The sequence below is a fragment of the Notolepis coatsorum genome (genome assembly GCF_963971535.1).
Source record: "Notolepis coatsorum genome assembly, chromosome: 17".
NCBI classification, from domain to species: Eukaryota; Metazoa; Chordata; class Actinopteri; order Aulopiformes; family Paralepididae; genus Notolepis; species Notolepis coatsorum.
Genome location: NC_140181.1, coordinates 60,545,237 through 60,689,415, shown reverse-complemented (window position 1 = coordinate 60,689,415; position 144,179 = coordinate 60,545,237). Strand labels below are relative to the sequence as shown.

Below are 144,179 nucleotides of genomic sequence, written 5' to 3'. Positions count from 1 at the left end.
AACACAAACTAACACAACAATGACTAGACAATAAATTAGACCTATTATATATCGGATACACAACCAGTCAATACAAGTTGTCACAAAGAAAAAGGATAACAAAATAAAATCTTTACTATAAAAAGTGCTTACCAAGCCCCCTCCACCTCCAGGTCCAGCAACCGCAAGCCACAGTCCCGGAGGACCCACAGCCCGGCCCCCCCGCGAGCCAAAGCACCACGCCTCTTTAGCGCCCCGACCCGCAGAGACCCCGAACCGCGGCCCACCCCAGCCAGAGCCCACGATCACCAGACCCAGATCAGAAGGGGGTCAGAAAATATACATTATATTGATATTGATTATACCAATATTGAATGAAAAATAATAAACAAAACAAAATTAAAAATACAAAAACACCATAACCATCAACATACATGAATATTCGCTCTATCTCCCCCCCCCCCCCCCTCTCGCCCCAGGACCCCAACGTGAGCCATCAATATAATACCTTATCCAGTACTTTCAGTACTTCCAGAGTCATATGTGTTCTTTTAGTTTTTCCACCACGGCGATAAACGTAATTGTTAATGATACAAATATTGTCATATTTATTATCATTATAATTATTTAATTCCATGGATGTCTGTAGAATCAAAGTGACAGCAATCCCCAAGGACTTCTCCCAAAGAAAGCTATTCAAAACACAGGCACACACCGGTCTGTCGACTTACGGCTGCCTTTTCGAGTTCGTAAATCCTACATAAATCGTACAACAAATTTACAATACAAAGCCGTTCGAGAATGCTGAAGAAGTTTGTAAATCGAGTTACAAAGGAATTCCTTGGTAACTTTCACATATGTCCGTTTGAGAATGAGGACCAATGTTGGTTCACTTTGTTAGATATTGGCAATCAGCCAGTATCAGTTCTTCATCTGTTGGCTCGTATAGTTTCTGCGTTGTGTTTATTTCTCTCTCCGACGTCTTCTCATACTGGCTGTACAATCTTTGTCATTCCCCTTTAATGCAATCCGTAATCATAAGAATTCACCACCGTCAGACGTGTTACCTTTCTTGGAAAATGTTGTTTATTACATAAACAAAGCCTCTGTAATCAGATGGAAACCAATTCTGTAATTGTCCTTGAAAAGTCTTGGGAAGAAACTAAATTCATTATTCTAATGATCTCTCCTTTCACCCCGCTCGGTGGTCATCGCGGCCTGGCTGTTATCCCAAAAGCCTATGGTCGTGGCACTTCAGTCATTAGTCCGATGGTTCTGGGCCTTGTCGGAGCCAACCACCATTTCCCGTTAGCCGAAGCTAATGATGATGTGTCATCTCCCCTCCCCCACCCGGCGAGGGTGAGAGAGGGATGAAAGTCTCTGATCCACGTCCACTTGCGTCAGCTTCGTGTCTAGATCTAACTCACCCCAGAAGGAAGCTCACATCATAACGTCTTCTCCCTAGCAACGGGGGCCCGCCCCCTTTCCTCGTTACTATGTGACGCTGCCATGGCAACTGCTTTTAACCTTTAGTATGGTTCGATGTCAAACTCTCCATAGTTCTCTCTGACCAAATCTGCACTGTTCTCAGTCCTTATCAGTGTTTATGTTTAACAAGCTGAACGACCTCGAAGCCCTGGGCTCTATCTTAGTCTGCTGCTAACACACTGATTCTCTCTGCCGTCCTCCTCCTCTGAGATGGCTATAAGTAGATGCTGTCATCCACCAATATTTATACACTTTGAAAAACATCGATTTCCTTCAACTTTGTTTCAAAGGGTGATTTTTTTTTTGTGTCGAGATTATAAACAATAACAAGCATTTGTAACTACCGTAATTTTCGGACTATAAGGCACACCTGAGTATAAGCCGCAGCAGCTAAATTGAATGATGTGTACATATATAAGCCGCACTGGACTATAAGCTGCAGGTGTTTTAATGTTTAATTACCATATGTAAGGATTTGTGCACAGAGGGGGTTGCCGGGAAAGAGATGGCTGTTTGAGGAAGCTCCCATTTATTAACATATGGCGCGGACCGGCCATAGCTCGGTATACGCTGCGGCCGGCTAGCGTGAAAAAATAATATATATATAATAATAATAAAATAAAGTGGCCATTAGCTGTAAAAATTCATAGATTAGCCGCACCGTTTAAAAATGGGAAAAAAGGCGTGGCTTATAGTCCGAAAATTACAGTAGTTATTGTAGAGGTAATTTTCTTTTTCTCAAAACTATCCGGTGCAGCTTTAAAAATAAACAAATAATTATTAATATTATTTTTTATTATAAATTAGCTACATTTTGGAGGAAAGGACATAAGTCCCTTCATAATACTAGTTCTAGACACGAAGCTGACGCAAGTGGACGTGGATCAGAGACTTTCATCCCTCTCTCACCCTCGCCGGGTGGGGGAGGGGAGATGACACATCATCATTAGCTTCGGCTAACGGGAAATGGTGGTTCATAATACTAGTTCTAGTTACATTTGGATCCATATCCTAGTAATTTCAGGCACATCACTGGCATCACAATATTTTTGTGGGATGTATAAAGGACGGTGATGAGAGGGAATACCGGGAACTGGTAGTGGACTTTGTCACATGGTGCGATAAAAACCACCTGCAGCTAAATGTGGCGAATACCAGGGAACTGGTTGTGGAGCTGGGAAGGAGGAGGAGTGCACCTGTGACCCCCGTTTCCATCAGGGGAGTCGATGTGGACATGGTTGAGGATTACAAAAACCTCTGTGTGCACATCGACAACAAACTGAAGGGGTCAAAACACGCAGAGGCACTCTACAAGAAGGGCCAGAACCGACTCTACTTCCTCAGAAGGCTGAGATCCTTCAATGTCTGTTTCAAGGATGTTGAGGATGTTCTACGAGTTAGTGGTGGCAGGCGCCTTCTTGTACGCTGTGACCTGCTGGAGCAGCGGACTGAGAGCGGGGGATGCAAACAGGCTGGATAAGCTGGTCAGGAAGGCCAGTAGCGTGGATGGGGTGGAGCTGGACTCTCTAGCGAGGGTGACGGAGAGGAGGAGCCTTGCTAAGCTCCAGGCCATCAGGGAAAACCCCTCCCACCCACTATACACAGACTTGGCTGACAGGAGGAGCATGTTCAGTGCTAGACTAACACTCCCTAAATGTAACACTGAACGTGTTATGGTTTGTAACCGACCTCAAACGCAACAGCACAGACAGGAAGTTCAGAGTTAGCCAAATGCTAGGGCGTATTTATTTACAGAGTCAAAAGATGGAATAGGTACAGTAATCAAACAAACGGGGAGACTGCCTCCGGCAGAGTCATCAGCCGCTCTGCAGAATCCTCCTGGCGACAGTGGTGGGAATTTGGCATATGATGTTGTAGCGGCTCTGCAGATACTCCCAACTCTTCCTCGAGGTGGGAAACGGAGAAAGAGAGAGGTATCAGTGTTTTCCCCAACACACAATTAGCAGAGTCAGTGCAAACAAAAGATGTCTTCAGTGCTTCTTCTATAACACACAATCCGGCTGAGTCCAGTGCAAACAAAATGATATCTTCAGTGCTTCTTCAATAACACACAATCAGATTTATCCAGAGCAAACAAAATGATCTCTTCAGTGTTTCTTCAATAACACACAATCAGAACTATCCAGAGCAAACAAAATGATATCTTCTGTGTTTCTTCAATAACACACAATCCAAATGATCAGAGGGGTCTGGTTCCACTCACCCAAGTGCAACGCGTAACGGGTAACAAGGCGCAGCTCCAAACAGTTCTCCACAGAAAGGTCCTGGAGAGAATATAGACCAGGAAACAGCAACGGGAAAAAAGCAGGCAAAGCAGTTGTATTCCAGAACGACCCGACATCGATAGAAAGAAGGTCCAGGTATATAAAGCCCTCTGGGGCGCTGATTAGCACACACATCAGGTGCGTGATGGTAATTGATACTTAACCTAGAAGTGTGCGTTAGGCAACGGACCAATCATCACAGCACCCCAAGAAGCGTGTGGCGGGGAAAGAACCAATCCTCACAGTACCCCCCCCTCCACGGGAGCCACCCGGCGACCCACTCGGCCCCGGCCTGCCCGGATGGGACCGAAGGAAGCCGGCGATCAGGGGCACTGGAGAGGGGGACAGAGACAGAGGCCCGGAGAGGGGGAATGGAGACGGGGACAGAGGACCGGTGAGGGAGGCTGGAGACGGGGACAGGGACCCGGTGAGGGGGGCCGGAGAAAGGGACAGGGAACCGGCGAGGGAGGCCAGAGACGGAGACAGAGGCCCGGAAGGGGGCTAGAGACAGGGACACCAGGGGAACCCCGGGGCGAAGGACTGGACGCCGCCTGAAGACACTGGGCATGACAGGAGGGGCTCCACCCCCTGATGGTGCCGGAGGACCAGGCGATGTGGGGCTCATGCAGCGCGAGCCAAGGCCTGCCCAGGACTACAGGGACAAGAGGAGAGCTGGTGATGAAAAACTGGAGTCTCTCAACGTGGTTACCAGCAATGGTGAGAAGGACTGGACATGTGCGTTGAGTGATGTCAGCCAGGCGGCGATGATCCAGCGCGAAGACCTCCAAGGGCCTCTCGAGGTCCTCAAGTGGAATGTTGGCCCGGGTGGCAAACTCAACGTCCAGGAAACTCCCATCAGCACCAGAGTCAATGAGTGCACCCACCGTCGCCCGCTGGTCCGCCCAGGCTAGGGTGACGTTCGTCAGACGGTTAGGTGGTGCACGGGTGGGGGAACAGGAAAAACGGCTCACCAGGATCTCCCGGGGTCCCGGCGAGCCTGGTCTTCTTGGCCGGGTAGGGCAATTGGAGACACGGTGTCCATCCCGGCCGCAGTAGAGGCAAAGGCCGGACCTGAGCCTGGACTCCCGTTCGGCCGGGCTAAGGCGGGTGCGTCCCAGCTGCATGGGTTCCTCCTCGGTCACAGCTCGGGAGGGAAAAACCCCACCAGTCACGGAGGGGGCAGGACGGTCAGCACTGTAGAGGCGGCTGCCGGGAAGGGAAGCCCCTGAGCGGAGGTCGATGGCACAGTCGTAAGGCCGGTGAGGTGGAAGGACCTGAGCCCGGGACTCACTGAAAATCTCCTCGAGGTCGTGGTACTCGGGGGGTACGTCTGGGGGTCCCAGTCGTGCTCGCTCACGCCTTCTCTCTCGGAGGCGTCCGTCGATGCGGATAGCGAGGCTGATCAGGCCCTCGAGAGAATCGGGCTCCTCTTGGGTCGCGAGCTGGTCCCTTACTGCGTCGTTGAGCCCCCTCAGGAAGGTGAGACGAAGCGATTGATCGTTCCAACCGCTCTCCGTTGCGGCCAGTCTGAACTCCAGCGCGTAGTCTCTGACACTGCCACTGTCCTGCCGGAAGGTGCCCAACCGAGCTCCTGGGTCCTGGCCACGGGCTGGGTGGTGGAAAACCCTGCGGAGCTCTGCCACGAAGTCTGGGTAGGAAAAACAGAAATCAGCCCCCATTGCCCAGGAGGCAGTAACCCACTGTGCTGCTCGGCCCGTGAGCAGGTTAGTCATGTAGGCTACTCGGGCTCCCCTTGAAGTGAATCGGCTGGGTTGATGACGAAAAACCAACTCACATTGCATGATGAATGTGGCACAATCCTCGAAGTTACCATTGAACAACCGTGGTTCGGAGAGACGGGGCTCCCGAGGTGCGGGATCGGGAGGCGCGGGGCCTGCCACGGCTGCGGGTGATGCTCCGGCCGAGGCTCCTGAAGTAGGTGGGGTTACAAGCAAGGTGTTAACGGCTTCACTCAGCGCTTGTAATTGGTGGAGAATATTAGTCTGCTGATACCCCTGGGTAGTCTGCTGGGTGGCCAGAGTGTCAATGGCATCCAGAATAAGCTGGACCTCGGCCCGGAGGTCCTGTAAAGCAGCCGCACCCAACTGTTGGGTGTGGTCGTTGACCAACTCGATCTGGACCGCCAACGCTGCCCTGACCCTGTCTGTGTCGGCTGAGGTCGTCATGGTCGGGTCGTAATGTTATGGTTTGTAACCAACCTCAAACGCAACGGCACAGACAGGAAGTTCAGAGTTAGCCAAATGCTAGGGCGTATTTATTTACAGAGTCAAAAGATGGAATAGGTACAGTAATCAAACAAACGGGGAGACTGCCTCCGGCAGAGTCATCAGCCGCTCTGCAGAATCCTCCTGGCGACAGTGGTGGGAATTTGGCATATGATGTTGTAGCGGCTCTGCAGATACTCCCAACTCTTCCTCGAGGTGGGAAACGGAGAAAGAGAGAGGTATCAGTGTTTTCCCCAACACACAATTAGCAGAGTCAGTGCAAACAAAAGATGTCTTCAGTGCTTCTTCTATAACACACAATCCGGCTGAGTCCAGTGCAAACAAAATGATATCTTCAGTGCTTCTTCAATAACACACAATCAGATTTATCCAGAGCAAACAAAATGATATCTTCTGTGTTTCTTCAATAACACACAATCCAAATGATCAGAGGGGTCTGGTTCCACTCACCCAAGTGCAACGCGTAACGGGTAACAAGGCGCAGCTCCAAACAGTTCTCCACAGAAAGGTCCTGGAGAGAATATAGACCAGGAAACAGCAACGGGAAAAAAGCAGGCAAAGCAGTTGTATTCCAGAACGACCCGACATCGATAGAAAGAAGGTCCAGGTATATAAAGCCCTCTGGGGCGCTGATTAGCACACACATCAGGTGCGTGATGGTAATTGATACTTAACCTAGAAGTGTGCGTTAGGCAACGGACCAATCATCACAGCACCCCAAGAAGCGTGTGGCGGGGAAAGAACCAATCCTCACAGAACGGCACAGGAAGTCCTTCATTCCGACAGCCATCCGACTTTACAATGCATCACTGTGCCTCACTGCATCACTGAGCACAGGGTGACAGTTACCATCTTCTGGACTTTTACTTTTAAAACAACACTGTTCAATATTACACTTACTGTAGACTTCTGTAGACCTCTGTATATTTTTACTGTATATTTGATACTAGAATGTATAGTAACATAACATAAGAAATATGAATCCCGGTCCGTACCCTATAATTATTATTATTATTATTATTATTATTATTATTATTCTTAGGCCTATTTTATTCTTAGGCCATTTGTTTTGTTATTCTTATTCATGACTTTGTTCTGTCTAAATGTCTAAATGTTTACTGTGAGCGATCTGTAGTGTCATACTGTAGTATTTCTATTCTATTCTATTCTATCACAGTTCATCAAGTTTCAACAAGTTTCACACAGTATTTGCATAATATATTCCCACAGTTCATTGTTTTTCCTTGCTAGACCGTCATAGTGAAATTATTAGTTATTGAAAACGTGTTCTTACACCGTTATATTATTGTATTTTTGTTGTATATTTTAATGATAGTTTGCTTCTGGCATTGCATTCAGTGTTATGAATTCTTCTTAAGAGCCCCTAGACTTCGCTAGAACATGTTTAATTTACGACTGTCTTCATAAAGGATGCAACTTTAAAAAAGTGAATATCAGGAAGGCAGCAGGTCCGGACGGCATCCCCGGCCGCGTCCTAAAAGTCTGTGCCGACCAACTGGCCCCAGTATTCACTGACATATTTAACCTGTCCTTAGAACAGGCTGTCATCCCCACCTGCCTGAAGAAGTCCACTATTATCCCTGTACCCAAAAAATCCAAGCCTGCTTGCCTCAACGACTACCGCCCTGTAGCTCTCACCTCCATAGCCATGAAGTGCTTTGAGAAGCTAGTAAAGGGCTACATCTGCTCCTCCCTCCCCATCAACATGGACCCCCTGCAATTTGCATACCGCCCCAACAGGTCCACGGAGGACGCCATAGCCCATGTGCTGCACACAGCAGCATCACACCTGGACAAGAGGCAGGGGAACTATGTGAGAATGCTATTCATCGACTACAGCTCGGCATTCAATACCATAGTCCCCTCCATACTCATAGCCAAGCTCAGGGACCTGGGCTTGAACTATGACCTCTGCCAGTGGGTCTTGGACTTCCTGACTGGCAGACCCCAGGTGGTGAGAGCAGGCAACTGCACCTCCTCATCCATCACCCTCAACATAGGGGCCCCCCAGGGCTGTGTTCTGAGTCCCCTCCTCTACTCCCTGTACACACACGACTGTGTGGCTCAGCGGAGTAGCAATACAATCATCAAATTTGCTGACGACACAGTGGTGGTGGGCCTGATCTCTGCCAACGACGAGAGGGCCTACCTGGAAGAGGTCAAGGTCCTGGCGGGATGGTGCCAGGAAAACAGCCTCTCCCTGAACGTCAGCAAAACAAAGGAGATGATTGTGGACTTCAGGAGGTCGGGGGTCAAGGACTACAGCCCCCTCAGCATCGACGGGGCACCGGTTGAGAGAGTCAACAGCTTTAAGTACCTCGGAGCCTACATATCCGAGGACTTGACATGGACCACACACATTGACAGTGTTGTGAAGAAGGCACGACAACGCCTCTACTTCCTCAGGCGCCTAAGGAAGTTCCAAGTCAGTCAGAAGATCCTTAAGAACTTCTACTCATGTACAATAGAGAGCATCTTGACCGGCAACATCACCTCCTGGTTTGGGAATAGCACTGCACAAGACCGAAGCAGACTACAAAGAGTGACACGTTCAGCCGAACGCACAATTGGAGGGGGGCTCCCCACCCTCCAGAACATTTACAACAAGCGTTGCAAGGGCAAGGCTAAGAGAATCATTAAAGACTCCAGTCACCCGAACAACTGCCTCTTTGAACTGCTGCGGTCAGGCAAGCGATACCGGAGTCTCAAGGCGAGCACAGAAAGACTCAGAAGAAGCTTCTATCCCCAGGCCATCAGGCTGCTAAACGAACAATGAATGAACACTACACAACAACAACCACCAAACGCACATAGCACACACATCCACACGCACACACTCACTTTAAACAAACACACTGTAGCACCCACTCCACACACTTTATAGCACACACCCACTTTAAACAAACACACTGTAGCACCCACTCCCCACACTTTATATTTATTGATGAAGGATTGCACTACAACTCGTACACCTTACTGTAAATTGTACCTAAATTGTACCTCATCCCATTTCTGCTTTGCACTAGATAGTACTGTACATTAGTACACTGCATAGTATTGTATATTATATGGTAACTCAGAACATTGTACATATGTCTATACCGAACACTGTGACCACATTTTCTTCTTCTAAATTACATGATACTATCTTGTCTAGCACAGTCTCTGGAGCGTAACAGTAAGAAGCATTTTGTATGAAAGTATTCTGTACTTCTGTATGACAACTATTAAAGAAACTTGAACTGTCAAGTCTAGGGCTGAGTTGAGTTCAGTCTTTGCACACCTCAGTAAATTCCATACAAATGTACACAACAGTTTCAATTCCATGAGGCTGCAATACTAGTCCCTTGTGAACAGGGCTTATGTTCTAGTGGGCAGTGCAGCCACAGCCTCGCCAAGCTGCAACTAAATATTCTGGCTTTATGCATCTGTATGTTCTCTCTATTTCTCACTCCCCGGGGATGTATATATATATATATATATATATATATATATATATATATATATATATATATATACACAAGTACTCACTGTGTATCCAGGTTTAACAACACAACTATGCACAGCACATCCACAAGAGATTCTGCTGTCCCTACTGTACCACACCATACCTCACCACACCACACCTCACCACACCACACCTCACCATACCACATTTAATTTCTTAACTACCTACCTCAAACTATAGTCTACCCATAACACTGTATGATAGCATGTACAATAGTGCTGCATATACTGTATATACATTTACACTTATATTTACCGCATATATATCTGTTTGAATATACATGTATATAATCCTTGTATATACCTACTTATACAACTGCATAAACCCATGTATGATAGCATGTACAATACTGTATATGCCACATATATACTGTACTTTTATTATTACCGTATATATGTCTCTACATACCTGCATATAACGATAGGTTATGTAGATAACCTAGTTATATTAGTATTGGCTGAGCGTCCCGCTCTGAGCCTTATGAGATATCCTTATCTCCTATGATACCTATTGTATCTCCCACGAACAAAAAACTACATGCACCCCACCTGTATGGGGCTCCGCCCCCATGGTGGCACCGCCCATATAGCAGTGACTCTGGTCACCAAACATCCTTCCTCGCCAAAACCCGTCCCAGGAAAAGATTCCTCAAGAGGGAACTCAGGGCCGCGCAGAGCGGGACGCTCAGCCAATACTAATATAACTAGGTTATCTACATAACCTATCGTTATATGCCGTATTTGCTTTCGCGTCCCGCTCTGAGCCTTATGAGATAATGGGGAAGAGCGGACGCGAAGCCCGACAAATGTACCCCCTGAGGACCCGTAAGCCCACATCAAGGGGTGTGGGGAGCCCTGTCACCCCATCCTTCCAAACGAAGGGGGGGCGCAGTCAACTCCACCTGAATGCGAACAAGAGGGAACTAGAACCCCTTGAACACACCGTACAGGCGGAACCACGTGTGACCCAACACACTGTGGCCCATACCCATACACTCCTGCTACCCGACCAAAGGACGGGAAGCAGGAAAGGCCACAGACCCCAGAACCGCCTGGGAGACAGAACCCCCGGTCATGTCCATGAGGTAAAACCTTACAAAGGAGCCCGGGGAGGACCATGAAGCTGCAGCACAGATGTCCTCCACCGAGGCCCCACCCAGGAGAGCGGCAGAAGCAGCCACCCCACAAGTGGAGTGCGCCCTGACGCCCCCAGGGGTATCCTGCCCAGCCAACGTGTAGCAGAGGGTAATGCCCTTGCACAACCAATGGGACAGGCGCTGCTCCGACAGTGCCTTACCAGCACGAGCCCCACCGTAACAGACAAAGCTGGTCGGTAACCCTGAAGTCCTGAGTACGGCTGAGGTAAATCCCCAAGCACGGACTGGACATGACAGGTGAAGGCCCGCATCTAACTCACTAGTGTGAGGAGGAGGACGAAACGCCTGAACCACAATATCCCGGGAGCGGAAGGAACTCCGGATATTCTTAGGCACGAAAGCAGGATTAGGTCGCAGAGTGACACCGCAATCGGTCCGAAAAGACAGGCACTCTGGACGTACCGAGAGAGCACAGAGCTCACCTACGCGTTTAGCGGAAGTGACAGCCAGTAGGAACGCGGTCTTGAAGGACAGCTGTCCCAACGGCGCCTGCTCGAGCGGCTCAAACGGGGCCAAGGACAACCGACCGAGGACCAATTGAAGATCCCAAGTCGGAGCCAAGGATCGTTGCACCGGCTTAACGCGTCGAGCGCCAAGCAGGAAACGCTTCACAAGAGGGTGGCTGAACAAGACATCCCCTCAAACCCCTCATGATAGGAGGATATAGCCGCCGCATATACCCTCACCGTCGAAGCCGACAGTCTATCAAGGAGAGACTGGAGGTAACTAAGGACAGCATCCAGGGGGCAGGAGACTGAGTCCCGGCCCCCCGCCTTACACCACACTTGGAACATACGTCATCTGCCCGCGTAAGCGCGACAGTGGAGGGAGCATGCGCATTCCAGATGGTAACACCATCAGGATCAAGAACCTGCGCCCCTCAACGTACCTGTCCCAACAACTGACCTAACAGATGTATGGGGAAGAATCCCTGGCGGCACGGCATCGGTCCCAGACCTGCCTGGCCATGTCCAGACGTAATCCTCACCAGTCAGGATGAGGACCGCCCCGCGACAGTACCTCTGCACCCACATTCTCCCTGCCGGGGATGTGGGGAGCCCTCAGGCCGCGCAGATGGAGGACGCCCATAGCCAGCCGCCCGCCGCCTGGTGCAGATAGGGGGAGCGTACTCCTCCCTGTCTGTCGATACACGACACTGACGTCGTATCGTCCGTCCTGATCAACACCATTTGTGGACCAGAAGGACTGCTTTCAACACCAACACATTGAACGTAGCGCAGACCGGGCAGCATGGTTTGCCAGCTGCCCCCTACTGCGTTGGCCCGACGCGTCACCAGCGAGGGAGGCGTTGGTGAAAACGCGACGTGAGACAGCGCTGTAACCGTCCTAGGACGGAACCTCCCGAGCGTGTTGACAACACGCTCTGAGATGGATGCCCATAGCCCTCCAACCGTTGACTGGGAAGAGGAGTACTCTACATCCAGTCTACAGCAACCCCAGGCTGGTAGAGACCTGCCTGGTACGAGACCTGACGATCCACCTTGACCGCAAAGGACCAGAACGTCATCAGGGCAGAACACTCCGTAACCCCGGACGACGCAGAGGCCCCAGTGCGGCCTCCACGCACTTGGTGAAGATGCGGGGAGCCAGAGAAAACCGAACGGCAGCCTCTGGTACTCATACGCTAACCCTGCAAAGGAAGCATAGGTAAGCCCTAGGATGGAAGATCGGGGATGCGCATACGCATCCTACAGGTCTATGGAGGAGAACCAGACCCCCACCTGACAGTGTCCAACAGGTAGGAGACGATCCAAAAAATGCTGAACCTTCCCATGGGACAGGTCCAGCCTGGGTCTTACACCCCTCCCTCCCGACTTCTCGGGCATAGAATACCGGGAGGAGAACGCCACGACGATGGCTTGCTTCGTCCACAGAGATTGGATCTCGTTGACCAGAGCTGTCACTGCTGGAGACCCTGACAATAGGGTCTGTACCAAACCTGAAAACGGGTGGGGTTGTGTAAACACAAGTCCCCGCCTCAGCGTTCTCTCCATCCACCTCGACATATGGTACTGCCGTAGTCATATGTGACGACACTCCCAACGCACCCGCCGTCACGTGGCGCAGGTCCGCCAGGAACTGTAGATAGTTGGCCCGGTCCCCCCGCTGTGCGTAGTCAACCCTGGAACCGTGCGAGGAGCGTGTTCCGTGTCGGAACACCTGACCCTGACACCACCCACGAGGCAATCGCACCCAAGGGGGAACCCCGACAGAAAGGGCCGGTCTGATACGGGGGGCTTCCGATGAAAAAAGCCCCCCCACTGAACACCCCTCCAGAACATGCTGAAGGAGTTGTTCTGCAGCCGGACATGCAAGGTGTAAGGCCCCCATGGGTTCCTACACACCGTAGCCCTGCAGTGATATTACTACCACCCCAAATCATGTGAGCTGCGACCACTTGCCAATATTTCAGGAGTGGGAGGCACCAACATGATACCTGGCCTGGCGAAGCCCGCACTGTGTGCCTCAAAAGGTTTCAAGCCCCCCTGCTGACAACACTTAAGTTGACAGACGTAACACCAGGCTCAACCAACACAGTTCAAGGTGTGGGAGCCGCTTGACAGCACAACATTCTCACGGACAGACCCAGGCTCAGCCATCAACTGGGTGTCAGCCCCTGTCCCCATGAGAAGCGAAAAGGGGGGTCGCCCGTGCATCAACGAAGGCATGCGGCCCGCAGCCAAAGGAAACAATCAGAGCCCACTTCTTCCACTGGTGTTGAGGAAGGGAGTGATCGGAGAGCGGGCTGCTCGCGGCAGGACGGTGACGGCTTGTTTGTTCAAGCCGAACCCATCCTACATGGCCGATCCCTCGGCCGCCAAGGCTGTCGGCCTTGTGGACACCTGTCGAATCAACGCCCAGGATACCTCTGGTGGGGGAAAACATGGCCGCCTGTCGAGGGCCTCGTCATCGCCGCTGACGAGGCCGTGCTCTCTCTTCTTCTGGCTGCGCGGTGTGAGGCGGTGTAGGGCCTAGGACAATACTGCCCGCGCTCCAGCAGAAGACCAAAAACCCCTGCGGAGAGGGGAACCCTGAACGGTTATAGCTTGCGGCTGGGTCAAAGCTAATAACGTCAACAACCTTGCGCGATGTGTCGACGTCGGCTGGCCCTCAAGGCCCCTCCACCAGACGCAATTTTTTTTAATAGAAAAAAACAGCAATTCGAACACAGTTCTAATCGTTGCCAATTCCATACCGTGGCGGTACAAGCCTTAACAGCCCACCAGCCACTCGCCAGGCCGACCCACCCATGGTGTCGGCCGGGCGGGGCATTGTTTCAATATGTCAAAAACAAAGGACTGATGTTAACACGGAGCACCAGTGGTGATTGCAAACAGCAACCTCCACTGTGGTGTGCACCATGAAAAGGTTAAATGAATAAAAGAGCTAAACCACAAAATACTGTAGAAAGAGCAAACCCATACACACAAAGTTAAGGGGAGACGGACCAGAGCGAACTAGTCCCGCCTTCATTCAACATATTCACAACAGGACACCAGCCCTAGTTTAGCCCATTTACCAAAAAAGGTAAACAAAGCCCCCCCCCGCACTACTCCCCCAGTACACCGATTGACCGTCAGTATGAATGGTTGAGAGGAGAGAAAACTGTAGCAAGACAGACCTTCTCATAGCAGAGTGACAAAACGAAACAATAGCCCACTACACAGGGCCGCCTCAGGGGTTGGGGGGCCTCGCGTCTAAAAATGCACAGGGCCTCACATTTCTCCCAAGCGGCCCTGCCCTTATACTACTGCAGCCTAGCGCGCTGCGATGTGGGACCCAGAACAACAAATGCCTGCGCACAGACACGCAACATGTTTACCATGTCGGCTGGACCCATAGCCCCACTACCCGACGCCAACCCAGATGGGAACACCGTTCAACAAACCCCACCGGAACACAAGGTAACATACCTGGCCAGGCAACCTAGCCACGGCCTACCCTGTTGTCAACCCATTTACCCGAAAAAAGGTAAATAGGACTCAGCAAAAAACCCCACAACAGCTACCGACTGACCTTCATTTATGAACCGGGCAAGAGGAGGGAGAGTGACAACATCTCACGGCGGAGACATTAGAACAGCGTAGCAATTAGCAGTAGTAATAGCATGCGGCATTAGCGATAGCATTAGATGTTTTAGTAGCACGCCCAAGACAGCTTGGAAACCGTTCCCTGCAGTGAACGTTCACCAAACCATCCTGCCCCCGGCGCCAACACACAACATGGTTGTGTAACAAAACAAACCAGCATTACTATCACTAATACCCATGCCTGAAGACACAGGGCCTACCTGAGTACAAGCTGGCCCGACAGCCAGTCTTGTACAGCTGAACCTCGATGTGCTGTCATCAAACGAGGGACATCAACATAGGCCCGTCGTGTCGCCGAAAACATGCGTCGAAGATGCCAGGGGCCAGCAACCTCCGGTAAGCTTTCAAACATTATGACTCTGATCTTTTCATCCTACTAGTTATCGTATGGTGCACGCAGCCAAGTACGCTGGGACGAAAATAGAGGAAGGATGTTTGGTGACCAGAGTCACTGCTATATGGGCGGTGCCACCATGGGGGCGGAGCCCCATACAGGTGGGGTGCATGTAGTTTTTTGTTCGTGGGAGATACAATAGGTATCATAGGAGATAAGGATATCTCATAAGGCTCAGAGCGGGACGCGAAAGCAAATACGGCATATAACCTTTGTTACATTATTTGTAGATACTATATCTATCTGTACATCCATTACTTACTCTTATTAGTTACACTGCTGGCCAGTATCACTTACCATAGCGTCTTTATACCTATATCACTGTACATAATAATGATACTACAAGTCTGTACATACATCTGACTCAGTAGTACTAATTTATATACATAAAAAAGTTGAAGTCCAAGGCAGCTCTACAAATGTTTAAAAAGCCTTTATTAAATGGCTCACATTATTTAGATCATTTAAACGAAACCAACATGTTTCGGCCTACATAGGGCCTTCATCAGGGTATAGATGATGAAGGCCCTATGTAGGCCGAAACTTGTTGGTTTCGTTTAAATGATCTAAATAATGTGAGCCATTTAATAAAGGCTTTTTAAAAATGTGTAGAGCTGCCTTGGACTTCAACATTTGTATAACTATAACGGATCCTACCCCAGATTTAATCCAAAGAGCACCTAATGAAACACAAAACCAAGAACGCTGTAGCCCTCTCCATATCCTCCTTTGGATACTAATTTATATATTTTATACCCACTTGAATCACCTGTACATTGTATATTACTATTGCACTTTACTGTTACATTTGCACTCTGGTTGGATGCCAAACTCCTTTCCGCTGTACTGTACTTGTGCTGTATAATGACAATGAATTTGAATCTAATCTAACACACATCAAACTACACCTTACTACACCACACCTTACTACACCACACACCACCATACTACCCCACACCACACCTTACTACACCACACACCACCATACTACCCCACACTACACCACACCTTACTACACCACACCTTACTACACCGTAACCACACACCACCATACTACCCCACACTACACCACACCACACCTTACTACACCACACCTTACTACACCGTAACCACACACCACCATACTATCCCACACTACACCACACCACACCATACAGATGCAGCAAAGTAGAGTGTGGCCTTTGCCGCCATCGGGAAGGTGGCAAACAGATCTGTTACCGTGTTACTCGCACGATAACAATACTCAACCAGTAGGGGGCGGTCAGGTTACACTAATATAGCCACACCTTTCGACTGGATTTGGCAAAAGTTAGATTTATCAACAAGAAGAGGACTTGAGGACTATTGGTGACGTACACAGCACTACACACACACACACACACACACACACGGTAAATAAATAGTATTTGTATATCTGCTGTTACTGTTAACGTTATGATTAAAGCAGTATTTGGCAGTCAACCTCGTATTGTACTGAAAATATCTATGCATTTCAGCGGATCTTAGTTAGAACATGATTCTAAAGTGTTGTTGTGTATGTGAAGTAGACTTGTGGGGACTGTAATTGGTCATTGTTAGAGTTATGCTGAAAGGTGACGACAGATTGAGGTGAGGTGAATAAATGAGTAGAGAGGTGAAAGTTCTCCCTTAATGTAATCTTATAATTTATACAATGTTTTTTTTTTTTTTTTATCTTTTTCCCCCTCCATTTTCCTCCGATTTTCTCCCATCCCAATGTTAGTCGTATGCCAATTCCCAATCCCCTTCCTGGTCGCTGCGCACTTACCCCCCACAGTCAGATCATCTGGGAGAGTGGAGGCTATCACATGCTTCCTCCGACACACGTCCAGCCAATCAACCGCTTCTTTTCACCTGGCAGCGCGGATCCTCCCTGAGAGGGCGTAGCGTGTGGAAGGATCACACTATCCCACTCAGGTCCTATCTGCGCTTAGCAGGCGCCCCGACCGAACTGTAGGAGTCGCTGTCTACAACGACCCGCCAGCTTCTCCCACCCTCTAATACAGCCAATTGTATTAGTGTGAACGGCCAGCCAAGCTGGTGACAACCCCGGAGCTGTGAGCTGATTCGAACAGGCGAATCCAGCTCACAGCTCCGGGGTTGGTGACGAACGCAATCTCCGCTACGCCACCTAACCGCACTATACAATATTGTTTTTATCATTTCTGTACATATCATACATACATATCAGCTCTATCTGCGATTTTAAAAGAGCAGCGATTCACAGCACACCGTGCCATTACAGGCAGAGATTATATTTATCATGAGTTAAATAAAAAATCAAATGCTTGATAACTCTTGGACCTTTTAAATCCATGATTTTAAATCTCTTTCTCTCTCCCCCTCCTACGAGAAAAAACTAACACTGCATCATCTACTTAGGGATACAAAAATATTTGGGACATGGAAATGTAGGGTTTGGGAAATAATATTTAATGATTATCTTGTATCTTCCTTTGGACCCCCAGAAATATTACTAATCATTTTTGGAAAGTTGGGAGTTGACTCGCCATTTGGAGGTTCTGTTGCTGTAGGGTTTGATTTAATGATTATCTTGTATCTTCGTTTGGACCACGGGAAATATTGTTATCTTTGTCATCATTTCTAATATGAGATGTTGCTCTCCGCAAACAGGAGGAGCCCTTTGCGACAGAGCTGACTAGGGGTGGGACGATACATCGATCCAGATCGATATATCGATCTATTATCAATTATCAAATAGGATCGATGCAACGTAAAAAGATCGATTCATATTGCGATACTCTTATTTTGAAAATCCCCTGGTGAGCATATCCGCCCGGCCGCAACAACAACAGTAGCTCAGCGTGTAGACGTTAAGACAGCATTGCTTCAGAGTCCGCCTATTTTGCGACCCGAAATAAGTGCCTGTTTTTTTTTCTTCCCACAACAGGTCAAATGCATCTAACATGCTTTGCATCCTCGCCATTCCTTTATGCCCACGTCGCGTTAAATACCAAAATTAACGTTGCGTTAGCCTAAGCTAACTAAGCTACAGCAAGCTGATCAGAGCCATATAGAGAGAACAGCAGAGGTCCGTTAGGGACTGGGGAAGGGGGGGGGGGGGCATTCTCCTTGTGTGTGTCTGCGTTTGGAAAGTGTCTGCGTTTGGAAAGAGGGGTTTTAGGTTGCGTGTTGTGAGTTCCAAAATTTTTTACTTAAAGTTTAAAGCTCAATTTATCAAAACGTGGCACTTTACAGTGAACAGGAGGTCTATTTGTATTAAAACAATAAATAGTTTTTCATGTCTGGAAGAGCTAAAAAAATATTCAAATGATATTTTCGATGCCTTTTTTTTATCTACTTTTTCTCCCCATTTTCCATTTTTCTCCCTTCCCCAATTTTGTATTGTCCAATTCTACCCTCCCCTGTCTCGAACGCTATTAGGCCATGCCTCCCACAAGCCGGCTGCAATGTGGACGAAGCCTTGCATCACGTGTCCCCTCCGGTACTCGAGGAGGCAGCTGTTGCATCTTTTCACCTGCACACCGTGATCTCTCAGCGGCGAGGGTCTGCGTGGGAGGGACACGTCGCTTCCTGATTCTACTGCGCAGGCGCACCAACCGACCTGTAGGAGTCGCTGTCCACAACGTCCGATCCCCACCCACCAGCTTCCCATCCCCTAATACTGCCAATTGTATTAGTATGAACGACCAGCCAAGCTGGTAGCAACGCAGAGAGCTGGGCTCGAACCCAGCATCTCCTGCGTTGTTACTGAAATGTTACTGAATGGGCATATAATATCATCTCATATCGAACGCAGGCACCTGAATCGAATCGTATCGTGGCAGACTGTGATATCGGCAAATATCGTATCGTTGTCCAAATAATCGATATCGTATCGTATCATATCGTGATGAAACTGGTGATTCCCAGCCCTAGAGCTGACAGAGGCCATGCTAGAGAAGCAAGGTTTCCACTGTGACCTCCATTATCCAACTCCAAGACTGGTCAAACCAGACTCTCCACCCCCCAGCTTATAGCTCCATTGGCTCCCCGAGCCTCCCCCACAGAGACAAGTCACTCGACAGACTGATAGACTTTTCGACAATCAATTTATTTGAATCACTGGCTTTGATTTAGCTTTTATGTGTAGTCGTTTTTTTGCATTAATAAAGTCAGTGAAAATGACTGTTACTGTGATTTTGTTCTCTCGTATATTTGTATTCGTATTATGATGCTTTGTCCCACATTCTGCAACAGAAGACAAATGTCCTGCATTTCAATGAAGCCATGCTTAAAATGTTAAATACGTATATGAATTAACACCTCACCACACCACACGGTACCATACCATACTACACCACACAACACCACACCATACAGTACCATACTATACCACACCTCACCACGCCATACCATACTACACCACACAGCACCATACTACACCACACCTCACCTCACCCCACTACACCACACCATACTACACACCACACCCCACTACACCACACCTCACCATACTACACCACACCTCACTACACCATACCACACTGCATTCAGTATCTCCACGCCTCTCACCACTCACCTCTCATTGTCCGTCTGTCCCACAGGTGATGTACAGCCAGGACAAACACAGCCGTCCCAGCGTGGTGGAGACCAACACCACCTCCCTGGAGTTATCTCTGCCTATCAACCAGGACTACGTCATTCAGATCAAGCCCTTCAGCGAGGGTGGAGAGGGCAGCAGTAGCCGCCAGATCACCATCCCCAGAATAGCAGGTGGGATACTAGTCTTGCATCATGGCATAGGAGGAAATAACACCAGCCACCAGCCAAGTAGCTGTAGTACACATAGTGGTAGATTTTGACTGTGGCTGAGTCTACTTGTCTCTTTGACTGGTCTTTTTGTATTCTGAAGACTGCCTTGGCTGGTCAGAGATTTTAATTGTCTGGAGAAATTCTATATCCGCTTGCCACTGGTTAGTTTCATGTTCTGGAGATGTCACAAATACATGTTGTTTGAGTATTTAAATACACTGCACTGACTGTTGATTATCTAAATACACTGCACTGACTCTGTTGATTATCTAAATACACTGCACTGACTCTGTTGATTATCTAAATACACTGCACTGACTCTGTTGATTATCTAAATACACTGCACTGACTCTGTTGATTATCTAAATACACTGACTGTGTGAGTATTTGAATGGTTGAGTACAACAGTGAGTATAGAAGTGTGAGGACATCATACTGAGGGATGTGCTGAACTGTACTGTCAGGACTGAGGAAGGTTGTTTCAAAATGATGATGTGACAGAACCAAATACATGTCCATCGCAGCCACTTCAAGTCTGGCCACTTGATATCCTTGCTGGACTAAATAGAGTGCAGTATGACAGTGCCACCTATTGATACATATGTGTAGTTACAGCTGTCCACTGTTCTACTGTACAAAATGCATTTGTGTCATTGTTTAACATATTAAGCTGAATTGTACTTTACATTTTTACATTGAGCAGACATCTGATCCTAGACCAGTACAATTGTGTTATCTAAAACAGGAGCTCCCAAAGTGGTGCCTATGGGTCGACTTGAGTGACAGATTTGTTTTTGGCCCTAAAAGGGGTTTCAAGGATAGTGAGGATATAATTGTTGTTGTGTTTTGATGCAGTTAAATAGCTTTTTGAGATAAATTGCTTATTACAAGGTGTATCATTAACCAGCCCCTTGTACTTTCATTTTTAAATGTTACAAACAATGTTATTTACTCGTTACATCTGAAGTATTAATGTATCAACGTCCCATTTTTGGCCCGCGTTACCTTTCGACCTGTGATATTCCGTGCCAAAAGGTTTAAGGACTCCTGCTCCTGTTGAGATTTGACGTGTCTGTCTGGGTGTGCCTTCCAGGTCCCATGGCCATTGGAGCTGCCCCGGAGCCCTCCGTGTCATCCCTGGTCTACCTCGTGGCCCTCATCCTCACAGCCAGGACTTTGCTATGACAAACACCTCCGGGAACCCACCACTACGGCTACTCTGTGAGGAGAAAAGTGTCAGAAAAGAGAGGCTTGAGAGCACCTTCCTCTCTACCTGCTCCCCCCTCCCTTCACCCAGCGTCCACCTTCCCTTTCTTCCCTACAAAAGGCATCTTTGTGGAGGAGAATCTTCTCCCCCCTCCCCCCACCACCCTCATAAAGGAGATATCGAAAGCGGCCGTCTCTTTTCAGAGGCTGCCTTTATAGAGCTGAAAGGATGGCGAGACTCAATGCAGTCTTTCTGACCGGTGTGTTTTTTCCCTTCCCTCTGCTCCCTGTGCGGACAGTGGACATTCTGGCAAGGTTTTCCCCTCGGAGGCGAGGAGATACGAGACACAATGGGATGCGTATCGGTTTCCTATGAATGTGGGAGAGATTGTGTGCAATTCTGTTGAATGGACGTGTACCTTGTGGACATTTCTCGGATGAAGGAGCTATTTTGGTGGCGTGTTAAGTCATACTTTAGCAAAGCCTGTGGGGAAATTACTCTCTACATTTGACACATCCTAACCACTTAGGAACAGCGGGCAGCCACAGACATGCACCTGGGGAATAACTCCCAGTGGTAATGCCGGTACCCTGGTCAAGGGCAACAGCAGGAGTGCCTAGCATACATGTCTTTTAGTTGCGTGAGGAAACGGGAGTACAAACATGGGAAGAACACACAGAAAGGCCCCCCCTTGACAACAGTGCTAACCACGGCGCCACCGTGCCGCTTGCTGGGGAATAAACGTTACAGGTACATGGTGAATGTGTGAAGGATTCGCATCCACATGCCAGAGAGAGTTTCTATTTTAATTGCGTTCGAGACATGTTTGTCTTTTCCTTCTTCTCCTTGGACTCTCCTCGGGAGAGACGCACTGCTGCACTGTCTAAGAAGGGGAAAACTTTCCATTTTGCTGAGCTTTTCCCATTAACAGGGCACTGATACGAACCTCAACACTTTATAACCTCCAAGGGACCTTTGTACCTCTTGCCTGGATGTTCTCCTTGCTTTTACGTGACAACCAACATCGCACAGAACTTCAGACCTGGAACGAAAATGACTGGACCCCCCCGCAGAAGAGAGTTGGTGTCCTGAGATGGCTTCCATTGTGTGAACAGCAGAATTATGTGGATATGTCTTCAAACCTTCAAATATTCTCTCATCCTTCCATTACAAGTGCATAGAAAAGCCATGCTGAGCTATGTGAACCACATTATTGTACACTCTATGTATCAAATCCTCAGGTCCCAAATGAGCCTTAAGTCTTTATGATTATTGTTCATATTGTTGTTATTGACGTGCAATCTTTTATTAATTTATGTTTTTCCTCCTCCGTTTGGCCACATTATACTGACAGAATAATCTGTCAGTAGCAGACGATATGTTGGGATCATCGCTCATTCTTGGTTCTTTTTTCCTAATAGTCTCTCATGATCAGCATTGTAATACAGTACAAGTGGCGGTGATTATTGACTTTTCTAACATTGCTTAAATAGAAAGTGAAGAGGTGGCGTTTTACGGTCTACTGCTGTTGGGCATGAGAACGGTCGATGTACCTGCGTGGCTTAGGATGTTTGGATGGATCAACCTGCTTTTAATAAACATAACAAAACATTTTCCTCATCCGTTTCTTTGGCCTATAGAGGAGGGAAGGCTAAGGGCTCATGGATTTCAAATGACATTTTCATAGGACATGAGAAAGAAAAATATGTCCTTATACAGTACGTCATAAAATACACTCGATGTGTCTTGCATGACAGTATTCCATATATGTGACCTTTAAACTTAAGATGCAGTATAATGGTAATAGCAATTAGTGTAATTGTATTGTCTGTCTAACTTTACACTAATTCTATATATCTAATAGCATTACATATGATATGGGTAAATGGTTATTAGCAGACATCGAGCTAAAGCATGAACTTTTTAGAAAATATTTTAACAATCTTAGTGCTTCTGAACATATTTCTTAGCTTATATTTCTTTCAAACTAGATACTTTGAAACATTACCCGCCAGCAAAGAAATGTTTCTAATTTATTTATTTTTTAATGTATGATTGATTATGTAATCATGACACCCCGAATGGTCACCCGTATGGAATATATTCATGCACAGAACACAGTACATCGGCCTAAATAGAGATAAAACAAGCTTCAAATCAGATAATTTAAGTACACACACAACTATACCGTACTTCATTCATCATCATCATACTAATCAGACACAAGTATTTTATATGATCCTTTGATTCTGGCAGCATTTTCTCTATGGCTTAAAAAAAGACATCATCTGTGTAATGGGTGTGTAATAATTTGTATTAACCTAACACAAGGGGAACCATGGCAAATGATCCAACTCTTCAATCAAAGCACTATTCACTATTCAGTGAATATTCAATATATGAATAAAGGCAGAGCTTCGTATTCTCCACAAATGTGTCGTTTTGTTCCAACGAACCTGCCAAGTACAGTTCTGTCGCCGTAACTCTAATGCTAAAATAATTATAAAACAGAACTATTGATACACGTTATATAGTACCTTATTTGGGGGGGGGGGGGGGGGGCAGTTTCAGAGGAGGGGGATTTGTTTGCAGAGCCTGCAAGATATTTACAGTACTGTACTTCTTTGAATTATTCGATCTTATGTTATTATAAATTAAAACTAAATAATTTGTAGGCACTGTGAACCAAACGTAATATTTGTTAACAACATTGCGGCTCCTGCCTTTGTAAATGACAGCAATGAAATAATACATTTTCAGCCATATTTCTAGATTGCAACAGTTTTCCAGGGATCCAAGTTTCCTCTTGAGGACAGTGTGTTTATTCAGTTATGACTCTGAATCCGTCTCTCACAACACTACATAGTACTGTACACCTTTAATGGTAGAAAAGAGATGTGTGTTAAAGGTACAAAATCACAGATAGTAACATTACTCTGGAAAAAAGTAGAAGTCCTCCAAAGTTCTAAATATGATATTGAATGTACCAATGTACTAAAAGCAAAAGTACACATTATATATGATGCTTTTGTATTTCAGTGCTTGCAACAAAGGAAGTCGGCAAATGGAAAGATCCCCATCACGTGTTTTTCTAACTTGTTTATTCATGTAGAAGGAATGCAAGTACACTGTACAGCAAAGACACAGCACCAAGCAATGGAGGGGTGTTAAGGAGATGGTAACTGGGGGAGGAGGATGGAGAGGCGGGCTCTGTACAGATAAGAGGGCTAGGAGTGGTCAACTGGGGTCAGCCAGAGGTCATCCAATCAGGGTTTGGCACCGGGTGTCTTATGGCCAAGTGTCCTGTCATTCATCACAGTCCCCCTGATTACTTGTCAGACTTCCAGTGCAAGAGCCCCTTGAGTAGGTGTGTCCTTATTACGTTGATCCAAGGATGATTTAAGGCTCTTCCCTTAGTGAATAATGATGATGATGATGATGATGATGATGATAAGGCTTTCCACTGGATATGCTTGATATGTTGAAAACTGCACTAAGTTTATCTTTTATTTTGGGTAGCTGGCGCCCCCTAGTGTACATCAATACCAGGACCACTAAACCGATTTACATCCTCACTCACTCACAATGGACCAAAACTGCATCAAATATACAAAGTCGGTACAGCTGCTAGAATGTGTTTACACCCTTCCGTTAAGACCACATTCATCTATCACTTTTTTTTTTTTTTTTTTTTTTTTTTTTTTAAGTATTCTGAAATCAAATATAAAATCACATGTGGGCTGTCCACAGACACTACACCACCTCTGCACTTTCACACCAGGAAACGGTCGACTTTCGTGTCTGAAAAGAGACATTTTCATAAAGCTGACATGTCAGCAGAGTTTCTTAACCCTTTCACTACCACACTATTAACCCTTAACCCTTTCACCTTCTGTGGCGTGTGGTAGTGAAAGAGTTAAAACATTTATTTATAAGAAAAAGAAAACCAGTATCCCAGTATAATAGACTAACATAAATTGGGCAAGTAATACAAAGTCAGCATACCTTAATTAATAGAGGGACTTGTCATGTTTATGTAATTGGCTCTCTGGCACACCAGTCGTGAAAAGAAACCTTCATAGAAAGTCGTTGGAAGTAGTTCATACAAAAACGCTTTATACAGTCCAACTACAACCTTACATTGGCACACGACAAGGTCTATGGCATCCTTCTAACATTCTGTGTACTAAAAAACACCTACAGTAAATGAACACTTTAGCTTGAAGAAGTAATTGTTATGGACTCTTACGCATGAAGCCATTCTGGCAATGCAGGGCATTTTGTAAGATGAGGATCCTTTTTATACAGTGTAAAATATCTGCTATCAAAATAAAAAATTTAAATATTGGATAATATTGTAAATTCCTAGAGCCTTCCCTATGTTCCCTCAGGTGTAAAAGTGTTTACATGTATTTTTATTATAATATTACCAGATATATTGTCAACAGGACTGCTATTTGTCAGTGAGACAGAGAAATGGTACTGATGCCTTTAAGATTAAACAGGTAAGGCTGTGATCTCAAATATTCTCATCTGCTGTAGCGATTAGCAAAACAGAATGTGTTATGTCCTTGATACCTGTGGCTTTCTGCAATGAATACCACAACCTAATGTTCTTCATTTCCTATTGGGAAGCTTCATTCTCCTATGTGACGATCCGCTGGTCGGAGCAGATGTGTGACAAAGCGTAGCTGATCACAGAGACTGGGATCCAACATATTATAGTCCTGGAGGTTTGCATGTTCATTCAGTGATCTAGTCATTCTGAGTTCATATTTCATAGCACTCAATTAAATCCAACAATGCAAGTCATTACCATGCAAATGTTAACTCAAATACTAGACTTGTTGATAAGGATGCTCGTTTGGCAACGTGAACACGGTTGTGTGTATTTGCTTGAACAAAATGGCTGTAGTGGTTTTGTATACAGCTAAGAGCACAAGGAGGTAACCTGCGCTCATTCTGAAACACTGACATGTATACATGTTGTCACACGTTGTCACTGTTCAAATGAATACAATGGGCACATTGTAGACGAGCGTTTCCTGTAATGTCCGCACACCATATTGCGGAACTCCTCACGGTTATTCAAAACCACTAAAGTCCACCATGATGCGGCAACTCTGCCCTGTGTCCTTGCAGGATTTCCTTTACGCTGCACCTCTCCTGTTGCAGGACAGATAAGTGAAAGCCTCGAGGGAAGGTGAGGTAGAGGGGAGGACATCAAAGCGGTCGTCTCTCCACCTCAACTCTGGCCCATCTGCTCCGTTTGAATCTGTGCCACCAGGAGGCAATCAGGCAGGTCTAGAATGTACATTTCATTGGCACCGCGTGTCGCTGCAGTCTGTGCGTCATCACACCCTACTGTATCTCCTTCAGTTACGGTTAGGGGAGTGAAGCAAAGCGTAGGTACTGGTTCGGTTGGCTATGCAAGTATAAAAACTACAGGTAGGCTTTTTTTTTCTCTCTTCCCCCTCACTAAACCCTGCTTCACCGCATGCATTTCAATAGTACTGGACCTAAACTCTAATGGATACGACTATTTCTTTACAAAGTAGGTATGTATGTAAGCGGACACAGTAGGGTTTAGTGTGGTCAGTAGTTTGAAGTCTACAGTGGGGGGGGGGGGGGGGGGGGGGGTCACTATCCACGTTATACAGTACAGTAGGACGTATTGAAGAGGGTGAAGTTCCTTTGGCCACCTGTGTCTCACATGACATCATCAACATGGGACGAATAAAAGGGTGACAAGGGAAGATTCCACAATTAATTAGCACAGATATTCATAAAAAAGAAAACGAACAAAAAAAACACTCCCATTTGTTTCCTTTGAGGGATAATTACACTAACCCAGACAGGTTTGGAGTGTACCGTTAATATACCATTAAAGGTTCTGCCACCATCTTGGCCAACCAATCAAGGATCATGAAACGTTGTATTGTTTTTTAGCATAATCATTTCCATCATAGCATGTTCATCAAACCACTCCAGTAAGAACTGAACCATCTCAGTGCTGGAGTAATGCATACGTACATAAAGCATAGTAAAAGTTCATAAATAAACAAGTCCTGCTAAAGCAGTGGACAGACAGGAAGGGTTTCAAGTGTGTGTGTGTGCGTGTGTGTGTGTGTGTGTACATTAGTCCCCATCTGAATGCCTCAGTCTGTTGAGGGCTGAAGGGTGACCATCTCAGGTCCGGCATTGACATGTCTAGTCCTGAGGAGGGCGCTCTTGACTGTTGGAATCATGACTGCATGGAGGAAAAAAAAGAGGAAGCCAACCTTAAAAGTCAAAAAGGCTGAGGGGTCTTTGAAGTGGCCCAGATCAGATGTGAAATTGACTTTGTGATCATAGAGGTCAGCCATGTATTGGAATCCTAATGAACATAATACAGACAAACAGGAACTTTGACTTGCACAAAAATGACAAAATACAGATCCATGTGATTTGGTATTTTGTTGTGTACCATGAAACTACTGCTATTTTGAGTGAAAGCTATAATCTTGATAACCATGGGAAGACATTTTGAGAAATATGGAAAGGTATCAACAAAAACTGGCTTTATTAAATGGGCACTTCACCAAAAAACAATGCCAATTTATTTTGCACATAACACATTAAAACATTCTATATTCTAGGGATGTTTGATATTGGCTTTTTTACCGATATCCGATATACCGATATTGTCCAACTCTTAATTTCCGATACCGATATCAACCGATACCGATATATGCAGGGTTCCCCCCCCCCCCCCCCCCAAAAACTGAATAATTTCAGGTAATTAACATTACATATCTCTTGTTGTGGAATTAACACAACATTATGCATACTTTTGACAATAAATAAAATAGGAATTTGTTCTTACTTGCCTGGGTAAATAAAGGTTAAATAAATAAACCGATACCGATCATTTCCGATATTACATTTTAATGCCAATATCGGTAGGCCGATAATATCGGACATCCCTAATTCTATTTGGTTAATATGCAATATATTGGGCAATTTTTCTGACCAGACTGTATTACCACCTCAGCGTACACTTGGAAGTGTACCAGGACCACCTCAGCGTACACTTGGATGTGTACCAGGACCACCTCAGTGTGTGGATCCGTTCTTACCTCCCCGAACAAGATGCACTAAAACAAGCTAGCTGTGAACGCAGCTTCAGCCAACTATTATTGCTTGAAGTGAAGATGTACCTCATATGCTCCATGTGGATCCTCAGTGGATGATTCCATTTCCCTGACAACAACTGCCTTGGTGACCAACATGTCCGGATGCTGCTGCTTTGCTTCCTGTATTGCAATAGCCAGAGCCTGTGAGGGAAGAAATTATTATTATTCTTGTTGCGCAGAATTCATTAAAAGAAATCAATGGTACTAATCTCATTTCATAACTCCTGGAACAATTTTGTGCATGCAACGTTGTCAAATAATAACTCACTGTCCTTGCCCTACATGTGGTATTTTAAGGTACCCAACCGTTCTTGATCAGGGACTCACCTGTTCCTGGTCCACATCATCATCTCCTGTGATTATAATCCTCTTTTCGATCCTGGTCTCTGAATATCCCCCTTTCACAGTCTGCAACACACAACAGCATCTCTACGTTAAAGCACTCTTCAGAGATAAGACAGCTGGCTTGCATGCAGTCAGCTGTAGCAGTTAATACAGCAGTTGTATATGTTGCAAAAACCAAACTGACCCTAATCATTGCTGATGCTAGTTATATATAGCTTAGTTTTGTCAAAGCTTCACTACCTTGGTGACATGAGTGGTTGCCGAGGTAACGTTTTCAGTGATGAGGATTGGTGACCGAGACGCCTCTCTCCCCAGGCTGCCCATATGTACCTGACAGCAGGAGAGCAGCTAATAGCATTAAGCAAATTAACACATGTATATAGCAACACTCAAAACGATGACTGGAACGCAACTGTGTTTAAAGCATTTCATTAGCTGAAGGGTAGAAACGGGTACAGACATTTCAAGCACTGGCCGTCATCTGTGTAATATTTATGATGACCATTTTGTCTTGAGAGCAGTGACGTTCCTTCTGTTGTGAAATAAACACTGTTTACTGTTCATGCATACACAAAAACATGCAGACTCTCAGATGCACTCCACAAAATACATGATAGGATATAATAAAGAAAAACTGGTAACACCTTTATTTACCACTTATTAATCAATTCATTATAATTCACTTTTAAACGTGGCACGCAAATCTCATACTTTTCCTTTGATTTGAGAGTAAAATGGATGGTTCTCTACTCCGTGAGCGACTCGGTAAGACTTCTCCACTGCTACTGAGACACAAGGACGTGCCTGATCAAGTATGCTCTTCACACAGGCATGAGGCCATGGTATAACACCTGATCAAGTATGCTCTTCACACAGGCATGAGGCCATGGTATAACACCTGATCAAGTATGCTCTTCACACAGGCATGACGCCATGGTATAACACCTGATCAAGTATGCTCTTCACACAGGCATGAGGCCATGGTATAACACCTGATCAAGTATGCTCTTCACACAGGCATGAGGCCATGGTATAACACCTGATCAAGTATGCTCTTCACACAGGCATGACGCCATGGTATAACACCTGATCAAGTATGCTATTCACACAAGCACAAGGCCATGGTATAACACCTGATCAAGTATGCTCTTCACACAAGCACAAGGCCATGGTATAACACCTGATCAAGTATGCTCTTCACACAGGCATGAGGCCATGGTATAACACCTGATCAAGTATGCTCTTCACACAGGCATGATGCCATGGTATAACACCTGATCAAGTATGCTATTCACACAGGCATGAGGCCATGGTATAACACCTGATCAAGTATGCTCTTCACACAGTCACGAGGCCATGGTATAACACCTGATCAAATATGCTATTCACACAGGCATGAGGCCATGGTATAACACCTGATCAAGTATGCTATTCACACAAGCACAAGGCCATGGTATAACACCTGATCAAGTATGCTCTTCACACAGGCATGAGGCCATGGTATAACACCTGATCAAGTATGCTATTCACACAGTCATGAGGCCATGGTATAACACCTGATCAAGTATGCTATTCACACAAGCACAAGGCCATGGTATAACACCTGATCAAGTATGCTATTCACACAGGCACAAGGCCATGGTATAACACCTGCTCAAGTATGCTATTCACACAGGCACAAGGCCATGGTATAACACCTGATCAAGTATGCTATTCACACAGGCACCAGGCCATGGTATAACACCAATCAGACAGACAAATCAGTGGGGAACAGACGGATTTTCTCTGACACAGCAGAGTTAATCAGAAATGAATGTTAACTGATGGTTTGTTATGTCACTTAATTTGTTATGTTACTTCTTGAGTCATTCCTAAACATTGTGCAGTAACTCGTAGTTGATAAACGATTAGTATAGTTACTCGTTCATTTTTATTACTTAAAGGATGAGGCCAGACAATCTTATTGTCAACATAGCCTATGAAAAGACCAAAAGCTACAAGGCTTTTCGTTTTACTAACAAGTATGGTTCATCCAGCCAACACAAGATTATAGCTCATATGCTGAAGTCACAGAACTGCATTATTGTTAAAAAGAATAAAGAAAAAAAGGCTTAAAGCAGGTCACAGAGCCATACTGCTGCCTTGGTCAGCATAATTCATCATGGCAATGAGCATGGGTATAGTACTTCTTCCTGGCATTCTCTCGGACTACGTTGTTCTGTTTACTACTCTACATTGATAGATCAATACAACTAGTAATGTGTGTTTTGCGAGCAATATATATATTTTTTTTATCCACCTTTTCTCCTCTTTTTCTATTTTTCTCCCATCCCAATTTCTCTGTGCCAATTCTCCCCTCCCCTGTCTTGAACGTTGCTCGCATATGCCCCCCACAGGCCGGTTGTAGGGAGGATAGAAGCCTTGCATCACATGTCCCCTCCGATACATGTGGAGGCAGCCTGTCACATCTTTTCACCTGCCAGCGCGGACTCTCATTGGCGAGGTGTAACGTGTGGGAGGCCTGCCATTTCCTGTCTCTGCTGTGCAGGCGTCCCCCAACCGACCTGTAGGAGTCGCTGTCCACAACGTCTGGATTACCACCCATCGACTTCCACCCGCCAACTCTGCCAATTGAGTTAGTACGACGACCGGCCCAAGCCGGAGGCAACGCCGACAGCCGGAGTCGAACCCGGTGTCGCTTGCGTTGATGACAAGCGCAATGTCCGCTGCGCCACCCAGCCGCCTTGCGAGCAATATTTTATTATTTTAACATACAATGGGGAACATGTGGCTTCCTGTTTGAGAGCTCCTAAGGGTTGGATAGAGTAGAAGGAATGCACTGTAGGATTTGGTATATGTTAATAATAAGGAAAACATTTAATAAAATACACTGGCCCTATCCTTTCATCATTATGAAAGTGAAGCGAGGTTTTACCAGGTTTTTTTATTGACAGTTTTCTTTAACTATTTATCATGCACTCTGTAGGGCATCCAGTCAGGCACACAACTGTATTCAGAATGCAGGTCTTTGGTCCATGGTCTAATTCTAACGTTGTGGAGTAAGTAGGTGTAGACCCTGGAGACCTAGGTAGAGTGCTGCGGGTTGAGTCAGCCAGTGATATACTCACAGGGGAAATACTATCTCTCGTAGAGTATGGAACTTCTCCTAAGCCACTGATAACATGATCCTGAAAGAAAGGACATGTTTCTCATCACATACAAATAGTGCACATACATTTATCTTGATGACAGTGGTGCAAAGACATAATGAGCAACTTTCAAGGTTCCACAATATGACACACATGGCATAATGACAGATTACAAAACATAAGGGCTAGCATGACAAACATTACACAATAGATTATATCAATCACACTCTGTGGTCCATATATACCGGTACATGTATATATATATTGTGGCAGATATCATCCCCGTCCCATGGCTACGTGAAGGATGGGAGATACTACTGCCACGAGGAGAGGAGAAGCAATTAGGCAGCTAATTAGGACTGATAGAACACACCTGTGCACCACGAGATCACCCACATCTCACACACCAGACACACATAACATAAAACACTAGGACAGACAGAGTATGGTTGAGTGGACGTGAGGTAGGAGCGGAGTACAGAGAGAGAGAGATTGTGATATGGAGTTTTGCGAGGTGAGAGGTAGTTGAGAGGAGAGGTGAAGGCGAGAATGTGTTCATTGTGTACTGGACCCTAGTCTGGCTGAGAAACCCCCTTGTGTACTGACCCTGAACCGGAAGACAAACTTGAGTATTGAACAATCCCTTTTTTGTACGAGAGCCTGATACGTGTTTTGACCCTGGACTGTTATACAATTACCCTATTGCCCATTGGACTTGTTAATATTAATCAATAAATATAATTTATTTATTGAAATTGTGCTTGTGTGGACATTGAAATAGTTTGTTTTGGTCCGTGTCAAGCCTGAACACCACCAGGCTTGTCACAATATATACACATGTACTTATATACATATACAATCATCTGTACATTGTATATTACTATTGCACTTTACTGTTACATTTGCACTTGGATGCCAAACTTCTTTTCATTTCGTTCTTAACTCATTGGAAGCCAAACCCGAGAAAAGTCGGGTTTTCTATCGTTTCTTTTATTCGATATTCCCAAACATAATCCATCAAGGTTGTGTGGCTGTGTTATCATTGGGAATGAGTCTGAGTGAGATCACAAACGTCCAATACCGCCGCCTGCCGCCTTGCGGCCGTATTACACATCATTTGAAACCCTCTGTGTGTCGATCTAAAAAGGCTGGTCCGGGTTTTCCTTGTCGGGCAGGACAAGCGTTTATAACACATGGATTGAGGAGAATCAAGCACTCCCGGTTCATGTTCTTTGGTGGATTATGTTGGCAACACGATCGACATCAATACTTGGAATGGCGATCAGATAATTGAAATATTCTTTTTGGAGTACATCCTAGTCAAGGTAAGGGCTATGTGGTATCAATCTTGCGTTGATCGAAGAATCCCTTCCCCGCGATCCGAACGTATGTGTGTAATGTGTGTAACGTATTCCGTTGGTGACGATCAAAGCATAGAAAAACTACCGCCCCCCCGACCCTTTCATGCATTCATGATGAAACATAATACCGATAATATAGTGTTGATTTCAGATTGATTGTTGATACAGGATTACTCTAAAACTATACTCATATTCACCACGGTATAAAATGGGACTGTATGAAATTATTTATTTTTCACAAATTGAACGATAGATACTCGATGTCAAATGGGCAATCGTTTTATATCCATAGCTATGATATAAAATATAGTTTGAGCCCTGCAAACACCGCCATGTATCCCTATTCTTTAAAGCGGTGGCCTTCTTACCACATGGTAAACAGCGACCTATGGCGCTGATTGAGTTAAAATAACAAAAACAACAACAAAGTCTATTTAAACTTTAGTATGAATGATGCAGGCTTTACTTTTATAAATCATTTTCAACTAAGTATTAGCACTTTGGGTGCCGGGAAACGCCTAAACACGTCATTCCCGGCCATGCTCAAGTTGCCGAAGACGCCTTACAGCGTCTTTAATATCAATATTTCAAAAATCTGGGATCGGATTCATATGTCCCCTCCGCTGGCCTGAGATCCACCAGGAGGACCCACTGAGCTCTCTGGCGGTTCAGGAGCGCCATCTGGTGGCCGATCGGCGCAATCGCTTAACAGGAAGTGCCGTAGAGGTTGTGCTGGACGGCCGTATTACTTCCGGGCACTCGCTAATAGGTCCCGGGACTCGATCTCGACACACTACATAGCAATCGATTGCCAATAACTCGATAAACAACATGATTTGGACGTATATACCATTATACAAGCTGGAGATGGACCGGGTAAATCTACATCCCATAATGATAAAATTTCTACTCTACGATGATCGCCCAACGGCGCGCGGAGACTGGGGTGAGTTTTAGCGTGTAAAGTTACCGTCTTCGATACTAACTGCTATTATCAACATTTGACCCACATTAGATGATTGGTATAACGCTGCCCACGGAATTATAAACGCCCCCTAGCCCATCCGGTCAACATCAGATGACGTGTAGTAACTTCTAGAAGTACGTCTAGTTGGAATTTTTTATATCGCGCTGATTGCCATAAAACTGTATTGCATCATCAATATAATGTATTTGGGGCTATAGATCACGTTCTGGAGAAAGCTGCAGAAAGAGATGAAAACATACTTATACATTAGACCATACTTTACTATGAATATGTGAATGAAAAAGTTTAACGTTGCTACACAATGAACAATACATATAGGACTTCGAATGGGCCCTAATAATGGCAATGTAGCAATAGAATTTAAAAAGGTATAGCCCTGCAAAGAAGGGGACTTTCTCTATAGACAAATAGAGCCGGCAACCTACGGTTGATAATGAATTTAACCCATGGCAGCCAAAGTGTTAAATTACCTGATCTGTGAATTCCACAATGGTAGTGGTGACCTCTGACCCATTGGGCTGTGTCTCAGTTCGGACATCGGTCTTCCACACTGTCGGTGAGGCCATGACATCACTGGCTTCCCTGCTCAGTGTTGTGTAAGTGGTGGTGACATAACTGCCGTCTCTATGGGTGTGGTCTCTCTCCATTGACGATGATGACAGTGGCACGGACCTCTTTGGTTTTTTGGGTACTATGGGCTTGACAGAAGAAAAATAATGCTGTAATCACACATTAGCATTAACCTATTAGAGAACCTTTTTTTTATTTTGTATTATGCCACTACATTTTTCTTTTTAACAAAACAATGTCCCAGAAGACACAACAAGACGTCCCAGACAAAACCAAAATAAACCCTAGATGCAACAAAAATACATCAAAGAGCGAGAGTTTCTGCCTAATAAACAATACAAATGGCTTTGACTTACCTGTCCATCATGTCGTTTGACCTCTGGTCGGATCTCTTCCATTTGGACTGGCTTGGCTGAAGGGCTACTGCTAGCTCCCCTGGTGAGAGAAGCCGACACCAGGGGAGGAGGTGGTTCAGAGGGGGCATGCTGCTGGAGCAGGTCAATGCTGAGACAAAGACCTCGATCGGGGGACACGTCCCTCTCGCCCAACTCCGTCATGCCCTTGGAGAACTCCTCCATGCCAGTCTGGAGATCCATGAGGACGGTGAAGTCCACCTCTGCCTCCAGACTGGATGTGGAGCTCACCGTGATGCTGGAGCACTTGCGCTCGATGCCCAAGTGGGTCTCCCTCAGGTACAGAGTGTCTTGGTCCAGGTCATCCTCTGAGACAGAACCCAGACGTCTCTCCCACAGATCCCTCTGCAAACAGATGGGACAAAGATGGATACACTCTGGTATAACAATATATTGTGACATGATACATTGCGATAAAAAAAATGGGCCAATGCGGGCCGTGGACTGTGAGAGTATTGTTTGATACTTTTATTTTGAAAGCGCACCAGCATCGACAGGCTGAACCGCTGACAACACTGCAACTGGCCAGAAGAGGATAATCATCATTTGGTCGTCCTCAGACGGGTTTGCCAGCGGAGAGTAATAATCACAGAAACACTGTGGTAGTGGTAGTAGGTGTAGTAACATTATATTTCTGTTCATGTCTTTAACCTAATGTTAACGTAAAATGAGGAAGCCAACATTGGTTAGCTTAGCTAACAAGCTGATAGCAGGCACAGGCAACTCGTGTAACGTTAGCCTAGGATCAAAGAGACTTTTATTAAAATATCCCCTCACTGTCTTTTGTGGTGTTTGTGATAATATAATTTGTTTTCATTTTTAGGTTCTGTATTTATATTATTCTAATGTTATTCTATGGTCATTATTGTTATTGTTATTATTATTAGTATTGTCTGGTGTTGTTCTGTTTATTATTATTCCTGTATTATGTGCCGTCATGTTTTGTTTTATATTCTATGTAAAAAAACTAAAAATTATTATTTGATAAAAATAAATATCCCCTCACTACACTGCATGGACATCTACAAAATATTGCAGTACTTGAAACAAAAATATTTAGTTTGGAAGACTGTGGATAATAGACATGGAGCCTAAACACTAAGCTAACATTAGCCCAGAAACCATTAGCGCTGCTACAGGCTAGCCTGCTTTTCTATCAGTTCACTTCAACCCTGTGGCTGATAGAGAACAGCCAGGGATTGTCAAGGGAAAAAGTAAAATAAACTCTCTCCAAACAACAATGACTCTACAGCTGGATAACAGATTTCAACCACTACTGCATGAGCCCGGATCTGTCGTTGCCACTGAACCACCTCCTCCCCTGACGACCTAACTGACTTCTCGATGGGAGGGCATTTGAAAAACAGGAGGCTGCAGCAATTGCAAGGTAATGATATTACTAGGCCAATAACGTTAATTGTAGTGATTCCGCTGTAAAAAAAATTAAATAAAAATGCAACGTTGGTGGTAAGAGTTTGTATGCGAGTGTGTGTGACTTCTCTGTCCCAGCAACGTCTGTACCTAGTAATATTATAGTATTCGGTCGGAGGTGTGTGTGTGGGTATTGGGTAGCTAAGGCATGGTGTTCAGGGTCATGTTGAGGGATCTTCAAATTAATATTTTTTTACATAATTATGAAAGTACAGATTCATACCTTCAAAATAAGCCATCACTTGAACATTTTGGTGGGATACTTTTCAAGCTACTTCCTATGAATCATGGTGATATCACAAAACGACAGGTTATGTATATAACCTAGTTATATGAGTACTGGCTAAGCGTCCCGCTCTTAAAGTGGAGATGAAGCAGTGAGCAATGTGATCCTAGTTTGTTTGTTGTGTACCTTGTGTAAGACAGGGTTCTATAATCAAATGTGAAATCTATCTTATTTGTCTGAAAAATATAATATAATATCCCTGTTTTCAACATGGGCGCCGCCATTTTGTTGCTGACGTCATGGCTGACGTCATGCCGGGGGTTGGGTGTATACACTCTGGTTAGCTGCCTATATTGAATGGGTCAGTCAGCAAATAAAATGTTGCCTACAAAACAACGGGACCGCGGTGGTTCTGTTTGTATTGCTCCTGGCTGTTCAAACTAATTTTACCATGTGAGAGAGAGGAAAGTTGGTTAATTTCCACAAACTACCAGTGAAAAAAACAGTGTTGTTGACATGTTGGCTCGGGCTGGCTGCACTCAGGCGGCGCGACCAGCCTGTTGGACAGGGAAGGAGGATCTGCAGCGAACACTTCATTGCCTCGGATTATGTTGTTGGGGTGGGATGTTTGTCCAGAAGACCACTAATCAGCTGAAGCCGGACGCGGTTCCCTCGGTCTTCGACAGACAGACCGGCGTTAGCTCTCGGGAGCGATCGCTAGCTAGTTGGCACCAGCCGGGGCCCGGCGTTAGCTCTCGCTAGCTAGTTAGCGTTAGCAACCGGAGCGTCGCGGAGCATTCAGCCTGCTGGCTACCTAGACCCACTTCAACCAGCGTCGCGGAGCATTCAGCCTGCTGGCTACCTAGACCCACTTCAACCAGCGTCGCGGAGCATTCAGCCTGCTGGCTACACAAGCTGTGTAGCCAGCAGGCTGAATGCTCCGCGACGCTCCGGTTGCTAACGCTAGCTAGCGAGAGCTAACGCCGGGCCCCGGCTGGTGCCAACTAGCTAGCGATCGCTCCCGAGAGCTAACGCCGGTCTGTCTGTCCAAGACCGAGGGAACCGCGTCCGGCTTCAGCTGATTAGTGGTCTTCTGGACAAACATCCCACCCCAACAACATAATCCGAGGCAATGAAGTGTTCTCTGCAGATCCTCCTTCCCTGTCCAACAGGCTGGTCGCGTCGCCTGAGTGCAGCCAGCCCGAGCCAACATGTCAACAACACTGTTTTTTTCACTGGTAGTTTGTGGAAATTAACCAACTTTCCTCTCTCTCACATGGTAAAATTAGTTTGAACAGCCAGGAGCAATACAAACAGAACCACCGCGGTCCCGTTGTTTTGTAGGCAACATTTTATTTGCTGACTGACCCATTCAATATAGGCAGCTAACCAGAGTGTATACACCCAACCCACGGTATGACGTCAGCAACAAAATGGCCGCGCCCATAATGCTAAATGCTTCAGAAATGTACACAACAAATCGTTTTTTCTTAGAAACTGCTTATTTTTATAACGTGACTTCTTCTGTGGCTTATCTAAATACTAATGTGATGCTATGAATATGTATTTATCGCACTGCTTCATTTCCACTTTAAGCCATACCGAGATATACCTCATCTCATGTACCTAGTGTACTCCATCAACGAATAAAAACCAATACACCCAGCACCTGCCAGGCCCCGCCCTACTGCCGTACTAGGCGTGGCCACCACTCACTCTTCCTCTGAAAATTGTTTCCAAAGAAAAGTTTCCCCAAGGGAACTCAGGGCACGCTAAGAGCGGGACGCTTAGCCAGTACTCATATAACTAGGTTATATACATAACCTGTCGTTATATACTCGTACTGGCATCGCGTCCCGCTCTTAAGCCATAAGATATGGGGTAGAGCGGACGCGAGGCCCGACAAATGCACCCCCTGAGGACCAGTAAGCCCACATCAGGGGGGAGGGAGTCCCGTCACCCCACTCTTCCTAATGAAGAGGGGGCGGCAGTCAACTCCACCCGAGTGCAAACAAGAGGGAACTAGAACCTCTTGAACGCACAGCACAGGCGGAACCACGTGTGAGACAACACATTGTGGCCCACACACGCCTGCTACCCTACCAAAGGGCGGGAAGCAGGAGAGGCCACAGACCTCAGAACCGCCTGGGAGACAGAACCCCCGGTCATGTCCATGAGGTAAAAACCTTACGAAGGGACCCGGTGAGGACCATGAAGCCGTAGCACAGATGTCCTCCACCGAGGCCCCACCCAGGAGAGCGGCAGAGGCCGCCACCCCACGAGTGGAGTGCGCCCTGATGCCCCCAGGGGGAGCCAGCCCGGCCAACGTAAAGCAAAGGGCAATGCCCTCGCACAACCAATGGGACAGGCGCTGTTTCGACAGTGCCTTACCAGCACGAGAGCCACCGTAACAGACAAAGAGCGAACGATAGTGGAGGGAGCATGCGTGTTCCGGATGGTACCCACCACAGAAGGATCCATCCGGTTTATCCAGCTTCCGGTTTAACGTTAGAATGGAGTAAGTCGCATGTGACACAGCTGCTCACCCGTTATTTTTTTTTTCGTTTTAAAAACATATTTATAAACCATCAATGCGTTTAAAACTTGACGCATATATCAACTGAGATTATCAACTAACTATATTGACCAAAATAATCGAGATGTCACCAAAGAGAGGCAAAACGAGTGCAAAACCAGTCGCAGAGGACCCGCCTAAGGAAGCAGGATACGTGCGGCAAATAGCAGAGAATATAGACGTGATAGTGGCCGCTTCAAGTTCAACCCATACAAATACCTCCGCAGACACCGAATATATCATCCGGGAAATGAAAAATGAAACGAAAAAAATGGAGAAGACAATGGAGACAATGGAGAAGACAATAACCCAAAAAGTAGATGATATCAAAGAATCTATCGAATGCAAAATAGAAGCGCTAAGAGTGGACGCTGAGACACATATTAAGCGCACCGCGGCACTGGAAACAGGTATGGAAGTCCACCAACAAAATTTCGTTCGGATCTACAAAGACGTAGATGATATCAACGTTAACCTAACTGCTGAGATGAAGGGAAACTACAAAGAACTCAATACGGAGCTCAACGATATAACGATGGAGCTTAAGCGAATCAATGAAGAACAGAAAGCCAAAATATTCTAGATGGAATATCAAAGACGCAAGCTGAATATTCGTATAGTCGGTCTGGACGAGTCGGTGAGCTGCGCACACCCTGAAGAGTTTGCGACAGAATTACAGAAAATCTTGGGACCAGCGATCCTTCCTAAAGTACCCGAGGTGGAGCAGTGCTACAGATTGGGGACCCGATCCAGTGACAATAACGTTAGACCCAGAGTGATATTGGTTACCCTGCGCCAAGTCAGAATAAAATAAATGATTATCCGTGAAACTCGCAGGATGAAAGGCAATCTGAAATACAAGGATATATCAATACACTGTTTTGAAGATTATTGTCGTGAGGTAGTGGACCTGCGAGCCAAGTTCAAGACGGTGATGTCTCAACTCTATCTGGAGAAATACAGACCCCTATTAATATACCCTGCAATACTTCGCATCGTCGATAAACAAGGAGCAAGGGTTTTCCTCAACTCGCCTGAAGATGCAGCCAAATACATGGCAGCACAACACGCAGGATAGTGTATAAATGGCCTTTTAATCTCTGTTATGCATGGACACCATATAGTATAAACTTTAATGAACCGATGATTTGGGACAGAGAGACCTACGAGCTCAGAGTTATTGAATGTTTTCCCCGTTGGGCTTCTATTATTGCGGACATATTGAATTCAAAATTGGAACGATACAGAGAAGATGAACATGGCGTTGAAGCAATCCTTATTTTAAGAGTATGGAATTCTAACACTCCAGAACATACTGGAACATTCGAACACTGTAAAAACGACATATTGGAATAATCTAGAACATCTAAAACATTCTTTGATATAGGGAACATTCTGGAATAACAGCAATACGTGGCCAGACATACTACCAGAAGCCCTTCGGGGGAATAACCAACAGCATCTAGCTGCAGAACCACAGAACCATCACAGCAGCGGCCGGCTGGAATAACATTCTTCACAACGGATCATCGCCCACCCCTGGCCAGGGGAAATGCTGCCTATACGTATTTAAAAACTGCTTTTTATTAATTGGAAATATTTCCACTACTTCTCCAATTTATACTTTAGATGTTTAAGCATAGCAAAGCTCTTTTAAGATCTAAGTTAATGTTCTCTTCCTTTTACTTGTTTTTTTTTCTTCTGTTTTCTCTGATTTATTGAGGTTCTCTTTTCAGTTCAATACCTCCATATTATTCATGGGTTATTATAAATTACACAAGTTCATATAAAATGTAAGTGATTAGGGCATGATAATTGAAGCTTATTTTTGGTCTTTATTTTTAGTTTTATCTTATTTAAATTTTTATTTAACGGGAAAGTGGCCAAGCCACAGTTGACATTCTACTTATGGTAGAATTTAGAGTGTTAGATCCTATGGTATACATAGGAATGTTAAGGATAATTGGATCATTCTGGGATATCCGGTGGTTTAAGGGAGGGAGTCATACGCAAAGGTTGTGTTCATGGAACACAATCCTGTACGACTCTCGGTGGGAGGGGAGGGAAGGGGATTTTTATTTGTATATATGTATGTTTTTAAGCTCGGCTCTCAACGGGACCTCACTAGTTGGATGTATATCTATTATTGCCTCGCACTCCAGAAGCATTACCAAAAACTACACTACAACATGTATAGATTATGGCTAGTTTGAATATAATGATCTGGAACACCGGGGGAATAAATAACCAACTCAAAAGCGTGCTCACACTGATGAAAAAAGAACAGGTGGACATTGCTCTGCTAAGCGAAACGCACATTCTAGAGAAAGACATAGATAAGTTAACGGACAACACATATCATAATATTAGTCACTCTTCTATTGGTACGAGAACTCGGGGTGTAGCCATAGTCGTTAAACGTAAGTTGAATATTGAATTAAAGGGAGTATGGTCTGATGTAGAAGGTCGGATAACTATAGCTAAGATTGTACACAAGAACAGGAAAATAGCGTTGGTAGCGGTATACGCCCCAAATTTGTACGAAGAGGATTTCTTCACTACACTAACCAATGCAATGTTAGACATTCCCGATTACTCATTTATAATAGGTGCGGATTTTAATGCCATTTGGAATCCAAGGATGGACAAATCTTACCTCGCCTTTTCCAGCGAACAAAAGAATTCATCTAATGCATTAAAGGATTGGTCGAAGATTACAGGTGTAAATGACTTATGGTGATCACTTAATCCCACGACCCGAAAGTACTCTTTGTCGATCTGCGAGACATAACACATTATCCAGAATAGATTATGTCTTTGCATCCCCGAGACTATTTGATAATTATGAAGTGGAAATGATACCCAACGCACTATCAGATCACTGTTATTTACTCCTAAAAGGAACATTTGGTATACTATCTTCCCGAGCCCCAAGATGGCGATTTAACTCGATGCTGCTTAATAACAAGGAATTCATTACACAACTCAAAGAAGCTCTTATAGTATTCCTACGGGAGAATGCAAACTCGGTGCAAGACCCCAGAATAATATGGATGTCGGTAAAGGGAATGATCAAAGATTTCACTGATAGCTTTTCCTTCAAAATGCGCAAGAATCAATGCACAAAACTGGCTGAGCTGGAAACGCTTTACTCAACGTTATTTAATTCTTTAAAATACAACAACTCAACTAGACTAGAAAATCAAGTTAACGTACTAAAAATAGAGATCAATGCCATATACAGACAACAATCGGAAATACAAATACGCAGCACAAGACAACAGCAGTACTCCCAAGGTTCTAAACCTAGTCACCTATTAGCCATGCGATTAAGAATTAATGCAAAATTTGCAGATATAACTACCATTAGAGCACAACAAGTACTTGAAACAGACCCTGAAAAAATAAACGATACATTCAAAGAATTCTACTCCGACTTATATAAATCAGAAACGACCTTCGATCAAAACAAAATGGACACATATCTTAATCAAATTATTCTCCCTAAACTTTCAGAGGATGACGCTAAACAGTTAGAAACACCGATCACACTAGAGGAACTCAAGAAGGCCATATCCGAAATGCAAAGTGGTAAGGCTCCTGGAAGAGACGGTATCCCACCAGAAATGTACCTTTCTTGTTGGGACATAATTGGACCCTTATTACCAGTGTTGGGCAAGTTACTTTAAAAAAGTAACTAGTTACAGTTACTAGTTACTTCTTCCAAAAAGTAACTAAATTACTTACTCAGTTACAAATTATAAAAGTAACTAGTTACTTCAGAAAGTAACTATTGCGTTACTTTCAAGATTTTTTTTTACATAAACAACATACACAAATCTAAACTATTTTAATGTTGCTGTGGGACAAAGTGAGACTAGCCTCCAATCAAATGCCATGTGTAGGCTATGTAGATATTATAATTACTATGTTTATATAGTGGATCATACAAATACAAACAGAATAGATGTTTTGGAACTTTTGATATGTATTGCCCCTCAACAGGCCACAACTGGGCAACATTAAATTATGCTTGTTAAGCACTATACCAAAAATAAATAACAAATATATACTGATTGATTGAACATTTTAATTAACAGATTTCAGAATGGGTACAATACAGTACGGCTCAATACACACAATTGTTAAGGGGATGCAGACCAGAGAAAGAGTTTCGTCTTGTTTACATCAGGGTCCCCCATTTTCAATTCATGACATTTATGACGAAAGTCTTTCTCTGGTCTGCATCCCCTTAACAATTGTATGTATTGAGCTGTACTGTACTGTACCCATTCTGCAATATGTTAATAAACTTTTCAATCAATCAATCAATGACATACACAACATACAGATATAAGAATCTAATCAAATCATCTAAACTAATCTAATCATTACATTTAAGACATGCATGACATACAGATATATATATATATCTCTGAGCAGCTGAAGCCTGTGCTATTAAACCAGGAAGTGCAGCACTGTTGATAAGGCTGTCAGCACTGCAGTATAGCCACCCAGTGCCCTGCGCTGCAAAGAGTGAACACTGAACACAAAACGCTCAAGGACCCGCGGTCTCATGTTGACATTGTGTTGTTCGTTGGATTCGTTTTTGAGCTCAAAACGTACACTACACGGACCGCGGCCTCATGCTGACTGATCAGTGATCGCTTGTCTTGTCGCGCTGTGTGTCAGACTCTGGATGCTTTAGACACCCGCCCACCTCCACCTCTGATTGGCTTACCATGACATTGTATTCAACCTCAGCCAATCGTCAGCATGTATGCTTGGCTCGCGCACTGTCCACTAAACAAGGAAGAACATTATTATTGCCTCTCGGCGCAGAGATATGTCTGATGAAAGAAACAGGTTCATTCATAGTAACGCGCCGCATTTTTTTGTAGTAACGGTAACAACGTTATTAAGATTGGAAGAGTAATCCGTTAGATTACTCGTTACTGAAAAAACGAACGCCGTTAGTAACGAAGTTACTTATAGTGCCGTTATTCCCATCACTGCTTATTACTAAATATGATCTTATACTCAGTCAAGGAGGGGAACTTCCATAAGAATGACAATATTGCACTCATAACAGTCCTCCTTAAAAAAGACAAAGACCCCAACGAGTGCGGTAGTTATAGACCTTTAAGCCTCCTCGGAACCGATATCAAACTGTACTCTAAGGTATTAGCCATCAGATTACAAAAGCATATGACGTCTTTAGTTCATCCGGACCAAACTGGCTTCATAAGAGGCCGCCTGATCACTGATAACATAAGACGAATACTGCACGCACTAGATGCCGACAAGGACGACACCATACCTAAGGCGATGCTGTCCCTGGATGCTATGAAAGCCTTTGACAGGCTGGAATGGTCGTATCTATGGGCAGTATTAGAAAGGATGGGGTTAGGAAAAGGATTCATTGATATGATTAAAGTATTATACAAAGACCCATCGGCCATGATTACAACAGGTACAATCATCTCCAAAATCATTCCGGTATCACGCTCAGCCAGACAGGGTTGCCCTCTTAGTCCCGGACTATTCGATCTATCATTAGAGCCTTTAGCACAATATATAAGACAATCCCAATCCATAGAACCAATCGTAATCAAGGGCACACAACATAAAATTTGTTTATATGCGGACGACGTAATATTGTTCATGCAAAACCCCAACACCACATTGCCTCATCTGCTCAAGTTGATTGAGAACTTTGGTGATTTATCGGGATTTAAGATAAATTGGCCGAAGTCGGCTTTCCTTCCACTTAACACCCCTGCAAAAAAAGATATAACCCTCCCAGGAGAGATACCTATGGTAAAACATTTTAGATGCTTGGGAGTGGAAATATTCCCCACCATAAGACAAACGGTGAAGCACAATTACACAAAAATCCAAAACAAAATCAAAGACGACCTTGATAGGTGGGCAAAACTTAAAAACTCAGTACAGGCACGGATATCAATAGTTAAGATGGATGTACTACCTAGAATCAACTTCTTCAGTTCAATGCTACCGTTACCCCTCCAAAGGGTTACTGGAAAAGATTACACTCCTCCACATACAAATTTATTTGGAATAACAAACCACCACGTATAAAAAGATCCACCGCACAGAGAAATAAAGCAGACGGTGGCATGGCATTTCCAGATTTTTTCCACTATTTTAAGGCGTACACATTAAGACCATTGACAACATGGTTTGATCCCCAAGCATTAGTATCCTGGAGAAAATTTGAAGAAAACATAGTAGCCCCACATAGACTGAAGGACATAGCATACACTAAACTACCAATCAAGCACTGTGAACGGAAATTTGGCCCCATAACTACTCATGCGATCCGGATATGGCGTGAAACACAAAAAAATATCCTAACCCACATAAATGGCACAATCATACTCCCTTATTCAATAACAAGGCACTCTTAATTGAAAAACGACCTATAAGATTCCCTATATGGGAAGAGCAAGGCATACACTCATTAGGGGATGTTTTTAACAAACAGGGTTTTTGTAGTTATGGAGAAATATGCAAAAAATGTAATCTCACCAAGTCCACATGGCTTTTTTACATACAGTTACGGCTATGTTTGAAGTCTCACGGTGTTCCATTAGACATACCAATTGAACACCACAGATACCACAAATTCTTCTATGAAAGAGAGACATCGAGAGGTTTTGTTTCAGATTTTTATCATCAATTACTAACGTCCTCGTATGAAACCCTCCAACTAGACTCTGCCTGGAGGAGGGATATACCAGACCTGGAAAGTGACTTTGATTGGCAAGGAGCCTGGGCAAATGTCCGACTTACATCAAGGAACCCGGACCATCAACAAATCAATCTTAACTATATTCACAGGACATAATTGACTCCTATAAGACTGAACAGAATGGGTCTTAAACAAGACTCCAAATGCTCCCAATGTACAAATGGGGACGAAGGGACATTTATGCACATGTATTGGGACTGCCCACCAGTTAAGACATTCTGGAAAGATGTGACCCAACAATTATCAAAACTCGTATCTTGGAATATACCTGTACACCCCTCTGTATTACTATTGAATGATGTTTTTGAGTTTGCAGTAAATCCACAGCTAAAGAGATTGGTTTTATCGGGTATCACAGTAGCTAAAAAGCTGATCGCATCACGCTGGTTTCAACTGGAAAAAATGTGCCGGAAAGTTTGGTTTCTTACATATCTCGATGTGATTTATCAAGAAATATCTACAGCAAGAATTCTGGGTCTCAATGAATCCAAAATGTCAATGTGGTTAGAAGTGGTGGAGAGAATAAAAGCTAGCTTATAATGGTAGTGTCTGGTTAGGAGCGAGGGATAATGGAGGTACTATCCAAAGAGGGGTCCGGGAGGGGGGGGTTCGAGCTGGAGCATATGTGTGTAGGTTTTTAGATAACAGGTATTAGGGGTATATCCTATATAAGACAATTAACTAAAATGTGATTTCATTGGATGTGCACTGACAACTAATGCTTGTATATCTTATCGTGTGTTGTCATGTTTGTTTATGTGTTTGTTTAAAAAATAATAAAAAAATAAAATACACAAAAAAAAAACCAAAAAAAAAAAAAAAGGATCCATCCTCTCCAGACTCACCCTCTCACCAGCCAACCCACCAGCAGCTGGCCCAGCACAGGGAACTAACACAGAGACCCGTGCGCTTGAGAGAGGGCCTGCGATGACCAAGGAACAGGCCATGACGGGATACCAAGAGCTGGATCAGGACCGGGAACCACACAGCTGCGCCCCGGTCCGGTGCAATCAGGATCAAGGACCTGCGCTCCTCAACGTACCCGGCCCAACAACTGACCTAACGGATGTATGGGGAAAGAATCCCAGGCGGCACGGCATCGGTCCCAGACCTGCCTGACTATGTCCGGACGTAATCCCCACCCGTCAGGGTGAGGACCGCCCGCGACATTACACCTGTACCCACATTCACCCTGCCGGGGATGTGGAGAGCCCTCAGGCCGCGCAGATGGAGAACGCCCATAGCCAGCCGGCCGGTGCAGACGGGCGGAGCGTACTCCTCCCAGTCTGTCGATATACGACACTGACGTCGTATTGTCCGTCCTGATCAACACCGTTTGAGTACCAGAAGGACCGCTTTCAATACCAACACATTGAACGTAGCGCAGACCGGGCAGCATGGCTTGCCAGCTGCCCCCTACTGCGTTGGCCCGACGCGTCTCCAGCGAGGGAGGTGTCGGTGAAAAACGTGACGTGTGACAGCCTACTGCCCATGGGGACCCCCCTGGTGAGGACCCCAGGCCCTCCCCAGGGGCGAGGTCCCCCAGTACTGATACGGGAACCTTAGCCGCTTCTACTTGCCTCTCACCGGGTCTATTTCCATACTGGAAAAGAACTACCTCCGTAACCGCCTCCTGGGGTGAAGAGGAGGCCAAGAGGGACCACGGAATGAGCAGATGCCCTCATACCGAGCAGGCGGATCACGGACAGCGCCGTAACCGTCCTAGGACGGAACCTCCCGAGCGTGTCGCAACACGCTCTGAGAGGGATGCCCATAGCACTCCACCCGTTGACTGGGAAGAGGAGTACTCTACTTCCAGTCTACAGCAACCCCAGGCTGGTAGGAAACCTGCCTGGTATGAGACCTGACGATCCACCTTGACCGCCAAGGACCAGAACGTCGGCAGGGCAGAATACACTTCGTAACCCCCAGGGAGACAGAACAGAAACAGTAGCCCAATATAGCATAGCGTTAGCCGCGCGCTCCAGGATAACGGGGAAAACAACAACGTTTACCCAGATATCCCACCGCTTGCGCCAATACACAACTCGGTTGTCTCTCAGGACAACTCGAGCACATCATAAACGCCAGCATTGTCATGCCTAGTGACATCCCACAGCGGGGAACAGTGACCCAGCATTTATAGCATTTAGTATTAGCAGCGTGCTCCAGGACAGCCTGGGAAACGTCCACCTCAGAGGGACATTTACCCAAACATCCTGCCCCTGGCGCAGATATACAACTCACAACAAGCAGCATTTACTAACACCAGCGATAATGCCTAGTGGCGCAAGTCCTACCTTGTGCGAGGTAGCTCGATAGCTACACCTCACACGCTGTCCCTCTGTCTGCTGTCAACAAGACAAGGAGACTACAGAACTCGACGCTGAGATGCATCAAAATGCATCCCGCTGCAGAGTCGCAGAACCCATACGAGCGCCGCCAGAACATGCCGCGAAGATTTCAGGGGTAGGCAAATCTTCGGTAAGCACTCAACCTAATTCTCTAAACTTTTCATATCAACTAGTTGCATAGGGTGTCTCATGCATCCGCTATGATGGAAACGAAAATAGAGGAAGAGTGAGTGGTGGCCACGCCTAGTACTATATAGTACGGCAGTAGGGCGGGGCCTGGCAGGTGCTGGGTGTATTGGTTTTTATTCGTTGATGGAGTACACTAGGTACATGAGATGAGGTATATCTCGGTATGGCTTAAGAGCGGGACGCGATGCCAGTACGAGTATATAACGTATTCAGAGAAAAATGGCCTTCAAGAGTTTACACTTACAGTGTAAAAAAACTACAACACTACCCAGAATTCATTGTAATCCATGGCCCCCCTCTCTCTGGGGCAATTAACACCTGGCAGTGTTCCAGTCTCAGGCTCTTTGTTATGACAATGACTGTCTTGTGACACTGCAAACACAACACCCAGAGGAAAAAGGAAAAGTCATGATAGTTTATTAAAGAATTAGTGTGGTAGTGAAAGGTTAACCTTCTGTAGTGTGGTAGTGAAAGGTTAACCTTCTGTAGTGTGGTAGTGAAAGGTTAACCTTCTGTAGTGTGGTAGTGAAAGGGTTAACCTTCTGTAGTATGGAAGTGAAAGGTTAACCTTCTGTAGTGTGGTAGTGAAAGGTTAACCTTCTGTAGTGTGGTAGTGAAAGGTGTAGTGTGATAGTAAAGGGTTAACCTTCTGTAGTGTGGTAGTGAAAGGTGTAGTGTGATAGTAAAGGGTTAACCTTCTGTAGTGGTAGTGAAAGGTGTAGTGTGATAGTAAAGGGTTAACCTTCTGTAGTGTGGTAGTGAAAGGTGTAGTGTGATAGTAAAGGGTTAACCTTCTGTAGTGGTAGTGAAAGGTGTAGTGTGATAGCAAAGGGTTAAACTTCTGTAGTGTGGTAGTGAAAGGTTAACCTTCTGTAGTGTGGTAGTGAAAGGGTAACCTTCTGTAGTGTGGTGGTGAAAGGTAAAGGAACACTTTATACTTTTACTCCACTACATTTCAAAGGAAATATTGTACCTTTTACTCCACTACATTTATCTGAACACATCAGTTACTAGATACTTTGAAGAGAAAGAGAAAGATTTAGCATAGAAAACATTGCAAAATATTTGAAGCCTGACAACTTTAAGAGGACGTAATCAGAGCAGCATAACTGGACCACATACCACTTTAACATAACCTTTCATCAGAGCAGCATGACTGGACCACATATAACTTTAACATAACCTGTAATCAGAGCAGCATAACTGGACCACATACAGTACCAGTTTAACATAACCTGTAGATAACATAACCCCCCCCCCCCCTTTCCTCACTAATGAAACTATGCCGCAGTCACGTTACAACGTTAGCTTAGCTGCCGTTGCTGACTTGCTAAAGCAAAAAAAAAAAGTCTCTCAGCGTCCTTAGCCAAATTGAAATGTCAAAACTATTGTTGTGGAATATATTATCATGTCCTTATAGATCTGTGTTGAGATATCATGTTATACAGCTTGACTTTCAGTGTGACCAGCTTGACTGGTTAATGTGTGTATATCTCTTTAAGAAGACTCCAATGTACTAATATCTCCCAAGCCATAACCTTTTTGTTGTTGCTTCCAGTGTTTCTTCAGAGCCATAACCCAAGGTTATGGGAACAGTTAGACGAAGCTGTTTTGCTTCCAGGCCATAGCCATAATATAGTCGTATTATTAATTTCTCTAACCAGCCATTTTGTTTCTTCTACGTCATTTTCATGTATTTAATTGTATGTCTGACCAGAGCTCTTGATCATTCTATGGTCAGACACTACTGTATTAACATGTTGTCTCTGATTGTAAACTGATCTTTCATTTGTGGCCACGGATGAAATAAACTTTCCTATTACTATTAATAATGACTCAGAATCATTAATGTAAACGGCTCATCGTTTGTCCCTTTAATATTTCCCATTACACTATTTATGGCAAGGTCCGTGAGCAAGTGGAGAAAAACTCAGTACAATGAAACACTATGCAACGACCACTGCAAACATTAACGTCATTGCTACTGCTGTGACTAGCTGCTCTATAGTCTACCGGTCACAAGGTATCGTCAAAATTAGGGATGTCCGATATTATCGGCCGACCGATATTATCGGCCGATATCGGCAGTAAAATGTGATATCGGAAAATATCGGTATCGGTAAAAAAAAAAAATGATAATAACAATTTTTTTTTTTTTTACATTTATTTAACCTTTACTTACCCAGGCAAGCAAGTAAGAACCAATTCTTATTTTATTTATTGTCAAAAGTATGCATGTTGGTTTAATTCAACAACAAGAGATATGTAATGTTAATTTTTACTTTTTTTGCACAGATAATGCTTACATTTAGAAAGCCTTTTGAATGCATCCAGTGAAATTATTAGTTACCTGAAATTATTCAGTTTTTTTTGGGGGGAAACCCTGCATATATCGGTATCGGTTGATATCGGTATCGGTATCGAAATTAAGAGTTGGACAATATCGGAATATCGGTATCGGTAAAAAAGCCAATATCGAGCATCCCTAGTCAAAATCCATATCCAGCTACCAACTGTAGTCGATTAAATTACTTTATTCGTTCGCTCATAAAATGTGTGACATTTTAAATGTGATTTATAACAGATTGTTGTGTTAATGTCCTCACAAAGGAACTGTGCGGTAGAGTCACGTTTAATGTCTGGGACAGACATTGAGGCCGACTTGAGGCCGCGGAACACAAGTTTAGTTGTTATAACGTTAAGAAGTGTAACTTAATGTTTTTTCTAAATGCATTTTTTCCGTTCTCTCTGCAATGATGAAAGCAGAGCAGGGTGTGTTTCAACACCTCTGAAGTACCTGTAATGAATGAATGCCAAACCATTCAGGCTAGACCACACCCCAAGCATTAAAACCAGCCCAGCGCTGTAGTTTTTTTGGCGAGCATTGGGACACATACTATCGGACAAATAACAATAATTAACTCATTTACAAGTTGTATTAAGTTTAGCAAATAAGGGAACATAGAAAGAATATTTCAAAGCAGTAAAAAAAGCAATATTTAGATTTTTACCTATTTCTGAAGTGCTCGACATATTCGTGATTTGTGATGCTTGCAACCTGCCGTCACAAGTCGGGTTTGACCACGCAGAGTCACAGTTAGTTAGGTGTGTTTTGTTTACACACAGTAGTTATCCAGCCTTTTCGCTAGTTATATTCCAAGCTGGCTCCGTGTCTTGCTTTGCCTATTGGACTGCTCCTCCACACTGAAATAATTTTACTCAATGCACCCATCACAGACCACGGCATACGCCCACCTGCATCATATTTGCAGGTGTATGCCCCCTGCAATCTCCCTTACACTCTTTCACGCTGTAAGGGAAGCTCATATGCACCTTCAAGCTGCAAAGACAGTCTTCAAAGAACATAGTTCTCAATCATGGAACATTTTCTAGGACTACACCTGGCAAGATCTGCCAGCACCCACCGCTCCAACAGAGTGGAGGAAACTCGCCGGGCAGGAGGAAGCACAGGTCCCGTCTAGAGATGCAGAGGCACCATGACATTGGATCCATGTGCTCCCAGCGTGTGACCCCAGAGAGGTCAACTGAGAGAGAGATCTCCCTGCTGATTTGAGGGTATTCATACCCACCAGTCTGGAGATTGAGGATTTGCAGGCCACTCTATCCCAGCACCATCTACTAGAGCTTGAAAATAACCTGGTAAGCACTGATGAAACAAATTAAGTTGAGTTTGAATAATCACTTCACTGACAATGAGCTGCGTGGTCCCCTTGCTTCACTTGATGGCGACAATGGCTTTGTCTGCCTTACCACCTCTGCAGCCTCGACCTCTGATTCTGAGTTGGAAGTGGATGAAGACTGCGCCTTGCATTCCCTGGATGGCACCGGTGAGCAAGATCCCTCCCCCAGCCCCCGGGACATCAAGATGAGAGTCAGGCATGCACCAAGATGTCTCATCTTTCCCAAGAACATGGCCGGTATCAACAAGCATAAAAAGGTAGAGGGTCATGTGAAGCAGCGGGAAAAAGGCATGCCATAGCTGGATAAACCGTTGGCCTCCCTGCTCTCCCCAGATACTATCTGGCATCCGAGGATAAACTGAGACCAAAATATTTAATTGCCGTCTGTGTGAGATGGCCGACAATGTATATTCCTCTACTGCAAGTGATAACATTGCTCTGTTGGTAGCATTCCTTTCCAAAGTGTTGGCTGGGAAAGTGGAATTGAACCCAGAGGACACTGAAATCCTGGCTTAAACCTATGGCACCATCCTACACCTTACCCAGGTGCAGACCATCTCAGCTGGGAAAGTCATGGCTCTATCTACCCTGATGCAGAGGAATATGTGGCTCTCCCAGTCAACCCTTGATGACACTCCCAAATAAATGGGCTATTTATTTGGTCTATAGAGGAGGTAACGTGGCATGCGAGAGGTCTCTCTTCTCCCTCCACTTCTTGAAACTGGCTGGTTTCGGCAAGCCACGAACACACCCATAGCAGACTCGGTGCAGCCTCGTCACCAGGCCGCGTCTATACTTCCCACAAGCAAGTTGTCCTTTTGCGCGATCTGATTGGCCACTGATGTTTCTGGTCATGTGACATGTGCGCCCAATCGTGTGACTGCAAGTTCTTTGGACGGTTAAGCTTAGGCGCTCTTTCGAAGTTGGTTAAGGTTAGAGTTTGTCTTAGAGCATGGCGATAGAACGCCATTCCTGATTCCAAACTCTAACCTTAACCAACTGCAAAAGAGTTGCCTAAGCTTAACCAGTGATAAACTAGGCGTTAGGTCGTTTGCAGGCTGTTCGACGCGGAAATGGGCTAAGACACTGCTCGTCATGCAATTGGGCGCACATGTCACATGACCAAAAACGTGTGTGGCCAATCGGAGCGCAAAATGGGAATGCGGAAGGACAACTTGCTTGTGGGAAGTATAGACGCCACCAGGCCTTCAGAGGGAAACACTGAGGCATCAGCTACGGTGTCAGCCCCGCTGATCGGCAGTTCCAAGGCTCCAGGTCAGAGAGCCGGCAACCATCAACCGTTCTTCAGGGCAGTCTGGTTGGAGGCATCAGCCAGTTACATCTTGTCTGGTAAAACGATGGTTCGGTTGTAAAATGACGGCATCATGGGGGAGCTGTGGCTCCTCGGAGTACACACCACTCTTATGCTGTCAGGGGTGCTGGATTTTCAGGTCCCAGCATGGCTCCAGTGCCTTCCTGTTGTATAGACTCTGTCCTTTTCCCTCTGGGACCGTCTAGCTGTTCACCCAACAAGGCCCACGTGCAGACAAAGCCCACAAGATTTCCCTCCCACCAAACAGTCAGCTAGCCTTGAGCAAGTCCTCATTCATGCTGACAGCAGTCGAGTGTGAAATTCTGTGTTTTCTTTTTTTTAAAACTTAATTTTTTTGCGTTTATCGCTTTTCTGGTCAAGCATGACCGACAGAAACAGGTTGAAATGGGATGTAGAGCAGGGGAAGACATTCTGAGAAATGACGGCGGGTCCGGGAATCGAACTCGTGTCCCCCAGATCTGTGACGAGCACGGTTTTCCCCGACGCAGAAATAGCGCCGAGATATGCGGTGAGCTACGGGAGCTCCCCAAATTCTGTGTTTTCACATTCACTCAAGTCTGCATTCTGGGTTTCTTTCAGCCAATGAAAACGATGCCCTTCTCCTAGGCAGAGAGGATTCCCACCGTTCTGAGCCATCTGCTCTCAATAAGGTCCTCAATATCGACAGCTGCAGAGATGACACTGGTCAAGGCCAGGGTTAACCAGAGACAAATTGCATACTGTTGTTCATGCTTGCAATGATAACGGTGCAACTAGCTATAGTGGTGAGGTTTCTATTTACATGTTCAACTGTTTCTATTGACACATCAAACTCCTCCCCTGGGGTCCTCCATGGGCTCTGCTCAAGCTGACAGCTGCAGAACGCTGAATGCCTGTGGCTCTGGTGACGTCGGTGCCATCAGAGGTGACCCACATCTTGAATTATATTCTCTGAATAAAAGTGATGCCTTGCGTCACAGTGGGGAGTTTCTAATGACATGTTCACCCCTCGCTGGGAACACACTCGATCAACTCCATGACGGAGCTACGTGCTGTGCTCCCCATGTTCACCCATTCTTTTCATCCGGGGTCCCACAGGGATTATGCTCTCATTCATAATGACAGCGGCAGAATTCTGGGCTCCTGTGGTTCTGGTGACATCACCTCCATCAGAGGCGGCTCCCAGCCTGATTTTCATTATTTTAAAAGACTAAATCGAAATGATGAAAAACATCATTAGGGCTCGAATGACATGTTCAGCTCCACTGGAAGAACACTGCCCACATCAACTCGAAGATGACATGGTGAACTGGGTTTACCTTCTTCTTCAGGGTCCCCCTTGGGTGAGGCTCTCTCCAGGCAGACGGGTCACATCGGCAAGGACCTATGTTTCATACAATGCATTCATAGCCAAGCAACCTCAACTCTGGATAGACAGAATATTGAGACTAGGGCGTGTAATGCAATTTACAGCCCCTCGTCCTCCGTTCTCTGTGAATACTACGGTCTTGTCGGACAAAGAAGCAGAGTCTGATCTCAGAAACAAGACTCTGTCTAAGATAAGATATTCCTTTATTGATCGCCTTGGGGAAATGCAGGCATCATAGCAGCATGGGGGAGGGGGGAGGGGAGGTACAGGTAGTAAAAAGCAGTGTAAACAATATAACAAATCAATATAATTAACATAACATAATTAACTCTGGACATGTGCATAATGGTCAACAAGGTGCGAGATGAGGGTATGTATGCCCTCAGTTATATTTGAACTACAATAAGTGGTTACAATATATAATCTAATCCAATAAACTAAATCGAATATATAGTCTGAAATAAATAAAATAAATGCTAAATATATGCAATATATAATATAATAATCCAATAACCTAAATCTAATCTAATATATAATCTAAAAATGCAAAATTCTAAAATGCTAGATTATGATCTGATGAAGTATACAGTATTCACATAAGGTGCGGTATGCATAAGGTAGTATATTGTCCTTTTAGGTTCCTAGTAGTTGGATGTCTGGCAGCAGTCCCTGCCCACTGTTGTGGAGCCTGATGGCCGCTGGTATGAAGGACTGGCCGAGGCGGTTAGTTGTGTTTCGGGGGGGGGGGGTATGAGTCTGTGACTAAACATGCTTCTCATCTTGACTAGCTCGTCATAGAGGGGGTGGGATGGATTCTCCAGGATAGCAGCCAGCTTCCTTCTCATCCCCCTCTCTGCCACCACCTCTAGTCTGGCCAGCTCGACTCCCACCATGGAGCTAGCCTTCCTCACCAGCTTGTTCAGTTTGTTTGTCTACTGTCCAGACACAACTTTTCTATTGTCCCAGGGGTCTACTCCTGAGAATACCTGAGGTGTCAAGACGAATCCGGGGATCTGTCATTGCTCAATCAGCTGATTGCAGTGAAAACTTTCAGAATTCTCAGTGAAACACCTGCTGTATGTCAGACAGGGGGGCCGGTTCCCGTCAACAGAGCTGAAAGATGCCTACTTTCACATCCCCATTTTTCCTCCTAACAGGAAATTCCTCCGTTTTGCTTTTCAAGGGAAAGCTTATGAATATCAGAGAGTCCCCACGTGACGGTCTTCGCAAATGCCTCCCTAATAGTTTGGGAAGGGATGTGTTGTTCTCACTCAACCCGGGGGCAGGTGGACAGCCTCCCCTACCCGAGCACATCAATGTGCTGGAGCAGAGAGCAGCGCTGCTTGTGCTAAAACAATACCTCAGTCTAGTGAGAGACAGTCATGTCTTAGTCAGGATGGACAGTCTGATGTTGGCTGCCTACATAAACAGACAGGGCAGAGTACACCCCCTCCTTCTTCATCAGATGGCAGTAGATACCGTAATTCCTCTAATAGTAACCCCGGCTTGTATTTGTTTCAACTGTAGCGGGTACCAGGCTTGTATTAGGAGGAGGCCTGTATAAGAGGGAGGCCTATATTTCAAATTTTCAAACGGATCATAATGAATAAGTCAACATTTTGTGTCAGTTTGAACCCAGTAAAATGTACTGGGTTCATTTATTGAAACCAAGTACTGTATGAAATAGTAAACAGTGCAATTACAGGTGGTCACTGGTCATTTCAACGTTTTCAAAGTGAAATCAAGTAACTAGCTCAGTATGCAGCTCAGTATATTAGTAACCCGGCTTGTATTAGGAGGCCGGCTTATAATTGCTTAGCTCAAGAGCGCACCCGGCCATTAATAGAGACCCGGCTTGTATTTGAGACCCGGTTACTATTAGAGGAATTACGGTAGTCACTTGCGCAGTCTCAGGGCTCTCCAAATTCTGGGAATGGACAATGTGGGAGCAGACCTAATGTCTCGAGAGGGACCCCACCAAGACGAGTGGAGGTTAAACCCAAACGTTGTGAGACAAATTTGGAATTGGTTTGGGGAAGCTGTAGTGGATCTGTTTGCAAACAGAGAATCCACACATTGCCCCTGTGGTTTTCCATCAGACAGAAGGGCTCCTCTCCTTTGATAGTAGATGCCTTCTCCCTGTCCCCATGGCTTCTCTTATGTTTTTCCTCCAATCCACCTGATGAATCAGTTTTTGGAGAGAGACTAGAGTGACACTCATTTTGATAGCGCAGGATTGAGGGTCAGCTCACTGGTTACCTGTCCTGATGGAGCTCCTGCCAGCTCCACTATGGTCCATACCATGGTCAGTGTGTGCCACCCTTGCGAGCACGGGGAGAACATGCAAACTCCACACAGAAAGGCCTGCGAGATCACCCACCTGGGTACCTGGCATCGCGGAAACCTGGTCCCCAAGCGGGAATCGAACCCTGGACCTTCTTGCTGTGAGGCGACAGTGTTAACCACTACGCCACCGTGCCGTGATGGTTTGGTGACTGAGGGGTATCAATCCCTTGGTAATCAGAACCATTCAGAGTATGCGCGTGCTCCATCCATATCCACAGTTTATGTAGGGGAGTGGCGCATTTTCTAAGCATGGTGCGAGGCTAAATCTCTAGATCCCATATCCTGTCCCTTGGAATCTGTCCTTTTTCTAGTCTCTGCAAGACAATCTGTCAGCTTCAACTGTGAAGGTCTATGCTTCAGCTATCGCAGCCTCTCACTAAGGGTTTAATTAAAAACATTGTTTCAGGCAGCCTCTGGTGAAATGCTTTCTGCAGGGCACAAGACACCTACAACCAGTAAAGCGCATGTTAACTCCACGTTGGGACCTCCCACTAGTTCTAATCAGGCTTCTGGATGCTCCTTTTGAACCTCTAAAAAAGGCACCTTTGAGTCAATTGTCAATCAAGACAGCTTTCCTCTTGGGTATCACGTCAGCTAAACTGGTCAGTGAGCTACTGTATGTGCCTGGTCAGTGATTGATTGATTGATTGATTGATTGAAAACTTTATTAACAGATTGCAGAATGGGTACAATACAGTACGGCTCAGTACAAACAACTGCTAAGAGGATGCAGACCAGAAAAAGACTTTCGTCTTGTTTACATCAGGGTCCTCCATTTTCAATTCATCAGTTCAACTTGAATGCCTGACTATCAATGGTGGTGGTAGCAGTGAGACCCAACCCAGCCTTTAACCCCAAGAACATCAGGAGCTCATTCTACTCTAGGGATATTGTTCTAAAAGCCTTCTATCCTGCCCCTCATTCTGATGAGAAGAGCTTCCACTTGTTGTGTCCTATCCGTGCACTGTGCAATTATTTGGAACGCATGAACAACTTCAGATCCACCCAGCATCTAAAAAGGCATGGCTCTGTCTAAACAATGGCTGTTATACTGGCTGCGCAGAAGAAACCCTCTCAAACTCCACCTGTCGGAATCAGGCCACACACCACTCCATTCACTCTTTTCATGGGGGTTTCGGTAGACAACATCTGCTCAGCAGCTTCCTGGTCTTCACCTGGCCTTTATATCAGGTTTTACTTGATGGACATGTCTGAGAGTTCCCACTCTCACTCTGTCCTCAGTGCTGAAGTTCCTCCTCTTCACCAGAGTTGTCAGGGGTATTCATTCTCCCAGTAGGGAATGTTCGGAAGCTTTTACGCATGATAATCCCTCTTCATCATCAGACCAGCTCCTGCTAGCTGAGAGATTAATGGATTGATTGTTTTTCCAGTAGATAATTTCCATGGTTTTTATGCATGAAAATGTCCTTCCGATGTCTTTTAACAGGTTCCTTCTGACCCCATCAGTTTTGGGTGTATGGCTGCCGTTACACACAGTGCATGTTACACAGAGTAATACAACTCTGTCCACTGTACATTTTCTTTGAGCTTTTATCCGTTTTGTTTGGTAATTAAGGGCCAACGGGGGGGGGGGGGGGGGGGGTGGTACATGGATCAGGGCAAGACGCGGAGCCAACATGAAATATAAGAAGTTTTCTTCTTTTATGTGAAAGAGGTTAGGAAGGGAGATTGCATGGAGTACAATTATTTCAGTGTGTGCTAGTTGGCATGAGGAACAGTCCAAGATGCTATGCCAAGATATGCCAGCAACCATATAACTAGAGTTAATGAATAACTATAATTTTTGTTTATGTAACACAGCCCTTTTTCACATCTAGCCCTTTCTCTAGTTAAATAAAAAAATAAAAATAAATAATAATAAATTTATTTTATATAGCGCCTTACATTAGGAATCTCAAAGCGCTTAAGTATAAGTATACTGTGATCCAAACTGAATCGTGAGCCCAGTGTCGCGATCACACAGAATCGTGAACTGTGTGTATCGTCACACCCCTAATAAATAATTAAGCCAGATTGCCATGGCCATTTGCTGGTTTCGTTGATCAAATCTATTACAGAAAGCCAACACAAGCCATTGAATTGCTAGAGAAAGAAGTAAATTAAGTGATCTAAACATTCAATGTTATTTTCTGCTGCTAGGGGTCTCTCACTCGTATAATGATGTTGTGAAGGAGCGTGTGACCATGGAAGTTGTTATTTTCATTGTTAAAATGCACTGTACTTTACTCTTAGCTAGATTGAGAATTCAAATTAGCCCGACATGGTTTGAAAGATACTGGCAGACTGGGATACGTCACCCAAACCTCTCTATTAATCACAGCGTTGATACGTAGCTCAATAGTGTTAGCACAGCAAAGCTAATGCTATAGCTACATCCACTAAAATGTATATATTTTAAAAGGGAGCCGTCAACCAAGCATGATCTGATCACTCCTCTAAAGAGCCAATTGAATGGCAGAATAGCAAAGTAAGATTTTCATTGTATGGCAAACTGTCTGTTTAACTGTGCACATGACAATAAACAATCTTGAATTAGACAATCACAGCAGTTCCTCACACTACAGGGGGGGTCAGGAAGGGGGTAAAGGGGATATGCCATAATTGATAGGGGACCACAGGATACAGAGTCTAGTCTGCCAGAAAGTAAAAGAAGAAAACCACAGAACACGCGCTTCAAAAACAAGTTCTTCATTGAAATTACAGATTCATCAGGGTTTGGACATTGTTGGAAACATTTGGAATAATGTAAGTACACAACTCAACAAAATGTATAACATAGGTATTTTTAGACATTTCAATGCAGAAATTTAACATAATAGAATAGAATATTTATATTTTTCCTCTTACTAGAGTGTTATCTATTCATATCTGCCGTAGAGATGTCTGCTGTCACTCCAATATAATGGAGCTGAATGGCATTGGGTCTGTGGGGCTCAAAGCACCCAAAAGAATTATAAAAACTTCACGACACAGTTACTCAAGATAATCCCCAGACCTCATTGTGAAGTTGAATTAAGAACTAGTAGTAACAGTAGAACGGGAGTGGTTCTTGTATAGTAAATACGTAGATGGATAGAAAGCTAGCATAAGGACGCATAGTATAACTTCAGATTGTATAATATAGCATTGTATAGCAGTGTACATAATGACCCAGTGCCTCATCCGTAGCTAACAGTGTATTGCACTATCACAGGACCTAGCATGTCTTACCATGCTTTTGTAAAAATCATGTACATATATACCTGATATGTCTTACTCTTATTACTTGTACTATTGCACAAATGTCGCATTCTCATCCTATTGGATTCTTATTATTGTATTATTGTATTATGCACAATCGTTGCGGGCAAGACCCCCCGCATTTCACTGTATACTTGTATGCCGTGACAAATAAAACTCTCGACTTGACTTGAAAAAGATAATAGATCAGTCCCACTGTATTAGAGTAATGGCAGACATCTCTACGGCAGACATATCTAAAACTGCAAATCATTTGTCACATTGGATCAGTAGAAGATGAGTCTTAACTGTGTGTTGACTCACCGAGGCTTCGTTGAAAGGCTCCTCATGAATGGCAGGTGTAGGTGGTGTCTCCTATAGAGGCAAAATTACTGTTAGCAATGAAATCAAATAATGAACTGTAAAAATCCTGTTTCCTTTCACAGAAGTGAACAGCAGCCATGAACCATAACACTAGAGTGTAGCTATTACCATTTAGATTATGATGGTAAAAGATAAACAGAAATGACGTGACTATGATCATCACTGCACTGATATTACAGTATGTTAGGGTGTGCTGTTTGCAGCACAGCACACTGTTTAAAAGAAACATTAATTTCCACAATTTTGAAACCTGATTTCCCAATTTTGACATGAAGCTTTTAAACTCCTTATTATTGCTTTTGATAATGATTATGTAACTCTACTGCATTGTAATTTCATTTAAATTATGAAATGATCTATGCTTACCTAATAATTACTCAATATATGGTGCCAAACTTGTAAAATACATATACAAATTGTGTGCATCCCAAGATATTTTAAAAGTCTATTATTGGTAGCATGCACAAAGGATGTATTCCCCAGCTTGACCGTCATTAAAAATGACTGCAAGTGCAATGGTAATGCCATGCACTATTGGGGTTAGATTGAAAACAATTGCTTTCAAAATTCAGGTATTCATATTCACAAATACAGAATATAAATACCTAATCCCTGAAATATTTTTGGCAGCTCTGCATCCAACAGTTACACCTAATGGTCTTTTCCATTGATTGCCACAGTGCCACTACAGAGGTGCCAATGCTGAACATTTGGTCCAAATGTCCATTTCAGACCATTTACAAATAAGAGAACATTAAAAAACAATCAGTGGCTTCAAAGAAGGTCTTCCACTCCTTGCAACAGCAACCACCTTTAGTCTGGGAGGAAAGAGGATGATGTTGGAAGGAGAGACCGGGTGTTAACGTGACAAGATAAACAAGGGGAAAGAGGCATGCGTGTAAAAGACATGCATGTCCCAAAAAAGACCGGGTTGCGTCAGGAAGGGCATCCGGCGTAAAAAACCTATGTCAAATCAAATATGCGGATCATGAATCAGATGATCCGCTGTGGCGACCCCTAATGGGAGGAGCCGAAGGAGGAAGAAGATCAGAAACACCAGAAGCTTAAGCAATGGAATACTCGCTTAAAGGCCTGTAGGGTTCTGAAATGGCCAAGCAGATGTTAAGCTTTGTGAAGGGGAAAGAGAGAGAGAGAGCATTAAGATCCCTGGGCATGAATTATATCAGCCAATGAAGCGAAGGATTGTGAGATTTTTACCGTCTCATACACAGCCATATGAGTTCTGGTGGAGTATGTGTATATACTTATTCAGATGGTAAAAACAAGGTTTGCGCGATATCGCCTGAAGCTCATGCAATGCTTTAGTTTCCGATGACGGACAAGCAGGTTAAGGGGGGGCAGACGGATTACCGCTTGCTTCTTCTTGGCCGTTTCCTGGCTGGGGTTCCTGTAGTGGATGTGGCTGGTGTCCATGGTGCCCTGCCTATTGCGAATGGCGGTCTCTCTTGACCATTGGGCTTTCAGAGGAAGCGTTCGAGGTGGAGTCGTTTGGCTGGATGAAAACGTGGGGCTATAGAGGAGAGTCTCTTTAAAATCTAGGTAGTTTTGAAGGCGGTCGTCATGTACCAGCACACCTCCACCTGTCCACTGACCTAGGCCTGTGATTTCCATCAGATCAATGAGTCCCTGATGGCCTGACATCTCATTCCGCAACTGTTGATCGCTGCCAAAGTTACATTGAGACTGCTGCTGAAGTGAGATTGCAGCTTCAGTGTGGTGTTCAGTAGCTGACATGTTTTGCTTGACGCTGTGTGTGGCGGATTGCACTGCTGTAATATCATCCACTCTCGTCTGGATTTCAGAGGGTCCCTCAGTTGATTTCATCATCTGAGTATTATCCCTGGTTGCACCAGAGTCTGGAGGGTTTACAACACCTTTGTTCCCTTTGTTCAAAGACTTCTTTGATCTCTGCGGCTTGAGTGGAACTATTCTCGTGACTTCTGAGCGCGGGTTCACTGTTTCGCCGGAACTCGTTGCTCTCTCGGGATTCGGGTCTTTTGTTTTCCAGGCTTCCGACTGCTTCCCGTCAGTTTCTATCGTGCTCCCGGTGCCCCCCGAGAAAGAACCTGATGCTGGCTGAGCGTCAAAGTTGTCGGGACTCGCTTGATGGAAGTCGTGTGGATACTGAGACTGCCGTGACTCGCTGTCTTTCATTTCAGTCCTTTGTTTGGAATACACGTTGCCTGCAGATGGAGAGTATCCATTCTCTTGAACACCATTTCTTGTGAATACAGTATCATGTAAATGGCCATTACTTGCTACATCCTTGACCCCTGTTGCACTTTGATCCATTTCATGCTTTGGGGATATTAATCCACCTGCTCTAGTTCTACAATCCCAAGGTGTTAGACTAGTGTTCATGTCTATTACTTTTCCCATGTGATCATCTGTAGACACTGTATCATTCCAATGCCTGATTGCGAACATGTCTCTACCCATACTGGAATCACCTCCAGGTTGCTGTGCATAGGGGGAGGTCTTATTCTTTTCCACTTTAGGGTAAACATCCACAGCTCGGTGAAAAACATCTTGGTTGTCATTCAATTTGGCATCACCAGTTGCCTATGGTGACATAGAGTAAACAGTTCCATTAGCCTATAGCTCAGGGATTAAAGCAAAAAAATATCTCCTGCTTGAACTTTTTTTCAGGCCAAGTCATATTCTTATTTTAACCTCCACTATATATATTTATTTAATAGCGTTAGCGTTTTAAGGGAACTAGATCATTTTGAACATCTTTTCTATTGCCAGTTTGCTTTTACGTAATATCAATGCTGTTTTCAATTCATAAAATGAAACTGATTGCAAGGGTTGACTGACTTTGTCATACAAATAAACAAATCTACATACTGTAACTTTTCAGTATAGTGTATAGTTCAAATTATGTATCATCTATAGCTCAAATTCAGTATTGTGTATAGTTCAAATTATGTATCGTCTATAGTTCAAATTATGTATTGTGTATAGGGCAAATACAGTAAAACGATAGCATTTTAAAACTCTGTCCTGTAACATTTTATGTTTAAAGAGAATGTAGCGTATATCAGCCTATGGTCTTTCTCTGTTGCCTTCATGTGGGACTTGATAATGGCTAAGCCTTCATAATTATGTCTCAATGTTCAGCCTGGCCCTGTCTTTTTCAATGATGTCATCCATGATGTTAAATGATCCTTCGACAAGAGGGCCAGTGAACAATGACAGAAGGGCCTTTACCAACTTCCCTAAGGCGGGGAATATCATCCCTGCTTCTGGCGTCTTCATGGCCAAGATCTTACTCCACCAGTCAACATCGATTCGTTCAGTATTCTCCTCTAAGTGTTTGGCCTGTGCTCCTAAATCTTGTAGGCTCGCACCTCTTCATTCAGTTGACCAAGCTCCTCAGATTTCACTGCATTTGGCAAGGACTTGGCTAAGGTGTTGAATGCAAATTATGTATTGTGTATAGTTCAGGTGTAGTGGCTCTGACTCCAAGAGTGGAGAAGAAGGATTTTGACGCTGTAGCAGGTGTAGTGGCTCTGACTCCAGGAGTGGAGGATTTTGAGGCTGTAGCAGGTGTAGTGGCTCTGACTCCAGGAGTGGAGGAGGCATAATGCAGGATATGCGTTTTCTGACATGCGTTTTCAGTATAGTTCAAATTCAGTATTGTATATAGTTCAAATTATGTATTGTGTATAGTTCAAATTCAGAATTATTGTATAGTTCAAATTATGTATTGTCTAATGTCTATAGTTCAAATGATGTATTGTGTATAGTTCAAATGATGTATTGTGTATAGTTCAAATTATGTATTGTGTATAGGGCAAATACAGTAAAACAATAGCATTTTAAAACTGTCCTGTAACATTTAGGACAATAGGAGCATGGGGGAGAAATGGGGGACCCTGATGTAAACAAGACAAACGTCTTTCTCTGGTCTGCATCCCCTTAACAATTGTGTGTATTGAGCTGTACTGTATTGTACCCATTCTGCAATCTGTTAATAAAATGTTCAATCAATCAAGCACTCGTGTTTTCTGAAATGCGTTTCTACTACTGGATCTACTGCCTGTTCATGGTCTATGTATGCTGAAGGTCGGACAGACCAAGTTTAAAAGAATAAAAGTGATTAAATCTATTACTTGTGTCCTGTAACATTTATATGTTTAAAGAGAATGTAGCGTATATCAGCCTATTATGATTTATGGTAAAGTCTATTCCCGCGGGGATGAGTCATCTCCGTCAAAACAGCTCCTGACTGAACTTTTTTTTTCAGGCAAAGTCATTCTTATTTTAACCTCCACTGTATATCTTTATTTAATAGCGTTAGCTAAAAGGAAAAGACAACCTGTATCAGGGTCTGACAGCACTACAATTACATTTTCATATCATAACAACAGGCTGAGACTCACCGGTAGAGCCGCCGCGCCGCCGCTAACCCTTCAATACGCTTTGTGGTCCGGGCATAAATGTGTCCATAAATCCATTTAGTTAGATCTCATCCAACACTGTCTGAATGTATCTTGCGATTATTATACATTTCCGACAACAAACTATTAGCGCAATCCGGTCTCTCAAGTCGCTGCGTCCTGCCGATTGCTCGCCAATGACTATGCTTGGCGCGGCAGGAAAAAATTCCCTTTTTCATGATATTTGACGCCTCTGATTGGCTCAGGTTAAAATCCGTCACGACTCCAAATCAAATTGACGGATATCCGTCTCAAGACGGAACGCTTTAATGCCCGATAGCTACATGCACTACTCTTACATCTCTCTGCCATCATTGTAACAACATGAAAATGCTCATAGCTATTTCAAAATGCAATGTAGCGTATTCAAAAGGGTTGCAAAGAAAGCTAAATATTGCAGACCCATGTGGATGCTAAACTAATCTTTTCACACAGCTCCTCTCACAATAGGGATAGTGTGAATATGGCCTTTTGTATTTAGACTAAAAAGCAATCCTACCGTTTGAATGGTGAGAGGAACGACTCATCGGGGGAAATGACTCCTCTAATACAATCATTTTGAAAATAAAAATTAGTAAATGGACATTGGATAAAAAGGCGGTATGCGGCATCCCCCATTCTTACCGGTTTCCTCTCAGGGGTTCCTCCAGGAGGGGTGGCGGAGGAGAGGCGTTTCTCCCTCTGGGCCAGCTTGCTGTTGGGCTCCCTCAGGGCTCGCTTCAGCTCGTTGATGCTGGCCTGGTGCTTCTGTAGGACATCCTCTGGCTTGTCCAAGAACTGCTGCTCACACAGAGGAGGGCCACAGTACAGACCATTACCATACTGTTAAGAGTTGGTCACATTTCCATTAAAGACGGGAATTGAACAAGATATGGATTTAGGTTTAAGGAATGCGTTTATGGTTAAGTTTCCGTAATTTTTTTGTCCAGTTCAATTCTGGTCAGGATTCGGTGCATGAAAGTCACAACAAATGTTCAATCTGTTTTCTGGAGTGTGCTAAGGAGGCCAGTGGGAGAATGGAGGAGTGGGGGATGACTACGGATACAGAAGACCTCATTATTCTACTGCACTCAAACGACGAGTGTTTGCATCGTTTTTCATCTGCCCTCGTATGAGACATCTTTAACGAGAAATGATTTTAACAGGCACTTTCCAGATGACTAAGGCCCGGCTCTATAAGAGATTCACATCAATTGATGCTATCCCCGGAAATGTCGTTATCCGATAAAATCTCTCTCGATCACAATGACAAATGTTAATGGAGTCTTAATATTTTCCCTAAGGGCCGCTGATGTCTGTCCTGTTTTAATAAAGTGGAGCTTACAGTAACCTGGCATTGTGATACATTTGCTTTGTAGTCCACCTTAGTGGACACTTCACAACCTGAAGACATCTTTGCCGTATTATGCAAAGATGCTTTCCCGGCCCCTTTACTTATTGAGACAAAGCTGAACCATAATCCCTTTGACTCCTGAGATTTTAACCATCAAACAATATTCAGATAAAATATAAGAAGGACATGCATAACCATGGTGTTATTTGAGAGAAAACTGCATATACTGTGGTGTACAACCCTTTTCTAAACCCAAGAAAGAATAAGCTGAAGGATTCATAGGACATCATCCGTGAGCAATAACTCTACAGCTGTCACTCTATATTCTATTCGATATATGGACAATAAGAGAGGACAACACAGGACACCTGGTGGGCGTCACATATTATAGCACACGGTAAAGAGAGAGCAGGGACGAGCAGTACCTCCTGTTTGGGCCGAGGGGGGGCCAGATCCTGGTCCGACTGATGGGGGGAGCCCAATTGTGTGGGGCAGGCAGTTTAAGATGAGGGTAGGAGTTGTTATGCAAAGCGGGACGTTGAGGTTTGGGGGGAGGTGGAGGGACGCGTGCAGAGACAAAAAGGTAAAGTGCTGTAGGTGAGTCAAGAAGGCAGGCAGGCCAGATGGACAGACAGACAGACAGTCAGACAAACAGACAGAAACAGTTCACAGCATCGGAACTTTGGACAAGGATAGTTTAGCCATCTAGCATTCTGCCACACAAGGACAACCCATTCCATTGTCAGACGACTGTCGATTGGTACAAACAGACTGATGTCAATTGCTACCCACAGTAATGGAGTAATGGAAAATGTTTGGAGAAGGAAATTATGGCATAGTAGGGATGTCTTCATCCAAATCTTTAACAATGTCTTTAATCCAAATCAATGACCTCTATAATATATCACCAATGCTTCATAATGAGTCCACTAGTGGATAACAGTACACACAAACAGGCACAATAACTACTATGAATACTAATGACAAAGTACAACATTTATGATGAATGTTTAAATATTTGGTAGACGAAAACATATGGAAAGCATATGGAGCATTTACGACTGCATCTATGACTGCAGCGTTACATTCAAATAATCAAATTAACCTTTGAGGTACATGTATCTCAACTGCTGATTCGTGAGATCTATGGGCCTGAGAACAGTGGATTTAGCTAATAATCAACAGTGTTTTAGCACCATCTGTTCATCCTGCTAATAACAGTGTATACCTCTAATCACAATGTACACATGGGACCACTGTCATACATACACACACTGTCGAAGACGCTACACACACTATCCAACACGCATTGGCAAAGAAGACGCCATGAAATTCATTCCACCATGGAAATATCACTGAGAAAGAAAGGGAGATACGATAAGCAAATGTTTATCATTATGCGTTTTATGTCTATTAATCTCAAATGTCATCTATAAACCTCTGTGATTCGCAGTACATGGACTTGTAATTTCTATGGCCTGAGCACAATGGAATCTAAGGAAGCTGTGATATACGACACTTGATGAAGGATAGCATTCTGTGTAGAGAACAACTGATCAACCAAACCTGATCACTGGTACAACAGAATACAGCTAGTAAAGGTAAATGATGACACTTTCCTCTCCGATCAGGACTAATGTTGGAGCAGTCAAGGCTACCTTAGCTCACCTATGTTGTTTGACTGTACACTACAGAATGCACCACCAGTGAGCCCAACCAGTTTCTTTTAAAATATTCTGATGATTGCACTTACTGTCTCTGCTGACTGACAGCGATAACCAGTGTACATGTACCAGTGTAATGTTGACTAATTGAATGGTGTGTGACAGAAATGCTCTTATTATCAATACTAAAATACTAAAATAATTTGCACAGCCTTCCTCCTGATTGACAGCTGCCTTCTGTGACAATACAATGTAGAAATTAAACATCTACAATACAAAAAACCTGGGTGTTATGATAGATGCCACCCTATCATGGAATCCTCATGTATTTGTAAAAAGATACAGCAGCACATTTACTTTCGTGGTAGACTCAAACCTGATTATGTTTTCGTTTTTTAAAGTGTCAAGCTGTATGGCAGTACCGCCTGGCTCAGCAGCATCTGTGAAACTAAACCACATAATTCAATCTATATTTGTGCAAAGATTATCGGCCAACCTGTGGCATAGTCCTTCCAAGTAACGCACAACAGACTTGCTAACAATATCTCTTGCGACTCCTAGCACGTTGTAAACAAAGAATATCAACATCTCCCCTCTAAGAGGCATTTAGAGTCCCTCAATGCAAGCACACACAAAAAAAACTGAAGAATTATTTTATACATAACTCTATCCTGTTGCTAAAACAGGGATTAAATTCTCCTGAATGAACTTTTTTTCAGGCCAAGTCACTTATTTTAACCTCCACTGTATTTTTTTTTTAATAGCGTTAGCGTTTTAAGGGAGCCTACTTGTAGAGCCTACTGTCCTGACTGTGACTATAGACCCTACTGTTGTGGTTGTTGTGCCAGGCAGGGAGGCTGTGTGCTGGAGAGCATGAATGCAAGTCTTGTGGCTAGCTTTTGATTGATGGCGAGCTAGCACCCTTTTCCCATTACTTTGAACCATGAGCTAAATGGCTTGTTATCATACAAACAAGGGACTAAACACGTTTCGCAATTATGCCACAACAACAATGGACAGTCTCCTCCCCACCGTTTGTATATATTTTGTACCACCCGCCCACCCCCTCCTAATGTACAGTCTCCTCCTCATCATATGTATATATTTACTGTTAGGATCTCTGGGTAACAGTATTGTATATTTGCATATCGTATATGTGAGAAATGTAACAGTACTATATACCTGTAAGTCATGTATGTCCCTATGTCATAAATGTCATGATGTCATGTATGTTGTGTATGTCATAAATGTCACTATGAATTGAAAATGGGGGACCCTGATGATGTAAACAAGACAAACATATTTCTCTGGTCTGCATCCCCTTAACAATTGTGTGTATTGCTACTGGATTTAATAAAACTTTATTTAATACACGAGACCCTCTTCTTGGGACCAAGTAAGGTTTCGTCGATAATCCAATGTACAGTTACCCCCCACCCCCACCCCGCCTACCCAACCACCTCCAATGTACAGTCCCCCCACCCCACCTACCCAACCTCCTCCAATGTACAGTTTCTTCGTCAAATGTATATACTCTCTTTTTTAGACTATTTTTGTATCACAAACAATACTGTATTTGTAAATCTGGTATGTCATAAATGTATAGATGTAGCAGTATTGTCTATCTGTATGTCATGTGCGTCATAAATGTTATGTTAAAATGGGGGACCCTGATGTAAACAAGATGAAAGTATTTCTCTGGTCTGCATCCCCTTAACAATTGTGTGTATTGAGCTGTACTGTATTGTACCCATTCTGCAATCTGTTAATAAAATGTTCAATCAATCAATCAATATTTAACAGATTGCAGAATGGGTACAATACAGTACGGCTCAATACACACAATTGTTAAGGGGATGCAGACCAGAGAAAGACGTTTGTCTTGTTTACATCATCAGGGTCCCCCATTTTCAATTCATAGTGACATTTATGACATTACACAACATCGACATCATGACATTTATGGCATAGGGACATACATGACATACTACAGGTATATAGTAATGTTACATTTGTGACATATATGATATGCAAATATACAGTAATGTTACCCATAGATCCTGACAGAGATTATATACATTATGATGGGGAGGAGACTGTACATTAGGAGGAGGGGGTGGTAGAAAAAATATACATACGGTGGGGAGAGAATATACGGTGGGGAGGAGACTGTCTACACAGATACACCCGTGTGATGTTGCTACGGAGTTAAGCTAATAAAAATACTCACAACCACAACAGGGGACTCACGTATTTGTACTGTGAAGTAACTGTTAACACGACAATGACAAATGTGTTGTTTCTGTTTTTCTTTTTGACATAGTTGCGGCACACGGAACAAGTTAACTCACCACTACAGCCCCCAGTAGCCTAGCCAGTCTCTTGAAACACCGCTATCTTCAAACTTCCATTCCTCTCGAAACTTTCTTTTGTTGGGTGGTGCCGCTCATCCTTTTCATCTGAGAAAACCGCTGTGGTTTTTCTTTTTAGTGGCCGGCTTACTCCTTCCATTTAACCGACGCTATTAAGCTAACGCTAGCTAATCGGTATAGCAGCGTTTTACAGTGCAAGCAGCTACTAAGCAGGTGGTGGCTGTGACGTCGGTAAACAAGGAGAGTTGATGCGCGAGGCTGCAAAAAAGGCGACTCGTAAAACCAAAACACACCGCAGTTTTAATTATTTTACATTACTATTTTGTTATCCTGCCATGTGGCGGACAGACCTCTCAGACGTCGCAAATGTCACTCGCCCAATAGCCTCCAGCTGCAACCGCGGAGCGAGCAGCGTAATCCTGTCTCTCGAGTCGCTGAGTGATGACTGCTTGGCGCGGCCGCGCCACGATAGAAAAAAAATTCCCCTTTTCATGATATATGGCGTCTCTGATTGGCTCAATTTTGTTTCAATCTGTATGAATCTACAAATCATATTATACCAAGGTAGCCAATTCCGTCAGACTGCAAATCAAATTGACGGATCTCCCAATCAAATTGACGGAAATCCGTCTGGAGACGGAACGCTTTAATGCTTGCTAAAATCAGTGTGCTGCTAACTGTGATCTGAATCCAGAGGATATCATAATATATATGATTGGTTATGACTGTTTGATGTGTTTTGCATGTCTATGAAACTTGTCATATGTGTAACTGTATGTTTCATCTCTGTATGTAACACTCTTGAACGGAACTGCCTTGGGATGCAAAATGAATTTCAGTGTAAACAGACAATAAAGTTGTACCATATCGTATGGTAAATAGGGCAGGCCATGCTGGACAAACATACCGGAACCGTGCATGACCAATACTACAACCAAGACCATACAGATAAGACAGACACCAGTGTCCTAACGGGCCAAAATACCTCAGGCTTCGAGTCTACGGGGGAGCCTGCCTCCTCGCCCTGTGAGCGAGGAGGAGAAGGTTGTGGAGCGAGAGAAAGAAAGAGAGAGAGTGTGAGAGAGAGAGAGAGAGAGAGAGAGACAGAGAGACAGAAGAAAAGAGAGAGAAGCAGTTAGCCAGGCGTGTTAAGATCACAGCAGGAGGAAGAAGGACAGAAGGACTGTTACGAGGAGAGCAGGGTCCGGGAGGAAAGAAGGGCATGTTAGATTTGAGGAGAAGAAACAGAGAGGAGGAGGAGACTGAAGAAACATAAAGAGCAGAGGGAGGGGGGAGCCTCGGATTCCATACAGAGATGTCTTGAGAGAGGAGTAGGAGATGGACATGGAGTAGGGTGGGGGGGGTGTAGGGGTTACTTTCTGAAAATAAAACCGGGATGAGGAGGAGCATTAGTCAGGAGTTCAGATGAGGGATTTTTTTTCAGCCTCCTGTAGTGCTGCAGGTGCAGGTATTCTGAACTTTGACCTCCAACAGAACTACTGGCGCCCATTACTCGCTGGAGAATTTTTTTGATTCACCTTAAGCCAGTGAAATCCTATTTCCTGGTGTGCAATATTGCGGTGTTCATTGTTGTTTCCATGGATACGAGTGACTATATATGGCTGCTAAGACGCAGTGAAGTGAAATCATTTCACTTTTTCATCCCATTTTCAGTTCGTATTTGTAAATTAGACTCAAAAGGATAAGAGGGATCAAATAATAGAAGTAGTCTAAAAGTATAAATAATACCAATAGTACAAGACTTCCTCTTGTGAAACATCATCCAACTCTCTCTGTAGGAGTGTGCTATGTGTGTGTGTATTGGAGACGGGGGGTGTCCTCTCTTTTTCGCCTTGTACCTTGAGATCCATGATCCTGGAGGGAGTGGTCTTCCTGCTCCGCTCCTGGTCCTGGTCCTCGTCCTGGTCTTGATGCTGGTCCAGCTCCTGGTCCGCGTAGTCCTCCGGGTCCTGGTCGTGGTAGTGGTACTGGTCGTGGTCTAGGTCCAGGCTGCCCTCTTGGTCCAAGTCTTCTCTGGACATGAACTGGGTGCGTTCACTGGAGCTGCGCTGTGACAACTGGTCCATGCTGTCTCCTAGAGCCGAGGCTGCATTGAGAGGGAGAGGTGAGACATGGAGACGCCTGAATTACAAGGGTCGACATTCAGATATACAGGGAAAGATACTCGAGATTCTATACAGCTTCAAAATGTTTGGAATTGAGAAAATAATCGCATGTCTAATCAGTGGTGGAAGAAGTAGTAGTATACAAACAAGTTAAAGTAGAAATACGATGACAGCATAGTACGCCGGTAAAAGTAATAGCCTTCTTAGCAAAATTCCATTTAAGAAAAATTTGGAAAGTATTCGATATTCAATTAGTATCAGTAAAAGTACACCTCAAAGTAACTGGTCTCAGATAAATGTAGTGGAGTAAAAAAATAAAAATAAAAATAAAAAAAGAGTAGCAGATTTACTATAAAGTATTAAGTTCCCTACAATGGAAATACGCAGATGAAGTACCTTGAGATTGTACTCCCAAGTACTCTGTTACCTTTCGCCCCTGAGCATAATTCATCATGAGTAAAACCTCTGACCGCGCATCTTGTTTAGAGTTGGCACAGTAACATCGCTCGAGTCAGCAGAGCGCTCACCTCCGTCCACGCTGCGCGGCAGCAGGTACCTCTTGCTGACTGAGCGGTCAAAGTGCGGGGCGGGCCGGTCGATCAGAGCGCTGGCCTGACGGGTCTGGGCCTGGGTACGCCCACTGTAGCGGAACTTGGAACCAATGACCAAGAAGCCCTTGGGAGGCGGCTCCGGTGAGACCAACCTATAGGGGGGGGGGGCTCAGTTTAGGTAAAATGGCTGCAACTACGGTATCCTGTAGAAGTATATAGATACTGTAACCCCCATTACTATGTTTCACGACACAGATAACACTACTTGACTGTAGCATTGCATTTATGAAGAGGTAAACGCCGTTATAGATTCAACTCATGAACCCATAGTGTAATAATGAGTGTCAGTTGAACTCTGCTATGACACATACAGTATTAGCTGTGCACAATGGAACATGGAGTGTGCTGTGCTTAGTGTGCAGAAAATAAATAAATGAATAAAAACTGTGTGTGTGCGTGTGTGTTTGCTTGTGCTTGTGTGTGCATGCTGGCATGAGTATGCATTGGGTCCTACCTGAAGAAGGTGTGGTGCTCAATGCAGACCTTCCACAGGCGTTTAGAGGCCCGGTGGTTGGGCAGCTTGAAGCCAATGGTGCTCTCAAACTGTTCATACTGAGAGGGAGTGAGGGGCGGGGGGGGGGGGGGGTGGTGGTGGTGGAGGAGGAGAAAAGAACAGTGAAGTGAGGTGATGGAGGAGGGTGGTGGTGATGGGTTGAAGTGTTTACTCTCAGAGGTAATGGAAACATCTATTTTGATTCCACAGGGCAGACGTTCTTCTCTAATTGACAAATCAAATTAACAATCTGAGTCATCTCTTATGGTCAAGTGTCAGGACTGAATGCCTTTCTCTAATTCAAAGACGAGAGTACTTCAATCAAGTTCAAAGAAACTTTTGTCTCGTACAACTAGACTACGCCCCCGGGCATGTTGAATGAAACATCTTTCAAAAACATTGATTGCACTTGTTGAGGAATTTCCAATCGGTGGTTGACTTACAGTAAGGGCCTAGATCAGAGGAACAAATAACAGGGCCTGACTAACAACCGTAAAAGATGCAACTGTCTGATTAGCATTGTGTGTACAAAACACTTTGTAGGCCGTTTTGAAGGACAGGGAACAGAGGGGAAAAACACCAATGCATAATCACTTTAGGAGTTTAAACCCAGAGCAGGAATAATGAGCCGCCCAACACTAGCAAGTGAAATCCTTGATGAAAGCAAATCTTTTGCTCTCAACCAACCACGCTTTGAAGTCGGCACAGAGGAAGACAGTCCTTTAGAAGTACAAAAACATAACCCATCAGCCTAATCTTTAATAATAGTATCCCACATAGATATAAATAGCACTGAGAAGGATACACGTCCTCGTCATCTCTCACCGTCCGGCTCGCTGTGCAGACCAAGACAATATTCATATTTACAGAGTAAAATTATGTATTTTATGCTGTTTGGATCAGGCCATGACATGCCAATCACTTAATTTCAACTACCGGTACTGTGAAGTTGTAAAATAAAGAAATAATAATGTTGGCTTTGAACCAATATCATGCTTTATTGCCATTGTCTACATTTTGAAAGGATGGCCGTCAAGGACGTGTCATGGGGATTTGTGGAGTGACAACGTTTGGTCTACTCTGTCAAACAAGACACATGGTTAAAGATGATGATGGTGTATAGAACCTTTCAATGAACATTGTTGTTCCAGTTGTATATCTAGACTACGACATTCAAAACACAAAAACAGCTGATGTAACGGTAGACTTAAACTCCACTCAAACATGTTTTTTCTACAGTTAACTCCTCCGACCGACAGATAGTTATTCGTGCAGAACTTGTCACCAGAGTGCCCTTTTCACATTCGTATTAAGAGAAAGTTAACTGGCTTGGGGAAAGACGTGAGGTGGGGAAGGGGAGTGTTCATATATCCTTGCATTCTCAATGAGGGCAAAGGTGTAGGGATGGTGGCTTTTTCAGTAGTTTGTATTGGAAAATCTTTGGTGGAAAAACCATACCAAACAATATAAAAAAATTACAAAATTATTCAATATACAAATTTTTTGTTAAAACACGTACAGTGTGGGAGGATCTTTAAGTCCTGAATTTCAGTATATTGGTAACTACTTAATTTATACCAGTGGTTCTCAACTGGTGGCCCATTTTGAGTAGGTCGCGGATGTGTCAAAAAATAATAATAATAATAATAATATTAAAAAAAAATCTGATGCTGCGCTTTTATTTTGAAGGACATACGTTTCCCATGACGCAGCGTGAGTGCAGTAGCCGTTTGCTGCCAGCGTTGTCATGACAGTAACACTAACGTCGTCACATCAGTTAGCGCTCATTGATTAGATTACAGTGGTTCTCAACCTTTTTACACCAAGTACCACTTGAGAGCGTAGCTGGCTCTCCAAGTACCACCATATGACCGACGTTAAAATACAGTCTAACTCTATTCAGCTATGCACAGTTCACGCAGGAGGCAAATGTATTCCTAATAACATTATTTATTGTTAACTTTTGTCAGACACAGCCACAATGTACGAAAGGGGTACTAGAACTAGCAAACTCTTCCACACAATTCTCATACAATGCAAGGGGCATTGAGAACATACATACAACTAACTAACATTCTCACATAGCAAGTGAGAACAACTGAAAATAACAACTGTATTTCAGCAAATGTACTTCATTCAAACACTCTCTCTGAATGAACACTCCATCTCTCTCACTCTCTCCCTTTCTCTCTCACACACTCTCCCTCTCTCACACACACTCTCTCCCTCTGACACACACTCTCTCCCTCTCACACTCTCTCCCTATGTCTCTCTCACACATGCAAAGTGTAACAGGCGAGGGATAATACAGTTCAAACAAATAAGTGTCTGTTTCTCTGTCTGTCTGTCAGATTCTCTCTCTCTCCCCCACTGTGTCTCTCCCTCTCCATCGCTCTCTCCTTCTCTCTTTATCTCTCCCTCTATCTCCTTCCCTTTCTCTCTCTCCTTCGCTCCCCCTCTCTCTCCCCCTCACTCTGACACACACACACACACACACACACACACACACTCGTTTTGCGCGGGCTGATCCATAGTGGGCGACTGCCTGCGGTATTTTTATTGTTTGCGGGTAATTTGCGGCCGGGTTAGTTAAAATAAAAATGTAATTAGCATGATATCGCCGATATCCTGCATGAAATCCCGACTCTTTCCAGAGGGATCTTCTTCCAATCAAATAAAGTCTAATCCGACAGCAGTAACAGCATAATGATGAATGAATAGTGATGTGGATGTAAATCAACAAAACACTTGTAGGCTGTGGGTGTAAAGCAGGATTGAATCGTGGACTTGCGCTTATTCAGTGCATCACGTTTTCTTGTGAAGAAATCTTCTGGTTAAAAAAATATTCTCCTCCATTATTCTCTTTTGAATATCGTCAACATTAGCTAATTGTGCACGCGCCACAGGTACTAGTGTCCGTCAGAAACAACGTCAGACTCAGAAACAAACATTTATTTTGTTTCTAAATCTAAAAACAACCAAATAAATTTACAACTTATTTTAAAACCAAATTTCAATTATCTCAAGCTTATTTTCATTCGTTGTAGTATTAGTATTTTGTTTTTATAAAAAAAAAATTAAAACATTGAGATTCCAGGGAGTACCACCAGCAGGGGGCCCAAGTACCACTAGTGGTATGCGTACCACAGCATTTGTAAACATGGGGAAACGCAAATACGACACAGACTACATTAAATAATGGGTATTCTCTTACATCGAGGACAAACGAGAGGGACCAAAACCTCAGTGTGTTGTGTGCAGTGAAGTGCTAGCACATGAAAGCATGAAGCCATCAAAAATTCATATTCTTCATAATACAATGCTGTTCAGTATCCCCTGATAGGATCTCCAGTTCAACAGTTCATATCCCCTGAACTCTGCTACAGTTCAATTTAGATTCTTGAAACTTGATGAGCATCACCAGTTTACATTTGTTTAAAAGGCATATATGCCTGTAATTCAAGATAAATCTGCCTTCTGTAGTTCTCTGTAGCTCACTTGGTAAAACATGGCACTAACAATGGTGAGGTTGTGGGTTCGATCCCATGGGACTACATATACTGAAAATCTATGTATATTTATGCTATGGATAAAAGCGTCTGCTAAGAAGCATATATATATTATTTTTTTCATTGGGTTTTTAGCCCTAGTTGCACTTTTGTTGCACTTTTGTTTGTTTATTTCATGTTTTTAACAATGCATGAAGGATTGTGTATTACTGCACAATTTCTTTGTGAAATAAATCAAAGTGGTTAAAAAGTTTGGGTCGCGACTTAATGCCTAAGGAAAGATGTGGGTCCTGAGGCTAAACCAGTTGAGAACCACTGATTTATAGTACCTTACTGCACAGCTTCATCGCTCCTATAAATAAAGCCAAATATAAATGTATTATAAAAGATTATGAATGATCTTCCCTAAAAAGAACAACCCAGAACAAGATTGCAGCAGTCAAACAATATAATATATAATATAAACTCTCAACAAACTCCAGGGTCTGTAGCACCCATTTCAACCATACTCTCACCTACTGTATCATACCAGATGTTTCCAAGGACCAGCATAAGTCGTGCATAGGTACATAATTGTTCTGTGATTGTTTGAAACATTGAAATGGTCCTATCTACCTCTCCTGGTCGGATCTTGATGTAGAAGTTGCTCCTTTTGTAGGAGATCTTGAGGATCTTGGGCCAGGCGAAACGGTTGATCCTCAGACGGTCTCGGTAGACAAGCAGTCCGTTGGCGCTGACGCCCAGCATGATGTCAATGCCCTCTGAATCCTGAACAAGCCAAGGACATAAGAGCAGCAGAAGAGGTTAGAAGACATGGACTCTGAACAGGTCTGTGGTCAGTAGGTAGTGTAGATAGTTAGAACTTTGGGAACACATTGTCCCCGGCGGTATCGGTGTACCTTGGCGTGATGCAGGTCCACGCCGTACATGGAGAGCTTCTTGGCGTTTTCTAGGAAGTTCACCTCTGCGTCTGCTGGAGTCATGCCCCTATGGTAGATTGTTTGCGACATTCCATTATTCTTTTCTTGGTCATTTTCGTCAACAGAGCCTATATTTACCACTGTAACATTCAATGTCATTGAAATCCTAGATGTTTCTACATTCCATTCGTTTTTTGTTGGGGGGTTTTCTCCAAAGGAAAAGACACTCAGCAATACAATAAAATAAAACAATCATGCTCCCAGGCAAAGCAGAGAGAATGACTAACTACCGGTAATTAGTATACAGCGGCAGCTGTATGTAAGTGAGGTTGGGTAGCGATACATTCCATACAGAATACAACCATGAAAAAAGTCGTCACTATAATGAGCCACAGAGATCCTCATGTAACCACAGCAATCAGATTACAAATATTTATGAAAAATATGGTGCTTATAGGATTGTTCAGCGGCATGCTTGAAAGGGTCTCAGAGCCGTAGAGCAGGACAGTCTTCACATTGGTATTGAAAATCTGTAGCTTGGTGTTGTTGGAGAGTTGCTTGGACAACCAGATTGGTCTGAGTATCCTGAATGCTACCTGTGCTTTGCTGATTCGTGCCTCTATGTCCCTGTCTGCTCCTCCATCCCTGCTGATGTTACTCCCTAGGTAGGTGAAGTGCTCCACGTCCTCTATGGCCTCTCCCCTCAGTGTGATTGGATCATGTGTTTTTTTATTTAACCTCATGGTCTTGGTTTTTCCGGTGTTGATCTTGAGTCCAAGCTGGTCACTGTTAGTCTGTAACCTATCCGTCTTCTCTAGACTACTGAGTGTTTGTCAACAAATGCCTGTGCTACATCCTCAAGCTGTGGTGGCCCATCAAAACCACAAATGAAGAGCTGTGGAGGATAACCAACCAGGACAGCATAGCTACCACCATCAAAAGGAGAAAGTGGAACTGGATAGGGTGATACCCTTAGGAAGGACTCAAACAACATCACTAGACAGGCCTTGGACTACAACCCGCAGGGAAGAGAAAAGCCGGTAGGCCGAGAAACACCTGGAGACGTTCCACACTCCAAGACCAAGGTGTTTGAAAAACTGATCACTGATCATCTCAATAACAGCTCCTTCCCACTGCACCCAATGCAATTTGGATTCAGGGCTAACCATTCAACAGAAACAGCAACATGCTTATTTTTAGATTACATTTTTTTTTTTTGATTTTATTAGGGATCCCCATTAGCTGGTGCGATAGCAACCAGCTAGTCTTCCTGGGGTCCACACACAAAAAAACATACAAAAACAATCACTATTGCAAAAACAAAATTATTAAAAGTCAGTACACACAATGCATAATGAACCTACTGTAACAATTAAGATAGCTAAAATTACATTAGTGTAAAACAAAAACAAAAAATTACTTGTTAAAAACAATTTAAAAACAATTTAAGATTCTTTTTAAAAGTGAATCTACTGTAAATGCAGCAGAGGTTCCGAGGCAGGCCATTCCAAAGAGTTAATGCTCTAAAAATAAAAGATCTCCCCAAAGCGCTGGTTCTAAGACCTGGCAATTCAAGCTGCCCACTACTGGAACCTCTAGTCACTAGTGTAATGCTCGTGCACAGTATTACCAAAAACAATCTGATTATGTATAAAAACAGGAGTTTTACTGCTCATGACCAACTTGAACAGCACAAGTATAATTTTTTTGCAAAATGGGTATATTCTGTTTGGTTTTACACAATATGTCTATCGGTGTGTTGTGTGTGTGTAGGGGCAGGTATATATAAGATTTTTTCTTCTTCCTGTTCCTTTCGGCCATGGTATTTGGTGAATTATATGAATATGTACTGTTGGACTGTGGTAATTCCATGTACGAATAAATAAATGATGATGATGATGATATTAAAAGACAATCTATTTTCAACGTTAAGCCAAGAGAGGCGGGCATGCATACGGCTCACATTAGATTAGACCTTAGTGAGCAGCCCAGTACCAACAGTGCTGCCCTGTTCTGGACCACCTGGAGCTTCCTGAGGTCACCACTGGCAGCAGATGACCACATCGCAGAGCAATAGTCAAGATGACATAAAACTAAACTTTGCACTATCTTACATAAAAGGGGACGGGCAACAAAAGAAGCATATTTCCTGGAAATACCAATTGCTCTTCCCATTTTTAAAACAATATAATTAATATGCTGAGACCAAGACAGAGTGCAATCCAGCATCACTCCAAGGAGTTTAGTACTTTCAACTTGTTGAACTGCTGAATTACACAAGTTTAAATGAAGCTTTGGATTTGTAGATAACCTGTGCCTTGTTCCCAGCACAATACATTTAGTCTTGGAGATATTAAGGACAAGTCTATTACATACTACCCAGTCATGCACAACTTTAAGTTCTCTACTCAAAACTTCATTAAGTACATTGCATGATGGTGCAGCGTAATACAATGTTGAATCATCTGCATAAAGAACTGTTGTAGCACATTTGGTAGCCCAAGATAGGTAATTCAAATCATTAGTAAATACAGAGAAGAGCAAAGGTCCTAGGCATCTTCCTTGCGGCACGCCACACTCTAGACCTCTGCTACTGGACAGAGAGAGTCAAGGCTTCAATGGACAGGGGTGGGGTTGTGGGGGTTGTGTTCCTTGATCTAAGGAAAGCTTTTGACACTGTTAACCATACTATTCTACTCCAAAAGCTGGTCAATTTCAACTTCTCCATAGAGTTCCTCAACCTCTTCAAATCATACCTTTCATTCCGTTCCCAAGTTGTCAAAATTGAAAATAAATAAATAATAAATAAATCTACTGCCATCTGTATGTCAACTGGTGTCCCGCAGGGCTCTGTCTTGGGTCCAATCCTGTTCAGCATGTACATTAACGATTTGCCTTCTGTGTGTGGCCAATGTGATGTACTGATGTATGCTGATGATACAGTGATCTTTACACACGGTAAAACCACAGAAGAGGTTGCAACAAAATTGTCTAATGTCATGGTGAATGTCACATCTTGGCTTAAGAACAGCTGATTACAATTGAATGTCTCTAAGACTGTCTGTATGTTCTTCTCCAAGGGCCACAGCGAAGTTGCAGAGCAGGATATCTTCATCTCCGGTCAGAAATTACAGGTAGTATCAGAATATAAGTATTTAGGATTACACAGACCCAAACCTTAGCTTCAAAAATCACATAAAAAGTCTGCAATAAGGTAAAGTTCAGCCTATCAAACTTCAGGTACATAAGAAACTTCCTTTCAACCGAGGCAGCAAAGCTATATTTTCATTCAATGGTTCTTTCCCACATCACATACTGTTTGATAACCTGGTCCAATTCACATTCCACCATTCTGAAACCACTTCAATCACTTTACAAACAAGCAATACAAATTCTAGACAAGAAACCATTCAGGTACCATCATTGTCACATTCTAAAAAAATATAATCTACTCAGTTGGGAAAACCTGACGCTATATCAAAACGTCTGTCTAGTTTTTAAAATAAAGTGTGGATTGGCTCCTCCTCCTTTGCTCATACAGAGCATCCCACCAATGGAACTCAATTCCTCAAACAATTAGAGTGTCCACATCATACCATTCATACCATTCAAGTGCAGGGTTAGGGAATGGCTCATTGAAAACCAGAACTGTCAACACTGAAGTGTCTGTGTGTGTGTGGATATGGTGCGTCTGTCTATGTCTGGGTCTCTTAATATGTCATGATGTGCTCTGTCCTTGTGTCCATGACTGTATTGTGACCTGTATCCCTACTATGTCTATGTGCTTTTGTTGTGTTTTTATTCTAATGTTATTTATCTTGATTTTATTCTGTTTTTATTGCTAACCCTTTTTTTACACAGGATTTTAGCCTGTACCTTCTGGCAGGGGGACTGCCAATGGAAATTAGCCTTTTGGCTAAAATTGGGTGCATTTACATTTGTAAAATGTTTTATTAATGTACACTGTCCCCCTTGAACAAATAAAGTAAACCTAAACCTAATGAACAGAGTGAGCTGGCAAGAAGCAAAGGCCCTGGCCCAGAAGAGAGAGATGGAGAGCTCTGGTGGACGCCCTATGCCCCCGAACAGGGTAAAGAGGATTAAGTCAAGTAAGTCATGCTTGAAAGGGAAAAGGCGCTCTATTGGTGAGACCAGACCACAGACTATAATATCATATAATAATAAATCTGCACATATATGAATCTGAATCTGTAGCCCAAGATAATAACGACAATCAAAGCGAACCCCTTCTAGGCTGGTGACCACTGACCTGTAGTTGTGGTGCAGTTCCACCACCCTCTCCTCCAGCTCGTGAGTCTGGTTGGGAGCGAAGCGGAAGTCGCTGACGTAGTCGGGGCCGTGCTCATCCACCTCGTAGTCCCCGAGCTCGGCCTGGACGGTGTAGGAGCCCAGCAGGGCGTGGGTGACGAAGGAGCAGGGCAGGCGGCTCGACAAGATGTCATCCCTCAGCTGGAGGCACAGGTAGTACCTGCAGACAGGCGGCAGATGGTGAAGTATCAAAAGCGTGAAGGAGCAATAGCTGCAACCGCAAATCTGTGTGGCCCGACGGACTGACTGACAGAGTGACCTATAGAGCTGGTGATTGAAGCAAATAAAAGGCTGGGCTATTCATTGAGATGTTAGGGTATACTTTACTTTGAGAGAAAAAAGGTCAAGATAGAATGATAGAATACTACAGAAGTTCTCTGTTCAAAATGTTAATGAAATAGCCCCTCCACTCACTTAAATTCTTTTTTTTAATAGTCAACTCCTCTTGGGGGCTTGACTGATTATACAAATAGTTATTTGTGCAGAACTTGTCACCAGAGTGCCTTTTTCACAATCTTCTCCTGGAGAGGGAGATTTTATCTGTACAGTACTTCGCTGAATTCATAATACAGTATATACAGATGATGACATACCGAGGTACGGGTACACTTTGTGTGGAGGTCTTAAGAGACACATATCCAGTTGTATTGTTTTGCTAGTCCATTATTATGCTCTCAGCACTTGGATTCAGTCCTACCTACCTGGTGATGTCTTCAATGAGTACGGAGGGGTCTGGTGGGTAAAACTTGACAGAAAACCCAAAGCTCCAGGGACCGACTGTAGAAAAAACAAGACAAGATGCAGTTAAATGATAAGTCTGTCTATTTTCTAAATTAGACCCCATTTGATTATTTGGCATCATTCTGTACCAATCAATTATGCCATTCATTCCAATATGACAACTATTGTGCAATATAATGTTAGAATGTTACCCTAAATATGTTCTTTCAGAGTTGTTTCAGGCTCAAAAGGACATTAGACTGTTGAACTGCAGTCAACATGAGTGCCCCAAAAACACAACTCAGTGGTCCAGTTGATGAATTGAACAGTATGATGCCACATGATAGGAGAATTGGGTAAAATGTTTGTCAATATCCTTTAATGGTGTTTTGGTTTTGTGTGTGGGCTGGTTGGATTGTGTGTGTCTGTGTCTAGGTGTGTGTGTGTGTGTGTGTGTGTGTGTGTGTGTGTGTGTGTGTGTGTGTGTGTGTGTGTGTGTGTGTGTGTGTGTGTGTGTGTGTGTAAAGGCAACCGCACTTACCCCGAATTTGCTTCTTAATCTCTTTTGAGGGATCCAACCAATTCTGGTAAAAACAAGAGAAAATCCCTTTTAAGTAAATCTGCCTTAGCAATACCTTTCAGTACTGCACCGGGTACACTCCCCCCACTCAAAGACAATATATTCACACTGCAAGACAGGGATAGGCAGTGATTCTATGAAACAGTGCCTTAATGTTGGGGTTGTAAATGCCAGTCAGACCCTGCTCGCTTGGCTTAATGTCACTGGAGCCTTCAGAGAGAAGCTTTCACCAGTTCCTGTAAACCCCTGTGCGTCACCTTTAAAAGGCCAATCAGTTCTAATCACATTCCAAAGAGAAAAGGCCCTCTGTGCCACACTCCTGTGCCACACTCATGAGTGGACCACACACCGGCTATGAGTGGACCACACCGGCTATGAGTGGACCACACCGGCTATGAGTGGACCACACCCGCTATGAGTGGACCACACCCGCTATGAGTGGACCACAGCCGCTATGAGTGGACCACACCGGCTATGAGTGGACCACAGCCGCTATGAGAGGACCACACCGGCTATGAGTGGACCACACCAGCTATGAGAGGACCACACCCGCTATGAGTGGACCACACCGGCTATGAGTGGACCACACCAGCTATGAGTGGACCACACCGGCTATGAGTGGACCACACCAGCTATGAGAGGACCACACCCGCTATGAGTGGACCACAGCCGCTATGAGTGGACCTCACCAGCTATGAGTGGACCACACACCGGCTATGAGTGGACCACAGCCGCTATGAGTGGACCACACAGCCGCTATGAGTGGACCACAGCCGCTATGAGTGGACCACACCGGCTATGAGTGGACCACACACCGGCTATGACTGGACCACACACCCGCTATGACTGGACCACACACCCGCTATGAGTGGACCAAACACCCGCTATGTGTGGACCACACACCCGCTATGAGTGGACCACACCCCTGCTATGAGTGGACCAAACACCCGCTATGTGTGGACCACACACCCGCTATGAGTGGACCACACCCCTGCTATGAGTGGACCACACACCCGCTATGAGTGGACCACGCCCGCTATTGCTGTAAAGAGCGCCGCTGGGGTCTTATTACTAAGAATAATGTAAACTGATATCTCTTGAATTTTTGCCTCACAACCCTGGCTCCGCCAGGAATCTGGTCAAAGAGAATTGTTATTCAGGGGTAAAAAGGTTCATCATCAGTATGCTGCTGCTGCTGCTTGGCGTTGGAGTCTGCACAGCAGGGGTACAGATGATTTATTGGGCCGGACACATAATAATACCAACAAAAAAAAGAGATCACTAGCTTAATTGGTCATTTTGTTTATCTATTCAATTCCAGCAGAATAATGTTGTTGTAAATGCACTTCTGTTCATTATCTGGTGCCTCAAGGAATACAAGGACGGCTATTTGTTTAAAAGGTGGGTAAGGAGGCATCATTTATGGATATTGGTTTATTATATCATTATTTTTTACAGATTTAAATTACATATACCGGTATTAGGATTCAATTAATTATTCCTTGTAAGATGATCAATTCTAGGCTAAACTGGTCCTCACTATTGGAGAACGAAGTAGAATTCACATGCATGCACGGACACAAAACATCCCTCACCTTGGCTTTTGCAATGCAAATAAGAACAAGATTTGATACTATGAGCGGTCTCCGACAGCACAACTGAATAATATTTTTTACCTCTTAACCCTAGCCATATTTTCAGAAAACTTGCCTAAAAGTACATACCCAAGTAAATGGATGATTGCTCCACTTCTACAAGATCCATTTGCATGTTCTTGGTATCTAGGGACATCGATGGACCTCAGGGAATGTATTCCCAGTGTCCGAAATATTGTGTATGTTACTATGCTTGAGTAAATTGTAATGAACCAAAAGGAGAATATAAATTATTAGAATTTGTTTCCATCTTTGACGGTGAATAACACCATGCTAACATTAAAAGTGAAAAATTCAGCACCTTCTTGAGATCAAGTGTACTAAAATCTAAGCAAATGAACAAATGAAGGACAGATCATTTACAGGGTTTTTTGTAGATGCAGTACTGAATTTTGCCATCCGGACACAGGCAATTTGAAATATGAATATAGAATATAAGGCCTATAAATGACCTTATTATGGCCAAGTCATACATCTATGGATCGGTTATAGGGCAGCAAAGACCGTTAATTAAAATCGACTGAAAGTACAGTTACTTTTGTATAATGTACATAGCTCAGAAATTTTTTACTGGATTGCGACGCGTTTTTTTTCCTAGACGTTCACAGAGAGAGGTAAAGAAACAACATAGGCTATGTTGTATTTTATGGCAATAACGTTTTATTTATTCATTTCGACGTCCATCGAAAGCCCTGGGTCTCCTCTTTCTTAGAACTACAAAAATGTCATGACGGCGCCACGTCCTCGCGTCTAAATCATCTGGTTTCCAATGCAATGCGCAAAGATTTGTATACATTCATATTATGTTAATAACACTTAAAATCATTGCTAAACAAACGTAGTGCTGAAAATATACACTTTGACTGCCGTTTTGATAGGGTTAGGGTCTTTACTCTTGGCTACATTTGAAAAAGAAACACAACATCACTTAACACGGACTGTATTTATCTATTTGTGACGTGAAATAAATCTCGGCCCGGTACCTATCGGGCTTAAGAGGTTAATATAAAAAGAATAAACCAAGTCTAAGTCTTGGCTAATGCAGGGCTGTACGTAAACTTTTTTTGTACATAGCACTGGTGCTACAGAGGTTGATAGTTTTGTAGCACAGGCCAAAATGTTGTAGCACAAGTATAAAACGTGTTATATAACAGTCACAAATGTGCCTATTGTATTTGTGTTATTTAGTTGCAGTGCCATGTTTGGCTGTCATTTTCATGCTGACAAGTTGACGTCACACAGCCAGACAGGTTACGTGTAAGGAATTATGGGATTTGGTGTTGGGTGTATGGACTCTACTAGGGGTGGGAATCACAAGTTTCATCACGATACGATATCGATTCTTTGGACAACGATACGATATTTGCCCATATCTGCCATGATACGATACGATGCAGGTGCCTGCAATCGATATGAGACAATATCATAAGCCCATTTAACACAATCAGTAACATTTAGATCAACTCAAAAAAGGTAACGAAAATATAATTAGAAAAAAAATTATTTAGCTCTTCCAGACATTTAAATGAAAAACAATCTATTGTTTTTAATACAAATAGACCTCCTGTTCACTATAAAGTGCCACGTTTTGATATATTGAGCTTTAAACTTTAAGTTTACATTTTTTTGGAACTCACAACACACAACCTAAAACCCCTTCCTCTCCCAAACCGTTCCTGCAATTTTTCTTATGTTGCATGATGATCATGAATACATTTATTATGTATTGTATTTTTTATGTTTAAATATCAACATTATCTGTCCACCCTCAGTACATTTACTATCAATATACTCGTCTGACTTCATCTGATCTTGTCAAACGCACACACACACAGAAGGGAGAATGACTGCCCCCGCCCCCCTCCTTCCCAGTCCCCACTCTGCTGTTCTCTCTGGCTCTGATCAAGGTTAGCTTGTTGTTAGCTTACGCTAACGTAACGTTAATTTCGGACTTTAACACGACGTGGTCATAAAGGAATGGCGAGGATTGCAAAGCATGTTAGATGCATTTGACCCGTTGCGGAATAAAACAGCAGGGATTTGTTTTGGGTCGCGAAATAGGCACACTATCCTTGCTATGTTGCAATGTGCGTGTTCCAGACGCTACTGCTACTACTGAGACGAGTACTGCTTTGTGCTGTGGAGCCGAGCGGATACGACACCACAGGATTTTCTAAATAAGAGTATCGATATGAACCGAACGTTGCTAGCTGCCGGAGCCATAGATATTATGGCTGGAGCTGCGCTTGGGCGGAAATGAGAGTTGCCACAGGATTTTAAAAATAAGAGTATCGATATGAACCGAATGCCTATCGCACCAGTGCTACTGAAGTAAATCCATTCATCGCACAGACCGATGTTGCTGTAGCACATGCAACATATATCTCGCACTGTACAGCCCTGGGCTAATGCAGGCTGAGACTGGTCCATAAGATCAGACCCAGGCTATAACACGCTCTGCTCAGCCCGCCAACATCATTCCAGCATATACAATTCAGACCAGCCACAAGGGAGAGCAAGGCCAATATGTGTAAGGACTCTTGTTATTATTCATAAACCTGGATTGTAGTACAACAATCTACCGTTTTACTAACTTTCTAACTTGAGTTCTTACTGATGCTATATTGTATAACCCACTTTGCTGGTCATGAGGATGACACCGCTGTGTGGAACCTGCTGACCCAACAAGGATACACAACGGCAGGGACATTAATACTCATTAGTAAAGACAGATCGAATAACGAGAGGGTCAGTATACAAACAAAAGAAGCCAATTCACAACTTGAATAAAATACTACCTCAGACTGCTGTATCGAGTTAACCCCACATAATACAGTAAAATGTTCGACAAGCGCCACAAAGGATGGATGGACCGTCTGGATGCTGATAACACTGTAGACACAAAAGAAGAAGTCAACATGTGTGTAATCAAGTATCCCAGTTATGGTTCCATATTGATGTTTGACCAGCCGAAAAAGCCTGAATGAGAGCTTTGGTCTGTTTGACAGCTGAACCTGCTCCTCAATGTCAGGACAGCATGGCAGAGGTCTAGGTTGAGTGGGGGGCTTTACTGCTGGACCCTGGAAGACAGCACCACTCAACGAGGAAGGAGGTTGGAGGGGGGGGTCCGGCCATGATATGTTGAGCTTGGAAACGGCTCTAGACATCATCTCCATAAACTCTGTGGAACAGGTCCTTGTTAGCTGAACCTTCCTCTCTCTCTGAATCCTCTTTTCCACTATGCCCTTCATACTAATACTCCTCTTCCTCTGAGCCCCACTGGCGGGCGTGAAAATCCCAGAGCTCCTGATGCTGATGGAAGTGCCCCCGAAGGGTGGGGAGGAAAGAGAAATCCTGCTCAGACTCTAAGCTAGCAGGCTCTTGAGCTGTGCTGCTGAAGTCAGCGAGGAGATGAGCACAATGACAAAAGGGCAGTGGGAGGGAAGTTGGAACAAGGGATGCAGGAGAAAGGGTCTGCAAACGCCAACTCTGTGTGTTCTGGTCCTATAATGCTCATCCATAGCAGCCATGTGCCTCCGACACTGGGAGCATTTCTCAGTGTCCACCATGACATGATCTGTACCTAGCTTGGTACACGATGGATGGATGAGCAGCGAGCTGGCTAACCTGAACCACAACATTTGAATCTCATGAAGCACGAAGAGCTAGCAACCTACCTACCTTAGAAACGCATGCTGGATGGATGGCTAGCGAGCCCAAACCACAACATGATTTGTTTAACCCTTTCACTACCACACTACAGAAGGTTAACCTTTTACTACCACACTAGACGGTTATAGTGTGGTAATGAAAGGGTTACAATTCTGTAGTGTGGTAGTGAAATGATGGGAAAAAAAAAAAAAAAAAAAAAAAATCTAACCCCGACTAACCTTAATGTCATGCACTTGTCCTAATAAACTAACCTACACTGTAACACGCAACACTTTGATGAACATTGTTACTCAGCTGATAGAGTTATACCCTTCTTGCTGTCTTGTCGCACAGAACTTGTAAGTCGCTTTGGATAAAAGAGTCAGCTAAATGACTAAATGTAAATGTAAATGTAAATGAAAGGGTTAACCTTTTGTCATGTGGCAGTGAAAGGGTTAACCATACTGTATGTATTGTCGCAGTGAAAGGGTTAACCATTTGTCATGTGGCAGTGAAAGGTTAACCTTCTGTATTGTCGCAGTGAAAGGGTTAACCCTTTGGTAGTGTGGTAGTGAAAGTGTTAAAGAAAAGGTTGTGTGACTCAGAACGAAGGCCATTTTGTGACGGAGCAGAAAGATGAAAACACAAATCCATTTCTCTGAGGAAATAGTAGCAGGTGTCAAGGCGATAATATGCAATGGTGCACTGTAAAAAAAGAAAGAAAAAAAAACTGTAAATGTCTGGCAGCAACGGTTGCCAAATACTTACTGTCAAATTACAGTAAAATCAAATACATGTACAGATTACAACCTTTATTTAATGGTTAATATTTTGATAAAAGGTAATTTACTGTATTGTTATGGCATTTAAACTTAAAGTAGAAAAACAAAAGTAATCTGTAAAATAATAGTGAATTTCCTGTAATTAATTTTGTACAGTGTGGGCTGAATAAAGCTTGAATGAGAGAGCTGACTACTCTAACAAGTGCCCCAAGTGCCCATCCAAATAGAACACTGGGGTCGGAATCCACAAAGAATGGATTGTGCGGTGCTAATTGCACCCTTAACTGCGGTATCTGCTCCGTTTTTGTGAGCTATCCACTAGGGCTGTCTTAAATACTTCGAAGCTTCGTTCGATGGCACAAGCTTTGAACATAAAAAAAAATAATCGAAGTTTATAATTTTTTTTTTTTAAAGTTTGTTTTTTTTGCCTCCAAAATCTTGCGCCTCCATTCCAATGAAACGAAAGTAAGCGGCGCCTCGACTCCACCTCTCTACAACAAGCATATGGAGATTATCTGTGTTGAAAACAACAAGGACATGTGCAGCAGACATGTCGACGAAGAAGTCATCAGACGTGTGGTTACACTTTAAAATATGCAAAGACAATGCCCAAAAAGCAGAGTGCCAGATATGCCAGAAGAAAATGGCATATCACAACTCTACAACAACTTTGTCAAATCACCTAAAAAACGTAAGTATCGTTGTACACGACGGCGACGCCACACAAAACATTAATAAGGCTATGCCTATGCTGCTATGACTAATGTGTTACCAAGTTGGCTAATTTAATTGTAATCATCTGCTTTTGTAGGTGCATTGTCTGATATAATTATAAATTAAATATAATATTTATCTAGAAATATCTACAGCAAGAATTTTAGGTGTCAGTGAAACCAAAATTGCAATGTGGTTAGAAGTGGTGGAGAGAATAAAAGCTAGCATATGAATTGTAGTGCCTGGTTAGGAGCGAATGATAATGGATGGATTATCCAAGTGGGGGTCCGGGGGGGGGAGCGAGCGAGAGCATATGTATGTAGGGTATTAGATAGCAAGTATTGGGTGTATATCTCGTATACTACATTTATTTAAATGGTGATTTCATTGGATGTGTACTGTTAATTAATGCTTGTATATCTAATTTTATGTTATGTTTAAAAAATTATTAAAAAATAAAACAAAACAAAAATTAAATATAATATAATTGTTTGCTTGATAGACGAAGGTTGCAACATAATTATGTAATGTCATGTCGTTGGCTGTGAGAGCAGCCCCACTGCACCCAGGCAGCGCAGCAGAGTGAAACCTTGTTGGCTGCGTCACAGTCACAAAAGGGGCTACTTAATTAATTAATCCAATCCACTTTATTTATAGAGCACATTTAAAAACAACAAAGTTTACCAAAGTGCTGTACAAGTCCCACAACATAAGATTAAAAAAAATGTATAATAATATTATAATTAATATTATTATTATTTTTTTTTCCTTTCTCGAAGCTTCGAATTAAAATCGAAGCTCGGCCCCGAAGCTTCGATTACCAAAAAAAGCTTTGAAGGTCAGCCCTACTATCCACTAAGGACATTGCACGGATGAGATACTAGCGCCGCCGCAGACACGCCCATATGTGTGCAGTTCTCCCATCCGGACCAATGCAATTTGAAATATTATTATAGAATATAGAATAGCAGGCTTATAAATTACCTTATTATAGCCAATTCGCACATTTATATATATACATATATTATCTTTCAAATGGCAGAGTTAAATTTGGATTTACCGGTAGTATCACCAGGCGTGCATAAGAACAGATAATGAAATCGACTGTACTTTTTTATTTTGATCTGTGGCTTATTATCCCGAATAATAAGAGTTATTAAAAAAATGCATACAGAACTATGAAGCTTTCAGGAAGTGTAGTTCTGAAAAAGATTTCCAAAATGGTCGCCTCTCGCGAAATAAACAGACCAAATTGAAAAGTAAAATCTATCTATTAACACTTTAACCTATTGCTAAACTTAACGTATTGATGATAATATACATTATAAATGCTGTTGTGACATGGTTATGATGTTTATACTTGAATACGTTTGAAAATAAAAACGATACTTTTCTCAAACAGTCTGGAGATATTGATTCATGACTAGCGATGGGTACCGAATTCGGTACTTTTGAGGTACCGAACCGAAACACGTCGGTACTACCGAGTATCGAATCAAGTGAGAAACCAAAAAAAAAAAAAAGAAAAAAAAAAAAAAAAAAATTATTACTTTTTTTTTTTTACTTTTCTCTTTTCATGTCAACGTTCACACGCACAATATATGCTTACCTAGGATTTGACTTGATTCAACAACAAAGCAGTCGGAGCAATGACAAGCCGAAAACTGTCGAAATTGTAGTTATTTGAAGTTTGGATTTTTTTTTACGACTGAGGTAGGTAAATTAAATTTCGACAGTTTTTGGCTTGTCATTGCTCCGACTGCTTTGTTGTTGAATCAAGTAAAATCCTAGGTAAGCAAATATTGTGCGTGTGAATGTTGACATGAAAAAAAAAATTAAAAAAAAGTAAAAAAAAAAGAAAGTAAAAAAAAAAAATTAATACATTTTTTTTTTAAAGTACCGAAAAAAGGTACCGTTGGGTACCGGTATCGATTCACAGGTACCGGTACCGGTATCGGTTCAAATGTGAAAGGTACCCATCCCTATTCATGACATGATGTCATTTCGGGACCGGTACCGGTCCCGTCTGGCTTAAGAGGTTAATGTATGTCCGCTAATGTCGCACTGAAAACGACCAAAGCAAATTCCTTGTATGTGAAAACTACTTGGCATTAAAGACCTTTCTGATGGGGCGCCCCAGTGGCGAACCACATAGCGCGCTCAGCCGCAACACGCCCGACCCAGGTTCGATTCCCGAACCCGTCGTTATTTGCCGAATGTCTTCCCCCCACTCTGTCTCGCATTCCTTCTCTATCTCTATCTACTGGACTGCCCAGTATAAATAAAGCGATAAAACGCAAAAAAATAAAAATACCTTTCTGATTCGGATTCAGATAAATTTCTCCATCACCGCAAATCCGCCCCTCAATTAATATCGCCGCAGGGGTAATTATCCCACGGGAAAATGCATTGGGAACTTGTGTCCCACGAGGAGACCTACCCCCGTGAATATTATTGCGCGGATCGGAATACGGGCGCGAGCGTGGGAGCTTGCGCAAAATCATACTTTTTTTTTTTTTTTTTTTAAACTTTATTTTTTAGCGTTTATCGCTTTTCTGGTCAAGCATGACCGACAGATACAGGGTGAAACGGGATATAGATCAGGGGAAGACATTCTGGTAAATGACGGCGGGTCCGGGAATCGAACTCGGAGTCCACCAGATCCGTGACGCAGCACGGTTTTCCCCGACGCAGAAATAGCGCCAAGATATGCGGTGAGCTACTGGAGCTCCCCCATACCTTTTTTTCAATGCCACGCTTGGGTCAGACTGGGATATGAGATGCCAAATGTATTTATTTTGTTTATTCCGTATTGTATTTCATTTATTTCGTCATTGCATTTGTTTGTCATCCACAAATAAAAAAATTTGAGCATTCCTGTCCATAGTGCTAAATCTTTATATCTAATTTAACACATTAGAAATCTCGTTGTTGGCCGCCATGCGTTGGTTGCCAATAACGTTGGTTTCCCCACCTCTGGCAAGCAGTGTCGTGTTACCAGATTCACTGGCGAGGCTGGACGCAGCTTGGATCATGCGTTTTGGACTATAACGTTGGATCAATAAACGCGATCAATATTTGGAATGGCAATCAGGAATTGGATTAATCTTTTTGCAGAACATCTGATCTAAGGAATCTAGTTACCAGTTTTGGGTTAATCAGAGTTGTTTTTCTCAGATTTCACAACGTGTGTGTGTGTGTGTGTGTGTGTGTGTGTGTGTGTGTGTGTGTGTGTGTGTGTGTGTGTGTGGCATTAGGCACTGAGCGCGGCACGAATAAATGATTTTTCAGCCCGCTTTTTTATCGTGCATAAGAACACAAATACTCGATAATCTAACGTTTATTTGAAAACGATTCATAAATCAGCCGGAAAATGACAACGTGTTTTGTGTATTCCAGTAAATTTCTCTGAAATTACTAGAACTCTCCGAAACTATACTCGTATTCAAAACGGTATAAAACGGAAATGTACTGATGAAAAAACAATCCGTTTCGTACATGTTGACTGCAAGCAAGTCATTGATAAGCGACGGGTGTATTAAGACACATTTTAAGATATAGTTTATGCGTTCGCAAATGTGCTCGTCCTCCCATTGATTAACGTGGTGGCATCCAAGCGATAAATCGTCATTTCCGGCTGGCAACCAATGTGTTAAGCACTGTGCCAGTGAAGAAATGTTTCTAATTTACGAATAATATTATTATTATTATTTTTATCCTCTTTTTCTCCGCCTGATTTTTCTGTGCTTTTCCTCCCATCCCAATTTAGTCGTTATGCCAATTCTCCCCCTCCCCTACCTGGTCGCGTTTTCCTTAATGCCAAGCAAGCAGTGCAAAAATGCTTCCGCATTCGTCACCGCACGCCAGTGCGGTAAAGCGCCCTTCTTTTCAGACAAATGCTACCGTGCGTGCACCGGCGGCGGCGTGCTCGCTCAGGTGCGTGCGTGCGCCGGCGTGCTCGCGCGAGGTGCCCGCGCATGCGCATGAGATCCCGCCTTGGTTCGACACGAGCGGAGCTCAATATATATAAGTCACCGCCCCTTATTCAGTATCTAGCAATAGCTCAATTGGCAAGGCCACATGGCTGTGGATCCTATGGCTCGTTTGCTGGCGAGTTCGAATCCCATCGAAAATATTTTTTAACATGATTTTTTTTTAACGTGTATTCTTTCGCCGGTTAAGGTTAGGCATGGTTAAGGTTAAGGTTAAGGTTAGGCATTGTTTCGGAGTTGGTTAAGGTTAGAACGGTTAAGTTTAGGCGCTGTTAAGGAGCTGGTTAAGGTTAGAGTTTGTCAAAGAGAATGGCAATATAATTTCTATGGTTAAGGTTAGGCATGGTTAAGGTTAAGGTTAAGGTTAGGCATTGTTTCGGAGTTGGTTAAGGTTAGAACGGTTAAGTTTAGGCGTTGTTAAGGAGCTGGTTAAGGTTAGAGTTTGTCAAAGAGAATGGCAATAGACAGCCTATTTCCGCGCGACCTGGGCGCTGGGCGGCGGAAAATGAAAGGCGCATTACTGCACGCCACTACGGTAAATTTTTGCACTGCTTGCTTGGCATAAAGCTACACGCTACCTGGTCGTTGTGCGCATGTGCCCCCTACTGGTCGGTCAAGGGAGCCCTGAGGTCTACCACATGCTTCCTCCGACACATGCGGAGACAGCCAGCGGCTCTCTTTTCACCTGACAGCGCGGACTCTCATTGGTGAAGTGTAACGCGTGGGAGGTCACACTGCCTTCACCACTTCCTGTCTTTTGCTGTGCAGGCGCCCTGATCTGAATGCGCCCTGAATGTATAGATGTAGCAGTACTGTCTATCTGTATGTCGTGTATGTCATATTATATATGTTATGATGAATTGAAAATGGGGGACCCTGATGTAAATAAGACGAAAGTCTTTCTCTGGTCTGCATCCCCTTAACAATTGTATGTATTGAGCTGTACTGTACTGTACCCATTCTGCAATCTGTTAATAAAGTTTTCAATCAATCAATCAATCAATCAATGGCCCAAGCCGGAGGCAATGCTGACGCCCGGATTCGGGACCGGAGTAATTTACGAATATTTTTAGTGAGAAAGTTGTATTTAATGTTTAGTTAAGATAATAGAACCTGCATTATCATATACTCCAGAATAAACGTTTCATTGGCCGTGTTTCCAGCGTCTACTCCATGGACCCAACAAAACGTTATAAAAAAGTTTATTCTGGAGGATAAGAGTGTGGTACAATTGGAACGTGAGTGCAGTCAATAATAATAATAATCTTTATTTATATAGCACCTTTCATACAAGGATTGCAGTTCAAAGTGCTTTATATAATGAATACATAATAAAACAAGCAGCAAGAGCAATGTATAACACAAATAAAAGTTACAGCATGATGCAAAATCGAAATCTTGTTTCAAAATCAATCAATCAATAAAGCCGACAACATTGGGAAAGCCGACAACGTTAAATAACAATATTTAAATAAATACAATTGCATGGGATCTCTGGGTGGCTGATGCGTTAACTGCTCGGTGCAATTTGTGCCGGGCTTTGTGGATTGGGAGCGTTTTTGGACGAGGCTCATTTGCATAGAAAGGGGAACATGTTTCACCCATATTACCTCATTTAAATATGCGCTAATTGCACCAGACGCAATGCTGATGGAACGCAGTTACCACCTCATTTCACCCGTTGCACCTCCTCTGTGGATAGCAAACTTGCGTCGGAAAAAGCTGTGCAAACCCTTTGTGGATTCCTCCCTGGGTGTTGGTGGGTTAAGTGCCTTTTTTGTAGCTTGAGCTAGGGCTGGGCGATATGGCCTCTAAAGGATATCGCGATATTCTTTTGCTATATCACGATACACGATATATATCGCGATATTTTGACATTTCCTCTAAAGCACTTAAAAATGCTTGATTTAACCCCTTGATGCATACAGTCATGCCAATATGATGATTATAATAGTCCCTGCAACATATGTTTGCATTAAATCATGAAGATGCTTTAAAAAATTATTAAATTAAAAGTTTAAAATGTTTTACTAAGAGTAGTCTACTGACACACTAATACTTTTAATTTTTTTATCTACTGTAAGACCATTTATATAAAAACTCTTGGGTACCTAAGACGTTTGCACAGTACTGTGTTTTCTATCCACTTTAGCACACACACTATATACACTACTGTGAGACAATAATAGTCACACAAAGGGATAATGGCTTATAGCAGACTTAATGATTTTATAATATTTCAGATAATGAAATTAAATGTTTATCATCAACTATCCAGTTAGTATTTATATTGTAACGTGTGGCCACTTTACATCATTGAACGTAGAGAGAGAGAGAGGTTCCTGCTCGCCGCGGGGCTGTATAACAGAATATAGGGATGGCTGGAAATCTATAGTGCTCCCACTGTCCTGTGGAGGGCGGCAATACGCCTAGATGCGTAGTCCGCCGGAAATATACAAGAAGAAGAAGAAGAGAAAGAGAGCGTGTTTGAGTGTTCTAATGTGCCATAGCTAACCACACCAGGATTGCATTTTGTCAACACAGTTGGAACCTGGAAGCAATATAAAGAAACAAATTGCCAATAAAAGTGAAGTTATCTTTGGACCTCTGCTGTCAAGCCTCGTCAATATACCCCCCCCCCCCCATTTCCTCACTAATGAAACTGGTATTGGGGAGTCATGTTAGTTAGCTAGTTTAGCGTTAGCTAAATGGCTAACGTTAGCCAGCGGCTAACGTTAGCCAGTTGGTCAATTCAATTCAATTGCATGTCATTGAAGGTCTGAGCTGGTATGTGTCTAATGAAATGACAATTGCTCATCATTGAAGGTCCGTGCTGGTCTGTGTATATAATGAAATGAGGAAAACGCTGCACTAAAGCAAGTCGGTCCGTGTTGATCGTTTGTTTTTAGCCGTGGCGGCTAGCTGACGGCTAATACTCGATGTTCACTGAAGAGTTTATCGCCGGCCACTAGGGGGCAGCGTCTTACCAGCACCCAACCGGACATGCCTTGATCTGCGCTGTTATTGCTGAGCGGCCATCTTAGTTTAGGGTGACCAAATGTCCTCTTTTGCCCGGACATGTCCTCTTTTCACGCCCTGTCCGGGGCGTCCGGGGGGGGTTTATTAATTCATCGAAATGTCCGGGGTTTCACTGTTTTTCAGTTTCAGTTTCACGGCCCTTTGCGAGCATCTGAAGGCTCAGAGCTGCATTTTTCGCCGAACATATAAATTACCGAATTAAAGCTCTATTCGTTGCCGTTCGAATGCCATCTGGATCGCCAAAATCCGCGCCTCGATTCTCGAGTTACATGCCGATATGTCAGGCATGCGACTTTTTACATGGCATTATCCAACCTAACTCCCGGAGAAGCATGCAGCTGCAGAGCCGCAGAGCCAGCGGCGCTCTCTGGGCCGCGCGCTGACGGCCGCGCTGTGAGGCAATAGTATCCAGCTGCAGGACGAGAGCACCAACACTCTCAGTACCGCAACACTTTAAGGACCCACACTTTAAGGACCCTCGCTTCCATTGGCTGATTTGTGTCACATGACCGTCCCACCCAATGGCTGAATTGGAGTATTGCACTGCGGGATTGATTGATTGATTGAAAACTTTATTAACAGATTGCAGAATGGGTACAGTACAGCTCAATACACACAATTGTTAAGGGGATGCAGACCAGAGAAAGACCTCAAAGCAGTACTGTTACATTTGTGACATACAGTAAATATATACAAGGGGGAGGGAACTGTACATTTATGATGAATTGAAAATGGGGGACCCTGATGTAAACAAGACTTGTGCGATTTTGCGCGCCGCGTGGGAGCAAATTCGAGACACATATTCGGTTGCAAAAAGGTGTCCCACGGTCTCCTCTATGGCCGTGAATATTTTCACGCGGATCGGAATCACGGCGTGCCTGTGGCACACTTTACCGTTTCGGCGAGTTTATTCCACGCTATGTCCTCTTTTTTGGAAATCAAAATATGGTCACCCTATCTTAGTTCTCATTCCCTCACTCGCCTGCGGCAGAGACGTTTCGTTCACTCATTCATGTGAGATGCTTATTGCACTATTGCTGTTCATACATATTATATATATATTATATTATATGCATTATATAGATATATATATTTATGTGTTACCATAGTGTTATTATGTATTCATGTTACTAGGGCTGACCTTCGAAGCTTTTTTTGGCAATCGAAGCTTCGGGGCCGAGCTTCGATTTTAATTCGAAGCTTCGAAAAAAAATTAAATTTTTTTTTTTATATATATTTTTTTTTAATTTTTTTTTTTTTTTTATCTTATGTTGTGGGACTTGTACAGCACTTTCGTAAACGTTGTTGTTTTTAAATGTGCTCTATAAATAAAGTGGGTTGGATTAATTAATTAAGTAGCCCCTTTCGTGACTGACGCATCCAACAAGGTTTCACTCGGCTGTGTGATTTAATTCAAGGTGGATCGCTGTTGTCGTTTGAACAACTTCAGATTTCATGGGAACTACCAATCCCCCAAATCAAGAATGTTTAAGATGAATGAAGTAAGATTTTGATTATTTGAAATATGGCCTGTGTAGACTAAACTATGCACAGAATTATGTCAGTCTACAAGGTCCGGATTCTACATGGTCCGGCAATGTAGACCTTGTAGACTCCACTACAGACCAATTATCAGTGAATGTTCATGCATTTTTAAGAAGGGCAACTTCCACAAAAAGAACTCACCAAAACATCTCAGTAGCACCTTATCTAAATGTTATATTTCATATATGGAGATTCATATTTATTTATGTATTGCATGCATTTCTACATTTTATTTCCTATTTTGTTTATTCATCCCAGTATCTTTCTTTCTTATGTGTGGAATTCTACAAGGTGCGCGCACACACACACACCTACACACACACACACACACACACACTTACATTTAGTCATTTAGCTGACGCTTTTATCCAAAGCGACTTACAAGTTCTGTACGACAAGACAGCAAGAAGGGTACAACTCTATCAGCTGAGTAACAATGTTCATCAAAGTGTTGCGTGTTACAGTGTAGGTTAGTTTATTAGGACAAGTGCATGACAGTAAGGTTAGTCACGGTTAGATTTTTTTTTTTTTTTTTTATCATTTCAGATAATGGTTGAAGAAGTGAGTCTTTAGTCGACGGCGAAAGATTGGACGGGATTCGGCTGTCCTAACTGGGATGGGTAGTTCACACACACACACACACACACACACACACACACACACACACACACACACACACACACACACACACACACACACACACACACACACACACACACACACACACACACACACACACACACACACACACACACACACACACACACACACACACACACACACACACACACACACACACACACACACACACACACACACACACACACACACACACACACACACACACACACACACACACACACACACACACACACACACACACACACACACACACACACACACACAAATCGAAGTAAAAAAAAAAAAAAAAAAAAAAAAAATGATTTTTTTCTTTTTTTTTAAAACTTCGATTTTTTTTTAATGTTCGAAGCTTGTGCCATCGAATCGAACGTTCGAAGCTTCGAAGCATTTAAGACAGCCCATGATGTTACACATTGTCAGCCGAGTGTGTTGTCTTGTCTGTTTCAGAGTGTCTTCATCTTTGTCTGTTATTAAATACTGAAACTGACATTGAGGAGTGTGTTTCTTCATTCACGATATAGTAATTTACTACATCTCACGTAGAACAAGCCACGATACATCGAGTATACTCGATCAGGGGAGGAAACTAACTTTTTGGCTTACCAGCCAACTGGCGAGTATCTGATTTTTTTTACCAGACAAAAAAAAATCGCTAATTGTGATAATTACTTCTTTGTATGTCTTTGTCTAAATAGATTTTCAATCATAGTAAAAATCACACCGTGTCTCTACTCTTTAAAATATTTATTAGCATAAAACATTAATAACAGTCTCTACTCTTCACAATATTAGCATACAACATGTATTAATCACACTGTCTCTACTCTTCAAAATATTAGGATATCACATATTAACATGAAAGAGGGAACTATTCTGGACTGGGTTGGGCTGAACTAGGCAGTGAAAGATGCTGGGCTGGACTGGACTAGGTTGGACTGGTCTAGGTTGGACTGAGTTGGGCAGTGAAAGAACCAAGCATTTCACTGTAATGTAATAGCTAAATAAAACAACTTGACTTGTTACATTTGCACTCTGGTTGTATGCCAAATGTATTCTGGTTGTACTGTACTTGTGCTGTAAGATGACAATACATTGGAACCGAATCGACAACGCTAGGGGTTCAGCAGGTGTATTCTGAATGCCAAGTATGACAACATCACCGTTGTGAAGGGCATATGGGCGAGTGGTGATATGGGGGGAAACCCGGTAATAATAAAATGTTACTCGGCTGCATTTAAGCAAAGCCGCTCAGTATAGTCCACTATGTTGAACGCGCGTTATGGTAGCTTGTTACATGCTAGGTAGCTAGCCGGCTAATGCTGGTTGACTTGTCATTCTCATCCGACTCGAAGGAGACGCGTCGCATGCTATTGTTCGCCCCCATGTCAGACCGCACTGATATCCGAAAGAGACGACTCTACATGCAATTATTTTCATCCACTGATGTGTTTTTGTCTAAGTTTGTCTACGTTGTCAAGCCGGTGGCAGGAGTCTGTAGGTCCGCGCGCAGTGATCTGTCCACTTCCCCTAGATGGGCGGCATCTTCTAGAAAATGAGTGTTCATTGGAGGAGCTTAGAGCGCATCTGTACAACGATGATGTTCATTGGTTATGGTTGGATTGAGGCGCAAATGGGAGGAATCAAGGGGGGAGTCAGAGTTCGGCTTGTGCCAGTGAGCGAATCAGCAGATTGCAGAATGATTTTTTTGTTTTGTTTTGTAATTACTAGTACTCGCCAGACTGGCGAGTGCTCTTCATGAATTACTCGCCAAACGTAAAAAATACTCGCATTTGGCGAGTAAAGTGGCCTAATTTCCTCCCCTGTACTCGATATATCGCCCAGCCCTAGCTTGAGCCCCTGCCCCCCAAATTGTCTGTGCACGCCCCTGCGTCAGGGTCTTATGGTCCAATCTCAGCCTGCCTTTAGCCAAGACGTTAACGTAAAGTTTTTATTTGTATTCAAAAAATATTATTCACTGGTGCAGTAACAACAATTTTTTTTTGCCAGGCCATTATTGTAAGTACAAATTTGTTCTCAATTGACCCGTCTGGTTAAATAAAGTTTAAATACATTTCGGAGTAGGTACTGTATGCAAAATGTATTAGAGTAATGATGAATTTTCAAGCCAATAATACAATGAATTAATACAAATAAATTACATTTGTTATTCACCAACAAGAGTTTGTCAGATTAGCAATTCTAGGTTACACTGGTATGGAACACACAAGACCCCTACGCTCTGCATCTTCTGGCCGCCTCAGACCTACTCCTATCCAAGCTCCGGGAGGGTCATCAAAGAGAAGTAGCCTATTCTCAGTCCTTGCCCCACAATGGTGGAATGAACTACCCACCCCAGTTAGGACAGCCGAAACCCGTCCAATCTTTCGCCGTCGACTAAAGACGCACTTCTTCAACCATTATCTGAAAAAATTATAATAATAATAAAAAAAAATAATAATAAAGACCTAACCCTAACTAACCTTACTGTCATGCACTTGTCCTAATAAACTAACCTACACTGTAACACGCAACACTTTGATGAACATTGTTACTCAGCTGATAAGAGTTGTACCCTTCCTGATGACTTGTCGTACAGAACTTGTAAGTCGCTTTGGATAAAAGCGTCAGCTAAATGACTAAATGTAGATGTAAACATAGGCCTAAACACACACACACACACACACACACACACGCATGTAATAACAAAAGTACAAGGTACAACTGAAAGCTAAATACTGGGTCCTCCACCAATTGCAAAGCAGAGATAGGCTATTCAGTAAAAACACAATGCAGGTACAGATAACACTCGCTGTACGTTTACTTGAAAAGTCTAGACATTTGTATTGCCGCGCAGTGAGATGGAGGTGCGCTTGATTTGTATCACAGGCCAGTTGCGCCTAGGAGAGGCAGCAGGCCAAAATGAATTGATAAGCGAATTCAGTCTGGGGGCCGGATGAAAATGATGAACTCACAGGCCTTCTCGCCTTCACAGACGATCCACACAATTCATATGCCAAAAATGCAGTTGCCCTCCAAGACTAAAGTTGTGAATATCAATTGTAAAACCCATTATAGAGAGGGAGGTTTGCCCTGAGTGGGAGGTTCGAAGGGTCAAAGTGGGTATCAAACAAGAGGGAAGACTGTCAGGTTTTAAACTGTGGATACCAAACAGAAGGTAAAGACGACTTTGAACTGTTAAACAGTAATCCAGAAAATGTTATATGTCTGCACTTTATGTGCTCATTTCATGTATATTCTACTAAAACTGAATCAAACCATAAACAAAGTGGTATTTCTACGCCCCACTATCCGCTGTCATTTCCACTGACCAGAGTGGAGTTGCCCGTTTGCCACTGTTGTGTGGAGCGATACTGCGTTACCTTTTCTCCTATTGCCACTATTGGGTGGATTATATATTGTATTGACCATTTCCACTATTGTGTGGGACTGTGTTCAGTTGGTGACACTTAGACAACCTTGTTGTATCTTGCTGGTGCATTAACACAATCTCCGCCATGCAATATGAGCATCTTATAGCTCTGACGCCACCGCTGTAAGCCTATGGAGTCGCTCACCTTCTTTGCAGGGCTATAACTATTTAAATAGTATACCTATATCTGCATTATTATGGCCCATTCGACATCGGGTATCCATCGTTCAGGATGTGGGAACATTATATTTTTCCATTCATACATTGTCGTTTAATACCGTCGTGAATATAAGTGTTTTTAGAGTGGTCTGCGGTAATTCCTAGAACGCGTGTTATAGGCCCCGATGCATATTATACTTAATCGATGGCATTTCGTCCCTATACACGCTACAATAAAAATTTCAAATGCATATGATCGGTATATATTATGCTCCATCATGCATGAAGGAATTAATGCATTCTAATTAATTGATTGTCAATAACGGCTTTCTTTAATACAACATCATACGTTGATCAGATGGATTGCAATGAAAGAAATGGACAATCGAGCTGGAATTAACGTTAGATTCCTCTTACCTCTGGCCGATAATACTGGAGGAAAAATATTCCAATTATTTGATTGCCATCTGCTAGAATCAGCTAGATCGTATGTCCATTTGGCCGACACCATAAACTCCAAAAGCATAATGATTCTTGCGTCTCGAAGGCGATTCAATGCACTCGACTGTTCATCTCGATTCACGTTACAGGCAAACTGCGGCGGGACGACATTCACTGATGCACAGAGTCATACTTCCTGTAGAAAAGTAAGTGCAACATCGGTCGAAATTCACCAGGCGGCGGTATCGGGTCGTTGCAATCGCAGACAGAGTGTCAGAGTTTCCCAGAGCCTTGGTGGATGAATTATGAATCGCAATAGAGAATAAAAGAAATAACGATCACAATAACGAGTTTACTCGTTGGCAATATTCGATTGGCGGGCAATAACGAGTTAACTCGTTCTTGGCGCAGAATGTGTTAACCATGTAAGTGTGAGTATTGCTGTATTGCTATTTTTCCTATTCCTAGCAGCCTTGTTTTGCATTTCTGGTGTGCTTACCCTGTAAGCTTGTTTGTGTCTTGTGGCAACAGTTTTGTAATAGCCTTGTTGTTGTACTGGTTGTTTCAACCAGTGTGCCAAGTGGCTGGTGTCCTGTGACACATTGATCATTTGTGTTTACTTTGTTTGTTCATATTTATTGTAATCCCGGTTTGTTCTACCTTTCCTTGTTGTGGGTTTTATCCCCCTTATTATTTAAATAAATACCATTTCACTTTTGAAAATGTATTGTTTATTGCCTGCCGGGACCTGTGCTTAACTCACTCACTGGACGGGCTGTCTTCACAACAGCCCGGTCCAGGTATTTGTGACAGCAAGGAAGATTATTTAGTGGAAAAGTTCATGATAGAAAAAGACAGTATGAAGGTTATTATTATAAAAAAAATGCTCTCCTTCATTTCAGATATTGACTGCAGAGAGCTACACTACAATGTAGTTTTATGAGGCATCATTACCAAGGCTGTCTCTATTTTATGAGATAGTCTTCAAATGGTGTAAAAATAAATATTTGACTCAGACAGTGTGTTCAGAGCTTTGTTCAAAGCCTCAAAAGACCACAGTCTGAGAGGGCAATCAGAAACAACTTCAATAATACTTAGGGCGGTCAGGTGGCGTAGCGTAGATTGCGTTCGTCACCAACGCTGGAGACGCTGGGTTCGCGTGTTCGAATCCAGCTCCCGGCGTTGTCACCAGCTTGGCTGGCCGTTCACACTAATACAATTGGCAGTATTAGGGGGTGGGGAAAGCTGGCGGGTGGGTCCTGGGCGTTGTGGACAGCAACCCATACAGTTTGGTCGGGGCGCCTTCTCAGCGAGGGTAGGATCTGGAGAGAGGTAGTGTGGCCTCCCACACGTTACACTCTCCCAGTGAGAATCTGTGCACTGGCTGCACATGCGTCGGAGGAAAGCATGTGACAGTCTCCGGCCTCTCGGACCAACAGTAGGGGAAAGTGCGCAACAACCAGGAAGGGGGTTGGGAATTGGCATAACGACTAACAGTGGGATGGGAGAAAAATCGGAAAAAGGAGGGGGAAAAAAGATTTTAAAAAAATATAACACTCAGACCATTATCGGCTTTCCGCGCCGATAACATGGCAGCAGTGATACACATACTTCTGTCTCAAGACTTAGTCCTGCATGTATCAACAAATGCGCATGTTGGTGTGAATTTATGTGTGCCATTATTACTACCAAGTGTAATAATTGTGGAATATTACTATAATGAGCTGTATGTGTATGAATCAAGCATCACATTGTAATTTACCTGTACGTTATACGTGACAATAAAATACTACTACCAACTGCATGGGCAATGGGCATGCCCCTCCATCAACATCACAAGTCATTTTGGGTAGGTTATTTACATTTACTTTTGTTTGTTTCTTTACAAATTATATACAAAACTGTACCGCAATGCAAACAATGAGACAACAAGACACGATACAACATGGACCAACACAACACAGCACTTATCAACACATGGACCAGGACATGCAACAAACATCACAAAGTAATTTGGTATATCATATTAATTTGGTACATCATAGTAATTTGGTAATCATATTAATTTAGTATATCATATTAATTTGGTATTTCATATTAATTTAGTATATAAATATCAAAGAGAAATATTGTCTTTACTTGAGTCAGTTGGACACTAGCAAAACTGCCAAGAATACATGCTAGTGCATTTAGCCTCAACAGTAGCATTGTTGACATGTACAAAAATGGGATCATTTCTACACTTAACATTCTATCCTTCTGTAGGCTACAGAGCACTCATAACATGATATACAGTGTATGGCGACTATCCAAACATTTATGGAGTCACCGAGAGACTAAACCGGGGAAATAATTCTACCTGCCAGACGCGCCGATTGTCATGAAATCACTGCTCCAGGATACTGCGTTTGGTTACTTTATTGCGATTAAAAGCAGTTGATATAGTAACGTCATTAAAAGCAAATCACAGCTTGATTTAATATTGTGTACCGTGCGGGCAACAAAGTATGACTTCCCCGTTTCACCCCCTCATCATTTCAATACCTGAAACCCGCCGGTGAACAGCTGACTTTTACTCATACTACAACACCACTTGACCCCTTAGTGAATGACGTGACCATAACAACCCGTCTTGTCTATACCTGTCACCAACATACAGTAAGGGGACATGCATGTGGGTCCTCAAGAGATTGAATAAACAACTAGACACCTAGGCACCAACAACATGGTATATGGGTCCCTATATGCCCGAAATGCCCTGAATCCTCAACCCTGCCTTTTGGTCAGGCCCCTAATCAAACAGTTTGGCCTACTAATTGCCTTTATACAATAACAAAATAAAGGTCACTAGATGACACGGTGAGAATAAATACCAATTGAAATACTATGTTGATGCTACTTTGTACAGTATATGTACAACATGCAATGTGTGTATCTATCCGACCTTATTGTTGTCTGTGTCGTAGAACATCAGGCCGAAGTAGTCCCTCTCCAGTAGGTTCAGATGGCCGCACACCATGTCCAGCAGGGTCTGGCCCTTGGCAAATTTCTGTCTCGCACACACACACACACACACACAACACACAACACACCACACAGCAGGTAGGCAGGTGAAAATATGCACGTAGGCACAAAATCAAACACACGGTTAAGATTATTCCAAACACTCAAGAGATGTCATAAGCAAGGCTTCATTGATACCATTATGCTTATGGATTCCTCTGTGAAATACTAAATCAGTATTCATACTCTCTGGTGAAAATTAAGATTGACCACAATAATTTGCACTATGCAACACAGAAATCCACGGTTCTCTGTGACCATAAATCAACTGCATGTATTTAACCCTTTCACTACCACACTCCAAAGGGTTAACACTTTCACTACAGACGGTTAACCTTTCACTACCACACTAGATAAGGTTAACCTTTCACTACCACACTACAGAAGGTTCTGTATCACTCTAGCTCCCGCTCTGCATCTGTTGCATATATCTCGCTTCAGCATATATACACTGAATACATTTCAAAATGTACCTTTAAATGCCAGCATTCATCTGGCCACACCCCCATCCGCTTACCTATATAAGCAGGGGTGGTGCCACACACTCATCTCCTTCTCAAATTTCATCACAAGCAACGTGTTGCTATATGCCCACTTGACGTGGAGAAAAATATTTACTCTGAGGAAAGGAAGAACAAGGAGATACGTTGACATCATATCTTTATTTTCTCTCTCACTATTTTCGAGAAAATACGGCGATATTGTCTTCGTACTGGAGTGTCTGGAAGATGATCATTCTAAAATCCTCCACCGGTTTTCGTATTGGGAGCACGCCGCTGCATGCCTCTCAACTGCAGTTCCTTGCTGTGTTGGTTGGGGTGAAACCTTTCAGGGCACAGCTGAACTGTAGGACGCGCCGCTGTTGTGAGAAGCGGTGGGTTTCAGGTTGGGTGAGTACTGTTTGCTGGCAGGCTCCACTTGTCTGTTAGTGCTATGGGGGCTAATTGACAATGTTTATGAAAACTGGCCCCAGGCTAGGGTCCTTTGTTCAGCCTCTTAGGCGACAGAAGACCTTGGTCTGAAGCCCATTATAGTTTTAACTAGTGGGCCGCGACCATTAACACTGGTGATCGCTGTGTTTTCTGGACGAGTGGATATCTCTTCTGTCACCGTGTAGCCCCTTCTTTCATATCCAAATGAGAGTATTCCTTCACGAGGAGATATGGGCATAGATGTTCGATAGCGGAAGATCGATGTTCAAGTCAGCTACACAGGCCAGTTTGGGTATTGTGCTGGCTCCGTCGGGTGTTGGTAAAATCACCGTTGTAAAGCTGTGTTGACATCTTGTTTCTCTTTTCTCTTAAAAAGTGAGGAGGGTTTCAGAACGGCGGCCTGTCTGGGTGAGTGTTATATCATTGTGTACAAGTTCAGGTGATAGCTGCTTAGCTTACGGTTAGCCAGTCAGCTGTTAGCTGCGGCGTTGGCCTGCTGTGATCACTGCGTGGCCTACATATGTTGGGCCTACTGTTAGCCAGTCAGCTGTTAGCTGCGGCGCTAGCCTGCTGTGATCACTAGGAAACGTTAGCTTGCTGCTATCGGCCAAGGTCCAGCGCGGGGTAGCTCCGGCTCCTCGCGCGCCGCCGCAAGCTCCCCTCTGGTCGCGTGCGCCGTTCGCTCGGCGTCTCGCGGGCAGGGGCAGTAGCGACCGACGGTTGGAGTGGCCGTTAGCTTAATGCTACTCTGTTGAACGTGCTTTGATTATAACATGTTTTAAACACTCTTGACTACGACGTCATCTTTGACAGAGGATGTTCGTCGAACCTGCCCTGGGCCAGGACGGCAAAGCCTGCGTCAACAAAGGGGACCGTAGCGACGGGTTGGAGCGGCGACGCTGCCCAGGTCGAACAACACAGGACGGCTGTGTTTTCTACGGGGCCTTGAGACTGCACTTCGTTGATCTACGCTCCGGGTAGGACAAGGTTTGGCCAGACCTTATACACGTCTTCTGGCTTTACCTTCTACATGTTTTGTAAATAACGCTGTTTTCCAAAAACGTGTGTTGCTGCAATACATTTAGGATACGACGCGAGTTGTGTGAATTGTCTTGTCACTGGTAATTAGCTTCTCCGTGCAAATCGGGTTGTTGTTACAGATGTGAAAATGATCTGGTTGTTGTGTGAGAAACATCATGTGTGTTTATGTACCGTGTACTCACAACTAAGGGGTAACTAACCTATGAAGCTATGCTTAGTGACAAATGAGTAAAGAATATTCTTTTCTCAGCCTGTGATGACAATGAACAGTGTGTTCACATATTAACAGGTTTTCCTGTTTTAACTGGCCATATTAAGGGTAAAGTAGGAGGATTGTGTTTTTCCCCACGGTTCCCTGGGGACTTCTTCATCCTCCTATCAGACATGTTGTTGCACTACATTGTGTCTTTGTGTGGTAGGGATGCGATGTAACCCTTAGCTTGATTGCTGAGGTTGTGCTAAGACTGTTGGAGAAACTTTATTTTCCTAAAAGAAAAGATTGTTTGGTCGCTTTCGTGTGTTCTTAGCAAGGCCTATGGCCGATACTAATCGAGAATTATGTATTCTCTCATTATGAAAAACTGTGTTTTTGCCATTTTTTGTAGGTGATGATGGGTTGTGTGTGTCATGTGACCTACAACTGGGTTGGACTGGCCACAGAAGCACATGTGTAAGTTTGGACCGGGGCTCTTGGAGAGCCCTCTCTATTCTGTGTTTTTTCCTTAGTAAAAATCAGATAGGTTAGCTCATGCGCTGTGTGAAGCTGTCAAACGCTTCATAGAGCCGACTATGACTGTGTCATACTCTCTTTTTGTCATTACATCGTATCATGGGTGTGGGGTCGTAAAGGGGTGAACTGGTAACCTTTCCTCTCCCCCTTTTTTCTGTTGGTCAGGGGTACACCCCCTGTCCTTCAAGGTTCCTGTCACGTTGCGGTTCGGCACGTTACGGGGTGAGGGGGGGGGAGTTTCCTGGTCCCACGGCCTGGAATATTGGGCGTGTGCACCGCAGAAATTCCCCCGCCATAGGGACGTCACCGTGCGCGTCTCTGTTGGTAGGACTTCCGTGTGCTGTTCAGGTCCATGTGATGGATCCGTTTTCGGGGGGTGGTCAGGGCTCCTCCTCACCAAGCGCCTATTCGGGCCTTCTGTGAGTTCGGACTCCTCCTTCCATGTGAGGGAGCCTCCTTCAGAGTACAGAGCCTCCTCCTCAGATTGTCAAGGTGAGTGGACCCTCTAGAAGGTGTCCTATTCTATTGTGTATGTATTCGATTCAATTCGATTATTGAGTGTGTATGGGTTCAGTGCCTCTTCCCCGGAGAGCCCTAAAACCAATTTTTTACATGGCTCAAGGTGCAATATATACTTTTCAATCTGTACAGCTCGCGTGGGAAGTCTCTCTGGGGATTCCCGTCTCCTTCCTATGGGAGGGTGGTGGGATGTAAAAATGTGAAAAATGTTTACCCCCGGCTGTGTTGTGTTAAAAAAGAGTTGGAGTTAGGAAGTGTCACACCCCTCTTGTCGTTCCCCTGGGCGCCTTGGGGATTCAATGACAGGTCTAAATAGCCTGTTCATTGATGTGGGTGTGTCCCGACGCACGTATAGTGCTAGCTCGCTGTAAACAGGCAACTGACTGGCACGCCTTGGTTGCTTGAGGTTAAAACGGCGTTTTTATAAAGCAACTGGGATGGAGGTTTTTCCTCTTCCGACGACCTGGGTTGGTTATCGACGGATTCTCGTTGATGTCTGGGGGATGATGACGGAATGGATCTGAACATATGTAGAGGGGTCTCACGCCCTGGGGGTGGGCCACCGGGCGCGGTTCGCCCGAACGTCTGGGTGGCGCCTTCTTTTCATGTTAAGATCAACACGCATATCTGCCCTTTCTCCTGGAGTAGGCATGTCGGCGTGGTTAGGGCACGGGACTGGTTCTGGTCACGCTGGTCCGGATCAGTTGAACCCGTTGTCCGCCGGGGATGCAGATCTGCTGTTCTGGTACCCTGAGGGACTTGGGCTTTTTTCAGGGGGAAAAATGCCAGGTTGGTCCGGGTGTCACAGGGTTAAGCACTATGGAGACCCTGGTTGGCTAAGTTTTTTACTCAGCACTGTCGTAATGGCTTACGGCCATGCCAACCTGTACACGCTCGATCTCGTCAGATCTCGGCCGCTACACAGGTTGGTCCTGGTTAGTACTTGGTTGGGAGACCGCCTGGGAATACCAAGTACGGTGTGCTTAGGGGCGGGTTCTCCATTCTTTTTCGCTCCTCTCTCACGCATGGCGAAGAGGGGCCTGTTGGGGTGGTCTTTGACCTCCTCTGGTGACCCTGTGCTTCCCGTATCGCCAGGCCCGGTCCGAAGTAATGTTTCGTCGACCCGTAGGCCTGGGTTAACCCTTTTTTTAAAACTGAAACACTTGTACTGCGGTATAGCCGGTGTATACCCGCAGGTGTGTTTGAGTTTTTTCTTGAGGGGTTATAGGAACAACCACCGCATTGGGTAACACCAAGGTGGTTGATTCCCTGGTGTGTTGGAGCAGTGTCAACTCCCGGGTTCACCGGTTGAGGGTGCCCCTGCACGTTCATGACGTCTGCCAATCGTGTCAGCCTTCTCTGCCTCGAACCCTCTGGGTGGGGGTTTTTAAATGGAGGCTTGGTCATGCAACAACGCCAGCATACGCCCCTTCCGCCGGGGCGGCTGTGTTTAGCTGTCCCCTCTGGCGCCTGTCTCGTCCGCAGTCTCCAGGCTAGGGTTAACAGCCTGTTGCCTGGTTTTTCCCCGGTGCGCTGCCTGCTTCCGTTGGTTAACCTTTTTTGTGTGCTTACGGCCATGCTGACTGCCTGTTCTGCAGGGTCAGTGTGTCAGGTGGTGTACTATTGGGGGGACAGGGCCCGCTCGGCTGAGGGGCCTTTGTCCGAATACGCTGGCGATGTGGGGGGCGGGGTCACTAAGTGCCCACCTGGTGGGGTCTTGATGCTGGCATCATGGACTTCTCCGGGCCCCCGTTCCAGGGGGTCCAGTCCCTTTGGTGGGTCTGGGTCTTCCTTCGCGCTCCGCTGCTACGGCCTTGCCACGGGGTTGGGTTTGCCCTTGACCCCGTGATTCTGGGGGCAGTAACGAGGTTGTTTCCTCCGTTCGTTCCCGGGTGGCATGCGGGTTGTGCGTGTGTGTAGTCGTGGGGCCAAGCCACGCTCTGCTCACCCTGTGCGTTGAGTTGCTTGAGTGCCTCTTCGCACGGTCGGGTCCGTCGCCCTCCCGTGAAGCCACCAATAGGGGGGGGTGCCCTCCATTAGGGTGGGTCGGGGGGGCTCGGCCCTCCCTGATCTGATGGCTGTGGGGGGTGTATTTGTCGAGCTTCTAGCTCCCGCTCAGCTCCTATTATGCAACAGACGCAGAGCGGGAGCTAGAGTGATACAGAACGTTAGGTTATGAATATAACCAAGTTCTGTTAACACTAGTGGACGCTCTGCGTCTAGACGCCGCTGCGGCCCTTGATTTTTCATTGTGGTGAAATTTGTTGGGAAGGAGATGAGTGTGTGGCACCACCCCTGCTTATATAGGTAAGCGGATGGGGGTGTGGCCAGATGAATGCTGGCATTTAAAGGTACATTTTTAAATGTATTCAGTGTATATATGCTGAAGCGAGATATATGAAACAGACGCAGAGCGTCCACTAGTGTTAACAGAACTTGGTTATATTCATAACCTAACGTTAACCTTTCACTACCACACTACAGATGGTTAACCTTTCACTACCACACTACAGATGGTTAACAGTGAAAGTGTTGACCCTTTGTAGTGTGGTAGTGAAAGGGTTCATATGAGCTTACTATTAGCCATTTGTAATCCCTGTTTCCTGGTATTAACGTGCACAAAAGAAACGTAGGCAACTGCTGCACAATTTCAGATAACTGTGGGGAGCGACGTTTAATAGTAAAATTGTTGAGGACATAATTACCAGCAGCATGAAAAACCCCACCCGTGTGAGCTGAAAGACATCTTCATGCTGGCCTCCTCACCCCTGTCGAGTGGGCGGAGCTACATAGACTATGCCTATATAAGGGGAGGAAACGCATTTAAGATCCTTGGTGCCTCACGAGACCACACCTCTTTTCGGTGTTGCCTGCAGGGCTGAAAATGAGGGCTCTGTGGCTTCCACAGGCGGCCTTGGCAGATGCCGTCTTCACACACACACACACATACACACACACACACACACACACACACACACTCATCTCCCGGGGAAACCTGGCTCCTATGGCGACAAAGCAACCAAGCAGCTGTTACCATGGAAACAGAAGTAATAGGTCCCTTCTCTGTGTTCTCTCTCTCACTCTTGTTGGTTGCCGGGCCACACCGCTTTGTTCAGCTCTCGTGATAGAAAGCCGGTTGTACAATTGCCATACCGTTTAAAACATTCATGAAAGGCTAATTAATTAACCATTAAACATTACATGTCTCCTAATCAAATACATAGCAGGCTTAGACTCCAGTGTGGCGACATGCAGCTGCTAAGGGAGGAGGCAGGGAGGAGGCAGGGAGGACACACTGCTGATTAACAGGCAGAGGGGCTGCTGTAGCAGATCCTTTTTGAGGGGAGCCAAGGCATATTAGATTTTCTAACCAAATTAAATTGCAAGACACATTTCAGGTGGTCCTCTAAGCATGGCAACCAATTCGGAGGCCGTTGATGAGATTTGGTTTGTCGCTCCAATTGGCGCCAATCATATTTCTGCCACTAGTTCTGTGGGTCTGATCAAGTTAGCAGCCATTTGGTGTAATTCTAGAAATCCATTTTGATGACGGCCGCGGCCAGACAAACACGATGAAGAGAGACAGTAGGTGTGTGAGACAGGTTAACACGGGAACAAGGAGGAGGCAGATCAAACTGAGCTACTGTAACTAAAGGATGGATAGTACTGTGCCGTGACTGAAATATGACGCGATGTACTAAACTTAACCTGTAGCAAAACAATTAGCATGGGTAGGCTTTCTTCACATCAACAGCACTCAATTCTGAATGAAAGAATGGTTCACGATGATATCAAATAGGCCATGCTAGCTAACACCAAAATGTGGATGTACTGTAGACTGATACAATGGCAATTACATACTGTATGGTGAATACATTACTTAAAGGATAAAACAGGTTTACAGTATTTTCAACCAAGACCATATTTTTCAATCACCTGGCATCATTGTATGGTTGCTCAGTTATGACAAATCATAATCGATAAAACAGGTTTACAGTATTTTCAACCAAGACCATATTTTTCAATCACCTGGCATTATTGTATGGTTGCTCAGTTATGACAAATCATAATCACGCTTACAGTATTTTGATCGATATTGAAATCACGATTATTAAACACGGTGTCTGATTGATTTGAGAACACTTCGACTGGATTACGCCGTGTCTTCCTCCTCTCTCTCTCAACACGAGCTGAGACTACTGTTTGGGCTTGGGGGGGGGGGGGGGGGGGGTTGGAGTGCACCGCTGAGGGGAAGGGTGTGCTGCATTTACAATGAGACAAATGAGAGCAACACGGCATGTGGCACAATAATCGTTCTGTCTCAATTATCTTGCTTTTGATGATCGTGGGAAGCCAAAATCATAATTAAAATCTTAACTTGATTAATCGCCCAGCCCTACACCATACTGATTAATTCCAACCAAAATCTTGCTAATTGCACCATGGATGGATATGCAAGTTGTGTCTTTCTGGGTGCTAGAATTGATTAGGTCTCCTGGCTGCAACGCAAACCAACGGGCTGATGGCACAACTGTTAAAGAAATGTCCTCAAATGCACCCTTTTGACTGTCAACTCAAACGCCAAGAAAACACAACTCACTCAATAAGCGGTCCAGCTGATGAGTCGGAATGGGTTGGCATGTTGCCAGATGAGAGAAAATTATATTTCGGCTGAGCGATTAAGGCTGTGATCATTAATTATGAATTAAATAAATGTAGATGTATATAGTCTCTTAGATGAAGAGAGGCTTTTGATTTTGATGATGAGAATAACTGTCAAAGAGACTGAATGAATAGCTTTGACTGAATAGCCTTGATGAGCAGTGGTGTTAATTAAACAGCACAAGTGTAATCAGTGTGTGTGTGTGTGTGTGTGTGTGTGTGTGTGTGTGTGTGTGTGTGTGTGTGTGTGTGTGTGTGTGTGTGAGGGTGGTGTGAGGAGGTTCTACTTGGACAGTGTGGCCTGAGGTTATCGGAAACATTGAACAATGCACTGTTCTCCATCAATATCTATAATGTTGGAGAGCCAGGGATCAATAGCAGGGAGGTGTGGACTGCATTTTCTCTGTTTATATCATTAAGGCCCGGTAGCTCATTGGACATCATTGCTGTAATTACTGTAATGGATGCCTGGGGACTGCACAGTATTCATCAGCATGCCGCTCCATAACTATGCTCCGCGGGACGATGCCATACATACTTACGTACGCACTCAAGACAAACATGCGTACCGCTGCACTCTCCTCTAAAGCGCATCCGTCTCCCGCTCTCCATCTTAACCCTTTCACTATCACACTACAGAAGGTTAACCTTTCACTACCACACTACAGACTGTTAACCGTCTGTAGTGTGGTAGTGAAAGGGTCAACACCTTGTCGTGTGGCAGTGAAAGGGTTAACATTCTGTATTGTCGCAGTGAAAGGGTTAACCATTTGGTAGTGTGGTAGTGAAAGGGTTAACTCTACCTGCCCTCCCCCGCTCCGTCCGTCCCTTCCTCTCCTTCCCCCTCTCATTCTATTTTCTCCCTGGTCGCACATAAGAGCACCCATATGTCAACTGTATGGATTTGCTATCAAAGACGAATACCTCTGGTTGAAGGACTGTGTGTGTGTGTGTGTGTGTGTGTGTGTGTGTGTGTGTGTGTGTGTGTGTGTGTGCATGCATGTGAGACACAGAGAAAGAGATAGATAGAGAGAGAGATGGGGAGAGAGAGGGGCGGCGTTAGGGGGGAGGTGTGTGTATGGGATACCTCTGTACTACCCCAGACATATTTCTGCCTGCCTCTCCCGGCTGTTGTAGCTGGTGTACGCGAGGTCATGGGGGTGACAGCTAGCCATAAAACTGGAACGTCGTTGACATGAATAAGGCAGAGCGGAGCGACAAGATTATTCCAATCACACATCACACTCCATCATCAGCGGCCGGCCAACAGGGGTTATAGAGCCGGCAGTAACATGATCCATGGTGGAGCTATAAGCCCCGCCTAGAATCTTTGTTGGTCGTGTGCGGACATGCTTTTACCACTGCTCCTCCCCCTTCCTCAGAAGGCATTTCAGGCCTAGTCAATACATACACAGGTACTGTATTTTTTTAAACCTGTGTTTTAGGTTATGGATATGTAGTATTTTCTCCTCAATCAGGACCATGGAGAGCTCCCTGCAGCCTCTTGTCCACATGAAAACAAGCCAATCTTCTGTTTGGAATGATTGTTCTGAGCATGTGCTTAATGCGGAATTCAAATAGGAATTCAACGAGCCCAACCTGTCTGTTTACAAACACAATGAAGGTTAAAGGGTCACAGTGCGTGGAGAAACACAAGATTACACATTAAAAAGACATATTGCCCCTCAGTGATGTTACATGCTTACTTCTTAAGGCCTCTGCATGCTACAGAAACTTCAAAGCAACTGCACCACAACATCGACAAAGCAACGGTGTTGCAGACACTCTACCTTTATGCTTCTGCAAAATCAACGCGCAGCCTATGTAACATTGTACCCCGTACGTAGCTAGGTTCCCTAGATAGATGACGCTTCCCTTCTCAACCAACCCATTGATAACAGGCAGAAGAATAAGCATAATCTTTACTTCCGGGCGGGGGGTTTCAAAATAAAAGAGCGAGTCTAAAAGCACCGTAAATACGTTTATTTTTTACAATATCTAACGTTACACGAACCTAAACTAATCTAAAGTTAGTTTAGGTTCGTGTTAACGTTAGATATGTACAAAATAAACGTATTTCCGGTGCTTTTAGACGTCGCTCTTTTATTTTGAAATCCCCCGACCGGAAGTATTATAGTGTCTGTTGCTAGCAGCTTAACTTTTGTCAGCCGGTTCTGTGCTTCAACGTAACTTCATTAGTTTCCAATGGAGAGGAGAGAAAGACCGGCTCACATGCAGCTCAAACTACCTGTTGGAATAAATTAATTGATTGATGTTTAACTTGTCCCTGTGTGTGTCCAGTCATTTCGACTAGCAAACGTTGTATTTAACATTACCTCAGGATACCATTGTATTTAGTTGGTTAGCTATGTAGCTAATGTGGATAGCATTTTGAATATCACCAATGCTAGATGGCTGGCTACAGCTTTATTTACTAAATTATGGAGGCTTTTTAATCGTCAAGGTAAGAGAGGATTTGTCATGATCAACTGAAGGCGTATGCTATGGAACAATATGTGCTTGGGTTTTCAGAAAAAGGCCAGTTATGACGCTAATTATTTAGCTAATATTGATAGCATAGCTTGCTGCCTACAACAATGGCGGATGGTATTCCTCGCTGACCAATATTATTCTATGACAGCCCCGCCCCCATTCACTACCAACCAATCACTGCTACGCAATACCAACGCAACGGGTCTTTAGATTAGATTTTGGACACAGGTACGCAACGCCCAAGCAACACAGTCTACAAGACTGTCTGCAACAAGCGCGCTGAAATCGCGCCGATGTTGTGTTGAAGTTGCTTTGAATTTGCTGTAGCATGTAGAGGCCTTTATTGTTTACTTCCACAACAATGTGAATGTTTTTATGTCTTTAGCACTTATTCAAACTAAGAACCATAGATACATATGATCAAATTCATCAATAAACGTATCTCTTCACTCCCTGACCTGAACTCTAATCAACTGATTATGGGAGGTGACTTTAATTGTGCTCTTAACCCAGCTTTAGATCGATCATCATCTAATCCAGCTCCACAATCTCAGACTGCTAGAGCTATTGTGTCCTTCCTTAAGCAATACGGTATTTCAGATGTCTGGCACTTCCTTCACCCCTCCGCCAAACAGTACTCTTTCTTTTCACCAGTTCATCATACATATTCTCGAATTGATAATTTTTTTATTGACAACACATTTCTATCTCAAGTGCATTCCTGCTCTTACGATAGCATTGTCATTTCAGACCACGCAGCAATAGTTTTAGAGCTAGCCTTCCCGGACAAATGCCCATCACTCAGGCCGTGGAGACTAAATCCATTATTGCTATCTGAGAACTCATTTTCGTCGTTCCTGTCCACTAAGATCAAATTTTTTATTGAGGTCAATTCTACCCCTGGCATGTCTATGTCCATCATTTGGGAAGCTCTTAAAGCTTTTCTCCGTAGAAAAATGATCTCAAACTGTGCTCGACGTAATAAACTGCGCAACAGCAGACGCTCTGAACTTTCAGACCAAATTCTTAAATTGGATCATTCATATTCAGTCTCCCCGACACCTTCGCTTTATAACGAAAGAGTGACTTTACAGACAGAATTTTACCTCCTCTCCACCAGTCATGCTGAGCAGCTTCTACTCAAATCACGCCAGTCTTTTTTCGAATTAGGTGACAAACCTAGCAAAGTGCTGGCACTTCAGCTAAGACACCGCACCGCTCAGAACTTGATCACCAAATTAATTCTGCCACTGGAGAGACCTATACGGACCCATTGGAAATAAATAGTCAATTCAAAACATTTTATTCTTCACTATACACCTCTGATTCCCCTAAAGACCCCTCTCGCATGAATAGTTTTTTTTAGCAGATGTGGATATACCAGTCATAGACAATGATTCAATGATGCTTTTGGAAGAGCCCATTAGCGCAGACGAAATTCAACAGGCTTTAACTATGATGCAGAGTGGGAAAAGTCCAGGCCCAGACGGGTTCCCTGTGGAATTCCTAAAAAAATATTACACCCAGTTATGTCCCATTATGGCTTTAATGTTTGAAGAAATCATTTCAATCCCGCTCGCTTCCTCCGACTCTCTACCAAGCCTCAATATCCCTGCTCTTAAAAAAAGATAAGGACCCGAAAGACTGTGGCTCATATCGTCCTATTTCCCTCCTCAACAATGAAGCAAAGATCTTGGCAAAGGTACTCGCTCAGCGACTGGAATCTGTTACACCTAGTATTATCTATTCAGATCAGTCTGGTTTTGTTTGTTTTTTTATCCACTTTTTCTCCTCCTATTTTTCTGTATTTTTCCTCCCAGCCCAATTTAGTCATTATGCCAATTTCCCACTGCCCTTCCTGGTCGTTGCTCGCATGTGCCCCCCACTGATCGGTCTAGGGAGCCCTGAAGTCTATCACATGCTTCCTCCGATACATAGGAGACAGCCAGCAGCCTCTTTTCACCTGGCAGCGAGGACTCTCATTGGTGAAGTGTAACGCGTGGGAGGTCACACTACCTTCACCATTTCCCTCCCTCACTGTGCAGGCACCCTGACCGACCTGTAGGAGTCGCTGTTTTACAACGACCAGATTACCACCCACCGGCTTCCCTCCCGCTGACACTGCCAATTGTGCCAGTATGACGACCGGCCAAGCCGGAGGCACCACTGACAGCCGGATTCGATACCAGTGTATCTGCGGTGGTAGACAGACGCTTAGTACGCTGTGCTACCTGGCCACCCCAGATCAGTCTGGTTTTGTGAAGGATAGAATGGCTTTTTTTTTTACCTGCAGCACCTTATGAATATAATTTAATCCCCCACTGAGTCTCCCGTTGCAGAGGTCGTTGTTGCGCATGACGCAGAGAAGGCCTTTGACCGGGTTGAATGGGACTACTTATTCTATACTTTGCAGAAATTCGGTTTTGGCGAGAAATTTATGTCCTGGGTCAAACTTCTATACTCCTCTCCAGTGGCATCAGTACGAACAAACGATATGACTTCGGAATATTTCCCCCTGCACCGCGGCACAACCTCCCAGTCACAACCTCCCAGTACACCAACAACCCCTTAGTACAACATTCCCTCCGGATCTGGACCCAGTTCAGAAAACACTTTGGTCTCCACGCCATGTCACCGTCCTCACCTGTCCACAAAAACGTCCTTTTTCCTCCCTCTATGGTGGATGAAGCCTTCAGCAACTGGTCTAAGAATGGCATTCTGAGCATTTATGATTTGTACCAAGACAGTTCATTTATGTCTTTCACACAATTGTCCCTAAAGTTTAACTTACCAAAAACTAAAATGTTCAGATATTTCCAGATACGTGATTTCGTTAAGAACAAATTTGCTAGCGGTTAGGTGGCCGAGCGGAGATTGCGTTCGTCACCAGCCCCGGAGCTGTGAGCTCGATTCGCCTGTTCGAATCCAGCTCACAGCTCCGGGGTTGTCACCAGCTTGGCTGGCCGTCTGCACTGATACAATTGGCTGTATCAGAGGGTGGGAGAAGCTGGCGGGGTGGGTCCGGGTCGTTGTAAACAGCGACTCCTACAGTTCGGTCGGGGCGCCTGCTAAGCGCGGATTGGACGTGAGGGGGATAGTGTGGTCCTCCCACACGCTACGCCCTCTCAATGAGAATCCGCGCTGCCAGGTGAAAAGAAGCGGTGATTGGCTGGACGTGTGTCGGAGGAAGCACGTGGTAGCCTCCACTCTCCCAGATGATCTGACTGTGGGGGGTAAGTGCGCAGCGATCAGGAAGGGACTGGGAATTGGCATACGACTAACATTGGGATGGGAGAAAAATCGGAGGAAAATGGAGAAAAAAAAAAAAAAAAAAAAAAAAAAAAAATAACAAATTTGCTCAGTTCCCCCATATACCTCCAAAAACTGTGATCGACCACATCTTGGAGGTGAAGGTTGCAACCAAAGGCTCAATATCTAAACTATATAACATCATATCCCTATCCCTACCTTCTTCAGTATTGGCTATAAGACTGAACTGGGAGTCCGATCTAAATCATCAATTTACAGAAAGAATTGGAAAATGCTCTTGCCCGAATACACTCTTCTTCAATATGTGCCCGCCATTCACTGATACAGTTCAAGCTCCTCCACCGTCTATATTGGTCAAAGACTAGACTTGCGAAGATAAATCCTGGCATGGATCCCACATGCGACCGGTGCCACCAAGCCCCTGGCTCGGTTATCCATATGTTTTGGCATTGTCCAGCACTGGCCCCTTTCTGGACTTCCATTTTTAAATCTTATTCAGATATCTTTGCTGTGAATGTTGACCCATGCCCTCTCATTGCATTATTTGGTCTTACACCGGAGAACGCTGCGATATCTATTGGGCAATCCAATGCTATGGCCTTTGCCTCACTCATTGCCAGACGCCTCATCCTATTTAACTGGAAGGTAGCCACTCCCCCTTCACACTTGCACTGGATGAGGGATGTTATGTCTCTCATACATATAGAGAAAATCAGATTCACAACACAAGGCCACACAGATACTTTCCACAAAACATGGCAGCCCTTCCTACTTCATTTCAAAACCCATATGACCTAAGTCCCTTCTCCTTCCAAACTTTGGACCCCATGACCCTCCTCCTTCCCCCACATACCTTTCTGACACTGCTAGTCCACGTATGGCTGGGGAGATGGCATTGTGGTGGTCTAGCTGAGGGTGTTAAATTTACTTTCCATCTTGTTTTTTTCACTATCTGGAAATTATGCTACTAAAATGGAGTATTATTATATATTATTATTACCGTTTTTTTTATTTATATCTTTTCTTATTTCTTTTAATTTTACTTAATTTATGTACATTTACATCTGTATTTATGTGAATTATATGTATGTTTGTCATCGCCCTCCCTGGGTGGGATGGGGTGGGGTTAGGGGATAGGAATGGGGAAGGAAATGGAAGATGTATAATTTGAAAATATAACTGAAATGTATAAATCTGCATAAATTCTTCCAATAAAAAAAGATAAACCGTAATAGATACATATCATCTCCACCATTTTCTGTTTTCATGTGGACGGACGCTCTCCATGGTCCTGATTGCACAAGAAATACTACATATAAGTGTGGATGGGGCCATTAGTCATAATGTCAGCGTTTTCCATAAGCTTCGGTTTCACTCGTTGAACTGCCTGGCGAGATTCCCATGATGACGTTTTTATTAGTCTACTATAAATAAACACGACGTTTATCTTCTGTTAACTTGGTTTATTTGATCAACTTGCAAACACCAATACAGAGCCATTAACGAACAGTGGACCTCATGCTCGTGGTCGACACAGACCAACTGCGCATGCGTTTCACAGCCTCCAGAGGGCAACCTAGATTACCGTATTGCCAGTAGTATACAGGCAAAGAGATTACATGTTAACAATCTCATTCTATCTTTTTAAAGAAATAAACTAAACAAAAATAACATTACCTTGCATGAATCATAAAACAATCACAGTGACTTAAAACAAAAATGTTTAAATTCCTTGAGTATTAAACATAAATTTGGGAAACATTTTTAGAAACAAATACATTCCATTTCAAACAAACACTTTAACCCAGATCCCATTGTCCTTCACCGAGTGCTTTTAAGAGCACAAGAGCCGAAGCTCCCTTTTTTGTGAGACAGTCAGCGAGCTGAGATTTTGTGTCTGACCAACGCACCTGCCTGATGCGCTTGTTCTGAATGAGCTCCTTAATGCTACTGATTTACAACCTGAGTCTCTTTTCTGTGACTTGTTTCGTGGACTTGAGCGCATCGAACAGAGAGTGATTATCGGTCACACAGATTACAGGGAGTGTATTCAGTCCAGCATTTCCAGTAGTAAGCTCAGAAAATAGTGTGGCTAGAAAAATTGCATTGTCTACCCCATCTGACATGGCAAGGGTTTCGCCTGCAAGGGTACTGCGAACCACACGTCTGATTTTCTTTGAATGCCAACAGAGGGGGGAAAACTTCCCTCTTTCTCCCATAAGTGTTATAAAAGTACCTCCCTGTGTACCTCCGTCTGGGAGGTTTCCAAATGAAGCATCACTGAAAACTATCAAGTTCAGAGCATCACTGTTTCCCAGATGTTTAAATCTGAGTGTCACCTTTTCAGACTTTAGCTTACGGATTATTTTATTGGCATCATGAACAGACTGTACTGTTGACCCTTTTATATTAGAAGCCAAACAACATGAATCAAACATTACATCAGGTCTCGTCTGTTTAGCAACCCATAGGATCTGTCCTATTTTTGATCGTAGCTGCTCTCTCTCAATTTCGTTGAGGGGTTCATTTCTCTGTGTGGCCCGACTTGCTTGTATGGGAATAGGCTCCAGGTTCTCAATGTAACTTTGTTGATGTACCTGAACTTCACCTTTAACAGTTACAAAATCCATTCCTACATAGGAGAACTTTTCATGCTCCTCACGCCCAACCTTAAATGCAGATTGCAGTTGGGGAATCACATTGGATGAAAAGTTAGATGAGCCTGCCCAAAGAAAATCATCTACATGACATGCAAGCACCCCAGTGACCTTACATTGCTCATCCAACCAGTAAAAGACTGCCGGATCCACCTGTGAGACTCTACCACCAGTACTCAGCATGATCTCCTTCACGTTGTTGTACCAATATAGTGATGCATCTGCAAGACCATATACACATTTCTTTAGTTTCCATACAACATGTTGACATCCTGCCTCTAGAGGGGGGCGGATATAAATATCCCTGGATAGCTCAATACCCTGCAAGAATGCAGATTTGATGTCCATAGAATGGACTTCCCACTGGTTTTGACATATCACTGATAACATAAGTCTAAGTGAATCTGTGGCACATGTGGGGGAATCTTTCGGTAACTCTTGAATATTCCGCTCTTCAAAACCTCTGGCAACCAGTCGGGCTTTAGGCACGATACCCTTGGGAGTGTCTTTAAGACTACAAACCCATCTGGTGGAAATGCATTTCTGCCCTGCATCTTCAACTTCCTCAAATACATTATTATTGTGCCAGCTCTTTATTTCTTCCTGTTTAGCTGCATCAAATGAAATGTCTTTGGTTACAAGTACATCAGCTTCTCTGTCTTCTGTTTGAATGTTGAGATTATCAACCTGTGAGATATCAACTGCTTCCTTTTGCCCATCACTACCATCATTGTCTAGATGTTGCATGTTATACCAGGTTTTATATTTCCCCGTAGCCTTGCCAGATCTCCCTAAGACTCTTGCCTTAAGTAGAGTGTTGTCACCTCTGTTCATATATGTTACCGTCTGTCCTGTTTTTAAACTCACACCTGCAGAAGGGGCAGGATTATTATGGGCATTAGGCCTATGCTCCATTTCAGTTAGAGTTACACCACTCAAAGTGTTTGGTGGATCGATAGCTTCACTTGTACTGGCTTCTTGTTGTTCATGTTCATTCTCTGTATTTTGCTCACTGTCTAAACTACCAGTTGCATTGTTTATACCTTGCTCACTTCCTGCTTCTGTGTCAGCATCAGTTTGTACCATGTGCTCTTCACTAACCTTTGTGTTCACCTTAGAAAGCCTAGAGTGATGCACTCTCACTAAGCAACCACCATGCCTCACAAAAACAACAGCCCCATCCTGACCAATAACTATCCCTGGTCCTTTCCACTCAGTGCATTCAGCTCGTTTGTAATACACCTTGTCACCCATCTCATATTTCTCATCTGTGGGTCTGAGCTGCTTACGTAGTGCTCGTCTTATCCTTTCTGAGCACTCTGCTTCAGTAAATGCTTTTCTAGAGGCATGCAAAGCTGAAATGTGTTCTCCTACTCTAGCACTCATCGTGGTACCTTCTAGCGCAGGTGGTTTATCAACCAGTACAGAAGGTAAGTTGGGGTTCTGGCCAAACACCAGTTGATGAGGACTGTAGCCGTGCACATTGAGCATACTGTTCTTAGCCATGAGAGCCCAGTCCAGGGCTGTTTGCCAGTCACATCCATTTTCCCGTCTGACCTTCAGGATGATGTCGGTGAGGGTCTGATTATGTCTCTCCAGTAGCCCATTGCTCCAGGGGCTGTATCCTGCCGTGGTTTTTGTCTCAATGTTAAAGTTCTCTGCCATGTCACGGAACTCCGCATTGTTGAATTCTCCTCCATTGTCACTGTAAAGTCTCCGTGGCGGGCCATGAACGCTGATCCATGTATGAAGAAGAGAGTTCACTATCACAGAGGAGTTCTTTGTTTTCACAATGCTTCCAGCGCTGAAACGTGTAAACTGGTCAATGACGTGGAGATACCATAAACTTGGTTCCAACTCGTGCAGGTCCACTGCCACCGTTTCATTGTACTCTGAAGCCAGAGGCAAGCCCACAGCAGGCTTCGGCTTGGTCTTGCTGTACCTCTGGCATATGTCACATTCCTGTACTATTTGTTGTAAAATAGTGTCACAATCTTTGTCTTTATTTCCCGAACTACGGAGGAGTCGCTGTAGTCTTTCTGCAGAGGCGTGACCAAACTGTTTGTGTAGTTTCAGGAGAACTTTGTGTTTCTCATTTGAGGTCATATTTTCTGTGACTGTAAGGACCTCATCTTCATCCTGGCTGTTTTCTGTGACTGTAAGGACCTCATCCTTAATCTCAATTTGGTTCATTCCTGTGTCCTTGTCTCTGATATCTATACAGTAGTGTCCTGAACTGGTGAGTTCAAGAGGGATATTCTGTTTAAACATCACAGCGCTATCATTCTCCATGTCCAAGATGGTTCCTGCCCTTTTCAGTGATGTCTTACTCAAAAGTAGTGGGATATCAGCTTTGACTACTTCAGTTTCCACTCGACATTTTGTCAGTCCTATTTTGGCAGGCAGTTTCAGTGTTCTGGAAGAATGCACTATATTTCCATCTCCAAACCGGAATGGTCTGGAGCTTGGAGTTTCACTTTTTACCATCTGGTTCACTTGACTTTGACTGAGATCAGCGACGAAGCTGTCCAACCATTTTTCTCCACACACTGTGCGGGTACATGCAGTGTCAATGATAGCAGTCCCTAAGGACTCGGTTAGGAATACCTCTGTTTCAGACAGTACAGCAGTAAGCAGTGTGATGTCACATTCCTCTACCCTTGTTCAATCGTCAGTTAGCTTCACTTGCTCACTACTCTTGTGAGGACAGTCTTTAGCCCAATGGAACGTGCTCTGACATATAGCACATTTTGATCTCTTACCGAACCTATCCAGTGGGTTGGTACCCTGTGACGTTTGCCTTTGTTGTCCAACTTGTCCAAACTGCTGCGTCGTTGGACGTCTGAATCTTCCTTGTGAGCGTTGCTCCGTGAATAACGCTTCATCGTTAACGTGTATTCCGTTTGATGTGCCGCCGTGCACTCTCCCCCCAAAGATCCTCTTCAGCGCGGACTTCATTGTCGCAAACGTTAAATCTGTACACGCAGTCAGCGCCATTTGTCTATTTTTCTCGTCTAGACAAGCCGTGTCTAAAAGTTTAAAAGCTAACACGGCGTCAGGGAGAGTCATGTCGTACCTTTTCATTCGGTTGTAACGTTGTTCAAAGTCAATCACATAGTCCGCCATGGACACGGAGCTCTCCTTTTTGATACAGTCAAAAAAAGAGTATGCATCGTATGCGCGGTCTCTCTCTTCTTTGAGAAATATGCCATCTAGTTTTGCTAGCAGCGTGTCCATACCATTGTTGGTGTTCAAGTCCAAAGCTGGTATTTCCATAGCGATGTCCCTTGCCCTTCCTTCCAGCCCCAGGACAACGGCGAGGGCTTGTTTCTTCTTATCAAGTTCAGTAACCAGCTTCCAAATGGCGATCTCATTTTTCCAACACTCATATGGTCGAGACTCGTCGAACTTCGGTGGAACTTTGTAGTTAGCAGTAGCCATCTTCTGCTAACCATCCTCTGCTACCAATGTTAGTCTACTATAAATAAACACAACGTTTATCTTCTGTTAACTTGGTTTATTTGATCAACTTGCAAACACCAATACAGAGCCATTAACGAACAGTGGACCTCATGCTCGTGGTCGACACAGACTAACTGCGCATGCGTTTCACAGCCTCCAGACGGCAACCTAGATTACCGTATTGCCAGTAGTATACAGGCAAAGAGATTACATGTTAACAGTTTTCTCCGCAAGGCTTTGAAGCACATTCTGGATGAATGCACAGGCCATGTTTTTGGTTGCGTGTGTGTCCGTCTGTCTATCTGCAGCTCATGTCGCATACTACTGGGCCGATCACCCTAATATTTGCTGGCCCTGGACCTCGGGGCTCAAATGTTTTTCACATCTGTCAATGATAACTATTTAATTTGAATTAATTTCCATTGTTGTACACTTGCATGTACGCCCTCTCACACACCATCTCCTCTGCCTGGGTGCCTATAGTGGTGAGTTAGCCGAATGGTAATGGCGAACGCCTAGTCTGGGAGACCCGAGTTCAATCCCAGGCTAAAACACCTTTTTTTGTGCAAACGCCTACAGTGTGTGGGAGAGCAGAGTTCGATCCCAGCTATGACAAAAACATTTCTTTTATGTATTGTTTTTAAACTGATTTATTAACTGGTAGGAAAATCTCCTCACCGTGGCATCCCTAATAGTGAGATTGTGGAAACACAGTCGTACTTAATTTCTATTCATAACTTGTACCACAGCTCCTTGTGGCTATCCTAGCATAGCAACCAGTAGCTACTAGGATAAGATAAGATATTCCTTTATTGATCCCTTGGGGAAATCTAAAGCTAAGCACTAACATTAGCCAGCCAACTTTGATTGTTTGCTCATTTAAAAGAGCCATCTCTGGCTCCATAAAGCCCTGTGAATAGATGTAAATTATTAAACACTTAAACTAGACTCTCCGAGCAATGATGGTGGAAACAGCTGGTGTATGGTGACGGCATGCTGTCTGTGTAGAGTGGATATTTGTGCTCTACTGAGAACAGCTTTCTAGGTTCTAACATGTTATAGTACCCCCTAAATAATATACGTACTGTGACAGATCTCCTCCCCCCTCCCATGGATATGTGAAGGATGAGATACTTCTTCCACAGAAGGAGTAGAGTCATTAGATAGATGATTAGTACTGATAGAACACACATGTGCATCATTAGTCCACCCACATCTCACGTGCACACACCCAGTCCCACACAATACATAACCCCTAGGTAGGTTAGAGAGAAGTAGGTTGAGCGGAGGTGAGGTTGGAGTTGTTGTGTATTGAGAGAGATTGTAGTATTCAGAATTATGAAGGTGAGAGGTAGTGAGAGGAAAGGTGACGGGGAGTAGGTGTTCTTTGTGTACTGGACCTTGGACTGGCTGAGAAACCCCCTTGTGTCTGACCCTGGACTGGACGACTACCCTGAGTATTGAACAATCCCGTTTTGTGTTTTTGAACATCAGACTGTTTATGACCATTCTCTTGCCTATCAAACTGGATTTTTGCCTTAATTCAATAAATATTCGTATTGATTGATATTGCTCGTGTGGACCTTTGAATTTGTTTGTATTTGAACCGTGGCGAGTCTGGTCCCCACCAGGCTCGTCACAGCACATTTGAAGAAAAAAAAAAATCTGTTTCCCTTTTACCCATCCTTCATAAATGCCATATTAGTCTTATCGTCACACTCCCCGTCACTCACACTCAGTGGTGCAGACGTAATATGGGCCAAGGCCAAACGCCACATGCACGCGCATACATGTTCCCTCGGTTGCGCACAGAACAGATGATTATTATGCATAACAATGTTTTAAATGTAATTGTAGTTACAATTTCTTTAATTGAATTAACTTAAACTAGAAAAGTAAATACAAACTAAATTAACAATGTAACTTAGAGTTAGTTTACTGAAGGACAGTTTCCTTCAGACTGAAGCACAACTTGTCTCATCCTTCCAGTCGGGAGATCAATCAACCCCCCACCTACAGGGCTTGTATTTTGGTTGTCGGTATCCTATTATTATGCAAAATCTAGGTGATAAGTGCCGGCCGGGGTATGCAGCGCGACGAGTCATTTTTGTGTACGCGCGTGCACATCATTGCGCGCACTTCAGCCTCAGTGACGTAGCCTAAACGGCGTTTAACCGCGTTTGATCACCACTGCATGCCTGCTCACACTCTAATGGAGAATAGTAACACAACTGTTTTCCCTGAGTCAGTAGTATCGCTAAAATGTGTTTGCGCTAGCTAGCACAAGAATCCCACTGAGGATTACAGTGCTGAGTCAAAGCCTCTATTGATACAGCGGCTTCTAAACGGCTTCTTTTGTCAACCTCTGGAGCAAGATATGCATTTCATTTCAATTTCAAGGTGGAAAAACAGCCAACAGCCTGACATTTGAGAGCGCTGCAAAGTTACTGCAAAGTTATTTTAACACTGTTATCACATTGCTGATGAAGAAAAAGTTCACAAAGGATTACTTTTCAGAAGGCGTACGTGGTGCAGTGTGATAGTAATTGAACACGTAACGCTAATGCAGTTAATTAAACAGAGGTGTATTATAGGGTTGCCAACTGTCCCATATTAGCCGGGACATCCTATATATATTGGGCTAAATTGGTTTGTCCTATACAGGACAAGGGAGGTCCCATATATCGGCCATAGCACTATTAAATTCTGTATGATAAGGTGAGGGGGAGAGGAGAGGAGAGGAGAGGAGGAGAGGAGAGGGGAGTAGAGAGGAGTGCTGTCGTTTCAGAACCATAGACAGCGCTGTCTATGTACTGTACAGACGTAATTTGATCCTTTCGGCTTGCCATATGCCTCCAGGAAGATAAACAATCAGTGCAAGAGGAATACTTTGACCAAAACTAAACGTATCGAGATGCTCTTTCAAATGTTGTTTATTTCACAGATAGTTTCCTCGCCTATTCCTATCAAATTAGGAATGCGTTTGCTCCAACATTGGGTTACAGTGTCATACAGTTGCAGGATAATCCTCAATCTGTGATCAAACACATTGTTGTATCGTTGTGCTGCCTACACCAGATAAGAGCCAAGCTTCTGCTTGCTATGCTTTTACTCACAAGTGTGTGAATTGACCTGGATATGAAGCATAGTGCTAAATAATATAGTTTCTACAGAGATAAGATGGAGCATTTGGCGGCCGTATATGACATTGAGATTGGCTATGAAAGGAAGAAACAAGATCTGAGAGAGACCACTCATATGAGTCATATAAATAAGAGATTCTGTCCTGACAACTAAGCTGACTCAGTTAATTTCAGACCAATGTTGTGATCAAGTTGGTAAATAGTCTAAAAAGGTGCAAGTTCAACATTTTGTTGACTGTTTTACCTGTTAACACATTATTTGTGCCCCCTCTGCCACCGCTGTAAGCCTATGGAGTGGCTCACCTTCTTTCCAGGGCTATAACTTTTTAAATATTATAGCTATATCGACATTACTATGGCCCATTCAACATCGGGTATCTATCGTTCCGGATGTGGGAACGTTATTTTTCCATTCATATATTTATTGTCGTGTTACTACCCTCGTGAATATAAGTATGTTTTTGGAGTGTATAGCAGTAATTCCTAAAAACGCAAGTTATAGGCCCCAACGCATATTACACATTATCGATGCGTTTTGTTCCTATACACGCTATATAAAAAAATTCAAATGTATATGATCGGTATACATTATGCTTCATCATGCATGAAGGAAAGGGGGGGGGGGGGTCGTTTATAATTCCTTGATTGTCAGTAACAGCTTTTTTTAGTATGGGTTGATACGTTGATCAGATGGATTGCAGTGAAATAAATAAACAATCGAGCTGAAAATAAAGTTAGATTCCTCTTACCGTTCGCCGATTAGTTTGGAGGAAAAAAATTCCAATTATTTGATGTCGATCTGCTAGATCCATTTTCCGTTTGTATGACGCAATAAACGCCGAAATCATATTGATTCTTGCGTTTCGAAAGCGATCCAATGCACTCGCGTGTGTATCTAGACCCACGTTACAATATATCTCTGGCGGAGGATTTTCCACGATGCACCGAGCGCCACTTCCGGTTTGGCGTGGAGTGTAACTGGCCCAAAATCCACCAGGCGGCGGTATTGGGACGTAGCAATATCAGACCAGGGTCCAGCTGCGTCCCGGAGGGAGGCTGGATGAATTATGAATGCCATGGCGAAAAAATGAAATATTGATCCCAAAAACGAGTTCCCTCGTTGTTGGCACACAACGATTGGCGGGCAATAACGAGTATACTCGTTGTTGGCGCACAATGTGTTAAGATGGACTTTTATTTCTGTGAAGAACCCAGATAACATAATTTGGTGTTATTTCATGTGGGACTGAGAGAAGCTAATTAAAGGTAAAGTGCCAGACAACTGTCAGTTAATTTGGCGTCTCCTTCAGGCCGCCTTTTGTCCTTTATTTGGCCGTGAGAAAGTTGGCAAGCCTAGTATATTAGCATACACTTTTAATTACACAGACTGATGAATCAGTTTCTCCACTATCCTAATACAGCCAAGGAATTCAAATTAAAACAGCGTACCTCGACAGCGGCGTCATAGTCTGTGCCGTCAAGTAGCGTGACTTTGGTGGGCGCGGTCTTGGGCCGCTTGGAGCTTTTCTGGGGGGATCTGGAGGCCTTGCTGGGAGTCTTCTCTGAGCTATCATCCATGTCCCCGTGGTCCTCTGGCACCTGAGACGTAACACTTTCTATGAGTCGGCTTCAAGTGTTACATCAGCAGCACAACTATCATCCTTCATCATTTTATGAAGATAAGACTTTAAATTCGGAACCACACACACTGCATGCAGAATTGTCTTGGGGGAAATTAAGTAAAGCTAAATGAATGTCTGTGATGATCACATGCAGTCATCACATCAAATGTTACGTGTGAGCTGCTCCGAGATGTTAAGACGTTATCTGCAAATGGAGCCAAGACACTCGCAGTCTTGCATATCAAACAGTGAGCCGGAAGGCCCCCGGAGTGATTGAGAGGCCTTGTGTAAAATGATCTACAGCTGCCGGGAGTTCTGCAAGCGCTCTCCCACCTGATTGGTCCTCCTGGCGTCACCCTCCATTGCGCTCTTCATCTCCCCGGCCAAAGCCTTCTCCGTCGTTGTCATAGGAATGGCTCGCAATCCTGCAACCATACATAAACACGTTTGCTCAACATCAAATCAATTCTACCCCCCCCCCCCCCCCCCCCCGGGAACATTTGCCACAACTGAAAAATCCAATCTGCCTACAAAGTCCTGAAAGGTTCCAGGTCACACAGACTTCCGACCCATAAACACACACACACAGATCCCATTGGCCTGAGCCAAGTATAGCATGGAACCCTCCCCTGGCATTCAGTGGTCCAGCAACACCCCTGACATATGGTGCAATGACCGTTTGTGTGAAACCAAAATTGGACCATGTTACACCCGGTCTACTTTCAGAGGCGACAGCTATTGTGGCGCCTTCAATTAGCTACTTTCCTCCATTCACTAAGTGCTTTCTCACATGTGTGGCCAAGGCAGTGTAGGCAGGCTGGAGAGAGAAGAGAGAGAAGAGAGAAGAGAGAGAGAGAGAGAGAGAGATGAGCCAAGTCATGCACTCTGCATGAAGAACGCTGGCTTCAGGAGGCTCTCCCCTATCACGAGCGGAGGAGAAGCATAAATTATATCAGCTCCTCAGAGCCCTGCAGCACAAGGCAGCAGACGCAGAGAGTGGGGGAGAGAGAGGGAGGAAGAGGGAGGGAGGGGAGGAGAGGGCACAGGGAACGTGACAACAATCTTCAGGATCAGACAGGAGCAAAGAAACAGTGCCACACAGGAGGAGACTGAGGTTAGGGAAAGGATTAGGCAAGAGAGAGAGCGAGAGAGAGAGAAGCGATAGGAAGAGAGAGCAAGCGGAAGCTTGTCATTTGAAGGTGACCACCACCACTACTATACGCTTACACTCTTACACTCTTGTGGCTTCTCCCTCTGTGACATAAAACAGTGGATATTCTAATTAGGCTATACTGCAAGAATGAATTATCTCTGTCCAAGATAAAAACCACACTGGGCTTTATTATGAAAAGTGAACACAGGGCTATTGGCCCGAGGTCCTTTCAGTTTCAGCTGACATTTTCCGGTAATATGGTAACTGGCATAGGACTTGGGGAACTACATTTTTCTCCGGTCTACAGGACTGTTAACTTATGCCTTTTTTTAGAGATAGAGGACATTATAATGGAATTATAATGGTGGTCCCCCCCCTAGATTTGTACAAGAAATAAGAGAACTCATTCAACAAGATCCCACACTGACACTGCGTAAACAACGCACCCTGAGGCAGATAATGTGTGTCACAAATCGAAATCCAGGATAGTCAGAGATCCACAGGCGGCTGCCCATGTGCCCTATTTATGCAGCTGCCGGGTCTTATTTGGGCACACCCAACTTCCAACTTGGCAACAGTATGCCGTAGTAATTGCCTCACAGCCGGCAAATAGGCTCTTGCATCCTTAGAGTATGATAATGTTAATTATCTTATGTTCAGTGTATTCCCAGGTAGCCGACTCTATAGAGAGAAGAGTGTACTGACAATAAGGATAAATAAACTTAATTATGTCATCACAATTTTATGTTTAGGACACGGCTGGGAATCTATCCGCCTGAGGCTTGTTATTAATTTATTTGTCCATGAGAAATTTTCTTTAAGAGTTTAAGAAGCGGAGATGTAACTCTGTAATCTTGCTCACTTATTTTCTTATTTTTTTGGTGGGCATTTTGTGCTTTATTGATAGGACAGTCAGAGAGAGAAATTGGGTAAAGATGAGCAACACATGTCCTGGGCCGGATTCGAACTCAGGACGTTGCGATTACGCAGAATGCGTCTTAACGTGGTGCGCTACCGGGGTGCCCCAATCTTGCTAACTTTTAAGTCTGAAATGACTTGTAGAGATGATGTGCTTTAATGTACTTTGTGTGCAATGTGTTTAAGCTTGAAAGGTTGTCTGCTTTCAAGCTTAAAATACAACACCCACCATACAGCCCACTACTCCTTCCAGGTGTTGATATGAAGCTTAAGTGTGCAATACTACCTCTAAAAAATACTTTACAATGTGGCTATTTTCTTTTATACTGAACCAGCTGGTATAAAAAAAAAATTGAAATAGCACAATAAAGGGATGAGAGGAAGGGATTAGTGGAAAAAGGAACATGGGAAGCACTGATAAAAAAGAGCAACACTTTCAGGGACTGCCTCCATTAGAGTCTTAATTTGGTTCTAATAATCGCAGGCAATGCCTTTGTAAACCAATGACGGATGGCATTAGTCACCAAAGAAGCAGCACCGATAACCCCCCCCTCAGCTAATAACATGCGGGTATATTATGCGAGAGCCTTGGTATGTTATGCAGGCAACACTTCTCAAGGAGGAGGGGTGAACTTCGCCCTGCATACATCAGTCGTGATCAAAGAGGAATCCAGACTGGCTCTGGAGAGGCTGCAGATGTCACACACACAAGCCGCGCAGGCTCCCATTAAAAGAGGAGAGCGGTAAGGAGCCTTTTTAAAAGGCCACAGTACTGTAGTACTGAATAAGATGACTGAGCGTCACGTCTACCAGTCGCCTTTATTTCTACCGCCAGGTTCTACCAGTCATACGAATGTGAGATTTCTACCTTTGCTACATCGAGTGTACATTCTACTGTACATCTTATGCTCAATTATGCTCATGTTTATGCAGGGAAGAAATGTCAAATTCTGACATAGGATGCATCTTATTTACATGAATGCATTCCATGAAAACGTTGTGCTACCGTGTGTAGCACTACATGGGGGTTGCATACTGATGAGATGTACCCGTCTGTGTGTGTGTGTGTGTGTGTGTGTGTGTGTGTGTGTGTGTGTGTGTGTGTGTGTGTGTGTGTGTATAAATATCTCGACAATAACAACCTCATTCAGCCCCGACAAGTAAACCTCAAAGCCCATGCAGAGACACTCACAAGGTCAGCAAGTGAGAGTGTGTGTGTTAACATGGCAGTGTACTGTAACAGCAACACATCAAGAATATACAGTACCATAGCTGTTCCTATCAAAGCCATTATTTTAATCCATGAAAATGTATCTCCTGTTGATAAACATCAAGTCCCTTTTAACTTACTCGTACTTACTTACTCTTAAAGGAACACGCCAACATCGAGAACTAGAAACTAGAAAACTAGAAAATTTGATCACATCACACCAGTTTTGTCCGCCCATACACTGGCTTCCTATTCAAGCCTGATCTGACTTTAAAGTGCTACTCCTCACCTACAACATTTTAAATGGGCTTGCACCGCTCTATCTATCCGATCTCATCTCCCGATACTCGCCCGTTCGTGCTCTGTGCTCACAAAATGCGGGGCTTCTATCGATTCCTAAGGTTAAAAAGAAATCGGCCGGCCACAGAGCCTTTGTCTACCGCGCTCCCTACCTGTGGAACAAATTACCTGCTGTCGTCAGGGGCGCCTGCTCTGTCGAAGCTTTTAAATCCCTGCTTAAGACCCATCTTTTCTCTCTCTCCTTCAACCTACCCTGATCTCACCTGGTCGGGGACTCACCTTTAGATTAATCCGTCTAATCCGTCTCTCAAGGCGCTCGCCACTAACACAGGCGATGCTGGTATCGAACCCAGCTCTCAGTGTTGCTACCGGCTTGGCCGGTCGTCATACTAACATAATTGGCAGTGTTAGAGGGTGGGAAAAGCCGGTGGGTGGGGATTGGACGTTGTGGACAGCGACTCCTACAGGTCGGTTGGTGCGCCTATACAGCAGAATCAGGAAGTATCGGGGGCAGTGTGAGCCTCCCACGCGTTACTCCTCGCCACTGAGAGATTGCGCTGTTCAGGTGAAAAGATGCGACAGCTGCCTCCTCGTGTACCGGAGGGGACACGTGATGCAAGGCTTGGTCCTCACTGCAGCCGACCAGTGGGAGGCATAGTCTAGCAACGTTCGAGACAGGGGAGGGGAGAATTGAAGAGAATTGGCGAGGCGAAATTGGGATGAGAGAAAAATAGAAAATTAGTTGATCATCAATCATCTAGGGATGCACCGATATACAGATACTGGTACTGGACATCTCTCAGGTGTGAATGGAACTGTGTGAATGTGAAGCAGGGCGTTCCTGAAAAAGAGCATCTGTGCTCATCGAACCTACCCTGGGTAAATAAAGGTTAAACAAACATCGGTCCGATACCAAGCTGAAATAGAATATCGATAGAGAATTTCCAGATACTAAAATCTGATACCCACACGTCTTAAAGGGGAACTATTTAGCTATTTCTTTCACTATTTGGGAAATTTTACACAATTCCTGTGAGTCTATGGAATACATCTGTACGTTTTTTTTCAATAAAATTCATTGTTATGCATTTTTAATCAAGTACTTTGGTGCACCACTTTCTGCCCTTCCAGATTCCAAGCTGTTTTTTGCTCAAAGCGCAATGCGCTTTGAGTGACACCCACCTGCACTGGCAGATACCTTTGGGGGAGAGAGAGAGATAGAGAGGGACTAATAAATTTTGCGGGGGGGGGGGGCATAATCCCACGGGACAATGCATTGGTAACTTGTTTCAAATGACAATATATACCCCTGTGAATATTATTGCACGGATCGGAATACGGGCGCACGCGTATAGATATTTTGCAACAGGTTGACGGTGATACAGCGAGTGCTGATACGGGAGAGCGAGAGAGAGAGCTCCCCCCCAGTCCCATTCCCTCCCACCCATTTCATCTAGTTCTCTGTGTGTGATTCACTGTGTGTGTGAACAGCTGAAGGTCTCTGCTGTCGAAACCGCTTCCGCATTATTTCCACTCGCTGCTCATATAAACGTATCACAGTTGATTGTGGGCGGTGGCAGCTCAGCGCATTGTTGATTGATTGAAATGAAAATGTTATTAACAGATTGCAGAATGGGTATAATACAGTACAGCTCAATACACAGGGGATGCAGACCAGAGAAAGACTTTCGTCTTGTTTACATCAGGGTCCCCCATTTTTCAATTCATCATAACATATGACATACATGACATACAGATAGACAGTACTGCTACATCTATACATTTATGACATACCAGATTTACAAATGTACATTAGGGGTGGGACGATACATCGATCCAGATCGATATATCGATCTATTATCAATTATCAAATAGGATCGATGCAACGTAAAAAGATCGATTCATATTGCGATACTCTTATTTTGAAAATCCCCTGGTGAGCATATCCGCCCGGCCGCAACAACAACAGTAGCTCAGCGTGTAGACGTTAAGACAGCATTGCTTCAGAGTCCGCCTATTTTGCGACCCGAAATAAGTGCCTGTTTTTTTTTCTTCCCACAACAGGTCAAATGCATCTAACATGCTTTGCATCCTCGCCATTCCTTTATGCCCACGTCGCGTTAAATACCAAAATTAACGTTGCGTTAGCCTAAGCTAACTAAGCTACAGCAAGCTGATCAGAGCCATATAGAGAGAACAGCAGAGGTCCGTTAGGGACTGGGGAAGGCATTCTCCTTGTGTGTGTCTGCGTTTGGAAAGAGGGGTTTTAGGTTGCGTGTTGTGAGTTCCAAAAATTTTTACTTAAAGTTTAAAGCTCAATTTATCAAAACGTGGCACTTTACAGTGAACAGGAGGTCTATTTGTATTAAAACAATAAATTGTTTTTCATGTCTGGAAGAGCTAAAAAAAAAATTCTCCCTTCCCCAATTTTGTATTGTCCAATTCTACCCTCCCCTGTCTCGAACGCTATTAGGCCATGCCTCCCACAAGCCGGCTGCAATGTGGACGAAGCCTTGCATCACGTGTCCCCTCCGGTACACGAGGAGGCAGCCGTTGCATCTTTTCACCTGCACAGCGTGATCTCTCAGCGGCGAGGGTCTGCGTGGGAGGGACACGCCGCCCCCGTCGCTTCCTGATTCTACTGCGCAGGCGCACCAACCGACCTGTAGGAGTCGCTGTCCACAACGTCCGATCCCCACCCACCAGCTTCCCATCCCCTAATACTGCCAATTGTATTAGTATGAACGACCAGCCAAGCTGGTAGCAACGCAGAGAGCTTTGCTCGAACCCAGCATCTCCTGCGTTGTTACTGAAATGTTACTGAATGGGCATATAATATCATCTCATATCGAACGCAGGCACCTGAATCGAATCGTATCGTGGCAGACTGTGATATCGGCAAATATCGTATCGTTGTCCAAATAATCGATATCGTATCGTATCATATCGTGATGAAACTGGTGATTCCCACCCCTACTGTACATAGGATAGCGAGTAAATTCTGAATGGTTTGGTTCAGTGGGGGAGGATCTTGTATCAGCTGAACTGGAGGAATGGGACTGAATGAGAATTTCACATCTAGTCAGTGTTGGTACAACCCCACATTGCTAGAAAACAATGCAAACCATTGGAAAAGGCCATTTATAAGATAGTTCACCTTTAACATGCGAGAAATTAAATCAAAGCAAAGTGACTTGATTTGCCGCATTTTTGACACGTTAACTCTTTTTAACTCATTGGACGAGGGTCATTTCATGTATACATGAGGAAGGATAATAATGATGATCTAGCATTGATTTCAGGAAGATTCGATAATCAGCCGAAAAATTACAACGCGTTTTGTGTATTCCACTAAAGGGCTATTATTGCGTCTTCTCTGGAATTACTAGAAATCACCAAAACTATACTCGTATTCAAAACGGTATAAAACGGAAATGTACCAATGAAAAAACAATCCGTTTTGTACATGTTGACTGCAAGCAACTCACTGATAATCGACGGGTGTATTAGACCCATAGCCATAATTTAAGATATATTTTAAGCACTCGCAAATCTCCCAGTCCTCCCATTGATTAAAGCAGTGGCGCTCTAGCGCCCTCTTGCGCACTTAAGCGGTGGCGTCCAATAGTGTTGTCAAAAATATCGATTTTTCTATACATATCGATTCTGAATATTTAAAACAGTTCATTCAGAGGCGGTTAGGTGGCCGAGCGGAGATTGCGTTCGTCACCAGCCCCGGAGCTGTGAGCTGGATTCGCCTGTTCGAATCCAGCTCACAGCTCCGGGGTTGTCACCAGCTTGGCTGGCCGTCTGCACTGATACAATTGGCTGTATCAGAGGGTGGGAGAAGCTGGCGGGGTGGGTCCGGGTCGTTGTAAACAGCGACTCCTACAGTTCGGTGGGGGCGCCTGCTAAGCGCGGATTGGACTTGAGGGGGATAGTGTGGTCCTCCCACACGCTACGCCCTCTCAATGAGAATCCGCGCTGCCAGGTGAAAAGAAGCGGTGATTGGCTGGACGTGTGTCGGAGGAAGCACGTGGTAGCCTCCACTCTCCCAGATGATCTGACTGTGGGGGGGTAAGTGCGCAGCGACCAGGAAGGGACTGGGAATTGGCATACGACTAACATTGGGATGGGAGAAAATCGGAGGAAAATGGAGGGGGAAAAAGACCAATAAATAAAAATAAAAAAAAAACAGTTCATTCAATATCGATATTTATTATTCATAAAAAAAAATTGTATAAGGAAGTTGCATTGTTTATTTCAATACCTGTAATAGTACAGTAGTCCACACACACACACACACACACACACACACACACACACACACACACACACACACACACAAGTGCATTCAGTTAAGTTGGAATATGACTGTAATACAAACAGTTCAGTTTGTCAGGTACATGCAACACAGATTACAGTGTTTACATCTGTCTGTTTGAGAAAATACCATGTTCTGCAATAAAAATGATTGAAGTGAGATGAACAGTTATTTTTAAATGTGTGATCTAAAGATAAACAAAGGGTTTTAAAAGTGTTATATTTATCTTCTCTTATAGTACCAGAGAGAAGCTGAGGAGAATCAACCAGCAACAAAAGCAAAATGTATTAAAAACAATATATATATATATTTATCTTTTTTTTCTTCTTTTTTACATTTTAAGATTGAACCTTTTTCCCTGTGGTATCGAAAATGGTATCGAATATCGATACTTTTCAAGGTATCGTATCGAAGTTCAAAATTCCAGTATCGTGACAACACTAGCGTCCAATGAGTTAATGGAGAAAAGGGTATTATATCTCAATAATTTGTGTCCAACTACCCCAAAATGACGGTCCAAGTTTCTAGTGTTCATTAAAAATAACAGATCGGATCGGTACTACTCTGTATCGGCCCGATACCTAAAGCCCAGGTATCGTTATCGGGACTGGAAAAGTCAGATCCTTAGGTAAATCTCGGGGGGTCGACACTGGATCAGGAGGTAGAGCTGTCGTTTGGTAGTTTGAAGGTTCCTACCTCTACCATCGGTGTGTGAATGTGTGAGTGAATGGGTGAATGTGAGGAACAGAAATTGTAAAGCACTTTGGATAAAAGCTCTATATAAAATGCACCATCTACAGTAATATCCACATTCAATGTTCAAGCCTCAACCCTGAACAGCCATCACAGCAACAGGGAGATGATGAGCAAACATCTGAATATCAGTGAAAAACATAAACTGCTGTGCAGCTCATTTCACATACGTCAGGATTGGCAGGCCAATCAATTCTTTAATTTTAGTCGCTTTGCGATTCAATGACTTCGGGCTCCCGCCTCCGTTCTGGTCACTGCACACCTAATAATCTGTCTGGCGGGAGATGATAGAGGGTGCGGCGTCGCCGGCGTGTGAGGAGCAACGGGGCGCTGTGGTGCAAAACTCCTTTCACAGCTTTTGTCTTCAAAAAGAGGCTCCCAATAAATGTCTCTCTTCACAGGAATGTTCGTGTTCCTTCGGCTGGTGAGACTTGAAAGAATCTGTTTAAAATGGGGGGAAAGTCCTCACGGGGTACAGCAGTGGGCAAACTTCTGAGCAGCCTGGGGGAAAGAATTGTTCCCGAACATAATGGAAGGAGATGAAGTGCCATTGTTTACTAATATACCGTGAAAACAGTGTTTGTACTCTGACGGCGTGGGCGCCTTGGCCAGCTCTGTGCGATGAATTAATATGTTGGGTTTATTTTTCATCCCAGAGCAAAACAGGGTCAATTTACACCTGTATTATGAGTTTGAAGAGCATATTGCAGTTGCTTTTCACTTGCGTTATTTCCCAGTCGTACAGTTGATTAATACACAAGTCGGTCTAATTGTATGGTACTGTATGTGGAGTTGTGTACAGTATTTTTTTTTCTTGTTTGCACTGGTGTATGCAGTGTATTCCACCAGCCTAGACGTAGGGTAATAAAAGAAACTTCAACTTGAAGTCTTAATAAATTCATATTTTTCATCTCTCACGTCAAAAATCAACCTTAATTGGATAAGAAACGTCTCTAAAACAGAGACACTTGTTTTCGTGGGGAAGATAATATTAGAGAGGGTGGTTATCTCTAGCTAGATCATTACATTCAGACACTGTATTAGGGTAATGGAACATGTCTGCCTGAATCACAGTCAACCACAACGATGCCAGCATTATATTACTATCTATAATCTGTAATTAATTTGAAGCTTGCTTGGCAATTACGTTGGTGACTTCATGAATATTGACTTAGACAGACAAAAAAAAATGTGTATGCGTGTGTTTGTGTTTGTGTGCGAGAGCAGTTTGGAGTTTTAGACATAAGAAGCGAGGCTATTTTGGCTGATCCTCACCATTTTAATGGCAGACTTGGCAATTCCAACGTCTGCCTGAATCATCAGTCAACCACAACAATGCCAGACTTGCTTGGCCGTGCATTATTGTCAATTAACCTGAGGCTTGTTTGGCATCTTATGTTGGTGACTTCATGAATATTGATTCAGACACGTGCAAGTGTGTGTGTGTGTGTGTGTGTGTGTGTGTGTGCGTGCGTGCGTGCGTGCGTGTGTGTGTCCTCTGGATGTGTTAAGGGCCCATCACAAATATAAACATTGGGAGTGATTTAGGGTTGCACTGAGCCTGAAGTCTAACAATGAGTGTAATTGTATCAGACATCAGAGAAGGAAGGTCAATGTGATATCGATGGGAAAACTAGGGAAGCTTTGCAGCCCATTTTCATTGTTTACCCACACTCCATTTAGGCTGCTGACTGGACAGGATTTATGTTAAAAGGTGAATGCCGCCTATTTTAAGAATTCACATATAATAATGCTGTGCCCCCAGGACGCGTGTAACTGTTCCGCAACAGTAAGTGACTTCCGGGGTAGGCCTGATTGGCCCCGACAAGGCACGTGACGCGCAACTTTCTCTGCCGCGCGGCACGCTCCGCGGAGCCGAGCGGCAGAGCTTACGGAATTACGTAACCGTCCAAATACGCCATGACTCTCATTCGGCGCTATAGCTCACCTGGCAGAGCAGCGGTCCTGCGATCCTGCGGTCCGTTGTTGGTGAGTTCGAATCCCATCAAAACTTTTTTTTTTAACGTGATTTTTTTTTTAACGTGTATTCTTTCGCCGGTTAAGGTTAGGCATGGTTAAGGTTAAGGTTAAGGTTAGGCATTGTTTCGGAGTTGGTTAAGGTTAGAACGGTTAAGTTTAGGCGCTGTTAAGGAGCTGGTTAAGGTTAGAGTTTGTCTTAGAGAATGGCAATATTCTTTCTATCATGGTTAAGGTTAAGGTTAAGGTTAGGCATTGTTTCGGAGTTGGTTAAGGTTAGAACGGTTAAGTTTAGGCGCTGTTAAGGAGCTGGTTAAGGTTAGAGTTTGTGTTAGAGAATGGCAATAGACAGCCTATTTCCGCGCGACAGCTCTCAGCAGCCTCGTTGCGCGTCCTGAGTTTGCCGCGTCACGTGCCTGTCGGGGCCAATCAGGCTTACCCCGGAAGTCACTTACTGTTGCGGAACAGGTACACGCCCCCAGGACAGTTCGGTCAATAAAAGAGAGAACTCTTGGCGCGGCTGGGTAGCGCAGTGGAGTATGTGTCCTGGTCGTTGTAAACTGCGACTCCTACTGGTCGGTCGGGGCGCCTGTTCAGCAGGGAGGGGATCTGGGGGAAATAGAGTGAACCTCTGCACGCGTTACGTTCCCCCAGTGAAACTCCTCGCTGTCAGGTGAAAAGAAAAGGCTGGCGAATCCACATGTATCGGATGAGGCATGTGGTAGTTCTACACCCTCCCCAGGCCAACAGTGGGGCAATTTGCGCAATGACCAGGAACGACTAAATTGGGATGGGTGAAAAATACAGAAAGCCCAAAAATAAATAGAATAAAAAAAACTCTTAATTGATGCTGTTAAATCTGTGGCTGCTTTACAGACAGTCACGAAACGTGCTACGATTGGATTTTATCATAAAGTGTACTTATAAACTTTTCCACAAAACATATTACCATTCATCTTCTGAATTTGTACTTTGGTGTGATCAATATTCACATATGTTTGGAAACATGGGCAAAGGCATTATCTTAAAGGAAAACGTCAACATTTTGGGAAATGAGCTTATTTGCCATCTTCCCTGGAGTTAGACAAGATACATACCTTTGTTGTCTGACCCACTTCCAGTGATGAAGCTAAGCTAACGGAGCGGGCGTTCCCTAAGCCTAACGCACGCACAGAGACAACAACGGTATGTATCTTCTTGTCTAACTCCAGGGAAGATGGCAAATAAGCTAATTTCCCAAAATGTTGGCGTTTTCCTTTAAAGTGGCTACTATTTAGAATGCCTTGTGCTAATTCAGTAGTAGTACCGACTCTTATATTAAGAGTAGAATGTTTGTATCTGTGCATTTGTAGGTCTAAAATCTAAAAGTAGGCTAATGATTATAACCATATTAACCAAGCTACGAACAACCTCAGGCCATTCATTTGGGAAACACTTGGGCTATGTGTCATGACCACACCCACTCTCTCCAGAGATCCATATCTCCAGAGTACTAACCTCTCTCACCTGGCCCTCGTTAGTTCTAACCACTCTCACGTGGCCCTCGTTAGAACTAACCACTCTCACCTGGCCCTCGTTGGGGCTGGCCGATAAAACGATAACAATCGCGATATATTTTAATAATTGATAATAAAAATAATATCGATAATATATATATTATATATGTATATATCTTATTTCTTTT

General features: G+C 43.9%; 2 protein-coding genes across 2 annotated transcripts in view; one reads left to right on the top strand and one right to left on the bottom strand.

The window, feature by feature from the left end:
• The window catches only part of LOC311244596 (contactin-4-like), a gene marked incomplete at both ends in the record, with an annotated part of 367,297 nt that extends 346,129 nt beyond the window's left edge, over positions 1–21,168 (top strand). Inside the window, 2 exons of the mRNA XM_084334191.1 lie at positions 19,776–19,944; positions 21,077–21,168. Of these exons, the coding sequence (XP_084190317.1) occupies positions 19,776–19,944; positions 21,077–21,168 (261 nt within the window). The remainder of the gene's footprint in view (positions 1–19,775; positions 19,945–21,076) is intronic.
• Positions 21,169–28,365: 7,197 nt separating this feature from the next.
• On the bottom strand, positions 28,366–132,268 carry LOC311244057 (band 4.1-like protein 1; the record flags this gene model as incomplete). Its single annotated transcript, XM_084333467.1, has 23 exons — positions 28,366–28,506; positions 28,693–28,773; positions 28,951–29,040; positions 31,839–31,898; positions 34,679–34,906; positions 35,135–35,536; positions 61,034–61,084; positions 62,465–63,297; positions 63,565–63,676; positions 66,184–66,339; positions 67,318–67,347; positions 71,914–71,952; positions 72,788–73,035; positions 73,582–73,757; positions 74,120–74,217; positions 78,283–78,435; positions 78,567–78,654; positions 82,858–83,076; positions 83,618–83,693; positions 84,178–84,220; positions 107,211–107,315; positions 131,688–131,837; positions 132,194–132,268. 23 exons carry the CDS (start codon positions 132,266–132,268, stop codon positions 28,366–28,368), a joined length of 3,654 nt encoding a protein of 1,217 aa, XP_084189593.1.
• Between the last annotated feature and the right edge of the window lie 11,911 nt (positions 132,269–144,179).